The sequence below is a fragment of the Chiloscyllium punctatum genome, chromosome 31 (genome assembly GCF_047496795.1).
Source record: "Chiloscyllium punctatum isolate Juve2018m chromosome 31, sChiPun1.3, whole genome shotgun sequence".
NCBI classification, from domain to species: Eukaryota; Metazoa; Chordata; class Chondrichthyes; order Orectolobiformes; family Hemiscylliidae; genus Chiloscyllium; species Chiloscyllium punctatum.
This window is the reverse complement of record NC_092769.1, coordinates 31,160,925-31,305,103: the sequence shown is the minus strand read 5'-3', so window position 1 is coordinate 31,305,103 and position 144,179 is coordinate 31,160,925.

Genomic DNA, 144,179 nt, shown 5'->3' with positions numbered 1-144,179 from the left:
GGAATAAATCTGTTGATGTTTCCATTAGAGACTCCAATCACACGTTACATAATGGAGCATTCTCATCTCTCCAATAGTCCCTCTGAATGGCATAGCTCCTCATGTCTCAGCATAAAATAATTACATGCTTCTGTACCTCTTAATGCTCTAACCTCTTTACCTGCTACTCCTGGTCTATGCCAGTAAACCTTAACAAGACCTCGCACATTCTTCTCCATCTCTCACAGAAACCAAACTTTGATTTCTGAACTCAATCATCATCAGCAGCCATTTCAGCTTCTAATCTTGCCGTTTTAACTCTGCTCTTCCACACGAGTTTTCACGACTGTAGGAAGTGAATGGTTGAACTTCTCCAAAATAAGAATCCTTCTAAGAGTGTCATAGGTTTGCTCTGTTTTTAATACCCTTACCACCTTTCAAAATTACTTTGTTTGATCCTTTCAAACTCAATGTGCGTTTAACCAGGGACCCTCTTTGAGATTCCTGTAACGCTGTCTGTCAGTGTCTGGCCCAAGCTCATATACACTTCAGATGGCTTTCTTCACCACTCCATACCGGCCAGATACCTCCTCCGATAGGGATGCAAATACCTATCAGCTTTGGATCAAATCAATCCACATGGTCACTGGTGTCTGCATTTGTTTAGCCACTTTCTCAAATGAAATTCAAAAGGCTTCCCCATCCTTCTCATCAAATTTAGAGAATGCCTGGATGCATTTAAACAGAACCTCGTTAGGCCATTGGTTACAATAGGGTTGCTCAACCGTACTATCCTCCTCATCCCACCGACATTCTACCTTCATCTCCGCCTTCTATATCAACTTTCCTCTCTAATTGCTACCGTTTTAAGTTGAAACTCTCTGCTTTTCTTCTGTCCTTTTCTCTCTTTCCTCTTCGTTTCCCTTTCTTTTATTTCTACTTTTCATCATAATTCAAACTCTTTCAATTCCTTCTCAGGTTCAAAGACCATCATTTCAAATTCAATTCCGGCCATTTCCAAAGAGTTTGATGGTGGTTCCACGAAACGTAATTGCCGATCTATAGCTGTAATTATCTCTCATTTTCTCACAGACAATCGCAACCCTAACTCCAGGTTGTCTGTCAATTCCTAAAGCTTTACCATCATTACCATTTGTAAAACCGCCAACTTCACTTTTACACACCCAGAGAACTCTTAATGACTGAATCTTTTCACACAAAATACTGTTTAAACCAACCGAATTCAACATCCAGAAAAAAGACACTATCAACTACCATACACGACCTTTGAACCCAATAGCCTCCTGGTGCATACGCTCCAATGTCTGCATGAGCTTATTCTGGATGATTTGGTTTCCTCCCATAATCCAAAGATGTGCATGTCAGGTGTATTGGCCATGATAAATTGTTCATAGTTTTCAGGGATGTGTGAGTTAGTTGCCTTCGTTGGGGTAAATGTGTAATAATAGGGAAAGGGAATAGGTCTGGGTAGGTTACTCCTCGGAGGGTCAGTGTGGACTTGTTGGGGAGAATGGCCTGTTTGCAAATTCTAGACCCAATTTTGTATTATCGATTCAGAACCAGACAAGAGTCCATATTTTGCTATCGTCGAACCAGACCGCCTCAAACTAGTTTAAGAAGGTAGGTTGGATGCCAACCTTTCCTTATTTTAAAGGTAGACGTGAGTTGGGTGTTCCAGATGTCAAACTATTCAAACCACTCACCATTAAGCAAAATACAATATATTTAAACACTCTAATGAAAATCCAATTAGAAATGAAGATGAATTTAGAATAATTTTTCTATTGGCAATCTTAACCGAATAATGGATACAGTACTTTCTACTAATGAACTGTTCCAATATATCAACATCCCATAAACACACCCCTTGGCAAAAAGGAACATTCAGACATGCATTCTTGCATACAGTTCTCCAATCCAGGAGGAAACACCATCAAGTGAGGTTCCAGAGAGAATAGCAGCTGTGGATAATTTTCTGAAACTTACAACCCTTCTGGGACCCCAAGCACTTGGTGATTGTTATAGCTACAATATATAAAAAAACTAGAAATCCTGGTCTGTGCCAGCTGGCCATTGTTACTGCTATTTATTTAAAAAACCCTAAAAGCCCCATAAGTTATTTACTTGAGCCGTTTTCAGTAGGAAGTTTTGCCTTTAAGGTCTCTTACTAAAAAAAGGGAGAAAATAACCTCTTATTTAAAAAGTGACAGCACTGTCAGGAAATTTATATGCGTGGTCCTTTACTCAGTGGGCTTCCTTTTGTTACTAATCGCATGGTCACCTGAGAGCGACAGCCACAGGTACACACCAAGTTACAAGGATGTTTCTCATAACTTCTGAAACACGTCTGTCCATGGACCATCACATGGGACATACCAGGAAGTGAACAACAGCTTGACACACCCCATTTCATTATTTCTGAGCTACACAATGCCAGCACTCGATACACCAGGGAGGCCAAAACCCAAGACTAGGGAAAGAAAGAAAGGGACAAGAGATTCACATTAAAGACAGAAACAGACAGTTAATTAACTGAAAAGATGTTGTGGAAATATGTGGAAAACGTCAGGGCAGTGGGACTAACTGGCGAAGTGAGATCTTCGAGAGTAAAATTCCAGGAATGAGAACATTGAATAAAGACATTGTCAGATCAGCTGAAATGGTTTGTTACATCAAGTTCTCAATCTGCTTCACAGAACACCACAAACAACATAAACTGGGACAAGATGACAGCCCAGCATGGAGAGCTGTGCAAACCATGCTAGTGTGTTCCTCAGTAAACTGCACTATCTGCTCAGCATGAGAGTATTGCAAATTTTACTATCATATGCTAACTATACTATACTCGCAACAGATTTACTGCTTACAGTGGGAAGGTTTGCTCTCTCTGCGTTTGTGTGTGTGTGTTCATCAGAGACTGAGAGAGTGTGTGTGTGTGTGCGCGCGCAATTGGCGTGGTTGAATGCAAAACTCATTCTTTGAGAAAGAACGCACATGGAGGAAATTATTTTAAATACGAACAACAGGCAAGCTTTTTGTTAATCAGTAGAGAGAACGAGGGAAGTTTCATGGACAGATGAGCTAAAGTGTTTGAGAATGTTAAAATAAAGGCATTGCCAAACACAATAGCAATATACATCGGCGTGCACATGAATGACAGATGGATGGGAGTTTGGCGTGAGGTTGAATCAGATTTGCTTCAGCAGGTTTGAAGCCTGGAGTGTCAGCAGGAGATTATTGGCTTCATTAAGACTGTATTTCATAGCTCAAGGTTCAAACAACAGATCGAAAAAACCAGTGAGATATATACTGGAGTGGTGAGTATTTCAAGTTAAAAATGTTCAGGGTATGGTGTCAAGAATCAGCTCATAGTCAAAGGGATCTCTCACAGTTGTGACTTGTCTGCTTCAGCTGCAGATATTGGCCAGGAATGGGATGGAACCAGTGGAAGGAAGTGGAGTTTGTAACCAGAGCAGTAGAAAGTGACCTCCATGCTCTTAACAGTAAAGGCAATGAGACAATGCATTGTGGTTATCCCCTGAAACTGAATAGTTCAACATAGAGACCCGTGAGTAACACTGCCAGAGCAGAGAGGGAGACAGTAATTGAACACGTTCATTAATGTAGTTAGTAGTGGTCTGTAGAGTGAATATCTGGATTGAGAGATTCAACAGGAACAATAACAGTGGCAAGATGTGTAGACTGTATGAAAGAACAATAATACAGTCATAACTGGTTTATAGAAAACAAAATCTGGATAGTGACACTCACCAGGAACACCAACGATAGCCAGGAAGGGATAATAAAAGTATTGAATAATGAGAAGAGTGTAATAGATCTGCGATGATAATGACAACCAATCAAATGTAGAAAGATACCAAACATAATCGGATAAGCTCCTGTATATTGTTGGAATATTCCAGTCTAATGTTCTCAGATTCTGATCCATTGTTGGAATATTTCAGTCTAATGTTCTCTGATTCTGATCCAATGTTGGAATATTCCAGTCTAATGTTCTCAGATTCTGATCTCTCCTCCCCCTTTCTCTGGATCTGCTGATCCCTGTCAGTGCTGTCAGTGATGCTCCCGCTCATGTTATGGGTTGACACATTGAACGGAGCCCATTTATCATTAAAAGGTAGAAACCCTCCACTGGGATAATTAGAATCCATGGAGATTGTCATTAATCGCAGTCATTGAACAAATAGACTCAGTTAACTAATTCAATACATCACTTTTCATTTACTGGTTTTGGACGGAATGGATAAGGTTGCTGAGGGATGGACCATAAATCTTTCAATATTTTTAATCTTTTTTTCCCTTGTATATGAGAGTATTAACAGAACTATGCAGGGGTCTATGTAGGTTCCATTCTGTTTATGAAAATAGGCAGTTATAAAATAACAGATCTGCTGCGTAAAAAAAAAAACGTCGGGTGGGCAAGTTTCTAGATACCTGAAACAAAGTACGGTACTCATTGACCAGTGTGAGGCTACTCCTGGTTTTAATACCCTGTTTTCAAATCCTTTCATAACCTTGAGACACAGCATTGAGACTGCTGCTCAGTAACAGGCCAAAGCAATTCTGTCCCTATGGGCCCCTTACAGAGGGATAGGAGAAGGCCATTCAGCCCACATTAACCTGTTGCTACTTGAAAAGGTGGAAAGTTGGAATATTGGCACAGTTTGTCAACAGAATCATTCAAAACAAAGAGATTTGTCGCTGCAGCTGTATGAGGTGTCACTGAGAGGGCACCTGGAGTACATTGTATTGTTTGTATTTCTGTAACTGAGAAGGAATGGGTCTCTATTAGATACAGTTTACCGGCTGCTCGTAATCCACGGGTTGCTGTGTCTCGGATCTGTTACACAAGGACAGGAGGAGGCCATGCAGCTCTCGAGTGTGTTATAGAAGAACTGGAGGAGGCCATTAAGCCTCTTGAGTCTATTACAGAGGGATAGCATTTCCAGTGTATTACAGAGGGACAGGAGGAGCCTATTCAGTCTCTCGAGCCCGTTATAGAGGCACAGAAAGTGTTTATTTAACTTTCAAGTCTGTTACGCATAAATATTAGTTTTAAATTAGTTGTGGAATCGGAAATACCTGATGTAAACATTAAAGTTCTAACTTTGAACAAGGCCAATTTTGAAAGTGTTAGGCGAGCCCTGTGAAAGGCTGATTGGAATACCCTATTCACAGGTAAAGGGATGGTTGGGAAATGCAAGGCCATCAAAACGTGGTTTCAGAGAGTCCAGAGCCAACGTGTTCCCATTAGTGAGAGGGGCAAGGCTGATGAGTGCAGGGAGTGCTGGATGGCTAGATATATTGATGCTCTGGTCAAGGTAAGGAAGGAGGCATATGTCAGGTAAACAGAGCTGAGATCAAGTGAATCCTGAGAGGTGTATAAGAGCAGCAAGTGTATCGTCAATCGGGAAATCGGGCCAGAAAAATGTGGACAAGAGATGGCTTTAGAAATTGGGTTAAAGAGGCATTGAAGAAATTCTACAAATCCGTTAATGGCAAAAGATTAACTAGGCAGAGAATAGGGTCCCTTAAAGATCAGTAAGGCTACCTATTTATGGAACCACAACAGATTTGAGGGATACTAAACAAGTATTTCTCCTCAGTATTTAATGTGGAGGAGGTTACAAGAGCGAGAGAATGAAGAAATATGCAATGATACCTTGAAAAGTGTCTATAATACAAGGAGGTGTTGGACATTTTAAAACACCTAAAGGTGAACTAATCCCTGGGACCTGATCAGTTGTATCCCAGATGTTTGTGGGAAGCTGGGAAATAGATTGCTTATGCATTTTGCTGATATATCTGTAACATTGATTTTCACAGATGAGGTGTCAAAAGACTGGAGGGCTGCTAACATAGTGCAATTATTTAAGAAAGTAAAGAAAAAACAGGTAACTATAGATCGGTGAGCATGACGTCAATGGTGATTAATATGTTGGAGGGGATTTCGAGGAAAAAGATCGATATGTATTTGGAAAGACAAGGACTGAAGAGGGCTTTGTACAATTGAGATTACGTCTCACTGACTCGGTGGAATTTTTTGAGGATGTGATGATGATGATTGATGAAGGCAGGACAGTGGATGTTGTCTTCATGGAATTCACTAAGAAACCCAAAATGTTCTACATGGTAGAGTGGTTAGCAAGGTTAGACTGCCTGGAATCCAGGGAGAACTCGCCATTTAGGTCCAAACTTTTCTTGAATATTGGAGACAGGACGTGACAGTGACATTTGTTCATTAAACTTGGAGACCTGTGACCAGTGGCGTGCCGCAAAGATCAATAGTGGATCCACTGCCTTTTGTCACTGATACAAATCATTTACATTTGAGTATATGAAGTATGGTCAGTAAGGTTGTAGATAATAACAAATTTGTTGGTGTCGTCGACAGTGAAGAATGATCTCTCAGACCACAATGGGACTTTGTTTAGGTGAACCGAGGAGTGGCAGATGGAGTTTATTTTAGTTAAATGTGAGGTGTAGCATTTTGGCAAGACATATCAAGGCAAGACATATAGGTAGGGTCCTGTCGAAAGCTGCCAATCAAGGAGAATTCCATAGAAGTTATCGAATCCCTCAGTGAGGAAATAGGCTTTTCGGCCCATCGAGTCCACACCGACCCTCTAAACACTATCCCACCAGACAAACCCCTACCCTATCCCTCTGAGCCTGCATTTCCCATAGCTAATCCACCTCGCCTGCACATCCCTGGGTACTTTACTCAATTTAGCATGGCCGATCTACCCTTATCTGTATATCTTTATACTGTCGGAGGAAAACATAACATCCGGAGGAAACTCGTACAGACACGGGGAGAATGTGCAAACTCCACACAGGCATTCATTCAAGGATGTAGTTAAACCCAGATCGCTGCGCTCTGAAGCAGCAATGCTAGTCACTGAGCTACTGTGTCACCTTGTGGGGCAGGTTCTCCGTTCCTTGGAATTGCTGTCACAGGTAGAGAGCGCACTTGGCGCTGAAGGCACTTGGTGATCTTCCCTTTATTGGTGTGTGCTTTGTGTCTAAACATTTTCACGACACGTTGCATCTGTCCAGGACATTGGTTTGGCCACTTTTGTAATATTGCCTTTAACTCCAGTTTCCCTGCTGTCGGAAAGATGTTGTCAAACTTGAAAGGGTACAGAAGAGATTGAAAAGAATGTTGCAGATGTTGGAGGGTTAGAGCCACAGGGAGAGTTTGAATAGGCTGGGACTATTTTCAAGTGTTGAGGCTGAGGGGCGACCTTAAAGAGGTTTATAAAACCATGAGGGGAATAGATAAGGTAAACAGTCAATGTCTTTTCCCAGGATAGGCGAGTCCAAAATTAGAAGACAAAGGTTTAAGGTTAGAGGGGAAAGATTAAAAAGGGACATGAGGGACAACATTTTCACACAGAGACTGCTGTGTGTATGGATTGAACAGACAAAAGAGGTGGTGGAGGCAGGTACACTTACACCATTTAAAAGGCATTTGGATGGATACATGCATGGGAGGTATTTAGAAGGAGATGGGCCAAGTGCTGGCAAGGGGGACGAGATTTATTTAGGATATTTGGTTGGCATAGACGACCGGACTGAAGGATCGTTTTCTGTACTGTACATCTCTGAGACTCTATTGCCTTTTGAGTGTATAATACAGGAACAGGAGGAGGCTACTCAGCTTCTGAATTCTGTCAGTCAGATTGTTTGCTCAATTACTGAGTGCAAAATACAAAAATACATCATTCAGATTGTGATGGTGATTTCCAGAATCAGGAGAATTGCTTTTAGTCAACAGAAGCTGTAAGGAATGTGAAGAGGCTATTCAGTCCCTCAGTTCCATTCCACAGGAGCAGGAGGTGAGCACAGAGCTATTGGAGCCTGTTACACAGGAACAGGAGGAGGACATCCATTTTCACAGACTTGGGATCAGGAAGCAGTCATTCAACTGTTCGAAACTGGGCCACAGGGAAATCTGGAGGCTAGTGAGGCCCCAGGATCCTGTTACGCAGGAACAGGAGGAGGGGCCTCCCTTCCCACCAGTATGGAACATTGGGAGAGAAGAGGAGTTGGCTTGGAACAAACATAAATACATGAAAAAATTGCTTTCGTGATCCAATCAATCCTGCCCCACCATTCACTAAGACCACGGTTGATCTGATTGTGATTTCCTCATTCCAATTTACGGAGACTGTACTCTCTGCAGCCTCTGCTCCATTTGTTGGTCATGTTGCAGACTCAGATGCTGCAACAACAGTCACCATCACTCATCCAGAGGGTCGGGTCTAATCGGATGAGTCAGGATTTGAAGGGTCCAATAACAAGAATGAAAACATAAAATAAATGTATAGCCAGATGTTTAGTTCTCTCACATTCGCAATCCAACTCACCTAAACAGCCCATCCATAATGCATTCGGGATGGAGCACTGTGTAGATATGGCTAGTGTACTGCTGAATGCAACCCAACAATATCCAGAACGGAACTCTGTGCAGCCCACACCAATACTTGATCGATATTCCTGGGATAAATGTCCAGCGTGGGGAGATGTGCAGACCTCACTGGTTTATTCATATATAAACACAGGTTGTTCCAGTTTTCGGTAACACTGTGTTAGATCACTGCCCAGTGTGGGGAAACTTGCTGGAAGTGACAGGATGTGCAGCCCCCATCCAGTTACAGCGCTATATCTCCACTGTACCTTGACAATTTTTGCTGCAGATGTGAAAATCATTGCATGGGAGAGATGTAAACGGGAACAGTTGAAACACCAATAGTTCTGATTAAGGCGAGTATCCCACAAGTATTTAAAGATGAAATAACTGAGATATTATCCGATGAGGTTCTGTGACTGGTACAAGGAAGTAAGAGGGGGTTAGTTGCCTCCAAATCATCAATGGGAATTAGAGGAACAAATATGCAGGGAAACTGGTGAGAGTAGCAGGAGCATTAGGATTGTCATAATAGGTGATTTAAATTTTCCTAACATAGACTGGGACATCCAGATGGTTAAGAACTTCGATGGAACGTAATTTCTTAAGTTTGTTCAAGAAAGTTTCCCAAGCGGTATATAAAGGGTCCTACATGGGAAGGGACAAACTCGACCGACTTTTGTGAAATAGGTGACAGTGGTAAAGTGGGGGAGTATTTTGGGAAAAGTGACTGGCGTTGTATTAATTTTAAAATAGTTGTGGGAGGGACAAAATTGGTCCACATATTCAAGTTCTAAATTGGGGCAAGGCATATTTTGTTGGAATTAGACAGAGGATTGCAGGGGTTAATTGGAGTAGTTTGTTTTCAGGTAAAAGGATATTGGGCACGAGGGAGGGCTGTAAAAGTGAGATAGCGCGAGTTCAAGGTTTACATGTTCTTATGAGGGTGAAGAGAAAGTGAGGGTGGAAGAGAAAACCCTGGATGACAAGAGATATTGAGGCTCTTACCAGCAAAAATGAGGCGTGGCTCAGGTACAGGCAGCTGGAATTAAGGGAATCCCTGGAGGTACACTGAGGATACAGGAGTTTACTGAAGAAGGAAATCAGGAAGGCGAAAAAGGAGTATGAGATAGCCTTGGCTGAGACGATTAGAGTGAACCCAAATTCACTATAGTAAAGAAAAAGAACAACTAGAGAGAGAATAGGACGCCTTAAAAACCAAAATAGGCACGCATGTGTAAAACTACAAGAGATGGTTGAGGTCCTCAATTTCCCCTCTGTGTTTACCATGAAGAAAGACATGAAGTCCTGTGACCTTTGGGAGGTTAATTGTCATATCTTGGTACTGTCGAAATCACAGTAGAGGTGCTGCTGGACATATTAGAATGCACAAAGTCAGATAAATCTCTTGGTCCTGACCAGATATATCCAAGAGCACTGCAAGAGGTGAGAGAAGACAGGGGCCAAGGTCCTGGAAGACTGGGCGGTAACAAATATAGTGCCCTTCTTCAAGAAGGGCTGCAAATAATTGTCTGGGAAATACAGAACAGTAAGCTTCACATCTGTTTGCAGTAAACTACTTGAGAAGGTTCTGAGGTACAAGATATGCATGCATTTGGAAAGACAGAGTTTGACTTGGAGCAGTCAGCGTGGCAGATCATGCCTTACAAATTTTATTAGGGTTTTTTGAGGAAGTGACCAGAAAAATTGTCGAGGGCAGGGTGGTCAACGTAATCTATATGGATTTCAGCAAGGCCTTTAGTAAGATTCCACATGAAAGGCCGCTCTAGAAGGTTAGATCACACAGACTCTCAGGTAAGCTGGCAATTTGGCGACGCAATTGGTTTGACATTATAAGGCAAATGGCTATGGTGGAGGTAATGCTTGTCGGACTGGAGGCCTTTGACTCGTGGAGTGCCTCAGGGGTCGGTACTGTCCCCATTGCTGTGTGTTATCTAGATCAATGATTTAGACGAGAGTGCACAATGCAGGTTAGTAAGTTTGCAGATGGCACTAAAATAGGAGGTATCGCTTACAGTGAGGAACATTATCAGAAATTGCAGCACTACCTTGATCAGCTGGGGAAGTGGGCTGAGAAATAGCAAATGGAGTTTAATATAGATAAATACAACATCTTTCATTTTGGAAAGTCAAATTCAGGTGGGAGTTTAATGGTGAATGAGAGGGCCTTAAGGAGTGTAGTGGAACAAAAGGATGTTGGAAATCAGGTGCATGGTTATCTGAATTTGAGTCGCAGATACACAGGACAGTGAAGAAGGCTGTTGGCACACTGGCCTACATCAGGGCATTGGCGTCCTCCATCGCAGGACCGTAGCAACACGACGCCTGGAGGAAGAGCGCCTCATCTTCCACCTAGGAACTTTCCAACCACAAGGGATGAATGCAGATTCCTCCAGCTTCTTCATTTCCCCTCCCCCCAACTTTTCTCAGTCGCTCAGACTCAGCACCGCCTTCTTGAGCTGCAATCTTCTTCCCGACCTCTCCGCCCCACCCCCATCCGGCCTATCACCTTCACTTTAACCTCCTTCCACCTATGGTATTCCCAACGCCCCTCCCCTAAGTCCCTTCTCCCTACCTTTTATCTTAGCCTGCTTGGCACACCCTCCTCATTGCTGAAGAAGGGCATATGCCCGAAACGTCGATTCTCCTGCTCCTTTGATGCTGCCTGACCTGCTGCGCTTTTCCAGCAATACATTTTTAAGCTAATATTTAAATTTGTTGGGAGCAGTGGAAGAGTTGGATAAAAATGAAACAGTGACACCCTCCAACCTCAGTCAGAGCAGGAATTTGGAGAAATTCACCAAGTGGGAATTTATTCCAGTGGGAATTCTCTTTCCCGGAAGTTTGGGATGGCTGAATCTTTATATTATATCGAGGCTGGCTTCGATATAATATAAAATGATTTTCCACAAACAGATGAATCAGGGATAATAGTGCATCGGGAGCAAAGTGCAGCTGGGAACACAATGAAATGAACCACAACCTTATTTACTGGTGGAGTAGTGTCAATGGGCAGAATGGCTCACTCATGTCCCTCAGCGCCATGTTCTGATGTTACGTTCAACCCTTCAGACTTGCTCACAAAGGCACATCGAGGCCACTCCGATGGTGAGGTGTAGTTTCGGAAAACTACTTGGAAAATCCAGGCTGGGTCAGGAACCGACTCCAACCCCCAAGCTCTCTTTCCAGGCTTCCCCTCTCTGTAACATCTGCTCCCGATGTGGGTCATGTTACAGACCTAGATACGCTGGGTATACAGCCCCCATACCCCACCTACGGTTAACCTAAACAAATCATCTGCTGTCACTGAATGCAACATTGTGCAATACGACTTCCAGGAAAATAACCTGTTAGTTTCCAATAGCGTAACATGTGAAATTAATAAATAGGAACGGAAGTAGGTCATTCGCCCCCTCAAGCTAGCCCTGTCATAAAATAAGAACATGGCTGATCTACTCCAGGGCTCAACTCCAAATTCATGCTGACTCCTGTATCTCTCCACATTTCTCTGGGTTAGGGAATTCCAGATATTCACTACCTTCTGAGAGAAGACATCACTTTGTATCTCAGATTGAAATCGATGTTCCTTATTCGGTATCTTTATCCTCGAGTTCGGCACTCTGCCCAGGAATGGGAGCAACTTCTCAACATCTACCTTCTCAAGCCCGCTTTGTATCTTATATATTTCAGCAGTATCCCTCTTCATTCATTTAAACTCCAATGAATAATCACGTCACCATTATAGAGATTCTGAATAACTCAACCCTTTCATCTCTGGAAGCCGGTTAATGATCCAACCGCATTACTTGCTGCATCAGCATGCTGACGTTATGTTTCATACTCAGGAAGACTCCAATCACTTTGTACTCCTCCTTTTTTGGAAGTCCTCTCCATTAAATAACAGCCAGCCTTTTGGTTCTCAGTGTCTTCCACAAACTTGGATGTATATTGCACTCAGCACCCTCCTTCAGGCTGTCAGTATAGATTGTAAATAACTGATGCCATCGGACTGATATGTGTGGTGATCCAGCAAATACACCTTTATCATAAAGATCCATTAATCCTGACTCACTGATTTCTATGCGTTAACCAGTCATCATTGCATGTTAATACATTATCCGTCATCCTACGAGCTTCCGGCTTGAGTAAGATCTTTTATTTTGTAATACCCTGCGGAAAATCTCTGAAAAGCCTCTTGTCTACCAGATCCCCTTTATCAAGTCCGCTTGTTATATTTCCAGGCATCTGCATAAATCCTTGCATGATCTTACAGGGCAAAATATAATTTCCCTTTTACAAACCCTCACTGACACTGCGTGAGGCTTTTCTTAATGTCCATGCTGGCCAGGTTTTCCAAACGAAACTAGCTCCATCTGCTTTCATTTGGCCCATAGGCCTCCAAATGTTTCCCATTCGTATGTTTGTCCAAATGAGTTTTAAATGTTATAGCTATATTGGCATCTACCACTCTTCCTCTGAAAGCTCATTCTATACCCGTACCACTCTGTATAAAAACACTGCCACTGCGTCCCTTTTAAATCTTCCCCCTTTCACCTTAAACCTATGCCTCCTATGGTTGAACTCTCCCCTCCTGTGGAAAAGCCCTTGGCTATTCACCCGATCCATACTTCTCATGATTTCATAAACTTCTATAATGTCAGCCCACAACCTTCTACACTCCATCTGATACTAACTTCAAGAACAAACATTTAAAGACAAGTGCTGCAAATTTGAAACTATATTAAACATGACAGTAAAACAATACACAACCAAAACTTCATACTATTATTTGTTTTTCTCCATATTACAATACTGAGGCAGCATGAAACGCTTATTTAGTGCCAATAACAAGTCACGCACCTGAATTTATTTGTCTAATGGGGGTGATGATCTCGACAATGAAAACGTAACTATGGTCAGATCTATATAATACCATACAGTCAACATTCCCCCTCCTGGCCTCCCAAAGACCTTGTGTGCTTGTGTCTTCCTTATCTTGCACTCAATAGAGATAACCCCTTTCCCCATCGCATCTTAATTTAAACCCGTTTCACAGAATCTTCTTTTATCTTTTGCCACACCCTCTTTCCCCTGTCACCCATTCCCTAACTCTGGTTAGGGATTTAAAGCACATTTTCCAATCATTTCGAGTTCTGAAGAAGTGTCACACTAGACTTGAAACACTAATCCTGTTTCTCTGTCCCTGCAGATGGTGACAGACCTGCTGAGTTTCTCCAGAAATGAATAGCGGCACAGAACATATTTTCAATTAAAAAATAACGATCGATACTGGAAATAAAAATACCAAAAATTGCTGGAGAAACAGAGAGCTTTGTAGAAGGTTCAATGGACCTGTAAGTTTATATCTGCATTCACTCCAGAAGATGCTGCAACATCTTCAGCAATTTCTGTTTTTGAACAATTTCCAACGACGAACGTCAAAGATGCTCAAACATCCTGTCCAACATGGAGCGCCGTACACTGGGAACGGAACGATAACACATGGTGACAAGTTCCTTAACTCTGGAACTGCATAAGGCTGGCATCACTGACACTGCAGTGGTCTGAATCATGGTCAGGGAGAAAAACAGAAGGAAACACATTCACTTCAAATACAGAAGATGGCATTACTGAAAGGAAAAGATTTAGATTCGTACTTTAAATTGATTGAGTTAAAGTAACAAATTGGAGGCGTGACACCAAGCAAAGAATTTCAGCAGAATGAGAATATGAAAATGGAAGTGTTACCGCATCAGAAAACAGAGTAGCTCACTGAATACAGGGCTGTTGGGTGAATTGGTCTTGGTGTGAACTGGGGGACAGTCAGTAGAATTGAATTGTAGATATTGCATATTAAACTGGGTTATAATTTGATGCTGTAGGTCACAGCAGCAACAGCAGAAGCAGAATTGTATTCAATGACAATCTGTAACCTTTCCCTCAGGATAATCCCTCAGTCCACCATTACCCTCAAGCCGATGTATAGTTCAGTGACGAGTGTGGGTGAACATGCCAGGGTCAGTACCATGTGGACTTTTACCTGATGACAACCCATTAAAGCTACCGCAATTGGCTGGTTACTCTCGAAACAGCAGAACTAGCATCTTGTACAGATGCAGAAATTACACCACGAGTAACAAATCAGATCGAAGCACTGTCATCCTGCCAAATCCAAGCATAAATGTCGATGGACCATTAAACAACGTACTGGAGGAGAGGACTCCACAAATATGCCCATCCTAAATAATGGAACAGTCCTGTACATCAGTGTAAAAGTCAAGTATGTGGTGTCTGCACTATCCTCAGCCAGACGTGTTGAGTGGATGTTCCAACTTACCCTATCATGATGCCCACAGAATCACAGATGGCAGTCTTCAACCATTTCGATCCGCTGCACGTGACATGAAGAAACCGCTGAACACAGTAGATACAACAAAGGCAATGGGCCCTGACCCCATTCCTGCAATGGGACTGAAGACTTGTGCTGCACAATAAGCCGTGTCACTGGGGAAGCTGTTTCATTCCAGCTCCAACTCTGACATCTCCCTGGCAATGTGGAAAATTACTCAGCTATGTCCAGTTTCCTAAGAAGGGAATAAATACAATCTGACCAATTACCACCCCATCAGTCCCATCACGACAGTCAAATTGGTGGGAGTTCTATATGACAGAGCTGTCAAGTAGCACAGAAATAACCTGCTCAGTGTGGTTTCAGATAGGTCTCCATGTGGAGATGCTGCTGTTGTGGAATTGTCATTGGATTACTAATACAGACCAGGCTCATGCTCGGTCAGCTGGTGGAAGATAAAAACAATTATTAACATATCAAGATCTAAAATCTGGTGTCAGTAATAGTGATCTTGTGTCCAATGTTGATTGTAAACATCGATTTCCTTCCCCAATGTACTTTCAGGAAGTGAATCTTCCGTGTTTTCCTGGTCTGGCCTAAAAGTGACTCCAGACGCACAGACATGTGATAAACTCTTCAATAGTCCATGAAACGGCCAAGCAAGGCACTCAATTGTATCAACTGCTCCGAACTCTTAAAGGATATTCCCGGAGAGAACACCTGGCTCCAACTTTGGTGTCGGAAAAGGGAACGGGAAACATCGTCCTGTTGACCCTGCAGAGATCTCCTTCCTAACGTCTGACGGTTTGTGACAACATTTACTGAGCTTTCCCACAAACTGTACAGGAACTTCGGGAAATGAATACGTCACACAACACATCGAGCTTTCTCTGTGCAAGTTAATGGTCGAACATCTCCTTAATGCAGTTTTACCCATACAATATTCATATCCATTAATATGTTTAAATATTGTGAAATATAAAGTGAGAACTGCTGTAGTCCCTTCAGCCCATCAATCTTGCTCCTCCATTCTTATACAGGCAGTTCTCAGATAACGCGTGCTGATTAAATACAATTTGGCTGCAATGTGATTCATGAACCTTTTTCCATAAAGTGAATTCCCGCTCACTGTGACGCAATTCCTTGCTGGGAACCAGCTGAACAGCAAAACCCAGCCTCAGGATCCTCTGTCTGCAAAATGTACAACAATGTGTTCAGCTAAAACAGGAATGTAATCCGCTCGGGAAGCCTTGAAACTGAGCCTGAAACGGGGAATTGTATTATCCACTTAGAAAGAACTTTATTTCAAACTGTGGGAGAATCTTGAGGAGAACTGGAATCTCCCCATCGACATGACGTGGTCAGTCAGCCTCACGCGCTTTCTGGTGAAGAGTGTGGTGAAAGGTACACTGCTGTAGTCAGTGACCTGTATTTTGAAAGTGTTACATTTACAACACTGTTTTATTACCATATGGGACTTAAAGATTTATTTAGACTTTGCTAGTATGTGTGTTAGACTAAATTAAATTTTTGGCTTTACTAATATTTTTGGGGGTTCGCCCCTTACCCTCTTTTTCCCATAGACCCCATTATTAATATTGCACGATTTTACACAATACGGTGTTGCACAGGAACACAGCTACTGAGTTATTGGAGAACAACCTGGATTGATAGCTGATCTTCTAACTTCACACGATACTCCGCTCTCTCCCAATCCTTTTAATTTCCAGAAATCCTTATTTATATTCAGTGCCTAGGTTTCCACAGCCCAAGCTGGGAGAGAGTACTCCTGGTTCGGCAGTCACTGAGTGAAGACATTTATTCTCATCTCAATGCAAAGTGGCCTGTCTGTACTTAATGCTGTGGCCCCTTGTTTCAGGCGTCCAAGCCAACTTCCAATCTGTCTCGCCCTGTCAGAGTTTTATATATTTCACCCTGATCACCACTCATTTTCCTAAATCCCATGGAATACAGGTCCAGATGCCTAAAACTCTGCTCCCATAAGCCTGTCATCCCAGAGATCAGTCTGGTCTTCCTTCACTGCTCTCCCTCAATGTCAGGTTTGTCCTTTATTGGGTAAGGAGACCAAAACTGCACACAATACTGTACAATGTTCGAGATGGGGTCTCACTAAGGCCCTGTACAGCTGCAGTAGGGTACTCTTACTCCTGCACTCACTTCCCTGAAATGAAGGTGAATACATCATTTATCTGTCTAAATGTTTACTGCTCCTACAATATTGCTTTAGTGACTGGTGTACAAGGTGATCATGATTCTTTTCAATGTTACAGCTCCCCACTTGCTGGGTCTATATACACTGGTCAGCGTGTCAATGCCATTCCCAGTATTGACTTCTGGCTTCAGATTCACTGTCACATGTACTCAGAGGGCTGCACAGAAATAAACGAAAATGCAGCTTAAGTTCCTTTATAGAACAACATGTTTCAAACATTCCCTTTTCAAATTATAGGCTGCCAAATTAATTGTTCCCATCAAAGTACACAACATCTCATCTCTGCCATTACTCTCCATCTGCCACGTATTTACCCAGGAATTTCACTTGTCTCAGTCACTTTGGAGTTTTTTTATATCTTCCTCACAACTCACATGCTGACATCATTTAGTGCTGTCAGCAGACTTGGGAATATTGCATTTGAGCCCGTCAACCAAATATATGATATGTATTGGGAATAGCTGGGGCCCAAGACACGATCCTTGCTGTATCCTCCTAGACTTCCATTTTTAAAAAAAATGTTGTTATATTCCTGTGCACTGTTTCCTGCCAGCTCTCCCATTCTAAAACCATGACCATACTTAGACCGAGTCCCTCAGGATTCGAATTCGCACAATAGGCTTGGGGCTTTATCAAAAATCTTTCTGAGATTCCCCTCGTATTACATTGCTACCTTCTCCATAATGTTGCTAAAAGCCACTTTAACAAATATGATTCCCATTTCATAAATCTCTGTTGACTTTGTCTATGGCCATTAATTTCATTCCGATACTTTCTCTAAACTGTTTAGTTGCTAATTTCATTCTATTCCCTTTTTCTAACCAGACTAAAGATCCCTAGTATTGCTAGGAAGTTTTCTTTTTTATTTTGTTTTCCTCTGTGAAGGCATAACTGAAACTTTTGTTCCATAGTTCTACCATTACCTAGTCCTCAATTATCTGACATCAAACTGTAAGAAAGCTGCACATTTCTTTCTCTTAATTTTGCCATTAACATATTTTCCGAAAATATCACAAGTTCTGTCTTATAAACTTTGTTAAGACATTCTTCAGAAATCTATCAAATCCCATTTTAAGGTACTCACTGATTGGCCTTCTACAGCCATACAATCACAGAAGCAAAGACTCTGTACTATCAGAAATACAGCATGGTCTACATAAGGCCCACTTTCCTACACAATACGCCTAGCTGTGAATCTTAAGGCATTTCAAGTGCACAACCGCGTATCTTTTAATAGTTTTGACTTTGCCATGATATCTCCCCTCTCAAGAAGTGTACTTCAGACCCCAATACACACTGGCTGAAAAGCAATCCTCAAATCCTCACTAAACCGCAAACCCTTCACTTTAAAAGTGTGCCCCCTTGACTAAAAGGAACAACTGCTGCCCATCCACCCTGTCCTTGCTCCTCGTAATCCTATCCTTCAGAATCACGTCCCCCTCAGCCTCCTCTCCTCCAAACTAAACAACTCAAGCTTATCCAGCCTCTCTCCATAGCTGATATGCTCCATTCCAGGGAACATTCTGGTGAATCCCCTCTGCAAACCCTCCCATGCAGTCACATCCTTCCTGTAATATGTTCCCCGGAACTATACACAGTATTCCATCTTGGCCTCACCAAAGTTCCGCATAGCTCTTATAATCTGCGCCTCAATGTTTACAGTCCCTTATACTTTCCCAAATTGTGTATGGCCCTGTCCATTCACATTCAGGAATATGTGGAGAAGCACCCTCTGATCTTCCTAGTGTGCTGCCATTCATTGAGTCCTCCCCCGTCTGGTTCCTTCTCCCAAAGTGTATCACCTCCTATTTATCAGGGTTACATTCCATCTGCCGTTGATCTTTCCAGATGACCATTCCATCTGTATCTTCCCCTAACTGAAGGCCTTCCTCCTCAATGCCAGCCAACAGCCAATCTGCGTATCAAACACAAACTTACTTCTCACACTCCCCACCCCTCATCCATATTCACAGCGACATCATTTATGATTACCACAAATATTAAAGTTGAAAATCATACAACATCAGGTTTGAGTCCAACAGGTTTGTTCGGAGGCACTAGCTTTCGAAGCGCTACTTCTTCATCAGGTGATTGTGCGCTTTGATGAAGAAGCAGCACTTCGAAAGCTATTGCCGCTGAATAAACCTGTTGGACTTTAACCTGATGTTATGAGATTTACAGCATTGTCCACCTAGTCCAACATCAGCACCTCCGAATCACAAACGATAAGAGATACAGCACTGATCCCTGTGGTATACCATTGGACACTGGCCTCCAATCACACAAGCAGTCAGCCACCACCTTGTGTCTCCTACCACTAAACTTCATTTGGATGCAATTTGGCAAGTCACTAATGAGACCTACCTGTTCCCTGGTTATTGTGTTCCGCTGGACACACTTGGAGAATATCTGGGAATTCTCCCTAATCTTGCCCTGCCAGCAGGTTTCCATGCCCCTGTGTTAGTTTGTCCCCTATGCGTGCAGAACTTCCTCCTTATTGCAGTCTTAAATGGTCTGTCATTTATCCTGCCATTATTTCCCTTCAATGTGGATTAGGCAGCCGGAGAAACATCCTGCTAATTTCCAACTTGTCACATGTTTTGTGAATTTTATGCATTTCACAGTGACCCATCTCTAATTCTTTGAAACTCTAGAGAACACAGGCCCAGTTTCATTATCACGCAATCTCGCCAACTGAGGGATTAATCTGGGGAATGTCCATTGAACTTTCTCTGTGGTCGGCATATTCTTTCTCAGATTTGGTGACCAAAACTGTACTCAAAATTCCAGGTACAGTACTCACCAACACGCTGTTAAACTGCTTCAAAATGTCTTTACATCTATATTCTGACTCCCTTAAAGCAAGGTAATCCAAACTTTAACTTACCACTTGCATATATTCCTCCAAATGCCTTTCACATTCATTGCATTTATGAACTCTTTGTGTGAGTTCTTATAGAAAGCCTTCTGACAATCTAAAATATGCCAATTGCAATGGTTCCCCATTATCTATGCTGTTAGAATCAACTTCAAACAATTCCACAGTTTGTCAAGTATGATTGCCCTTTCAGAAATGCACACTGATTCTCTCCAATGTTGCTGTTAATTTCTAAATAACGAATATCACATCCTATATGATAGAGTCCAACAGTTCCCCACAAATGTCAAGTTAATTGGTCTGTAGTTCTCCATACTATCTCTTCTTCCCTTTGTAGATGCTTGGGTCACTACCGTACATCTATAGTGCTTGGATTACGTTTACTAATGTCCATTTATCTACAATGGCTTCCAGACGATGCAGAATGCATTGGGTAATAGAACACAGTCATCGACAGTGCAACTAATACTTCTATTAGTGGTTTATTTCTGAAGATTTTGGTCTGAACTACATCTGGTTTGTCATGGTTAACAATGCTCAATCCAGCTGCATGTTCAAGTAGAGCCTTGTTACTGATATAAATTGTCTTTATGTCTTTTAATCCATAAGTCCTATATAAAGACTTCGAATTTCTGGGTGATTTTCTGGATCTTCCTCACGAAGACAGATGCAAAGTAACTGGTTATTTGCTTGGCCATTTGCCTGTTATCCATAATAAGCTCGTCTCTCCTGATTGCAGATTTCCACATTTGACTATGCTTTTCTCTTTCCTTTGAAATATAGAACATAGATTTATGCAGTCTTTGTGTTCCTGGTTGTTTGTATGCATGTTCCCTTTTTGATTTCCTTACCCGTTTCATGGCCCTCCTTTACTGGATCGTAAATTTCTGAGAATTCTCAGGATTCCACAATGTCTGGAATTCTTCTGAAATCACTTCCAGTGATTCATGTAATCTTTAATTTATTATGCTAATCATTGTTAACTCACTTTCTCACGCTTCGGTGTTTTACCTGAAATAAATAAAGATATTTTTCAGACTTTGCAGTATTTCTATAAATCTCCTGGTACTGACCAGATATATTCAGGAACACTGCAGGAGGACAGGAAAGAAATAGCGGGGGCCCTGGTTGGTACTTTTGCATCAGCGGTAGCCAACGGGTGAAGTCCTGGAGGACTGGAAGGTAGTGAATGCTGTGCCATTATTCACGAAGGGCTACACATAAAAACCGGGGAACTATAGACCAGTAAACCTAAAATCTGTAGCAGGTAAGTTACTTGAGAAGATTCTGAGGGAGAAGATATACATGCATTTGGAAAGACAGGGCCTTGTGAATGGGGGATTATGACTCACACATTTGCTAGAGTGCTTTGATGAAGTGACCAGTAACTTTGGTAAGGGCATGGTTGTATATATAGTCTATATGGATTGCAGTAAGGCCTTCAATAAGGTTCCCCATGGTACGCTGCTGTGGAAGGTTAGATCATATGGAATTGAGGGGGAGCTGGCAAATTAGGTCGAAAATTGGATTGATGATAGGAGGAAGAGTGTAATCGTGGAAGGATGCTTGTCGGACTGGAGGCCTGTGATGAGTGGAATGCCTCAGGGGTCGGTGCTGCGACCATATATTCATATATTACACATATCTATGATTTAGATGAGAATGTACAGGCATGATTTGTAAGTTTCAAGGTGACACTAAAACAGGTGGTATCGTGGACAGTGAGGAAGGTTATCAGAAATCTCAGAAATTACAGCAGTACCTTGATCAGGTGGGGAAGTGGGCCGAGAAATGGCAAATGGAAATTAATTCCGATAAGTGCAAGTTCTTGCATTTTAGAAAATCAAATCAAGGCAGGAGTTTCATGGTGACTGGCAGGGCCTTAAGGATTGCAGTGGAACAGAGTGACCTTGGAATTCAGGTGCACGGTTTTCAGTAAGTGGAGTCCTAGGTAGACAAGGCACTGAAGAAGGCTTTTGACTCACTGGCCTTCATCAGTTAGAGCACTGAGTATCGAAATTAGGGAGTTATGTTGCAGTTATACAAGATGTTGGCGAGTCCATACTTGTAGCGTCATGTTCAGTTTTGTTCACTTTGCTCGAGGAAGGATGTTATTAAACTGGAAAGAGTGCAGAAGAAATTTACAAGGATGTTGCCAAGACTCAATGGTCTGAGTTATAGTGAGAGGTTGGGCAAGCTCGGAGTTTGTCCTTTAGACTGTATGAGACTGAGGGTGATCTGATAGTAGTGTATAAGGTCATGGGAGGCATGGATAGAGTCAATGCACTCAGTCGTTTATTCCCCAGGATTGGGCAATCACGGACTAGAGGGCATTAATTTAAGGTCAGAGGGGAAAGAGTAAAAGGGAACCTGAGGGGAAATTTCTTTTACACACAGGGTGGTATGCATATGGGATGAGCTGACAGCAGAAGTGGTTGAGGCGTGTACGTTAAAAAATTATAAAATACATTTGGACAAATACACAGGTCAGAAAGGATTAGAAGGATACAGGGAAATGGCAGGGAAATGGGGTTAGTGTGAATGGACATTTTGTTCAGAATGGACCAGTTTGGGCCGAATGGCCTGTCTCCATGCTGTAAGAGTATATGGGTCTAACAACCATTGTTCTCTTACTGAATGTTATATTGTACTTTCCCAATTCACTGGAGCGAACTTGACACTCTAACCTCTGGGCTTCCATGATGTTTGACAAGAATGTTCAAACATTCCACATTGAATGCAGACGCCATGTAAAATATAACATATTAATGTCACAATTCCTCCAAAGCTGCTTCAGAGCAAGGTTAGTAATTAGTCCTTCTGACCACACAATAGACAATAGACAATAGGTGCAGGAGTAGGCCATTCTGCCCTTCGAGCCTGCACCACCATTCAATATGATCATGGCTGATCATCCTTAATCAGTATCACACAACACCAAATCCGAAATAATCTGCTCCCTAGTTTGGTTCACAACTTACTTTTCAACCTACCTGATATGCATTATAGGAATTTATTTTTCACAACATTAGCAGTCACTTTGTTAACTCAGTTTCAATGCAACTTGACACCATCCATTATTACTGCAGAACCCACGAGTATTTGTTACTCGTTCACAAAATGAGGGCTTAGCTGGATAACCAGCATTTCCTGGCCATGCCAGACGGCAGTTAAGAGTCAACAGCGTTGCCTTGGATCTGGAGTGACATGCAGGCCAGACCAGATAAGAACAGCCGTTTCCTTCCCTAAAGGACATTTGTGAACCAGATGAGTTTTTCCAACAATCAGGAATGGATTCCCGATCATCATCAACCCTTGATTCCAGATATTTATTGAATTCAAATTCCACAATCTGCCATGGCAGGATTTGAGACCATGTCCCCAGAACATTACCTGGGTCTCAGAGTTAAGAGCCCAGCGATAATATCAGTATGTCATAGCTTCCCTTTGAGTATAGTTGCATATATAATTTCCAGAGCATATGATGCAAAATATTTGCGCGACAGTTTTGGTTCAGATATATTACACACGTTTGTTTCTCCTTGCTATTTGTAAGACCCACCCAAACTCATTCTGTGGAATCTGAGGGACAGAGCCTGTGTCGTTATTAGTGATAGACTTGGATAAGACATTCGGGGAGGCTCACCTCGATGCTGAGATGATCTGAAGACAGGTCAAGCAATATAGGACAAGCATCAATATCCACCCCACTCTGTCAGGATAAGTTTCACCGTTTATTCTCACTGCTCCCTCACACTCACTGTATGTCTCTTATAGCACCTCCCCTCGACCAAGACTCACACTCCAAATAAGGCTCAAGTACAACCACTCTCACTGTTGATTTCAGCACCTTCCCTCCCCCACATTTTCTGCCCCTGATGCAATAGCCCCGCACACTAATAGCACTATATGGATACAACACTATGGACAGACTCCCTCCGCCCACCTCACCATGTCACACCTCACCTAGTCCAGCACTAACAGCAGGACCATCCACTCCCACCCTCACTCATTCCTTCCCTTTCTCCCATTCCAGGAGAAACAGCCTGGAATAGGACAGAACGGTCCACGCCGGGTGATGGAGTGCCAGATATCCGTACCCTCATATCCCTACCCTGATATGTGGGGAGGATCCTGGAGAGAGCCGGAGAGGGCCAAGAGGCCTTGGGTGGAGATTCTGAAACATCCACGTCCCACCAACCTATAAAGGAGCGTGTTTAGTAAAGAGCAATTCTCAAATCAAACCGACTGTTAGTTCCAACCTCATCTCTCTCACTCGGAGAAGAACAGATATCCCTTTGCACAGAGATGCAGGCATTGAAATACACAGACTATTGGTAAATACCCCAATATACTAACATACACAATTCATGCAAGGAGATAAGCATGCACACACGGAGAAGCACACAAAGACATAAACAGTCACACACAAATGGACACAAACACAGATAGAAACACACAGGCTGATACAAAGACAGACAGACTTAGTCACACAAATAGAAAAATAGCAAGTACATGGGCACACACACTTAAATACACATTAAGACACCGACACGAGTGCCATTAAGATAAATAAATATTTTTTTTGATTTATAAGGAGATGAAGGATTCTGGGAGAAGGTAGAAGAATGATGTTGAGGAACATATTAGAAATGACTGAATGGTATATCAGACTCGATGGACCAAATGGTCTAATTCTGCTCCTTTTTGTAATGCTCGTCTGGTGTTATGCTATCACGTATTCTCTTCCTGAGACATCAACAGCAACATATTTGATTGGAAACAGTCAGTGGTATGTGGGAAAAGATTGGAGGGCAGAATGGTTAATGTCTATTCTTAGTTATTGTACCACTATATCCGAAAAGGGGCAGTGGTTTGATATGAGGTTAACACAGTTTTTAAAAAATGTGTCCTACAATGAAAGAAGGATGTCCCTTTCCCTTTACTGTTGTGCTATCTGTGGTGTCCTCATCCTCAGGGAGCAGTGAAGACTCGGTTAATTTAGGTATTTTAGTTTGAGCTTGACTGATCTTTGCTGGACAGGAGAGTCAATGTTTATTGGGTACAGACAGGAAACGGATGGTCAGACACACTCGGATCAGCCATGAGCGTTCTGAATAGTGCCACCAAATGGCCAACTGCTGCCCCTTTCCAATGTGTTGTGCCGTCTATCCACCCTCCCGGCCGTTACAGGAATATACTGCTGTCCCTATCCCATGTGTTGTTCCCTCAATCCACTCATCGTTGCTGTTACAGAGATATACTGCTGCCCCTACCTCATGAGTTGTTCCCTCAATCCACTCATCGTTGCTGTTACAGAGATATACTGCTGCCCCTACCTCATGAGTTGTTCCCTCAATCCACTCATCGTTGCTGTTACAGAGATATACTGCTGTCCCTACCTCATGAGTTGTTCCCTCAATCCACCCCTCAAAGCAGTTACAGAGATATACTGCTGACCCAACCCCAATCCACCCCTCAGTGCGATTACACGGTAGAGGACCATCCCATTCAGCCAGACTGGATCGTTACAATGAGATGGGAGAAGACCATTCTGCCCCTCTAAGGAATTACACAGGAATATAGGATGAAGTAATTCAGCTCGTTGAGTACATTATACAGCCCAGGATGAGGCCATTCAACCCGACTGAACTGCTGCACAGGAACAGGGATGTTGTCACTAACAGGAAATAGACAGTAGTGACATATGATTTTTAAAAATAAAACTGTAAGTAGTTTTGTCTCAGAGATCACTGTAGGGTCATCACTGATCAATAATCTATGTAAAATATCTGGATGAAGGGACTGAATGGATCAAAGCTGAACTACCTTGTACACCAAAATGATCATTCAATAGATCTTCAAATGGAGGGAGTGATCTGCATTATGATGTAGACAGGGAAGGTTAGTGAGCGTCCCCTCAGCAGAAATAATATAATGTGAGTTGTCTATTGCAGTCGGGAACAATTTAAATGGAGAGAGATTGCAGAACTCTGTGATGCAGATGTTTTTCATATTCTTGGTACATGAATCATATGAAGTCTGTCTGCAGATGCAGCAAGTGATTCAGAAGGTAAGTGGTATTGGGTTTAATTAGGAATATTTCACTGTATCTGTGCAAGGATTGTTGAGACCACATCAGATACACTGGGTGCAGTTCTGATCTTCTAAACTAAAAAAAAGGATTCAATTCCTTTCAAAGATGTTCAAAGATGCTTCCCTTTACTCATTCCTGAAATGAAGGCCTTTTGTTATCGGGGATTATCTGTTTAGATCTTAGATGAAAAATCTTACTGAACCACGATTTTCAGAGAAGTCTTTCAGCTGGATACATATTTTATCTTGTTAAGAAGACTAAAGCTAGATAATTTTTTTTGAATGAGATGCATTGGTATTAACACAAATATTATGAAGATATCAACCCATTTTTAAAAATTATGCAGATGCATATAAGCATCTAATCAAATCATAAAACGGGCACATTATTTTCATTTGCTAATGCAAGGCACTGTGCACAACAACAGCAATGATGCTGCATACAGCATACAGTCTATTATCATCCATTCCAGAGAATGTACATGGAGAGTGCATATGGTCCACTTTGGTGTTCAGTTGACATTCTTGTATTTTTCCAAACAGAGCTGGAGAAAAATATTACCGGCTTCAGAAGCAGCAGCCAATTGGTTTCTCTCTCTCTGACTTTGTTCTGCCCGAAAACAAGGTGTGAGAGCAGAAAAATCCTGAGTCATTTTTACCACTCGTGGAGGATTCCTGATGAGGAATCATAGGAATTTCTGGACAGCTCGAAGCAAAGGGAATTCAGACAAATCCAAATCCAACTGTTCCGGGAAGAAATCCGCATTCCCAGACATTAGGGTGAGCAGAATAAATTCAAAGCCAGAAACATATTTGAGACACTCTATCATTTTATCATTTGTTCACAGTTCAACTTCCTGTGTCTCAGATTTTTCTAGAAAATTACCCAGTCTGAGACCTATATCATTGGGCACAGCACTCAACTGGTTACATTTAAAATTTGCTTTCACCAATAGAGGAGTGGGAAAAGACATGAGTGACCCTCCAACATTGGTCAGAACATGAACAAGAGATTCTCAAAAGGTTTTTTAGGTGTGAATTCCCTTCCACAGAAAATTGTGATGCCTGAATATTTCCATTTGTTCAAAATTGTCTGTGTAAGACATTTAAAAGACAAATGAATGTAAGGAAATGGTACACTGACAGAAAAGTGCTGCTGAGACCTTAATCAGATCATAGTGCAAGGTAGAGCCGTGACAAAGTGTCTGATGACCCACTCTTGCTCCACAGTCCCGTGTTACTATGGTGCATTCAACCTCTCACAGCTCCTGCAAGGTGCAGATGGGGGCCAATGCTCCACAGGAACACAGGATTTCATTTAACCCTCACAAATGTCACACTCAGTTTGGTATGGATTGGAAAATATTATTTGGAAATCCAGGCCGGTTTTGAAAGACGCCTCTGGTCTGTTTACAGAGTGCCCCGTCTCTACAACTTGTGCTTCATTTGTTGGTCTGGTCTAGACCAGGATTCGTTATGCATAAAGCTTCATACCTCAATCAGAGATGACTCAAAAATGTTTTGCTCTCTCTAATTACAACATACAAATACAGTACATCCAGGAAAATTACAGCCGTTTACTTTGAAATTACTGGAAAAGAAAACATAAGGAATTCGGACGGTCAAGCCATTGTATACGATCATGGCTGATCTACTGTTCCTATTAACTCCTCCATAATGCCCAATTCTTCACACTCCTCAGCTCTCTGACAGGTCAAAGATTCATGTACCACCTCTTTAAATACTTTCAGTGATGTAGCTCCCCGAACTCTCTCGTCCAGATAATCCCTGACATTGATTACCCTCTGTGAGAGGAAAATACTCTCTACACATACACCGTTACCTAATGATTTGAACAAGAGGTGAACACAGGGGCTCAGGAAAGAATGAATGGCCTTGATATCAAGGCAGTAGTTGACTGAGGATGTCATCGGGACCACCTAATTTTTTGAGCTTAATGGGAATCAGGTCTAACCTCCTCACTGTTTGGGGTCTTTCAGAGCACAAAGGAAGGTGTTTGTGGTCGGTGGCCGACAATCCTCTCAGTCCCGGGACATCTCTTCAGGAGATCCTCAGATTAACTTCCTCAGGACAAACATCTTCAGCTCCTTCGTCAACGTCTATGTGCCTCCATTCCCGTCACCCCTTATCTATCACAAGATCAGAAGTGGAGTGATCACTGAAGATCACACAATATTCAGAACATTTTGTCCCCACTCAGCTCCTGAACGGGTCTGTGTCCATATTCAGCAAGACCCAAACAACATTCACGTTTGTGCTGTTAAAGTGTCGGTAACATTCATGTAACACAACGGCCAGGCACTGCACATTTCCACAGTTAAAAGAGGAGCTCATTCAGCATCTCAAGCTGGTTACACCCGGATAGTGGAAACTATTCAGCCCATCGAAATGACTGATCAAGAAGAGGGACAACCCATTCAATCCTTCTGCCTGTTTCACAGGAAGAGGAGGCGTTTGGTCAGTAAATTGAACTGTTAAACAGGAACAGGCAGAGTCCACTAAGACCCCTCAGCATGTTCTATGGAACCAGGAGGAGACCATTCACCCCTCGAGACGCTTTTACAGGAATAAGAGGGTGTCATTGATGCTCCAACCTGGAAAACGAATAGAGCAGAGACCGCACTCATAGACTGCTCACAATGTTCTTTGTGGCTCCATTGCCTGTGGAACAAATGATACTTTAACGTGTTTTGCCGGCAGTGAGGGAGGAAACCAAATGTTTTGTGCCAAGCCTCAAGGAGGCATCTTCCATCTCCAAGAAGACAGACCCATGTTCTCCGTTGGGGTCAGAAGCTGGTGGGGGTGGTTAACTGTTTTAGAATGAAGGTATTTTGGCTCCTGTTGCGTTGGTGAATAACGTGAAGTTCTATGTATGATCACCCAACAAATGCACTGTATTAATGTTGGAAGAGTTTAGTGAAAGACTGACTCTCTCTCTCTCAATCGAAATGGGGAGTGGCGTGGAGTGAGAGGAACGTTCTCAGAGTCTTTTAAGCCATCGAGAATCATGTAAACCAAGTTAAAAAAACATGGAATTTATCACCGTATTAGTTCTGTTTGGAAAATAATGAATGACTGTCCATCACCTTACGTTTCAATGCAATCACCTCTTATTCTTCAAAGCGCTACAGATTAATCCTCATGCACGCCCGATGGTACAATCATCCCAACAATTAGTCAGGCGAAACTCCTTTATACTCTTTTTGCCAAGAGGATTATTCCTTATAAAGGAGAGAAAATCTGTGCACAATACCCCAAATACTATCTCAACAACACTCTCCAGTTGATCACAATAATTATGTTCCCTCACTTAGCTGTCTCAGCTTCTTTCCGGTGGTATAAAAAGCCATTCCTTCTCTCTGCACTGCGAATGATGTGCAATTTTGAAGTTTCTTGCATCTGTGCATCGGTCATTACCAGAGGTGTCGATGGAGATGCATATCGCTTTCAGAGGGAGACTCAATCAGAAAGAATTCACTTGAAACAGGGAATGGTCACCTACCTGAAAGAAAATGCCTTACAGGAGAATGGAAATCAGGCAGAGAAAGGGAGCTATCTTTCCTTTTGTTCTTCCCTCATGGGATGTGTGCAGCCCTGGTCAGGCCAGCATGTTATGCTGATCTTGAACTGAGTGGCTGATTCAGCTGATGCACAGGATAATAAAGAGTAAACCCCATTGCTGTGGGTTTGCAGTCACACAGAGTCCTCAACATGGAAGGATAACCCATTGCCTTCTCGAAAGCAAATAGATATGCTTCTGTTGAAAACTAGTGGTGATGACTTCATTTGCATTCCATCAACTTCCTTCATGAGCTACCAACAGATTATGAATCTGTGCCGTTTGATTATGAGTCAATGACTTGACCACCATGCACTGTCTGTCCATCTGACAGAGTCTGTGGAAAGGACAAATTAACCAGCTCAAGTGCAAATATTTTGTGACGCAAGCATAGTTAGAAGGGACGTGAAACGGTTATATCTGGATCTACCAAAGGCACAAACGATGGATTATTCAGCAGTTGCATTGAGGCTGAGAAGGTGACTGAAATATCCTGATAGTGGCCTTGGGCAGGATTAGTGAGTGGGGAGAATATGTAGAAATGTAAATATGAATGAAGAAAAAAGATCATGGAGATTAGGAACAGTCTGGTTTCTCCTTGCGTATTGTTGAGTAAGTTGTGAATAGTAATTTGCTAGTTATAATCAGTAAGGAATAAAATATTTGACTGGATCTGAAAATTATGACTTCCAAATTTTAAAATTTGAATATGAACAGCAATTCAGTTCAATTCAGTTTAATGGTCAGATGGAATGACTTACCAGGAACACCAACTATAGCAAGGATGGGACAATAACCACCTTGAATAATCCAAAGGATATCTTCGACCCACGATGCTAATGACATCCAAGGCTGAGAAAGGTAGAAACGACCCCAGGATAAACTCATGTCTGTTATTGTAATATTCCACTCTAATGTTCTCAGATTCTGATCCATTAATGGAACATCCCAGTCTAATGTCCTCAGATTCTGATCTCTCCTCCCCCTGTCTCTCGAGCTGCTGATCCCTGTTAGTCCAGTCATTGATGCTCCCGCCCAGACTGGGATAACACATTGAACCGAGTCCTTAATTAATAGAAGAGGCAAACCCTCCAGTGACACATCTCGGATCCACGGAGACTGACATCAATCTCAGTCACTGAACAAATAGCTCCAGCCAACGACTTTCAATTCAATATTGTTTTATTCAAATTTAAAACAATGTCATTTTCTGGATGGGCTATGTGAGGGTGACTGATGGAACAAATCTTGAGGCCGGTAGATCAATTGAGTGTAACCATTCAATCTGCCTTGGATGCAGGAGTAATGCCATAAGTTTATCAGAACGTCTCTGATGACAAATGGAAACATACATCCTGGAACTATTGATCAAGCATCATAATTTCAATAAAACATTGATACAATTTTTATAGTTCATGATCTGAGGCGACTGTGCGTCTGAGAAGCGTGGGGTTGTCACAGACAAGTAGCATGGATATGTTAACAGAGAATTGAACGTGACAAATGCAATTCAGATTGTTATTCCAGGTTTAGGGAGAGGCAGATGAGGCCTGTGCTATTGATGTTATCGATGTTAGTGAACTGTGATGAAATGTCATTTACTGGACTTCAATTACAGTGTGATTATGGCATTGTGGAGGAGACAGGAAACAGAGAATTGTGAGACATGGCAGTTCAGACTGGAGGGAGGGGCAATAATATTCCTCAGTCATCAGTATTGGAATGTTATTCTTTATACCTCATATGAAGAACAGATTCAAGGATATATCTAAAGTGAGGAATGAGGAGTAAAATCTGTTTATTGAACACAAAATACGGGGACAAAATGATTTTCTGTTCGTACTAAACTATGGGAAGTACAAAGAAATAAGATACACTCATGATATTGAGCTACATAAATTGAAATGTGTATTATAAAACCATGGAAGTGATGTCCAATCTTTATCAATCATTATTTGGCTCACAGATGAGATGCTGATTTCCCCTCTGTCAGTGATCCACCTCAGTGAGATTCTCTGGCGCAGTATCTCAGTATCGAGCACGATTCACAGTTCCTCCTGCTGTTCATCCAGTCTATTTAAATTAAATCACCTTCTCACTGTAGAGAGAAAAAAAATCACTCGGCCTTTTGAACTCTGTTTAACTGTCAGCAACTCAGCTCTGTGATATTATTAGTGATAAATGCTCTGGGACGTCAGCCAGTATCCGCACAGTGCTCAAACGGTATGGCAATAGATAAAGGCCTTGCAGTCAGTGAGAATTTCTCAATAAAACTTCCATTTTCTGTCCGTTCCTTTCTATCTCCCCTCATGCTGTCTTCTGATCTATCCAACCCACACTCTTTTAACATCCCTCCAATCACTCCCTGTTTCCAAATTGTGCAGTTGTACAGCTTGATGTTTTGGCCGTTTTGGAGAAATGGATAGAGCAGGGACAGGACTGATCGTTGTAGGGTCTGGGGTTTAGATGCTTCAATAAGAACAAGGAAGGTACTAACAGTGGGGCAGGGGTGGGGCTTGGGGTGGGGGAGGGTGGGGTGGCATTGAAAATCAAAGACAGAATTACGTTGGTAGAAAGGATGCTTGATAAGGACTCGTCTAGTGAGGACGTATGGGAAGAGGTTAGATACAAACACGGAGAGGTCACTCTGCTGAAAGTTCTCTATTGCCCTCTGAAAAGTTCCAGAGATGTAGAGGAAAGGATTACAAAGATGATACTGGATAGGAGCGAAAATAACAGAGTAGTTGTTATGGAAGAATTTAACTTTCCAAATATTGACTGGAAGTGCTGCAGTTCACTTACTTTATATGGGTCAGCTTTTGTCCAATGTGTGCAGAATGGTTTCCTGACACAGTGTGTAGATAGGCCAACAAGGGCCGAGGCCAAATTGGCTTTGGTACTGAGTAATGAACCAGACCAGGTGTTAGATTAGGAGGTAGGTGAACACTTTGCTGATAGTGACCACAATTCAATTATGTTGACCTTAGCGATGGAAAAGGTCAGGTGTATACCGCAGGACAAGAGTTATAGCTGGGGGAAAGGCAATTATGATGCGATTAGGAAAGGTTTTAGGATGCATAGGATGGGGAAGGAAATTGCAGAGGATGGGTACAATTTAAGTGTGGAGGTTTTTCAAACAACAGCTACTGTGTGTCCTTGATAAGTTTATACATGTCAAGAAAGGAGCAAGTGGTCGAGTGAGGCTGCTGTGGTTTACTGAAGCAGTTGAATTGCTTTTCAAGAGGAAGAGGGAGGCTTATGTAAAGATGAAACGTGAAGGCTCAGTTCGGATACTTGACAGTTACAAGTCAGCCTGGAAGGACTTTAAAAAAGAGCTAAGAATAGCCAGGAGAGAGCATGAGAAGTCTTTGACAAGTAGGATCGTGGAAAACCCTCAAGCTTTCTATCAGTGCGTCATGAATAATAGAATGAACAAATGAGGATTAATGGCAATCAAGGACAGTAGTGTTAAGTTGCGTGTGGAGTCTGAGGAGAGAGGACAGGCTGTAAATTAATATTTGAATCAGTATTCACAATGGAAAAAGAAAATGCTGTCGAGGCCAATACTGAGATACAGGCTAATAGACTAGACAGGATTGAAGTTCGTAACGTGGAGATGTTAGCAGTTCTGGAGAGTGTGAAAATAGATACGTCCCCTGGGCCAGATGGGATTTATCCTAGGACTCTCTGAGAAGCTAGGGAGGAGTTTACACAACTATCTGTTTGGATTTTTACATCGCCATTGTCAACAGGAATAGTGCCAGAAGACTGGAGGACAGCAAATGTGGCCCTTTGTTCAAGAAATGGAGAAGATACAACCCTGGTAATTATATACCTGTCTTACTTTGGTTGTGGGTAAAGTGTTGGAAAGGATTATAAGAGATAGGATTTACCATCATCTAGAAAGGAATCATTTGATTAGGAATAGTCAACAAGGTTTTGTGAAAGGTATGTCATGCCTCACAAATCTTACCGAGTTCATTGAGAAGGTGACCAAACAGGTGGATGAGGGTAAATTGAGGTATGTGGATTTCAGTGAAGCGTTTGATTATGTCCCTCATGGTAGGCTATTGAAGAAAATATGGAGAGCGTGGTGTTGGAAAAGCCGAACAGATGAGGCAGCGTCCAAGATGCATGCAAGTTGATGTTTCTGTTTTTAGCCTTTCATCAGGAATCAGTTTTCTGGTCTGCAGCATCTGCAGTCTTCATTTTCTCCTCGATCCTCGGATGTTGCCTGACTTGCTGTGCTTTTCCAGCGCCACAATCTCGACTCTGATCTCAAACATCTGCAGTCCTTACTTTCTCCCAGAAAATATGGAGATCTGGATTTGTGGGCGATTTAACATTTGGATCACAAATTGGCTAGCTGAAAGTAGACAGAAGGTGGTAGTTGATGGGGAATGTTCATCCTGAATTTCAGTCGCTCGTGATATACTGCAAGGATCTGCTTTAGAGTGACTGTTGTTTGTCTTTTTGAATGACCTTAATGAGTGTATAGAAGGATGAGTTAGTAAATTTATGTTTGACAGTAAGGTCGGTGGATCTGTCGGCAGTGCTGAAGGATGTTGTGGGTACTGAGCTGTAATGTTCTATGTGCATAGACCTACAATGCGCTAAATAGCTTCCTTCTGTGATGTAACGATTCTGAAGTACTCTGACCCACAATAAAAGCTTTAGGTGCCTGGAGAGACAAGCTGGTCCAGTAAAGGACACACAATGCACAGTCATCCATCATCTCTTCCTGTTCTCCGATATACAGCGGCATCAAAATATCTGCCCAAACAAAATAGATTGATTCAAATTCACGCAGTCAGGAGGACGTTCACCCGAGGGGATTACCGTCAGAGGACTCAATGAATAATAAGATTTCAGAATTACACAAAAAATAAAGCAATATCACAGCAGCATAATAATTGGCAGCAGAGTAAAACTTACAGTTCCAGATATTTCCAAGTTCAGAATTGTGTTCAGTTTTGGTCACCTTGCTGTAGGAAGGATGGTATTAAACTGGAACTTTACAAGGATGTTGCCAGGCCTCTCGGGTCTGAGTCATAGGGAGAGGTTGGATAAGCTGGGACATTTCTCTTGAAAGCGCAGGAGACTGAAGGGAGTGAAGTGCTTTGAGAAGCTCGTCATGGTCCACATCAGTTTCAGTCTCCCAGCCTACCTCGATCCCCTACAATTTTCCTACCCGTGGAATGGGTCCATAGCGGGTGCCATATCCCTGGAGCATCTGGACAACAAGGGCACCCACGTCAGATTCCTGCTCATTGACTATAGGTTCACCTTCAACACCATTATTCCCTTCAGACTGATCACAAAACTCCCTGACCTTAGTCTTGGCTCCGCCCTCTGAAGTTGGATCCTCAGCTTTCTGACCTGCAGTACACAATCAGTGAAAATAACTAAGGGTGTCTCTTCCATAACATTCAACACTGAAATCCCAAAGGATGTGTCCTCAGCCCCATACTATACTCCTGTACACCCACAACTGTATTGCCAAATTTTAAACGAATGCCAGCTACATGTTCTCTGAAGACACCATCATAGTAGGACAGGTATGTAATGATGGCAAGTCAAAATACAGAACGGAAATAGAGGACTTTGTGATGTGCTGCACTGAGACCATCCTCTAATTCAATGTCGGCAGAACTAACCAATTGATCAATGACTTCAGAAAGAAATGAGGAGAACATGCCCCCATCTGCATCAATGGAACTGAAGTTGAAAGAGTGGAAAGCATTAAGTTGCTTGGAGTGACGATAACCGACCTCTCATGTAGATATGACAGCCGAGATGGCACAAGAACACCTCTTCTTTCTTTGGCAGCTCAGGACATTTGACATGTCCACAAGGACCCTCACCAAGTTCTACAAATGAACCACTGATAGCAAAGTATCTGGGTGCATAATGACCTGGTGTGGCCACAGACCTACCCAGGACAGTAAGAGAAATGACAGAAGGTTGTGTGCACAGCCCATGCCATCACGGAAACCAACGTCCTATCCATTGTCTCCATTTACACAGCTCACTGCCGCGGAAAGGCTGACAACATTATCAAAGACCCAGCACACCCTGGATCTCGTACAATCTCTTCCATCATGTAGACAATACAGAATCTTGAACACACAAACCAGCGGCTCATGAACAGCATCTTCCCAGCCCATCATTAAACTGAGGAATGGACTCTCTAACTTCAAATAATGCTGATCTTGCTCACATTGATGTTGCCTATTGCATGCCCTTTCTGGTGTTTGTTTTATGCCTCAGTATTGAATCCTTCAACCTGGGAAAAAGCTTGTCTCTATCCACCCTGGCTACACCCTTCATGATTTTGCAAACTTCAATCAGGTCCCCCCTCAATCTCCTTTTATCTAGTGAAAGTAAACCTAACCTACTCAGCCTCTCTTCATAGCTAGTATTTCATTCTGATTGGTAGACACAGATTAGTAAGTTTCAGTCACATAAGATACAGAAGAAGCTAGTCACAATTGGCTTGAAGGAAGAGGGATATTTTTCAGACTGGAGGCTTGTGAGCAGCAGTGTGCTGCAAGAATTAGCACTGAGTTCACTGCATTTCATCATTTATGTAAAGAATTTAGATGTGAATATAGGGGCAATAGTTAGTAAGTTTACAGATGACATATCTCAGAGTACAACAAGACCACAATTAGATGAGACAAAGAGGCAAGGAGTAACAGATAAAGTTTAATTTAGATAAATATGAAGCTTTGCATTTTGGGAAGGAAAATCAGGGCAGACATTATATACTTCATGGTTAGGTCCTGGGGCATGTTGTGAAACAAAGGGTCATAGGGCTGCAGGTGCATTGTTCCTTGAAAGTGGTGTCGCAGGTAGATAGTGTGGTGCAGAACACATTCGGCACATTTGCCTTAATCAGTCAGAGCATTGAGTATAGGAGTTGTGATGGCATGTTACATCTGTACAGGATGTTGGTGAGGCCACTTTAAGAATACTGCGTACAATTCGGTTTTCTGCAGAAATAACTTACACGGATGTTCCAGGACTGGAGGTTTGAGCTTTGGGGAGAGGCTGGTTAGATTGTGGTGTTTCCCCCTGGAGTGTCAGAGGCTGAAGGGTGACATTATAGAGGTTTACAAAACTATCAGGGGCATAGATATTCTGAACAGCCACGTTCTGCTCTCCAGGGTAGCGGGGTCCAGAACAAGAGAGCATAGGTTGAAGGCGAGGGGTATTGATTTAGAATGGACTTGAAGATATATGTTTCACACAGAGAGTGGCGCGTACAGAAAGTACTGCCAGAGGAAGTGGTGAAGGCGGTTACAATCGCACATTTAAAAAGATACTTAAAGAAGAGGGATATTGGTCAAATGCTGGCAAATGGGATGAGATCAGATTTGATGTCTGATCGGAGTGAAAAGATCGGACTAACGGGTCTGTTTCCGTTCTGCGTGACTCTCTGATTCTATAAGAGGGATGACGAATAAATCTGAAAGGCCCTTTCAAGTGGGAATTCGCTTCAGTGGAAGTTTATTGTGCCTCTATGTTCACATTGATTGAAAGCTGCATTAGTTACATATTTGACAGAGAAGTGAGTCATGGATAATGGGATATAGACAGGAAAGTGGGGCTGAGACCCCAACCTGATCAGCCACAATCTTACTGCCAGGTGGAGAAGGCTCAAAGTATCTAATGACCCACTCCTGCTCCTCAGTCCCATGTTCCTGTGTTCCATTCAGCCCCTCATACCTGCTAGACAGGAACAGTTGGATGCTACTGACTGCTATAAACTGGTGCACAGAAACAGAGACCATTCGGCCCTTCAAGAATGTCACACACGCTTTGAGGTGATTTGGGAAATTTAATTGGAAAACCCAGGCACGGTTATGAAAGAGGCCCCTCATCTCTCTTTACAGAGCTTCCCCTATCTGCAACTTGTGCTCCATTTGTTGGTCATGTTTAGACCCAAGTTCTCTGAGAATACAACCCCCATACCTCACCCAGCGATGGCTCACAGAATCCTCTGGTCTCCCTGACTGCAATATACAACAACAGAGCATTCATGAAAATAACATCCACTAACTTTCCAACAACAGAATGCGAGAAAATCAGAAACAGGGGCAGGTCGTTCACTCCCCAAGCCTGCCTTGCCCTTCACTAAGATCATGACTAATCTGCTCTTGGCCTCAAATCTTCTTTCATACCCAATTCCTCATCGCCCTCACCTCTCTGACAGGTCAATATCCATCTACCTCCTCTTCAAATACTTTCAGTCATCTCACTCCCCAACACTTTTGAGAAGAGAAATCCTGACATTCAATACCACCTGTTTGAAGAAAACACTTGCTGCTCCTATATCATGGTTTATTGATGTGAACAAAAGAGGTTGACACAAGAGTTCAGATAAAAATGACTGGCCCCAATATTAAGGCTGTGGTTGACTTCTGTTGACATCAAGGAGCTTAACAAAACTGAACTTATTGGGAATCAGATTAAACTCTCCAGTGTTTGGAGTCAAACGTGGCACAAAGGAAGATGTTCATCATCTCTGTCCTGGGTCACCTCTGTGAGAGATCCTCAGGGTAGCTTCCTCTTCACAAACAGCTTCAGCTGCTTCATCAATGTCTCCCCTCCCCCACCTTCCCCACCATAAGATCAGAAGTAGGGATGGTCACTGAAGATTCCACAATGTTCAGAACATTTTGCCCCCGTCAGCTCCTGAACTGGTCTGTTTTCCATGTGCAGCAAGACCCAGACACAACTCAGGCTTGTGCTGTTAAAGTGTCAGTAACATTCATGTAACAACACTGCCTGACACTGCACATTGCCACAGTAAAACAAGAGTTCATTCAGCACCTCACGCTGGTTTCACAGGAATGTGAGGAAGCCATTCAGCCCATTGATATTATTGGAGTAGAACAGGGACAGCCCACTCAGTACCTCCGGCCTATTACTAAGGAAGGGAAGGAGTCGAGTGTGATGGACCACACCAGAGCCCCTCGAAAATATTTGAAGGCAATAGCCTAGACTCTAATTTTTTCTTATTTTAAAGGGAATGTAAAATGTCTGTTCCAGATGCAATGTGACAGCAACAAGAGAAAATTCAGAGAGAGTAGCAGCCAGGAAACATTCCCTGAAGCTTACAATTCTGTTGAGACCCCAATAGTTTCTGATGTTACTGAGAAACCAAAACCGAGAGATCCTAATCTGCGAAAGCTGGCCACACCCATTCAGGCTGCATTAAAATTAACCTAAGGCCTCCCTCGCTGTTTACTCAAGAGTCTTAACTAGCCAGCTTGGTAACGATCGTTCAATCACTCTCTTAAAAGAAACCAGGACAAAATAACCTCGAAAAGCTACAGCATCATCACACTTGTCAGTACATCGAGCTGTCAAACAGGAACCAGGAGTAACCCAGTCAGGCCCTTGGCCCTGTCCAATTGGACGAGGAAGAAGCCAGTCAGTCCCTTGAGTCACTTACACAGGAACAGTAGGAGGTCATTCCCACCTCAATGCAGTTACACAGAGGTAGAATGAGATAATTGATGCTGATTCCTGATGAAGGTCCTATTCCCGAAACGTCGATTCTCCTGCTTCTCGGATGCTGCCTGACCCGCTGTGCTTTTCCAGCAATTGATGCTCTACTCTGATCTCCAGCATCGGCAGTCTTAAGTGTCTCCAGATTGATGCACTAACATGATGACCAAGTGGAGCAGAGCTGCACAGACAGACTGCTCCACGTTGTTCCTCCTGGCTCTGTTGCTCATCATACACATGCGGGACTTTAACATGGTTTTCTAGAGGTGGGCAGGGAAGCCATATGTCTTGTGTGAAGTCTCAAGAAGGCACCTTCCATCTCCGAAAAGACAGCTTGGTGTTCTCTATGTAGGGCGGAGTGCTGGTGGGAATGGCTACCTGTTTCAGAGGGAAGGTATTGTGGCTGCTGTTGGGGATTGTGAACAACCTGACGTTGATTTGAGTTCTGAAAATGTAAGACATCACGCATCGATATTAAATTCCATTTGCCATTCACAAATACAAGCTCCTCTTTTCTTAGCTACTTACTATCTGACTCCAACTCTGTAAAAATATTCTGTTCCAACAGCCCACATATTAAACATTACAATCTTAAGACCACACAGTCTCTAGCTTCCCCGCTGTGTTCACTCTTTCAGCTGCTGATCTCCCTGGGTCATGTTTTTATTGCAAGTAGGTTTACATGAACATGTATCTTTGATAGAGAGTGTTTGAGATGGCCAGTTAGCACTCCTGCTCTACAGCAGTTACTCTGCTGTTGGATGGCAGTGGCTCTCCCTCTAGTGTTCAAATCCTGGGTTTATCCAATCCCCATGACACAACAATTCTCATAACTTGATTGCTTTCCAGGTGTCCACACAATAATATTCAAGTTCCGTTGGCTTCTGGTATCCTGACCATTATTTAAACTCTTTGGTTGTATTTGAATTATTGTCAAAACAGCAACCAAAACTCAGGTATCAATTTCCCAGCTAATTGTGACATATGGAACAGCCTGACATTTAGCTGGCATCTGTGGGGTACTTTCTATTCAACAAAACCCGTTCTGTCTTAAAGTGACCTGACATGCTTTCGGCTTCTTAAGACCTCCCTCCTTCAGAAAAAAAAGAGCCATCAGAATGAAAAGATGGCTTCGTTTCTTTTCCTCTAATCCTTAATCCCATTATTATGAAATACAAAAGTATTAATCTCAGTTATGTCATTCATATTAATTTTGTACACCTATTTAAACTGGAATAAGTCAAATCTTATCTAAAGGTTTTCCTTTAAATCCGCGATAACACATCTGCTATCACATTTTAGGACCCACAGCATGTACATTTTGTAAATTTAAAGTTGGTGTGATACGACCCCAATGAAATCCTCTCATATTCTGGTCTTTAAATATTCCAAAAAACGTGAGAGGTTTGTCGTTGTCCACAGCCATCTCCGACAATTTATTTGTCACATAAACATTAAAATATTGTCAGGTCAGCGCAAAACTTAATCATTCTTTTTCAATAATGGAGAATGTTGTATTTTTATTTCTGGTGGATATTGCGCTTTTTTCAACAAGTAGCCAATTAGCCATTCAAATCCATCATAACCTTTCTGTATCAATACATCTCCAACCCCTAAATCCCGAGAAGCAAATATAATTTTCAAAGGTTTTCAAAATATTTGGTGTAGCTAAAACTGGTGCAGTGATTAATCCTGCTTTAAAATTCTCAAGTGCCTCCTGGCATTGTTCTGTCCACCATAACTCTGTGTTCTCCTTTAATACATCCATCAGTGGTGCCCATACGCTGCTGAAGTTTGGAACAAACTTCCAATAGAATCCACTCCGTTCCAAAAATCGAAGCATCTATTTCTTCGAGGATGGTTGTGGAAATTCCTCAAAGCCCTTTGTCTTTGTGTTCCATGGGGTTAATCTTCCATTTCCAATATAATGTCCCAAGAATGTCATCTCTGCCTTCGCGAATTCTGTTTTCTTTAAGTTTATTACCAAGATTGCTTCTTGTAATCGTTCAACATGCTCTTTCAAATGTAACGTGTGAGCTTTCAATCACTTGCTAAAGGTCACTACATCATACAGATAAGCTGCACAATTTGTTCATCTGACCATAACTCTGTTCCTGAGTCACTAAACCTGGCTGTGAAGGGAATTCCTATCACTGGTCGCAATACTAATACGTCATCCCCACAGGAAATCGTCAAAATTTCCGAGTTTTTATCTGCCACGTGCTTCATTCTATGCTGTGCCCTTCAGGTGCTGTTTAGCGAACTCACCTACTCCATCTAATCTCTCCCTCACCTCACATACATAATCCGAGTATGAGATCTCTGACTTCGGTCCTGTCAATTTATATTCAATTGATCCCAAAGGACCTTTCACTTCAAATATTAACTCAATGGAAGTAAACTGAGTAGATTTATTTGGGGTAAATAATTTTTGTCCAATGGCAAACAATTCAATGAGACACCTTCATTCCAATCATTCCGGTAATCCTGACAGTACGCTGTTAATATGGTCTTCAGCGTCTGATGCTAACTTTCCAAGGCTCCCTGGGATTCAGGATGGAACGCCCTTGATTTAAACTGTTGTATGCCTAAGCTATCCATGACTTCCTTAAACAGCTGAGCGGTAAAATGAGACCTTGGTCTGACTGAATCTCTCTGCGGAGCCCACAGTGAGTAAAGAAAGATACCAACTCCTCCACCTCCCTTTTTACCTTAACACTCCATAATAGAATTGCCTCTGGAAATCTGGTAGACACATCCATTATGGCTAGCATTTCCACTTTTATTTTAGATAGGGGAGCTACACAACTCATCATAACCTACACGAAATGTTCTTCGAATGCAGGAATTCGTAACAAAGGTGCTGGCTTTAGTACTGCCTGTGACTTACCTACCATTTAGAATGTTTGACATGTACATCAAAAAATAACCACGTTAGTGTGTATTCCAGGCCACTAGAAATGCCTCTGTACCTTAACCTGAGTCTTCTGTCCACCGAGGTGACCCCCTGCAGTTAGTTTATGTGTTACCCGTAACACTGTACGCTACCTCTAACACAATCTAGTGCACCTAGGCCCATTTCCCTTCTGCACTAACCTATCGGGGTCTCCATTTTAATTTTATGATTCTATCTTTAAGTTAATAACGTTTGACAATATATTCTGATTCCTTTTCTGTGTGTGTGCATGTGTATGTGTGTGTGAATGTGTGTGTATATATCTGTTGTAAGTCCATTAGCCTTTCTGGACTAAACCCCTCTGCCTGATCCTCTACCTGTTCAGGTTTTTCCTGCACCGTTACATCAAACAGGGAGTCAGTTAACTGCACATCAACTCCTTTGGCTTTTTAATTCGGTTTTCCTTCCTGCTCTAACTTATGACAGTGGAATCTTGTTACTATACAGTCTGGAAAAATCCTGGGTATTTTTCTTTTAACTCCCCAATTCCCTAGTTTTCCTTTTGCCTTCTCCAACACATGGCGTGCCACTCCCACCTTGGATCCTGTTAAATCGTTCACAAGAACAAACTGTATTCCTGGAACTGACACTCTGTTATTCACTGTCACTGTTACTTCCCCAACCTTGATTTGGCATTCCATCCTGATGTTACACTAGGGAATACTTAATTTCTAACCCCATTCCACAAATTGTTACGATCTTGATTAATATGTCAGAAAGAGTATAAATACTTTCATCTCTCACTATTAGAGGCCGAGAGAAAGTGAGGGCTGCAGATACTGGAGATGAGAGTTGAAAAGTGTGGGGCCGGAAAAGCATAGCCAACCAGGCAGCATCCGAGGGGCAGAAGAGTTGATGTTTCAGGCATAAATCCTTCAGCAGGAAAGTGGGGGGTGGGGTAAGGGAGGGGGAAGGGGGCCGAGAAATAAATAGGAAGGTGGGGGTGGAGGTGGGTGGAATATAGTTTGGAAGGCGATAGGTAGGCGCAGTTGGGGTGTGATGGTGATAGGTCGGAGAGGAGGGTGTTGTGGATAGGTGGTAGGACAACTAGAACCCTCAAACTAGAACCATCATCAACGTTGACTTCACCAAATTCCAAATCTCCTCTCCACCAACCTCTCCCAGATCCAACCGTTCAACCTAGCACTGCCCTCTTGAACCGCCCTAACTGGCCATCTTCCTTCCCACCTACCGACTCCACCCTCCCCTCTGACATATCACTATTACTCCAACCTACATCTTATTATCGCCTTCCCAGTGACCCTCCCACCAGCTCCGCTACTACCCTCAAATTTATCTTTCAGCCCCATTGTCCCCCCCACCACATCCCTGACGATGGGTTTCTGCCTGATATTCAATTGTCCTGCTGTTTGGATGCTGCCTGATCTGTTGTGCTTTTCTGGCGCCTCACTTATCAACTATTAGAGACTGAGCAGGTCCCGTATCTCACAAAATTATAACTTCTTGTTCTTCTCCCCCCGTTCTTTTTTGAGTAAACTTTATCTACAGAGGTGAATTCTTTCAGAGATCAGGTACTGACTCCATACCCAGCCCCTGCCTAGGCTGAGCACTCTCTTGCAGCTCCTCGGCTCCACTTGGGGTCCCCTTTACCAGTTTCACTAATGCCACTGGGCTTAGCCTCTTCTGCCACATCTTTCCCAAAGTTCCTTCCTTCAACGACCATCACAGTGTGTCCGAGCTTACTTCAATGAAAACACCTTTTCCTAGTGCTCTTCTTAAACCATCAGCACTGTCATTTTATGTGTTCCACGCACTTATACTGAGAACACCTGAGACCTTTCACCTCCTTTCAACCCCTTTGGGCTTCTTTTTTCACTTGTGGCAAGCTATTGTGCGCTACTGTTCGCTTTGTAATGTGTGAACTTCCCTTCTCCCAATTTCTATCCCTCATAACATGTAAATTCTCCCAAGCTAAATTTCATCTCATGCACCAATGCATATTTACCTGCCATTTCTGCCGCGCTTCTCGCTTCTTGAATTTTGTGTTCGTGCACATGAATTCTTACCATCTCTGGAAGTGAGTCTTTAAACATCTCCAGCATAATAATCTCCCTTCGAGCCTCACAGGTCTTATCTATTTTTAAGTCCAGCACCCATCTATCAAAATGACTGTAGTTAATTCTTTCAAACTTAACATAAGTCTGACCTGGTTCCGTCTCTATTTTTATGAACCTTTGTCTATATGCTTCTGATACCAATTCATAGCCAATCAAAATAGCCAATGTGACATCTGCATAATCTCTTGACCCCTCATCTGACAGCGCTGCACATGCCTCACCAGCTGTGCCCACCAGCTTAGTCTGATCGAGCATTATCCACAAGTTCACTGGACACGTCATCTGCCGAGTCATTTTTTTCAAATGAAATAAAAAAGGTTTTGACATTTTTCTCATCGAAATATGGCAAGGCACTAACATAGTTGTATACATCCCGACGTTCTCCCTTCATCTCCATCCTGTTAATTTAACTTTCTTGTCTAATTCCCAACTTCTGAATTTCAAATTCTCTCTCTCTTTCTTTTTCCTCTCCTTCTCTTTTTTGTCTCTCTGTTTCTGTCTCTTTCTTTATCTTTTAACTTCAGTTGCCATATCTGCAATTAAAGTTTTTCTAACTCGACTGCACTTATCTGTTTCTTTGATACATCAATGTGCTTGACCATCTCCATTACAATTTCAGCTTCCCTTTTCTCCCTGGTTAAACCAAATTCTAATCTATTTGCTAATTCTAAAAAATGTCCTGCTTCTGTCTTTCTAAACTTTCTTGGCAAATTTGGGAACCTCTTTAGTAATTTTAAAAGCCATTTCCCTCACTTTTAATTTAAACAACCACGAGTAAACAAAATTAAACAGACTTTCCGACCGGTTTTATTTGAAGATCTAGGTCACTAATTGCAACGTGTTGGAATTTGCTGGGACATTTTGTACCAGAAATCTGTTCAAATCTGTCCAAGTCCCTTACGGCGGGGCCCCAAACTGTGAAGACATCTATGTTGAGGACTTCTGTTAATTAAAACCACAAACCCCAAAAAGTTCACCTCACCTCGTAATCAATTAATACATGAGTGACAAAGAACTCCCAAATTCCACTAACAAAAGAAAAATAACACTTTGTATGTATGCAAGTTAGCTCGCTGTGCTTGAAGGTTTGTTTTCTGACAATTCGACACTATGACGAGTTAACATCATCAGTGAGAGTCTCTGCTGAAGTGCTGGTGGTATGTCGCGCCTCTCTATTTATAGGTCTTGGGTTCTTAAGATGGGTGATGTCATTTCCAGTTCTTTTGTTTTGCAAGAGAAGGTAGATGGATCTAAATTGCTGTGTTTATTGACGGACTTCTGGTCAGAATGCCATTCCTCTAAGAACGTCCTTGCGTGTCTTAATATGTGTGTGCGTTTTCCCAATCAAAGTGGTGTCCTTCTTTGTCTGTATGTATGGAACATAGTGATAGTGGGTCATGTCTTTTAGTGGCCAGTTGGTGTTCATGTATCTTGGTAACACGACAACAGGACCATTTCAATGGCGGAAAAATGATTTTATATACAGTGTTTAATTAATGTACGTGTGCAGATATGTAACATTTTTCATATGTGCACAACACATTCCAAATGAACAACGGAGACACAGTTAACTAAAAGTGATGCATATGATGTATAAAGTTTATCAAACGTTCAAACATCATTTGATTCTCATCTAAAATGATATGTTCCCCTTCTCTCAACGTTCCGTCCTTTTCTGGAATTCTCCACTCCAATCTCTCATTCTTACCAAGATGTGTATTATAAATTCTTGCTTCTGGTGTCCCAACTTATTTCAGTTAATCCCCTTTCTACCAGAATTCAATATAATGGCCTGTTGGGTACTTTCCAAAGTTAGTGTCTGTCATATTATTGGAGATAAAAATTCTGGCATCAGAGCCAGCATTTGAACACATTGTTCTGTTGTACATGCACTACACAAAGAACCACAGCACACAGGAATTGCCAAAACATTGAGGGATGTACATCTACTTCTTTTGATGATCTAGTTTTCTCATTTTTCACATTTCCTCATCTATGTTGTCTCGCTCTTTGTCTCTTTGTATCTAGTTAAGAAATTTACCAATTATTCTTTGCATCTCTTCTCTCAAAGCTTCTCCTTTCGGTTTATATCTATTGCTCTCTTTTTGATGTAATGTGATTATAATTGAGCAATGTAACTACAAAGACATTCGGGAGGAGCTGGCCAGAGTTAATTGGAAAGGGAGCCGAGCAGGGCAGACCATGGAACAGCAAAAGCAAGAATTTCTGGTGATATTTCGGAGGATATCAGAAATTCTCCCAAAGGAGATGAAACATACTCATGGGAGGACAAGGCAGCCATGAATAATAAGGCATCAAACCAAAAGAGGAAACATACAATGTGGTGAAGATGATTGGGAATCCAGAGAATTCATTGGCTCTGAAACTACATAAGGCTGGCATTACTGTCACTGCAGAGCTCTTAATCATGGTCAGGGAGAGAAACAGAGGAAACACATTCACTTTAAACACAGAAAATGGTATTTCTCAAGGAAAAATATTCAGATTAATTAAACAATTGAATTAAAATAAGTTAATTGGTTTTGCAGAATGTATCAGATTGAAAGCATGACCCGGGGGGAGACCCTCAGCAGAATGAGAGTGTGAAAATAGTAGTGTTACCACATCAGAAACCAGAGTAGGTCACTGAGTACATGACTGATGGGTGAATGGGTATCGATGTGAACTAAGGGACAGACAGCAGAATTGCATTGTAGATATTGCAGCTCAAAACTGCGTATTTATGTAGTGCTGTAGACTAGAGCAGCAGGAGAAGCAGAACAGCATTAAACCACAACCTGTAACTTTTAGCCTCGAATAATTTCCTCAGTCTGCCATTACCATCAATACAATCTATGTTTCAGGAATGACTGTGGGTGAACATGACTGGGTCAGAACCACGTGAACCTAAACCTGATGCTAACCCATTAAAGCTACCACACTTGACCAACAGATCTGATCGAAGCTCCGCAATCCTGTCACATTCTGTCATAAATGGTAATGGATGATTAAACAAATGACGGAGGAAAGGGCTCCACAAATATCCCCATCCTCAGTAATCGAACAGCTCTGCACATCAGTGTAAAAGACCAGGATGTGGTATCTGCACCAACCTCAGCCAGAAGTGTGGAGTTGATGATCCACCTCACCCTCGCCATGATACCCACAGAATCACAGATGCCAGTCTTCAACCAATTCATTTTGCTGTACATGACATGAAGAAATAGCTGAACACAGTACGTACGAAAAAGGCAATGGTCCCTGACACCATTCTTGTAATAGGACTGAAGACTTATGCTGCACAACAAGCTGTCTCCCTGGGGAAACTGTTTCATTCCAGCTCCAACTCTGACATCTCCCTGGTAATGTGGAAAATTACTCAACTATGTCCAGTTCCTAAGAGGATTATAATTACAATCTGACCAGTTACCTCCCCCTCAGACCCACCACGACAGTCAAATTGGTGGGAGTTCTTTTTGACAGAGTTATCAAGCAGCACAGAAATAATCTGCTCAGTATGATTTAAGATAGGTCCCCATGTAGAGATGGTGCTGCTGTGGAAAGGTCACTAGATTACTAAACCAGACCAGGCTAATGCTCTGGCAGCTGGTGGAAGTGAAACACAATTGACAAAATATTAAGATGCAAAATCTGGTGTCCGTAAATAGTGACCTTCAAGCCAATGTCGATTGTACACACCAATGTGCTTCACAAATGTCCCATCAGGAAGTGAATCCCCCGTGCTTTCCTGGTCTGGCCTAAACGTGACTGCAGACACACAGACATGTGATCAACTTTGCAATGGTCTCTGAATCCGCCAAACAAGACGTTCTATTGTATCAAAACCAGTCAGAACACCCGGCCCCAGCCTCAGTATCGGGAAAGGGAATGAGAAACACAGTCCTGTTGACCCTGCAGTGACCTCCTTCCTAACATCTGAGAGCTTGTGACAACATTTACAGTCTACATAGAAACATCAGGAATGGAGTAGGCCATACAACACATTAAGCCTTCCCCATTCCAGTTCATATTCAAACATCTCCGCAATGCACTTTTCCCACACACTGTACACATCCCTTAATGTGATTAACCGTGGAAGCTATAAAGTAGGAAGTGCAGTAGTCCATTTGGTCTGTCGAGTTTGCTATCCAATTCAATATAATGATACCTGACCCTTTATTTCCGTATCGTTCTCCTTCTCTCGGACCATTCCTTTACTGTCTCTACCTCCGTGTTTATATTCAGTGTCTTGGCTTCCAGGTTCGAGTGTATTCCCCAGGTTCACCAGTCGCTGAGTGCAGACATTTATTGTCATCTCATTGCAGAATGGTCTGTCTGTACCTAATACTGTGACCCCTTGTTTTAGACAACACAGCCAGGCGAATTATTATCCCTGCTTCCAATCTGTCTCACCCTGTCAGAGCTTAATATATCTCACTGAGATCTCCACCCATTTTCCTAAACCCCATGGAATACAGACCCAGTCGCCCCAAACTCTGCTCCCACAACAAGCCTGTCATCGCAAAGATCGGTCTGGGCATCCTTCACTGCTCTCCATCAATGTCAGGTTTGTCCTTTATTAGGCACGGAGACCAAACCTGCACACAATACTGGACAGTGTTTGAGATGGGGTCTCACCAACGCTCTGTATAGCTGCAGTAAGACACCCTTGCTCCTGGATTCAAATCCCCCTGAAATGAAGGTCAGCACATCATTGATCTTCCTAACTGCTTTCTGCTCCTGCAATATTGCTTTCAGTGACTGGTTTACAGGGAGATCCAGATCCTGTGCAATGTTACAGCTCCCCACTTGGTAAGTCTATGTACACTGGGCAGCGTGTGAATGTCATTCCCAGTACTGACTTCTGGGTTCAGACCTCGCTGTGCTGCAGGGACCTTGGAGGGCTACGCAGAAGGAAACAACAAAAAGGCCCATACGTCACTTTTTAGATCAACATGTTTCAAACAATCCCTTTTCAAATGAAAAGCTGCCAATCTCTTGTTCCCACCAAAGGGCACACTGTCACCTCAACCCACCTTGCTCTCCATCTGCCACGTATTTGCCCATTCACTCCACTTGCCTTAGTCACCTTGAAGCTTTTTTACAACCTCCTCACCCACTCACAATCCAACAGCCTTTAGTTCTGTCAGCAGGTTGGGATATATCGTATTTGATTCCCGCAACCAAATGTTTAATAGTTATTGTGAACAGCTGGGACCCGAACACCGATCCCCGTCATACCTCAGCAACCTTCCTCTGTTAAATAAAATCTGTTTTTACAATTTATTTATTTCGTGAATCTTGGTGTGACTGGCTGGGCCAACATTTATTTCCTGTCCCTGGTTGCCCCTTGAGAAGGTGGTGGTGAGCTGCCTTGTTGAACCGCTGCAGCCCACTGTGGATTCAGTGACAGTAACACCATTGAATACCAAGGGGCCGTTTTAGATTGCATTTTAGTGGTGATGGTCACGGTCTGGCAAGGGTGAGACGTGAATATTACTTGCCACTTGTCAGCCTGGATACTGTCCAGGTCTTGTCACATTTGGACATGGACTGCTGCAGTATCTGCGGAGTCACAAATGTTGCTGAATATTGTGCAATCATTGGCAAATATCCTCACTTATGTCCTTAGAATAGAGGTAAGGGCATTGATCTCGCAGCCCTGAAGATGTTTGGGCCTAGGCCACTGCCCAAGGGACTCCTACAGACTTGTCCTGGAGCTGAGTTGACTGACCTTTATCAACCATGACCATCTTCCTACGTGTCAGGTATGATTCTAACCAGTGGGGAGTTTGCCCCTGATACCCATTGATTTCAGTTTTGTTTACGCCCCTTGATGCCAAACTTGGGAGAAGACAGCCTTGTCTTAAAGGACTGTCACTCTCACAGCACCTCTGTAATTCAGCTCATTTGTCCATGTTTAGCCAAGGTAATGAGGTCAGGAGCTGAGTGGTCATGATGGAGCCCAAACTGGGTGCCATTGACCAGGACATTGCTGAGCAGGTGTTGCTTGAAAGCACTGAGACATTCCACCACTTTGCTGATGATCGAGAGTAGACTGATGGGTTGGTAATTGGCCGGATTGGATTTGTTCTGCTTTTTATATGCAGGAGATACTTGGGGTAATTTTCCACGTAATCGGGGAAATGTAATTGGTGTAAAGGTATTGGAACAGCTTAGTGAGGGCAGTGACAAGGTCTGGAGAGCAACTTTTCAGTACTATTAACAGAATGTTGTCAGAGTATGTACCCTCTGGGGTATGCAGTGTCTCCAACTGAATCTGGACATCGCGTGGAGTGAATCAAATTGGCTGATGACTGGTAACTGAATTGCTGAGGATGACTAAAGGAGGCTGAGATGGATCATCCACTCAGCACTTCTGACTGAAGATTATTGCGAATTCATCAGCCTTATCTTATACACTGAAGAGCTGGGCTTTTCCATCATTAAGAATGAGGATACTCATGGAATCTCCTCCTACAATGACTTGTTTAATTGTCCATAACTATTCTCAACTAGAAGTAGAAGGACTGCATAGCTTAGATCTGATCCGTTGTTTGTGGGATCACTTAGCTCTGTCTATCACTTACTGCTTATGCTGTCTGGCGCACAAGTAGTCCTGTTTGGTAACTTCATCAGGCTGACATCTCATTTTCAGGTTTGCCTGGTGCTGCTCCTGCCATCCTGCACACTCCATTCAACCAAGGTTGATCCTCTGGTTTGATGGTAATTGTTGTGAGGAGGATATGCCAGACCATGAGGTTGTGCTGGAGTACAATTCTGCTGCTATTGATGACCCGCAACACGTTATGGAAACCCAGATAGATCTGTTCAAAGTCTGTCCCAGTTAGCACGGCGATAGTGCCACCTAAAATGGTGGAGGTTATTCTCAATGTGCAAGTGTGACTTTATCTCCACAATAACTATGCAGTGGTCACTTACCGATACTGTCACGGACAGATACTTCTGCAACTGGCAGATTAGTAAGGCTGTGGTCAAATATGGCTTTTCCCTCTTGTGGGTTCCTTCACCCCCTACTGTAGACCCAGTCTATCAGTTATATCCTTTAGGACACGGCCAGCTCAATCAGTAATGCTGCTGCTGAACCACTCTTTTTGTGGATATTGACATCCCCAACCCAGAGTACATTTTGTGCCTTTGCCACCCTCAGTGCTTTCTCCAAGTGTTGGTCAGCTTGGAGGAGTACTGATTCATTAGTTGGGAGAGGCTGGTACATGGTAATCAGCAGGAGGTTTCCTTTCCCATGTGTAAACTAATGCCATGAGACTTCATGGGATATAGGTCACTGTTGAGGACTCCCAGAGCAATTCCCTTCCAACTGTATCCCACTGTACCACTACTTCTGCTTTGTCTGTCCTGCTGGTGAGAGAGGAGATATCCAGGGAAGGTGATGGGTTGTCTGGGATATAGTCATACCCACAGAACCATACCTTAAATACAAGGTCAGGCTGTTGCTTCACGTGTCTGTTTATTTCTATTCACTGTTTCGTGCCAGCTGTCCCATTCTAGAAACATGTCCATATATTCGACCCAATCCACTAAGATTTGATTTTGCAAACTAGGCTGCGAGCTTTATCAACATTTTTCTGAAAATCCACGTGTTTTACATCTATTGCTTCTCTTTCATTTGTGTCCCAGTCAGTTTCTCAAACATAATTCCCATTTCATAAATCTATGTTCGTGTTGTCTATGACCATCATTTTCAGTCCCAATAATTTCTCACAAACCATTTACTTACAATGTTCTATGTTCCATATACTATTTCGTTTTCCATACCGGACTTGGTTTTCCTGGTATTGTCAGAAAGTTCTGCGAAGACAGAACTGAAGTAGTGGATTCATAGTTTTGCCATTTCCCTGTTTCCCATTCTCCATTCTCTGGTTTCAAACTGGAAAAAACCTGCACTGTTTATTCATACTTCTCATAATGATATAATTTGACAAGCTATAACAGTTCACTCTTATAAACTTTGTGAACATTATCTTCAGAAACCCAACAATTCATGTCTTAAGCTGCTCAGCTCCACATCATACACTCACAGGAGCATACTTTCTGTACCAACAGAAATACAGCATGATCTATATTAGTCCCACTTTCCAACACCAGGCCCATAGCCTGGAATGTTAAGAAACGTCCAAGTGCTCATCCAAGTACTTTTAACGGTTGAGAGGTTAGCTGTGATAACTCCCCTCTCAGGAAGTACATTCAAGACCTCAACACCCTCTGGGTGAAAAAAAAGCAATCTTTAAATCCTCTCTGAATCGCAAACCCTTCACTTTAAAAGTGTGCTCCTTTGTTCTTGACCCTCTGTCTAAAAGGAACAGCTACTGTCTATCCACCCTGTCCATGCCCCTCGTTACCTTATCCTTCTGAATCACATCCCCCTCAGCCTTCTCTGCTCCAAAGTAAACAACCCGAGCTTATCCAGCCTCTCTCCATAGCTGATATGCTCCATCCCAGGGAACATCCTGGTGAATCTCCTCTGCAACCCCCTCCAGTGCAATCACATCCTTCCTGTAATGAGGCTCCCAGAACAACATACAGTACTCCATCATGGACTAAACCAAGCCCTGTATAGCACTTATAATCTACTCCCTGATTAATAAACGCTCCACCCACGGTTTAATTCTTAACTAGTCCAGTACCCTGTTCAGTCACATTCAGGGATGTGTGGAGAAACACCCTCTGAGCTCCCTAGTGTGCTGCCAATCATTGTGTGCACCCTATGTCTGGTTCCTCCTTCCAAAGTACATCACCTCATATTTATCAGGATCACATTCCATCTGCCATTGACCTGCCCATCTGATCATTCCACTTGTACTTTCCTGTAAAATCAGAACTTTCTCCTCACTGCCAACCACCCGGTCAATCTTTGTGTCAAACATAAACTTGCTTAGCACAACTCCCACCCCTCCACCCACCCCCCCTCCAGATTCACACCTATACCATTTATTAATGCTGCAAACAATAAGGGACACAGCACTGATCCCTGTGGTACACCAGGGGACACTGGTCTCCAGTCACACAAACAGCCTTCTCCAACCATCCTCTGCCTCCTGACACTAAGACAATTTTCGTTGTAACTTTTCAAGTTATCCTCGATACCGTGAGATTTTACTTTATGTTTTTCAGTTTCCCATGTGGAACTTTGTCAAAGGCCTTGCTGCAAAAAGAAATAAGCGACCTCCTCAAACTAATTCAATCAAATTCATTAGGTGTGACTTCACTCTGATAAAGCCATGATAATTATCCCTGATCAAACCTTGCGACTCTGATTGGAGTTCGATTTTCTCCTTCCCTATATTCTCCAGTAGTTTCCCGAACAGTGATCTAATACTCGCTCGTCCATAGTACCTTGGCAAATCTCTACCACCCTTACTGTGAAGTAGAATCATACTAGCTGTTCTCAAGTCCTCTGGCACCTCCCCTGTGGTCAGATTCCAATTAAAATTTCCTCCCTTGACTCCAACAGTATCCAGACCTGCGGAATGGTCCAATTTTATACCAGACAAAGCCTCAAACCCCTGCTCGTATTTTACATCAATCTCTTCAAGAGCTTTCCAGTCCATCTTCTGGAATTCTGTACCTGCATCCTCCTTCTCCCAAGTAAAACAGCTGTGATGGTCTCATGTAACAATCTATCAATGTTCTCCGGGTTGACACACTGGTTGCCCCTTTGGTTTCTAATGGACACGAACTGTTGCTGATTATTCTGTTCTATTTGTCCGTGTAGAATACCGTGGGATTCTCCCTAATCTCGCCTGCTTGCACTTCTCCATGTCCCTCTGTTATTCAGTCCCCTCCATGTTTCTAAGTTTCTGAGTTTCACTACAATCTCCTCTCATCTTTTGAAACTCGATTTCGCAGGCTGAGTTTCCCCATCAGACAATCTTGCCATTTTATGGATTAGTCGGAAAATACCTTTTGCAGTTCCTCTGTAGTCAGTATATTCTATCTTAGATTGGGACTCCAAACGGTACACAATACTCTAAGTTTAGTCTCAGCAACACTACATGCAGCTGGTGCACGACATCTTCTTTATTGCAATTGCATACACATGAATGTAAACCTAATTTTTCGTTTCCTATTTGCATGCGTCCTTCCCAATTCCTTTCACTTTAACTTTTCTTATGATGTTAGTGGGAGAGTTCTTAAAAAAGATCCTCCTGAATATCCAACGATACATTATCCATTAGCTCCTCGTTGTCTACGTCCACAAGAATCATCTTCAAACCATTCCAAAAAATGTTTGCCACTTATGGTTTTCATTTTATTGATGCATTATCATCCTCCCCAGTTTTCCCATTGCCTTCTATATATCCAGAAACACGTTCTTTGTAATTCAGCCCAAGAGACACCCGACCGCGGATTACACGTTAACTGATCTGTAGTTCACCACTCTCCATCGTCATCCTTTCTTAAACTATTGGATAATATTTATAACTTTTGCCATATCCAGACTGGCTAAATATATTTCGGGAATTACTGGAAAATAAGATTAAACTCAATATGTCTATTGCTGCTTCCTCTGAAATTCTTGTATGAAGTCCATCTGATCTGTCAGATTTACAAATACTCAATCCAGCTTCCTTTTCAAAGATGACCTCATCACTGATAAGAATGATCTTAGATTTTACTTACACAAGTCCCATGGTCACTTGGTATTTCTGGGAGAATATCTGGACATTCTTCCATGAAGATAGACCAAAAGAAACTGTTTCTTTCCCCTGTGATTTCTCTGTTCTCTTCAATAAATTACCCTGTCCGCATACCTACTGTTCCACCTTTATCTTGTTTTTAGTTTTGTTTCATACACTGATGCGCGTTTTTTTTAGCAGTCTTTATGCTTTTCTTTTGTTTGAATTCTGTTTCTCTGTTTGATTTCCTTCTCAGTTTCTTGGTCATCCATTGCTGGGTCCTACATTTCTCCGAATCCACTGGCTTACTACAACACTTGGCATTTTTCTAAGCTGCTTCCATTGACCTAATAGGTAGTTAAAGGTGAGGCTGAAAGGGTTAGGTCGGAGAGGAGGGTGGACCAGATTGATGGGAAGGAAGATGAACACAAACGAACGTTCAAAAGGGAGAAATGTGCTGAGTTGGAATATTGGACTGGGATAAGTTGGAGTTAGGGAAAATGGGGAAACTGGTGAAATCTACAGTAATCCCCTGTGGTTGGAGGGTCCCAAGGTAGAAGAGGAACCTTTCTTTATCCATGATTCTGGTGGTTAGGGTTTGGCGATGGAGGAGGCCCAGGGCTCTCATGTCCTTTCCAGAGTGGAAAGGAGAGTTAAAGTGTTTTGCCAAAAGGTGGTGGAGTTGGTCAATGTGGCTGTTCCTGCGATGTTCTCTGAAATGATCCACGTATGTCTCGCCAATGTAGAGAAGACCACACTGAGTTTAAAGGTTGCAGTAGATGAGGTGTTCTATCTCCCTTCATCACCTATCACTTTCAACACCACCTTCATCTACCTATCGCATTCCTAGCTACCTGCCTCCTGCCACACCGCCTTCTCATGTATCCCTCAGTCCCCTTGACCCAGAAGCCTCATTCCTGATAAAGGGTTGTGCCCGAAACAACAATGCTCCTGCTCCGAGTGCTGCCTGACTGTGCTTTTCCAGCGCCACTGATCTCCAGCAGCTGCAGTGCCCACTTTCTCCTCACACCTTCAGGGCTTGCATGATTCAGATTTATGACAGTTACTTCAAATAAACCAAAAGCTACCGTGTACTCAAACGGTATAAAAGAAAACCAATGCATTGTGGTCACTGATCCCAAAATGTCCTCTACAGCAAGGTTTTCAATTAGCTTTTCTGATCATCCAACACCAATTTCTGAATAACCTGATCTCTAGCTCAGTGCTCGACAAAATGTTAATGCCAGCTATCTAACACATGCCCATGAAATCCATTTTTCCCAGCATTAGCATCCAGTTTGGTTAACACAATTTAGATATAATGTAAACAGGACATTATTACTGCAGTAGCCACAAATGTGTATATCTCATTTTCCTGTTTTATAACATGCCCTACATTTGTATTACAGCTTTCACTTTGATATATAACTCCCATCAATGTTTCCTTCTCCTTGCTGTTTTTACGTTCCACATTACAAGATTCCGTAGAATCTGAGCGACGTGGGCTTTGGGGAGATTAATGGTAGAGATCATCTCGCCACATCATTTATGTTCTTCTTAAGCATCATTGTGACATTTTCTCCAGATCTCCCGTTATGCTAGTGGAGTAGAGAAGGACAATGATCGTTCAACAATGCTCTGTATTTCCCCCAGAGAGCTGAGACAGCTCTAACCTGGGTAGGAACCTTACAGCAGGGTGGTAAAGCATTGCTGCTGCTGTACAGGATCTTAGTGAGATCACACCTGGAGTAGTGTGTACAGATTTAGTCTCTTCAATGAAGAAAGGATGTTGTTATATTGGAAGCAGCTCAGAGGTGGTTCCCTCAGCTGATTCCTGCAATGAAGGTGCTTGCTTATAACGAAAGGATGATCAGGTTAATCCAATCGCCATTGGAGTTTACAAAAATAAAGGATGATCTTATTTCAACATAGATGACAGGAAGGAGTCAACAACTGAAGAGAATAACACAGATAGTGGGGGAATCCATTCCGTTCTCCAGCCTGTTACAAAGGAACAACAGGAGGATATTCAGGCCTTCGAGCCTGTTACACCAGAATAGGACGACACTGTTCAGCCCCTGAAGCCTGATGTATATTTACAGGAGGAGGCCAATCAGCCCCTCGAATCTATAACACTGGACCCAGGGTAGGCCATGCTGCACCAGTATCCTGTTACACAGCAACAGGATCAGTCCATTCAGCCTCCTCAAGTCCGTAACATAGGAACTGGAAGTGGTCACACAGTGACTGGAGATTGTTACACTGGGATAACAGGAGGCCATTCAGACCCACCGAGTCTGTTGCAAGGGAAATGTGTTAGGATAAAAACTATCTGAGACTTTTTTCATGAGAAAGGAGGAGGTAATTCAGACACGTGTCTGTTGTATGGGAACAAGAGAAGACCAATCACTCCCTTCGTCCCATCTCTGGGATACATGAGGAGACCGTTCAGTATCTCCACCGATTATGGAGAAATATGAGAAGACCCATCAGACTCTCAAAATGTTACACAGCAACGGGAAGATTCCATAATCCCCCACCCCTCTAACGCATCAACAGGAGGTGGTCATTCTGGCCTTGGAGATGACAACATGGGAATGCCAGAAAGACTTCATCCCATCGATTTTGTACACCAGCAGGATGATGAGTCCAGTCACCCACACAAACCGCTTATGCAGCAATTGGGGCACATCTCTTAAAACCTTTTGCCAATCAAACAGGAATTCAAAGAAAACGTAAAGGTTTACAAAAGGGAAGAACTGATAATAACTGAATACATTAGGGAGTAAAATGTAACAATAAAGTATTGTAATTTAAGGCAAATTATTAGAATCCATTGTTGAGGAAATTTGCAAACATAAACCACAAACCATCGGACTCAACATGGTTTTACAAAAGATAAACCATGATTGAAGTGTTTTCTTGAGTTATTTAAAGATGTGACAAACAAGGTGGATAGTGGGAAGCCTGGAGATGGAATCTATCTGGTCTTCGTGAAGGCATCGGATATGTCGCTTCTCCAAAGAGTGAGTGGTAAGATCAGACAGCATCAGTTTAGGAATAATTTATTAGCTTGGATGGAGGCTTGGTTAACTAACAAAATGCAGTCAGATGAATTAAATGTATCATTTTATATTAGAAAATGCAATTTGTTGGGTGTCATAGATTTCAGTTCTCATGCCTCAACCATTTGGGATCGATATTATTACTCGGTTGACGGGATTGAAAATACTATAGCTACATTTTCAGATGACACCAACGTTGGTGGGAAATTACTTCGGAATGATGATGCAAGAGAATTAAAAACTCTATGAATAGGTTGGGTGAATGGGCAAACATTTGGCAATGAAAATTAAAGTGGATAAATATGGGGTTATTCAAGTTGGCCAGCCTAATAAAAAGGCAGATGATTATCTAAATGGAGAGAAACTTCAAAGTGCTGAAGTGCAGAGGGATCTGGGTGCCTGCTTGCATGTCACAGAAAACTTGCTTGCGCGTACTTCAAATACTGAGAAATGCAAGCATAACTTCATCGTTTATTTGTAAAAGGATAGAGTAGAAAGGGAGGGAGTGTTGCTGTAGCTATGCAAGGCATTAGTGAGGCTGCAACTGGAGTACAGTTTGGGTGTCCTGCAGAATGAGGTATTTCCATTGAAGGCAATTCAGAAGAGCTTCATATGAACGATTCCATATTTGAAGTGTTTGTCTTATGAAGAGAAATTGAGCAGTTCAGGCCTATACTCTCGATTTTATAAGAATGAAAGGAGAGCTCATTGAGGTCTGTAAGATGCGAAATATAATTGAAAGTGTAGATGTGGAGTGGATATTTTTTTCATCAGCCGCAATCTCCAACAAGAGACGATTGAGAGATAGCAGGGATGTGGAACAGAGGCCGCGATGACATCAGCCATGATTGTATTCCATGGCGGAGCAGATTCGAGGGGTTGGATTCCTAACTGATTCTCCACATTCATATTCAGCTTTTCCACTGTGTTACACATTAATGGGAGAGGACTGTGTGTCAAACAGGAAGCAGGCGCTCCGGATAAATCAGGCTTAATCAGTTTGACAGAACGTCACCAGTGGAGTCACACAGTGACCAGTGCTGGGCCGTCAACTATTTACAATCTATATCAATGATCAGGAGGATGGAACAGATATAGAAATACTGAGTTTGGTCATGTTGCTGTGATAAGCAAGAGATTAAATTAACAAGAGAGGGTGGAGGATCTACAGGTAGATACAGAGAAATAAAGGCAATGGAGAATAATTTGGCAGGTGCAATATAACATGATATAATCTGTCATTTCATTTACAGGAATAATGGAAGGCATTATGTTACTGAAATGGAGAGGGATTACAGGGATCAATGATACTGTGTACTGGGGGGTTCTCTCAGACCCGTTCAAACATGGGAGGTTTTGCTCCATCCCTGATCGTCAGCTCCTTCACATTCCAAGTGACCCCATTGCTCTCCGTACACATGGAATGTTTTGAAGTGTTTGGTTGGTGATGGGGATGCTGTTTTCAAACATGTATTAAGGGGTCGGCCTTTATCCAAGATACATTCATTCATTTCTACATGGAGACCCGAAGACGATGGGAATGCTGTCTGCTTGTGAATGAAGGAACTGTGGCTGCTGTCAGGACAGACGTATTCACCAACATAGTGTACTGTGCATGGACACACGGTAACATTAACAGAGAGAGAGCTCCTTCAGTTCCTCTACCTCTCCCCATTGGCATGGGTCCTCTGCAGATGCCATGTACACCATCGGGAATCCCATTATACTGGATACACCCAGCAGCTCCCTGATGAGGGTGAAACAATGTATTTACCTCATCCACCATATATATCCTCCATCACCGAATGGTTACATTGATGGCAACATACTGGGAGATGATGGCTATGTCACCCAGTCCTGTTTGGAAAGTTCCAGAACATAGAAGCTGAAAGAAACTGTGACCCGAACAGCCACTGGCAGCACCTTCCTCTCCCCTGGGGTGAAGCTGCAGGACGCGTTAAAGGAGGTGACACCGCTCTGTGACCAGCTCCTTGTTCAATCAGTGTCCCCTCACACTCTGCTCCTGGATTAAGTGTAGCTTGCGAGGCTGTTAATGGAAAACTCGGGTGGGTCCAACAGATCCCTTTCTACACATACACTAACTCTGAGTTTTCAGAGTTTCCCCACTATGTAATCTTTGCTCCATTTGTTGCTCATGTTACTGCCCCAGATGCTGTAACTACAGTCCCCAGGCTCCACCCAAAGATGGGTCAGCAAATCCTCATGTCTCCCTGAATGTCTCAGGCAGCTCACAGCACAAACCTCCAGCAAACCATCCCCAACCCCTCCACTAAATTTTCAATAAGAGGAGTCAGTCAGAAACTCCTCATCTATAAGTGTTGTGGACAGACCAGATCCCTGCAAAATATTTTAAGAAGGTCGCTTAGACCCAAACCTTTCCTTATTTTACAAATAGATGTGAAGTTTGCGTTCCAGATATGTTGTGACTGGTCAAACCACTCGACATTAAGCAAAATACAATCTATTCAAATGCTTTAGTTAAAATACAATTAAAGAAAAGAACATTTTGAAATAGCTTATATGTTTGAACACTTACACAAACAATAGATACCGTACCTTCTTGGTATACACTGCTTGGCACAAAGATATATTCAAATACAGATCCTGACATGCAGTTTTCCGATCGAAGCGATATCAACATCAACAGAGATCTCAGAGAGAAAAGCAGCTGGGGATCATGTATTGAAACTTCGAACCCTTTCCGGGATCCCCAACAGCTTCTGAATGCTGCAGCTAAAAGCAAGCCGAGAAAACCTGGTCTGGGAGAGCTGGCCGCTGCCCTTCCATTGTTACCAATGTTTTAATAAAACCTAAAGGCTTTCTCAATTATTTACTTAAACTGTTTTCAGACAGCAGTTCTGCACCTCTGTCTTTATAACCTCTCTTCAAAAAAAATCCCAAGATAAAATAACCTTTTTATCGCGATAGTATACTCACAACTCTACCTTTAATAAAATGATCCATCAATATACAAAAAGGGATTCATTTTAGACCTCCTAATCTTCCTCTATGAGTAGACTGGCGGGAATGGCGGGATTACCTTTCACTGAAAGACTGAAGTAACTGGGCTTGTATACCCTTGAGTTTAGAAGACTAAGAGGGGATTTGATTGAGACATATCAGATTATGAAAGGATTGGACACTCTGGCAGCAGGAAACATGTTTCTGCTGATGGTTGAGTGCTGAACCAGAGGACACAGCTTACAAATACGGGGTAGACCATTTAGGACAGAGATGAGGAGATACGTCTTCACCCAGAGAGTGGTGGCTGTGTGGAATGCTCTGCCCCAGAGGGCAGTGGAGGCCCAGTCTCTGGATTCATTTAAGAAAGAGTTGGATAGAGCTCTCAAAGATAGTGGAATCAAAGGTTATGGAGATAAGGCAGGAAGAGGATACTGATTAGGAATGATCAGCTATGATCATATTGAATGGTGGTGCAGGCTCGAAGGGCAGAATGGCCTACTCCTGCACCTATTGTCTATAGTCTATTGACTGCAATGCATATATATATTACATTGACTCTGAGCACACAAATTTTCACAACGAGATTCGATTTCAGTCATTTTACTCCTGCCACAGAATGCCTTTGTCTTTCTTCACTCAAGTTTCCACAACGTGTCAAAACTTAGGTTTTCTAACCCTGTCACATGTATAATTTCATATTGAATGGCGGAAATAATAAGCTCAGTCGACACAGACTGGTATTTTTCTCCCAAAACTTCTCCAAAAACTTTAAGGGGTCACGATCAGTGAAAACGATTTGTCTCAGATACGTTATTTGCAATTGAAATGCTGAAATGTTGTAACGCCAACACCAAGCTCAAGGCCTCCTTCCCCATTGTGGAATAAATCTGTTGATGTTTCTATTAGACACTCCAACCACACGTTACATAATGGAGCACTTCTCATCTCTCCAATAGTCCTTCTGAATGACATAGCTCCTCATGTCTCAGCATAAAAGAATTACATCCTTCTTTACCTCTTAATGCTGTAACCTCTTTACCTGCTACTCCTGGCCTATGCTAGTAAACCTTACTCTCACAAGGATATGTTCTAAGAAAATCTCACACATTCTTCTCAATCTCTCACAGAAACCAAACTTTGATTTCTGAACTCAATCATCATCAGCAGCCATTTTAGCTTCTAACCTTCCCATTGTTACTCTCTGCTCTTCCACATGAGTTCTCATGAATGCAGGAAGTAAATTGTTGAACTTCTCGAAAATAAGAATCTCTCTAAGGGTCATAGGTTTGCTCTGTTTTAATACCATTCCCCACCTTTCAAAATTTTTTTGATCCTTTCAAACACAACGTGCGTTTAACCAGGCATGCTATTTTTGATTCCTGAAACACTGTCTGTCAGCATCTGGCACAAGCTCATATGCACTTCAAACGGCTTTCTTTACCTCCTAATTCTCAGCAGATACCTCCTCTGATAGGGATGCAAATGCCTATCAGCTTTGTTTGAATCAACTAAATCCACATGTTCTCTGGCAACTGCATTTCTTTAGCCACTTTCTGAAATGATATTAAAAAGGCTCCCTCCATCATTCTCATCAAATTTAGATAATACCTGGATGTATTTAAACAGATCCCCATCAGACCTTTGGCTATATAGGGTTGCTCATACTCACTATCCTCCTTATCCAGCCTACAGTCTGCCTTCATCTTCACCTTCTATGTCAACTTTCCTCTCTAATTACTAAATTTCGAAGTTGAAACTCTCTGCTTTTCTTCTCTCTTTTTTCTCTCTTTCATCTTCATTTCCTTTTCTTTTATTTCTACTTTTCATCATAATTCAAACTGTTTCAATTCCTTTTCATGTTCAAGGTGCCTCATTTGAAATTGAATTCTAGCCATTTCCAAAGACTTTGATGGCGGTTCCACCAAATGTAATTGCCGAGCTATAGCTGTAATTACCTCTCATTTTCTCACAGACAAACACAACCCCAACTCCAGCTTGTCTGTCAATTTCTACAGCTTCCCTTCATTACCCCTAACTTTACTTCTTCCACACCCAGAGAACTCTTACTTACTGAAACTGTCTTTATACTCAACACACTGTTTAAACCAACCGAATTCAACATCCAGAACCAAAGACACTAACAACTACCATACGGGACTTTGAACCCAATAGCCGCCCAGTGCATACTCTCCAGTGTTTGCATGACCTTATTCTGGATTCTCTAGTTTCTTCCCACAATCCAAAAGTGTGCATGTCAGGTGAATTGGCCATGCTAAATTGTTTGTAGTTTTCAGGGATGTGTGGGTTAGGTGCCTTAGTCGAGGGAAATGTGTAATAATAGGGTAAATGAATGGGTCTGGGTAGGTTACTCCTTGTACGGTCGGTGTGGACTTGTTGGGTCAAATGGCCTTTTTGCAGACTGTAGGGATTGTAATTCTAAACCCAATTTGGTATTATCGATTTTGAACCAGACAAGAGACCCCAGTTTGTTATAGACCAACCAGACTGACTCAAACTAGTTTAAGAGGGTAGCTTGGATGCCAACCTATTCTTATTTTGAAGTTAGATGTGAAGTGGGTGTTCCAGATGCGATGGTACTCGTCAAACCACTCACCATAAAGCAAAACACAATGTATTTAAACACGCTAATCAAAATCCATTCACAATGAAGAGGAATTCAGACTAACATAACGATTGGAAACCTTAACAGAATAATGGATACAGTACCTTCTACAAATGAACTGTTCCAATATACTACAATCACCTAAACACACCCCTTGGCAAAAAGGAACATTCAAACATGCATTCTTGCATGCAGTTTTCCAATCCAGGAGGAAAGAGCATCATCAAGTGAGCTTCCAGAGAGAATAGCAGCTAGGGATAATTTACTAAAACTTACACCCGTTCTGGGACCGCAAGCACCTGGTGATTGTTATTGCTACAATGAAAAGAAACCTAGAAAGCCTGGTCTATGCGAGCTGGTCATGGTTACTACTATTTATTAAAAACTTTAAAACCCCCGTAAGTTATTTACTTGAGCCGTTTTCAGTAGGAAGTTTGGCATTTAAGAGCTCTTACTAAAAATAAGGAGAAAATAACCTTTTATTATAAAAGTGACAGCATTGTCAGGCAATTTAGATGCCTGGTCCTTTACTCAGTGGTCTTCCTCGTGTTACTGATCGCAAGGTCACCTAAGAGGGACAGCCACAGGTACACACCACGTTACAAGGATGTGCCTCATAACATCTCTAACACCCCTGTCCATGAACCATCACATGGGACATACCTGGAAGTGAACAACAGCCTGACACACGCCATTTCATTATTTCGGAGCTACACAATGCCAGCACTCGATACATTAGGGAGACAAACCCAAGGCCAGGGAAAGATACAAAGGGGCAGAGAGATTCACATTAAAGACAGAAACAGACAGTTAATTAACTGAAAAGATGTTGTGGAAATATGGGGAAAAAGACAGGGCAGTGGGACTAACTGCAGAAGTGAGATCTTCGTGAGTAAAATTACAAGAATGAGAACATTGAATAAAGGCATTGTCAGATCAGCTGAAATGGTTTGTTACATCAAATTCTGAATCTGCTTCACCGAACACCACAAACATACATAAACTGGGACAAGATGACAGCCCAGCATGGAGAGCTGTGCACACCATGCTAGTGTGTTGCTCAGTGAACTGCACGATCTGGAGAGTATTGAAAACTATACTAACATATGCTAACTATGCTCGAATCAGATAACTGCCGATAATGGGAAGGTTTGCTCTCTCTCTGTGTTCATCAGAGACTGAGACAGTGTGCGCGATTGGCGTGGTTGAATGCGAAACTCATTGTTTGAGAAGGAACGCACATGGAGAAAACAATTTTAAATAAGAACAGCTGGCAGGCTTTTTGTTTATCAATAGAGAGAACGAGGGAAGTTTCATGGACAGATGAGGTAAAGTATTTGAGAATGTTAAAATAAAGGCATTGCCAGACAAAACAGCAATATACATCCACGTGCACATGAATGACAGATGGATGGGAGTTTGGTGTGAGTTCGAATCAGATTTGCTTCGGCAGGTTTGAAGCCGGGAGCATCAGCAGCAGATTATTGGCTTCATTAAGCCTGTACTTCATAGGTCAAGGTTCAAACTGCAGATGCAATAAACCAGTGAGATATATTCTGGAGTAGTGAGTATTTCAAGTTAGAAATGTCAGAGAATGGTGTCAAGAATCAGCTCATTGTCAAAGGGATCTCCCACAGTTGTGACTTGTCTGCTTCAGCTGCGGATATTGGCCAGGGATGGGATGGAAACAGTGGAAGGAAGTGGAGTTTGTAACCAGAGCAGTAGACGGTGACCTCCCTGCTCTTAACAGCAAAGGCAATGATACGATGCATTATGATTCTCCCCTGAAACTGAATAGTTCAACATAGAGACCCGTGAGTAACACTGCCAGAGCAGAGAGCGAGACAGTAATTGAACACCTTCTTTGATGCAGTTAGCAGTGGTCAGTAGAGTGAATATCTAGATTGAGAGATTGGATTGGATTGGAACAATAACAGTGGCAGGAAGTGTAGACGATATGAAATAACTATAATACAGTCATAACTGGTTTATAAGAAACAAAATCTGGATAGTGACACTCACCAGGAACACCAACGATAGCCAGGAAGGGATAATAAAAGTATTGAATAATGAGAAGAGCGTGAAAGATCCGCAATGATAATGACATCCAATCAAATGCAGAAAGATACCAAACATAATCGGCTAAGCTCCTGTCTATTGTTGGAATATTCCTGTCTAATGTTCTCAGATTCTGATCCATTGTTGGAATATTTCAGTCTAATGTTCTCAAATTCTGATCTATTGTTGGAACATTCCAGTCTCATGTTCTCAGGTTCTGATATCTCCTCCCCCTCTCTCTGGATCTGCTGATCCCTGTCAGTGCTGTCGGTGATGCTCTGCTCATGTTATGGAGTAACACATTGAACGGAGCCCATTTATCATTAAAAGATTGAAACCCTCCACTGGGATAATTAGAATCCATGGAGATTGGCATTAATCGCAGTCACTGAACAAATAGGCTCAGTTAACGTGTTCAATAAATCACTTTTCATATACTGGATGCAATGGATGAGGGTTGCTGAGGGATGGACCATAAATCTTTCAATATTTTATATCTTTTTTTCCTTGTATATGAGAGAATTAACAGAACACTGCAGGAGTCTATGTATGTTCCATTCTGTTCATGAAAGGAGGCAGTTATAAAATAACAGATCAGCTGCATAAAAAGGGGCGGGGGGGGTTGGTGGGCAAGTTTCTAGATACCTGAACACAAAGTACGGTGCTTATTGACCAGTGTGCGGCCAATCCTGGTTTTAATGTCCTGTTATCAAATCCTTTCATAACCTTGAGATAGATCATTGAGACTGCTGCTCAGGAACAGGCCGAAGAAATTCTCTCCCAATGGGCCTCTTACAGATGGAGAAGAGAAGACCAATCAGCCCATATTAGCCTGTTGCTACTTGAAAAGGTGGAAAGCTGGTATATTGGCACATTTTGTCAACAGAATCATTCAGAACAAAGAGATGTGTTGCTGCAGCTGCATAAAGTGTAACTGAGAGGGCACCTGCAGTACATTGTGTTGTCTGTGTTTCTGTATCTGAGAAAGGATGGACCTCCATCAGATACAGTCTAATGGCTGCTCGTAATCCACGGGTTGTTGTGTCTCGGATCTGTTACACAGGGACAGGAGGAGGCCGTGCAGACTCTCGAGTGTGTTTAGAAGAACTGGAGGAGGCCATTAAGCCTCTTGAGTCTATTACAGAGGGACAGAAGGAGCCAAGTCAGACTTTCGAAATCGTTATAGAGGGGCAGGAAGTGTTGATTTAACTTTCAAGTCTGTTACGCATAAATATTGGTTTTAAATTAGTTGTGGAATAGGAAATACCTGATGTCAACATTAAAGTTCTAACTTTGAATGAGGCCAATTTTGAAAGTGTTAGGCGAGCCCTGTGAAAGGCTGATTGGAATACCCTATTCACAGGTAAAGGGATGGTTGGGAAATGCAAGGCCATCAAAATGTGGTTTCAGAGAGGCCAGAGCCAACGTGTTCCTATTAGTGAGATGGGCAAGGGTGGTGAGTGCAGGGAGTGCAGGATGGTTAGATATATTGATGCTCTGGTCAAGGTAAGGAAGGAGGCATATGTCCGGTAAACAGAGCTGAGATTAAGTGAATCCCGAGAGGAGTATAAGGGCAATAAGTGTATAGTCAATGGGGAATTCGGGCCAGAAAAATGTGGACATGAGATGTCTTTAGAAATAGGGTTAACGAGGCATTGAAGAAATTCTACAAATCCTTTAATGGTAAAAGATTAACTAGGGAGAGAACAGGGCTCCTTAAAGATCAGTAAGACTACCTATGTGTGGAACCACCCGAGATTGGAGGGATATGAAACAAAAATTTCTCCTCAGTATTTAATGAGGAGGAGGTTACAAGATCGAGAGAATGAATAAATATACAGTGAAACATTGAAAGATGTCTATATTACAAGGAGGTGTTTGACATTTTAAACCACATAAAGGTGAACTAATCCCTGGGACCTGATCAGTTGTATCCCAAATGTTTGTGAGAAGCTAGGAAAGAAATTGGTCAGCATTTTGCTGACATATTTGTATCATTGATTTCCACAGGTGAGGTGTCAAAAGACTGGAGGGCAGCTAACATAGAGCCATTATTTAAAAAGTAAGGTGAAAAAAAGGTAACCATTGATCGCTGAGCCTGACGTCAATGGTGACTAAATTGTTGGAGGGGATTTTGTTGGAAAGGATGTAAATGCATTTGAAAAGACAAGGACTGAAGAGGGCTTTGTACCTTGGAGATCACGTCTCACTGACTCGGTGTAATCTTTTGACGAAGTGATGAAGATGATTGATGAAGACAGGACAGTGGATGGTGTCTTTATGGAATTCAGTAAGATTACCAAAATGTTCTCCATGGTAGACTGGTTAGCAAGGTTAGACTTCCTCGGATCCAGGGAGAACTCGCCATTTAGATCCGAAATTTTCTTGAATATTGGAGACAGGCCGTGACAGTGGACATTTGTTCATTAAACTTGGAGACCTGTGACCAGTGGCATGCCGCAAAGATCAATAGTGGGTCCACTGCCTTTTGTCACTGATACAAATCATTTACATTTGAGTATATGAAGTATGGTCAGTAAGTTTGTAGATAATTCCAAATTTGGTGGTGTTGTCGACAGTGAAGAATGATCTCTCAGACTATAATGGGACCTTTTTAGGTGAGCCGAGGAGTGGCAGAGAGAGTATATTTTAGTTACATATGAGGTGTTGCATTTTGGCAAGACAAATCAAGGTAAGAATTACAGGTAGTGCCCTGTCGAAAGCTGCCAGTGAAGGAGAACTCCATTGAAAGTATCGAATCCCTACAGTGAGGAAACAGGCGTTTCGGCCCATCGAGGCCACACTGAACCTCTAAACAGTATCCCACTGGACAAACACCTGCCCTATCCCTCTGAGCCTGCATTTCCCATGGCTAATCCACCTACCCTACACATCCCTGGGTACGGTGAGCAATTTAGCATGGACAATCCACCCTTATCTGTATATCTTTATACAGTTGGAGTAAAAAATAGCACCCGGAGGAAACTCACACAGACACGGGGAGAATGTACAAACTCCACACAGCGAGCCATTCAAGGATGGAATTAAACCCAGGTCGCTGCCCTGTGAGGCAGCAAAGCTAGACTAGTGGTGTAGGTTTTCCATTCCTTGAAAGTGCCGTCACAGGTAGACAGCGCAGTGATGAAGGCATTTGGTGATCTTCCCTTTATTGGTGCGTGCTTTGAGTCGAAGCATTTGCATGACATGTTAAATCTGTACAGGACATTCGTTTGGCCACTTTTGTAATATTGCCTTTAATTCTGGTCTCTCTACTGTTGGAAAGATGTTGTCAAACTTGAAAGGGTGCAGAAGAGATTTAAAAGAATGTTGGAGGTGTTGGAGGGTCAGAGTTACAGGGAGAGTCTGAATAGGCTGGGGCTATTTTCAAGTGTTGAGGCTGGGGGGAATCCTTAAAGGGGTTTATAAAATCATGAGGGGCATAGATAAGGTCAGTCAATGTCTTCCCAGGATAGACGTGTCCAAAATTAGAAGACAAAGGTTTAAGGTGAGAGGAGAATGATTTAAATAGGGACATGAGGGAGAACATTTTCACACAGAGACCGCTGTGTGTATGGATTGAACAGACAAAAGGGGTGGTGGGGGCAGGGACACCATTTAAAAGGCATTTGGATTGATACATGCATGGGAAGGGTTTAGAGGGAGATGGGCCAATCGCTGGCAAGGGGAACGAGATTAATTTAGGATATTTGGCGGTATGGATGACCAGACCGAACGATCTTTTTTCCGTGCTGTACATCTCCTAGAGGCTATTGACTCTTCAGTGTATAACACGGGAACAGGAGGAGGCTATTCAGCATCTGAATTTTGCCAATCGGCTTGTTTGCTCAATCACAGAGAGTCAAATACAAAAATACATCATTCAGATTTTGATGGTGCTTTACAGAAACGGGGAAAGGCCTTTAGTCACGGAAAAGCTGGAAAGAATGGGAAGAGGCCATTCAGTCTCTCACCTCCATTCCACAGGAGCAACAGGTGAGCACAGAGCTATTGGAGCCTGTTACTCAGGAGCAGGAGGAGGACATCTACTTTCACAAACTTGGGATCAGGAGGGAGTCATTCAACTGCTTGAAACTGGGGCACAGGGACAGGAGACAGTCACTCAACTGTTCGAGGCTGGGACACAGGAACAGGAGCCAGTCACTCAACTGCTCAAAACTGGGGCACAGGGAAATCTGGAGGATAGTGAGGCTCAAGGATCCTATTACGCAGGGACAGGAGGAGGTGACTCACTCCCCGCCAGTATGGGACACTGGGAGAGAAGGGGAGTATGCTTGGAACAAACAGAAATATATGATAAGTTGCATCAGTGGTCCATTCAATTCTGCCCCACCATTCACTAAGACCACGGCTGATCTGATGGTGATTCCCTCATTCCATTTTACAGAGCTTCCCCTCTCTGCAGCCTGTGCTCCATTGTTGGTCATGTTGCAGACCCAGATGCTGTAACAACAGTTACCATGACTCATCCAGAGGGTCGGGTCTAACTGGATGAGTCAGGATTTGAAGAGTCCAATCACAATAATTAAAACAAAAATAAAAGCATAGCCAGATATTTAGTTCTCTCACATTCGCAATCTAACTCACATATTCAGGATGGAGCACTGTGTAGATCCGGCTAGTGTCTGCTGAATGCAACCCAGCTATGTGCAGAGTGAAACTCTGTGCAGCCCACACCAATGCTGGATCTATAATCCTGGGCTAAATGTCCAGCGTGGGGGGCTGTGCAGTCCGCACTGGTTCATTCATATATAAGCCCAGGCTGTTGCATTGTTCGATAACACTGTGTTAGATCGCAGCTCAGTGTGGGGAAACTTGCAACCAATGTTGGAACTGACAGGATGTGCAGCTCCCATCCATTTACAGCTCCATATCTCCACTGTGCCTTGACAAAGGATGCTGAGAATGTGGAAGTCACTGCGAGGAAGAGATGTAAATGGAAACATTTTAAATACCAATAGTTCTGATTAAGGCGCTTATCACTCTAGTATTTAAAGATGAAATAACTGAGATAATATCCAATGAGATTTTGTAAATGATGCAAACAATAAGAGGGGTTGGTGACGTTATAGTGGTTGCACTATAAGCCTTCAAATAATCAATGGGAATTAGAGGAACAAATATGCAGGAAGATTGGCGAGACTTGCAGGAGCAATAGGGTTGTCATAATAGGTGATTTTAATGATCCTAACATAGACTGGGACTTCCAGAGGGTTAAGAACTTAGGTGGAACGTAATTTGTTAAGTGTGTTCAGGAAAGCTTCCACAAGCAGCATGTACAGGGTTCTACTCGGGAAGGGACAAACTCGACCTACTGTTGGGAAACAGAGCAGGATAGGTGACGGAGATAAAGTGGGGGAGCATTTTGGGAAAAGTGACCAGAGATGTATTAATGTTAAAATAGGTATGGTAGGGAAAAGAAAATGGCCCACAGATTCAAGTTCTAAATTGGGGCAAGGCGAATTTTGTTGACATTAGACAGGGGATTTCAGGGCTTGATTGGAGTAGTGTGTTTCCAGAAAAAAGGATCCCGGGAAAGTGGGAGGGCTTCAAAAGTGAGGTGGCTCGAGTTCAAGGTCTGCATGTTCCTGTGAGGGTGAAGGGAAAGTGAGGCTGGAAGAGAGAACCCTGGATAACAAGAGATATTGCGGCTCTGAGCAGACAAAAAGGAGGGGTCGCTCAGGTACAGGCAGCTGGTTCCAAGGGAATCTCTGGAGGTACACAGTGGTTACAGGAGTTTACTGAAGAAGGAAATCAGCAGGGCTAAAATGGGGTATGAGATAGCCTTGGATGAGCAGATTCAGATGAATCCAGATTCAGTATAGTAAATACAAAGAACAACTAGAGAGAGATAGGATGCCTTAAAATCCAAAATGGGCATGCATGTGTAAAACCTCAAGAGATGGGTGAGGTCCTCAATTTCCCCTCTGTGTTTATCATGAAGAAAGACATGAAGACCTGTGACCTTTGGGAGGTTAGTTGCGATATCTTGGTACAGTCAATATCACAGTAGAGGTGTTGTTGGACATATTAGAATGCATAAAGTCAGATAAATCTCTTGGTCCTGATCAGATATATCTAAGAGCACTGCACAAGGCGAGAGAAGGTAGTTCAGGTGCAAGGTCCCGGAAGACTGGGCAGTAGCAAATGTAGTGCCCTTATTCAGAAGGGCTGCAAAGAAAAGCCTGGGAAATATAGACCAGTAACCTTCACATCTGTATTCGGTAAACCGCTTGAGAAGGTTTGGAGATATAAGATATGGATGTATTTGGGAAGACAGAGTTTAACTTGGAGCAGTCAGCATAGCTTTGTGCATGGCAGATAATGCCTGACAAAGTTTGATAGAGATTTTTGAGGAAGTGACCTGGAAGGTTGATGAGGAAAGATGGTGGACATAGTCTATATGGATTTCAGTAAGGCCTTTGATAAGGTTCCACATGGTAGGCCGCTCTAGAAGGTTAGATCGCATGGACTCCAATGTAAACCGGCAAATTGGCGACACTATTGGCTTAATGTTCTGAAACAAATGGCTTTGGTGGAGGTATGCTTGTCAGACTGGAGGCCTGTAACTAGTGGAGTGCCTTAGTGGTCGGTCCTGGGCCCATTGCTGTTTGTTATCTACATCAATGATTTGGACCAGAGTGCACAACGCAACGTTAGTAGGTTTGCAGATGACACTAAATTAGGAGACATCATTTACAGTGAGGAACGTTATCAGAAATTGCAGCAGTACCTTGATCAGCTGGGGAAGTGTACTGAGAAATAGCAAATGGAGTTTAATTTAGATAAGTGTGACGTCTTGCATTTTGGAAAGTCAAATCCAGGTAGGAGTTTAATGACGAATGATAGTGCCTTAAGGAGTGTAGTGAAATAAAAGGTCGTTGGAGATCAGGTGCACGGTTGTCTGAAATTTGAGTCACAGATACACAGGACAGTGAAGAAGGCTATTGCCACATTGGCCTTCATCAACGCATTGAGTATAGAAGTTGGGACGTTATGCTGCAATTGTACAGGATGTTGGTAAGGCTGCAGTTGGAGTATTGTGTTCAGTTTTGTTCATCTTGCTCTAGAAAGGATATTATTGAACTAGAAAGTATGCAGAACAAATTTCCAGTGATGTTTCCTGGGCTATAAGCTCTAAGTTATTGGCAGAGGTTGGAGAGGTTAGAACTTATTGCTTTACAGCTTAGGAAACTGAGGGGGTTCTTATAGAAGTGTAGCCCTTATAAAATCATGAGAGGCATGCATGGGGTGAATACTTCAAACTTCTTTCTCAAGTTTGGTGAATCGATGACTAGAGGACATCCATTAATGTTTGGAAAGGATAAAAAATATAAAAAGGAACCTGAGGGGCAACATTTTTACACAGAGTGTAGTACACATATGGACTGAGCTGTCAGTGGGAGTGATTGAGGTGGGTACAATAACAACATTGAAAAGGCATTTGGACAAATACACAGATAGGAAAGGATTAGAGGGATACAGAACAAGGGCAGGGAAATAGGGTGGGTCTGGAAGGACATTTTGGTTGCCATGGACCAGCTGGGCCAAATGACCAGTCATACTGGCAGTCTCGTGCAACATGACTGTAAATGAGTGTGTTTTGGGGTGGAGATAGGATGGGGGGGGGTGGGGGGGAGACTGAGATAAAATATCATGGAAGGATATGTTCACAGGTTTCAGAATGAAGACATTTTGATAGCATCATGCAACACGGGTCTGTATTTCGAAGAATTATGGGTGAAAGGGATATTGCTGTGAGTTCAGGATGAGCAGTTGTTCTGCAGCTTTGTAACTGGGAGTGAGGACAGAGGAGTCTTCACCTCACTGGGCTGAATCTGACAAAAAACCGTCGCAGTGACATTTAAATTAGGTGTGACAGAGGGGTTGTCTGCACGAGGCCGAGCTAGTTTCCTGGTGCTATCTTACCAAACTCATCTCATTAACTAGACACCCCACTCCATAGTGTCCCTCTCATACAATGCCAGCCCGATTCTGCCACCCATCATGACTGGAGGTACTCACAATCGCCTGGATGCCCCTGGATATTCTGTGATCCCTGACACTGGTGCCATCTTGAAAAGGCCGATGGGCACACGGCTGCGCTTTCTCAGTTTGGAGCTGCCCTGCACATTTTCCCCAAACATGGCAGCGAAGGGGAAATTACACCACGGTTTGTCGACAGTAACATGGATGTCCTGGTGGATGGGCAAGTACAAAAGGGGACCATTCTCTTCCCAGAGGGGGCCACACTACCAGACCCACCGAGCATGGTCTGCTGTCACCACCCAGCTCAGTGCAGTATCTACGGTCTGAAGAAATGTCCAGCAATACAGGACAAGCATCAATAACCTTCCCCACTCTGGAGGGTTAAGGGTCACCGTGTTCTCTCTGCTCCCTCACACTCACTGTATGTCTGTTGTAGCACCGACCCCTGAACAAGGCTCATGCTCCACCACTCTCAATACTGCATACAGCACCTTCCCTCTCTTTCTCTCTTGCCTTTCTAATGCCACCCACATAGTTATAGAATATTCCTGGGAATGCCAATTATGGAATTTTCCAGGTATTGTTCCAACTTATTCCCAGTTTCAGGAAAACGGCTGTGCCCCAGTGTGTAACACGTAAGAGGATGGAGTAGAGATGTACGTTTTTCAAATCACACACAATTAAAATCCATCATGAGGCCATTCATGACTTCAAATATGCTCCAACATTCAATACGTTTGGGGGTGATGTGATGGTTTTCTCAGCTCCATGTTACAGGAACTTCCAGTCATTCAACCCCCAGGTTCCTGTTACCGAGCAGACGATTCTCAGACACTTCATACCCCGGGATTCTTCTAGCATGTGTTCAGAAGGCATTTCTCATGGGGATGGACTCTCCTTTCAATATATTTCATCTGATTTATAAATTCATCCAACAGTCAGCAAGCTTTCCACAGACCAATCAAAAACATGGACTTATTTTATGGTTATCGATATCCAATCACAATTAGTCATTCTGGTTATTTCACTTGTCTCACCTTATTGTATTCAGCCAAAGACATCTTCCAAACACTTGTCTCATTATAAAATACAATTTCTCGCAGAGAACATTTTTGTATCAAATACACCTTTTTCCTTGTCATTAAAATTTCTCTTGCCCTTTTTCTGCGGCTGATTCTGTGTGTAGCAGTTACACAGTCTCCCACTCAGTTGGTTGGATGATTGGTTTGTGATGCAGAGGGAGGCCACCAGCGCAGGGTCAATTCCTCAGAGGTTATCATGAAGGGGATCCTCTCTCAACCTTACCCTATCACCCGTGTGTTGACCTTCAACGTAAACCACCACGAGTGGTCTCTCTAATGAGAGTTATTTGGGACTCTAATCTATTCATATTAGCATTTGAATTTTTAGCAATTTTTTTATTGGAAAAGATATTTTATTATTATATTAAACCAATAACAAAACAACTCAAATAACTGAACAAAATTACACCCATGTGCATGTATATACAAAATAAGTTAAAGTCTCTAAACGGACAGAAGAAAAACAAAAATAAACAATAAATAATAAAGAAATAATAACAAAGTGATAGCTCTCGTTCTTTGAGAGCATCAACTGATACACATTCATACGTTCATAGTTCCTAAGATGTGATTCATTAGACAAAATCGTCATGGCTATATAATAGTCCTTTTTAGAGTGGCAAATAAGCCTCCATCGCGGTAATCCAGAAAGGGTTGCCATATCTTACATAAATCTCTGCTTTTCGGTGCATCATACTAATGAGAACGTCCAAAGGGATATTCTCCATGACGAGCTTACAACGACCCAATAGACCCAATAGGGTTTTAAGACATCCAAAACAACAGAATATTCTTCCTAGTACATGAAGTATGGGGGAAATACTAAACGAGTATTGTGCATCAGTATTTACTGTGGAAAATGATATGGAAGATATAAATTGTAGTGAAATAAATGGTGACACCTTGCAAAATGTCGATTTTGCAGACGAGGAAGTGCTGGATGTCTTGAAGCGGGTAAATGTGGATAAATCCCCAGGACCTGATCAGGTGACCCCAGAACTCTGTGGGAAGCTAGAGAAGTGATTGCTGGGCGTCTTGCTGAGGTATTTGTACTATGGATAATCACAGGTGAGGTGCCAGAAGACTGGAGGTTGGCTAACGCTGTGCTATTGTATAAGAAGGCTGTTAAGTACAAGCCAGGGAACTATAGAGCCGTGAGCCTGACGTTGGTGATGGGCAAGTTGTTGGAGGGAATCGTGAGGGCCAGGATGTGCTTGTATTTGGAAAGGCAAGGACTGATTAGGGATAGTCAACATGGCTTTGTGCGTGAGAAATCATGTCTCACAAACTTGATTTAGATTCTTGAGGAAGTAACAAAGAGGATTGAGGAGGGAAGAGGGGTAGATGTGATCTATATGGACTTCAGTAAGGGTTTTGATGAGGTTCCCCATGGGAGACTGAATGGCATGGTTAGATCTCATGGAATACAAGTAGAACTAGCCATTTGGATACAGGACTGGCTTAAAGGTAGAAAACATAGGGTGGTGGTGAAGGGTTGTTTTTCAGACTGGAGGCCTGTGACAAGTTCAGTGCCACAAGGATCGGTGCAGGATTCACTATATTTTGTCATTGACATAAATGATTTGGATGCAAGCATAAGAGGTACAATTAGTAAGTTTGTAGATGACACCAAAATTGGAGGTGTAGTGGAGAGTGGAGAGGGTCACCTCAGATTGACCAAATGGCTAATGGGCTGAGAAGTGGCAGATGAAGTTTGATTCAGATAAATGCGAGGTGCTGCATTTTGGGAAAGAAATCTTAGCAGGACTTTTACACTTAATGGTAAGGTTGCAGGGAGTGTTGCTGAACAAAGAGACCTTGGAGTGCAGGTTCAAAGCTCCTTGAAAGTGGAGTTGCAGGTAGATAGGATAGTGAAGAAGGCGTTTCCTTTATTGGTCAGAGTTTAGAGTACAGGAGTTGTAAGATCATGTTGCGTCTGTACAGGACAGTTCGGCTAGTGTTGGAATAGGGCGTGCAATTCTGGTCTCCTTCCTATCGGAACGATGTTGTGAAACTTGAAATGGTTCAGAAAAGATTTCAAGGATGTTGCCAGCGTTGGAGGATTTGAGCTATAGAGAGAGGCTGAACAGACTGGGGCTGTTTTTCCTGGAGCGTCGGAGGCTGAGGGGTGACATTATAGAGTTTTACAAAGTTATGAGGGGCATGGATAGGGTCAATAGGTAAAGTCTTTTCCCAGGGATCGGGGAGTCAGAACGAGAGGCTATAAGTTTAGGGTGCGAGGGGAAAGATATAATAGAGAACTTCAGGGCAACTATTTCATACAGAGAATGGTACATGTATGGAATGAACTGCCAGGTGATGTCGGGGAGGCTGATGCAAGTGTAACATTTTAGAGGCATTTGGATGGGTAAATGAATAAGGAGAGTTTGGAGGGATATGGGCCGGGTGCTGGCAGGTGGGTTTAGATTGGTTTGGGATATCTGGCCAGCATGGTCGCGTTGGATCAAAGGGTCTGTTTCCATGCTGTACATCTCTATGATTCTATGACTTATATTAATCTCTGTTTTTTTGTTGCACCATGCTGGTGTGAAAGTCCAAAGGGATATTTTCCATGATGAGTTTACAACGTCCCAACAGATCCGGGGAGTTTTCAGACATACAGCACAACATAATATTTTCCCTAGCCCAGAAAGCCATGATATTTTTTTTTCCCATGTGCATCTGTGTCAGAACTCTGGGCAGGCCCAGGAAAAGAGAAACCAGGTTCACCTCCAATTCGGTCCCCAAGACCCACTCTAGCACAACTAACGCAGTGCTCCATTATATATGAACCCTGCAGCAGGACCACATGCAATGAGTAAGAGTGTCTGTAGTCATTCTGCATTTAGGACACGCTGAAGATAATCCCACTTTGAATTTTGAGGGAAAATCTGGGGTCAGATAGACCATGTGAAAAATTTGCAACTGCATGGAATGGGTCCTATTTCAGATCAAAATACTTAGAGCATTTTCACAAATATCCTCCCATGTCTCCGAAGAGATCTAAACCCCCAACTCTCTCGAACAGACGTTACGAAGCTGCACAGTCTTGTCTGAGCGGACACTATCCAACTAATGTTAAAGGGTACGAACAGAGAGCGTATTCTTAGCAGTAAGAACCCACTTCTCTATATCGGATCTATAAGTGTCTGTTCAAAGTAATTTTTTTATCAAATCTCTAATTTGGAAAAAAAAACAGAAGGAGTCTCTACTAGGTAGACCATACTTACGAATTATTTGACCAAATGATATAATTGTTTCTCTCTCAAGTAAGACATGGTGGCTCAATGGTTTGCACTGCTGACTCACCTGCTGTGCGGAGTTAGTATATTCTCAACTGTGTCTGCGTAGGTTTCCTCCCACAGTCACGCAGATGTGCAGGTTAGATGAATTGGTCATTGCTAAATCGCTCATAGTGTTCCAGGATCTGTAAGTTGGGGCATTAACCAGGGTAAATATCGCATGGTAGGGGAATGGGTCTGAGTGGGTCACTCTTCAGAGGGTCGAAGTGGACTTGCTGGGCCCAAGGACCTGATTCCACACTGCAGGGCTTCTACTAATTCTAAATCACCCAAACAAGGTATCCCCCTCGCTGCCCACAGTTTACACCTGGAATCCATTATCCCTGTATGACAACCTGGTATACCAATTATAGGGATTAATTAACATGGATTTGGCTGTATTGCGCTCAATCTAAAGGATTGTCATTCATGCTTTAACAGTATCGATCATCATTAGTTTCTGACAATACTCCATAAACGTTGTCAATTTATCTCAGAACGACAGAGTAAAAGGGTTCACTTTGTCTGAGAGGGCTCAATGTCTAGCCATATTGACGCCAAGACCACAGCGGTCCACGCACTCAAATACGTTGAAAAAAACTTAATTGATTGCTATTAATCGGGGAGATCTACTCCCCACAATCTTTGGGGCAGTTGCAATTTTGTTAGCTTGATAAAGAATCGCTTATGGTGCCAAATAAAAGAGTTAAACCAGCCATTTTTTTTCAAAACAAAAACTTTGATTAGATTCCTTACAGTGTGGAAACAGGCCCTTCGGCCCAACAAGTCCACACCGACCCGCCGAAGCACTAACCACCCACACCCATTCCCCTACATTTACCCCTTCACCTAACACTATGGGCAATTTAGCGTGGCCAATTCACCTAACCTGCACATTTTTCCACTGGTAAGGAAACCGGAGCACCCACAGAAAGCCCACGCAGACACGGGGAGAATGTGCAAACTCCACGCAGCCAGTCGCCTGAGGTGGGAAGTGAACCGGGTCACTGGCAGTATGAGGCAGGAGTGCTAACCACTGTGCCACAGTGCAGCCCACATGCCTCATTTGTCTGGGAAACATAAAAAAAAGCATTCACACTGGGTGTAGGAAATGAGGAAGAACATTCATTTTAATAACAGCCATCCGACCTAGCCAGGATTTTGGAAATGCCTCCCATCTTTGAAGGTCTTGTTTAATTTTGTCCAACAAATGGACATAGTTCACGTTAAATAAATGATCAAAGAGAGATGTAATGAATATACTGAAATAGGGAAACCACCCCAGTGACCATTTAAAAGGAAACCAGGATTTAGCCTCAGTATCAGGTATTTCCCTAAGACCTCCCATAGGCATGGCCTCCAACTTTGTAAAATTAATTTATTGCCCGGAAAGGCAACAAGCGAGTTAATGCATTGCATCACATGACCTACCAAAATTGCGGGATTTGACAAAAAACATAAGACCCTCATCTGCATACAATGTAATCTTTCGTGACTTCTATCCCACCTCTGTGGCAGATATGTTGACATCCTACGGATGGCCTCTGCCAGTGGCTCAATCCAAAACGTGAAGAACAATGGTGAAAGGTGTCAATCTTGTCGGCTGCCTGGAGAAATATGAATATTACTGGTGGCCACACCATTAGTGAGAACTGTAGCCAGAGGATCACGGTAAAGGACCCTCACCCACTTGATAAAAAATTTTTGGAGACCAAACCGTTCTAATGTACAGAAAAGATCCGGCCACTGAACCCAATCAAATGCCTTCTCTCCTCTAAAGAGATCAATAATCCCTGGACAGATTGATGTTGACCCTCTTGGATCATATTGAGTAACCACTTAACATTGTAGGAAAATCTGCCGCCCTTTATAAAGCCTGTTTAGTCCTCTTTGGTAATGGAAGGCAGCAAAGTTTCCAGCCTTAATGCACGGGTTTCTGACTGGATTTTGAAACCAACATTTCAAAGTGAGATTGGTGTGTAAGAAGCACAATCCTCCGGGGTCTTCATTTCTTCAGCATCAGAGAGATATGACCCTATCTTAAGGATGTGGGAGGGGTTCGTGACTGTATGAGTGACAGAACATGTTAAACATCAGCCCTGAAAATAGGTTTATAAATTTATTTATAAAATTCACTCGGAAATCCGTCAGGAACGTGCACCTTTACATTCTGAAGTTGCTTCACACCCTCCTGCGCTGACAATGGTGCATTAAGCCACAACACCTATTCAGGAGTTGCTCCTGGAAGACCCAGGTTCTTGAAAAATGATTCCATCTTAATCCATCTATTCTCAAAATGTTCAGGCTGAAATAATTTGGTGAAAAATCTCGGACAGGAGGCATTAATCTTTTTGGAATTGAAGGTAAGGATCCCAGTACCTTCCCTAATTGAGGTAATGGCTTAAGAGGGGCGTTCGTTTTCCTGGCAAGATAGAATAAATACCTGCCTGGCTTATCACCATGTTCAAACAGCCTTTGTTTTGCAAAAGTAAGTACCTTCCTGGCTGTCTGTGTGAGCATGGAATTCACTGTAGACTGAAGCATTGTGAGGGTCTATCACAGTATGCCCTCTTGGCTGGCCTCAGCTCTGCCTCAAACCAGCGTTCCTGCTCCCCCTTCTGCGACATCCTCAGGATTAATTATTCCCTCGGCAGAAGCCTTAGCAATTTCCCATCGAATGGATGGTTTTACTGGTTAAATCTGAATTAATGACTAAGAAAGATCTGAGTTCATTGCAGTGGGTGGCACGGTGGCATAGTGGTTAGCACTGCTGCCTCATAGCACCAGAGACCCCAGTTCAATTCCTGCCTTAGGTGACACATTACCCCTGTGTCTGCGTGGGTTTTCTCCGGGTGCTCCGGTTTCCTCCCACAGTCCAAACATGTGCAGGTCAGGTGAATTGGCTATCCTAAATTGCCTGTAGTGTTAGGTGAAGGGGTAAATGTCAGCGAATGGGTCTGTGTGGGTTGCTCTTCGGCGGGTCGGTGTGGACTTGTTGGGCCGAAGGGCCTGTTTCTACACTGTAAGTAATCTAATCTAAATACTCAATTAACCAACTAGTCTTAATACGAAAGAGATTGATTCGCTAGTGTCTCGAAGCTGTTATATTGCCCTTAATCTTAATCAATAAGTGCACTGCTTCATGGTCAGAAATGGTAATATTCCTAATTGTGCAGGATGCCACCGAATCTAAGATTGTTGCAGGGATGGGGAAGATATCAACCCGCGTGTGGCATTTATGCCGGTTAAAGAAGAAAATAAAATCCTTACTTGTGATGTGGATCTGCCTCCAGATATCCACCAGCTCTCTTTCTGCACACAAATCCACTAATTGCTTACATTACAACGAGGGTATTGGGGCACCTTCGGACATTCTGTCCACCGTGGGGTCCATAAGACAGTTGAAATCTTCTACATTAATGTGCCATGATGCAAGATAACTGAATTTGGAAAATGCATCTACCAGGATTTTAAGAGGGTGCGTCGTGGGGCGGGGGGGGGGGAGTGGTGGTTGGCAGGGGGTGCAATAAACATTCAAAATACCGTATTATTTACCATAGTTCAAGGCTTTGGGGATTATGAGCCTCCCGTGAGTATCAAATACAATCTATTAGGTTAAATGGAAGATTCTTTTTATCCATTACGGCTTCTCCCCAACTCGTAATACTAAAAAAGGAGAAATAAACCCGATCAAACGCGACCTGCTGGGAAGTCAAATATTCTTTGTTATCAAGGTGCATCTCCTGCAATAAGACAACATCCTCCCTCTCTTTTTAAGACTAAAAAGTAAATTGTTCCTCTTTTCTGGCTAATGGCTCCCCTTAATGCTCCAGGTACACCATTTAAGCACATTATTACCCAGAACACACTGTAGCAACATTTGAACTCGAGAGACAAAGAACTCGAATTACTGATCATTAATAAACAATGTCTCATAGAGCTTAAAAACTACACAAACTAAAACTACTACAACTGCCAAATGTCAAAACTTTCCAAAACTAAGCATTTTAAGTAAATGGCTGGGATGGAGTGGGTGAGGGAACCACTTTGCCCGTGCTGTGATGCAGAGCCCAACAAAGCAGACCTTCCAGATCGCCACCAACTTGAATTTCCCCTGAACATTTTATCGATATTATCAATTCATTTTGCATTTTATTCCTGGATGTGCTGGAGCAGTGTGATTTTTTTTACCATTGTCAGCATTTCCCCAACACTGCACATTCCTACCATTCCTCGATAATCCTTGACTCCGTTATTCTTTATGAACCTTCTGTCTGTGCCTCAAACATATTCAATATCTCTGCCTCCAATGCTCTGCAGGGAAGAAATTTCCAAATACTCTCACCACTGAGAAAACAAAAAATAACTTCATCTGTGTATGAGATTATTTTTGTCTCCTTACCTGAGAAAGGATATAATCAAATTGGAAGCAGTTCATAGATATTTCACTTCATGTATTCCAGGAATGAGGGTCTTATATTATGAAGGATTTCACAGGTTACTCTTGGAATGAGAGGTGATCTTATTGAAACATACAAAACCTAGAGGAGAGCGTTTAAATAGACACCCACTGGGTGTTTGTATAGTAAAACTTCTTGTTGTTTTTATAGAATCTCGACATTGTGGAAGCAGGACATTCCGTCCATCAAGTTCACATTGACCCTCGTAACAGTATCCTCCCCCCACCCCGGACCTGCCCTCCTACTCTATCCATTTAACCCTGCATTTCCCATGACTAACCGATCTAACCAACACATCCCTGGGAACTATGGGCAATTTAGCATTGCCAATCCGCTCTAAGCTGGATACCTTTGGACACTGGGAGGAAACCCACATAGACATGGGGAGAATGTTCAAAACCCACATCGAGGGTTGCCCGAGGTTGGAATTGAACGCAGCTACTTGGTGATGGGAGGTAGCAGTGCTAACCACAGATCCACCATGCACATTCGTTAGTTATATTAGTTACTTGTGGCTGACTAAAGAAATCTTCCTGACTTGTTCCTGTCACTGAACCCGACTCAGTCTGAGAACTTTATCAAGGCCATATCACCAACCTGGTTACATTTAAAATTTGGTGTCAGCAGTGGAGGAATGGGACGAGAAAAGGAAACAGTGATACCCTCCAACCTCCGTCAGAGCAGGAATTAGGAGAAATACACAAAGTAGGATTTCAGTCAAGTGGGAATTCTCTTACCCAGAAGTTTGGGTTGGCTGGATCTTTAAATTACATCTAAGCTGGCTTTGTCTGATTATCCATAGACTGGTGAATCAGGGATAATTGTGCATGGAAAGAAAAGTACAGCTGGGATCACAATGAGATGAGCCATGACCTTATTTATGAGTGGACTAGTGTCAAAGGGCCGAATGGCCCTCTTGTGTCCCTCAGCCCTATGTTCTGATGTTCCAATCAGCCCTCGGACATGCTAAACAGGGGCCGATCGAAGCCACTCCGATGGTTAGGTGGAGTTTTGGAAATGTACTTGGAAAATCCAGACTGGATCAGGAAGTGACCACCACCCCAACCCCCAATCCCTGTTTCCAGGCTTCCCCTCTTTGTAACTTCTGCTCCAGATGTGGGTCATATTGCAGACCCAGATACGCTAGGAATACAGCTACATACCCCACCTAGGGTTAAAACAACAAATCCTCTGTTTTCCCTGAATGCAATATTGTACAACACAATTTCCAGCAAAATATCCGGTTACTTTCCAAAAGCATAACATGTGAAATTAATAAATAGGAACAGGAGTAGGTCAATCTGCCCCTCAAGCTAACCCTGTCATTTAATAAGAACATGGCTGATCTACTCCAGGGCTCAACTCCACTTTCTTGCCGACTCCTTGTATCCTTCCACACCTCTCTGGGCTAGGGAATTCCAGACATTCACTACCTTCGGTGAGAAGACCTTACTCTGCATCTCAGATTGAAATCGATGTTCCTTATTCGTTATCTATATCCTCGAGTTTGACACTTTGCCCAACAAAGGAAACAACTTCTCAACATCTACCTTCTCCAACCCCTTCTGTGTCTTCTTTGTTTGAGCAGTATCACTCCTCATTTATTTAAACCCCAATGAATTATCGCCTCACCATCTTAGAGATTCTCTATAACACAACCCTTTCTTCCCAGGAAACCACCCAATGTACCAACCGAGTTCCTTGCTGCATATCGAGCTGACTTTATGTTTCATACACAGGAAGACTCCAATGCCTTTGCTGTTCCTTTTTTGGAAGTCCTCTCCATTAATAACAGCCTGCCTTTTGATTCTCAGTGTCATCCTCAAAATCGGATGTATAATGTACTCAGCACCCTCCTTCAGGCTGTCAGCTTAGATTGCAAATAACTGATGCCATCAGACTGATATTTGTGGTACTCCAGCAGATACACCTTTATCATAAAGATCCATTAATCTTGACTCTCCGATTTCTGTGTTAAACAATCATCATCCCACGTTAATAGAGTATCCGACGTCCTAGAGCTTCTGTTTTGTGTAAGAACTTTTGTTTTGTAATACCATGTGGAAAATCTCTGGAAAGCCTCGTGTCCACCATATCCCCTTTATCAAGTCCGCTTGTTACATTTACAGGCATTTCCAGATATACTTTGTTTGATTTTACAGGGCAAAATATCATTTCCCTTTCACTAAACCACCCTGGCTCTGCGAGAAGCTTTTCTAAATGTCCATGCTGAGCAGATCTTCCAAACTATACTAGTCCCATCTACTTCCATTTGCTCCATATTCCTCTAAATGTTTCCCATTCATATGTTTGTCCAAATGCATTTTAAATGTTGTCGATGTCCTTGCATCTCCCACTCTTCCTCTGGAAGCTCATTCCATACCCACACCGCCCTCTGTGTAAAAACGCTGACCCTTCATCCCTTTTAAATCTACCCTCTTTCACCTTTAATCTATTCCCTCTATGTTTGGATTCCCTTATCCTGTGGAAAAGACCTTGGCTATTCACCCTATCCATACCTCTCATGATTTTATATGTTTCTATAATGTCACCCCTCAACATCCTCCACTCCATCTGATACTAACTTCAAGAACAAGTGTTTAAAGAGAAGCACTGCAAAATTAAACAATATTAAAAATGACAGGTAACCAACACTCAGCCCAAACGTCATACTGTGATTTGTTTTTCTCCATATTACAATACTAAGGCAGCATGAAACGCTTACTAGTGCCAATAAGAAGTCAAGCACCTGAATTCCTTTGTCTAAAGGGGGTAATGATCACGACAGAGAAAACGTATCTGTGGCCAGATGTATATATTACCACATGGTCAACATTCTCCCTCCTGGCCTCCGAATGACTTTGTCTGGTTGTGTCTTCTTTATCTTGCATTCAATAAAGAGAACCCCTTTCCCCCAGTAAACCTTAATTTCGACCCGTTATACAGAATCTTCTCATTCCCCACTGCTAAAAGTCCATTTATCTTTTGCCACACCCTCTTTTTCCTGCCACCCATCCTCCACTTCTGGCAAGGGATAAAAATACCATTTTGCAATTGTATTCAGTTTTGAAGAATTGTCACACTGGACTGGAAACGCTAACTCTGTTTCTCTTTCTCTGCAGATGTTGACAGACCTGCTGAGTTTCTCCAGAAATAAATAGGAACAGAACAAGTTTTCAATTAAACAAATGACTATGGATACTGGAAATAAAAATACAAAAAGCTTTATAGAAGGTTCACTGGAACTGGAAGTTTAGCACTGCATTCACTCCAGAAAATTCTGCAACATCTTTAGCCATTTCTTCAGCAATTTCTGTTTATGAACAATTTTCAACGACATATTGTAAAAGATGCCCAAACACCCTGTCCAACATGGAGCGCCGTACACTGGGAACTGAACAGTAACGCATGGTGACAAGTTCCTTGACTCTGAAACTGCATAAGGCTGGCATCACTGATACTGCAGAGCTCTGAATCATGGTCAGGGAGAAAAACAGAAGGAAACACATTCATTTTAAATACAGAAGATGGCATTACTGAAAGAAAAAGATTCAGATTAGTACCTTAAATGGATATAGTTTATGTAATAAATTGGAGGCATCACACAAGGAAAAACTTCCAGCAGAATGAGAATATGAAAATGGAAGTATTTCTGCATCAGAAACCAGAGTAGTTCACTGAGTGGGGGTGATGGGTGACTGGGTCTCAGTGTGAACTGGGGCCAGTCAGTAGTATTGAATTGTAGATATTACAGCTAAAACTGGGTTATCATCTGATGCTGTAGATTTCAATGACAATCTGTAACTTTTTTCCTCAGGATAGTCCATCCGTCTACCATTTCCATCAAGCCGATCCATGGGTCAGTCACGAGTGTGGGTGAACATGGTCGGGTCGGAATCACGTGCACCTAAACCTGATGACAATCTATTAAAGCTACCGCACTTGACTGGTTACACTATGAACAGCAGGACTAACATCTGATACAGACAGAGAATGAGCCCAAGACTAACAAATCAGATCTAAGCTCTGTCGTCCTGTCAAATCCATGGATAAAAGTCGATGAACCATTAAACAACTTACTGGAGGAGAGGACTCCACAAATATCCCCATCCTAAATGATAGAACAGCCCTGTGCATCCATGTAGACGATACAGTATCTGCACCATCCTCAGCCAGAAGTGTTGAGTCGATTACCCACCTCACCCTCACTATGATGCCCTCAGAATCACAGATTCCCGTCTTCAACCAATTCAATTCACTGCACGTGACATGAAGCAACAGCTGGACACTGTAGATACGACAAAGGCATTTGGCCCTGACACCATTCCTGCAATAGGACTGAGGACTTTTGCTACACAACAAGACGTGTACCTGAGGAAGCTGTTTCATTCCAGCTCCAACTCTAACATCTCCCTGGCAATGTGGGTAATTAGCAACTGCAGTCCTCACTTTCTCCTAATGTGGGTAATTACTCAACTATGTCCCATCCCCTAAGAAGGGAATAATTACAATCGGACCAATTACCACGCCCTCAGTCCCATCACGATAGTCAAATTGGTTGGGGGTTATTTTTGATAGAGCTGTCACACAGCACATAAATAATCGGTTCAGTGTGGTTTTACGATAGGCCCCCATGTGGAGATGGTGCTGTTGTGGAATTGTCATTGGATTGCTAATCCAGACCAGGATAATTCTCTGGCAACTGGTGCAAGTTTAAAACAATTAATAAAATATCGAGATCTAATACCTGGTGTAAGTAATAGTGATCATTTGTTCAATGTCGATTATAGACGATGATCTCCTTCCCCAGTATACGTTCAGGAAGTGAATCTCCCGTGCTTTCCTGGTCTGACCTAAAAGTGACTCCAGACACACAGACATGTTATAAATTCTTCAATGGTCTCTGAAACGGTCAAGCAAGGCACTCAATTGTATCAAACTGCTGCGAGGTTTTAAAGGATAAACCCGGAGAGAACACCCGGCACCAGCCTCGTTATCAGAAAAGGGAACGGGAAACACAATCCTGTCGACCCTGCAGAAACCTCCTTCCTAACAGCTGAGAGCTTGTGACAACATTTACAGAGCTTTCCCACACACTGCACAGAAGCATCGGGAAAGGAATATATCATACAACTCATTGAGCTTTCCCTATTCTAGTTAATGGCCGAACATCTCCTCAACGCAGTTTTCCCTATACAATATTCATAACCCTTAATATGTTTAAACGTTGTGAACCATAAAATGAGAACTGCTGTAGTCCATTCAGCCCATCAGTTTTGCCCCTCCATTCTAGGTACAGGCGGTTCACCGATAACACGTGTTGATTAAATACAACTTGGCTGCAATACAATTAATGAACCTTTTTCTATAAAGTGAACTCGTGTTCACTGTGATGCGATTCCTTGCCAGACACCAGCTGAACAGCAAACCTTGCCTCAAGATCCCTCTGTCTACAAAAGGTACAATCAATGTGTTCAGCTAAAACAGGAATGCAATCGGATCTGCAGGCCTTGAAACTGAGCCTGAAACTGGGAATTGTAGTTTATATTTAGAAACAACTTTATTTCAAACTGTGGCGAGAATCTTGGGGAGAACTGGAATTCCCCATCGGCATCACGTGGTCAGTCAGCCCCCGCGCACTTTCTGGTGAAGCTTGTGGTGAAAGGTACAGTGCTCTAGTGAGTGACTGTCGCGTGAAAGCGTTACATTTACAGCCCTGTTCCATTACAACATGTAATTTAAAGATTTATTTAAACTGTCCGAGTGTGGGTTAGACCAAATTTAATTTTTGGTTTTTACTGATATTTTTCAGGGTTTGGCACTTACCCTCTTTTATCCATAGACCCCATTATTAATATTGCACGATTTTCTACAACACAGTGTTGCAAAGGAACTGTTTCTGCGTTATTAGAGAACAACTTGGAATAATAGCCGATTCTTCTATCTTCACACCATACTCCTACTCTCTCCCTATCCTTTGATTTCCAGAAATCCTTATTTATATTCAGGCCCTTGATTTCCACAGCCTGATCTGGGAGAGAGTACCCCTGGTTCGCCACTCTCCGAGTGCAGGCATTTATTCTCATCTCAACGCAAAGTGGCCTGTCTCTACCTAATATTGTGGACCCTTGTTTTAGAGGGGAATTACCATCCCTGCTTTTATTCTGTCTCGCCCTGTCAGAGTGTTATATATTTCACTGAGATTTCCACTCATTTTCCTAAACCCCATGGAATACAGGTCAAGTCGCTCCAAACTCTGCTCCCACAACAAGTCTGTCATCCCAGCGATCACACTGGTCATCCTTTACTGCTCTCCCTCAATGTCAGGTTTGTCCTCTGTTAGGAAAACAGACCAAAACTGCACACAATACTGCACAATGTTCGAGATGGGGTTTCACCAAGGCCCTGTACAACTGCATAGGATACACTTACTCCTGTACTCAAATCCCCCTGAAATGAAAGTGACTACAGCATTTATCTTCCTTCCTGCTTTCTGCTCCTGCAATATTGCTTTCAGTGACTGGTCTACAGGGATCCAGATTCCTTTCAAAGTTACAGTTCTCCACTTGCTGGGCCTATATACAATTGTCAGCGTGCCAAAACCATTCCCAGTATTGACTTCTGGCTTCAGAACTCACTGCCCTACATGGACTCGGAGGGCTACGCAGAAATAAACAAAAATGCAGCTTAAGTTCATTTATAGTGCAACATTTTTCAAACACTCATTTTTCAAATGAGAGGCTGCCATTCTATTGTTCCCATCAAAGTACACAACATTTCATCTCCTTCATTACTCTCCATCTGCCACGTATTTGACCAGTTACTCCACTTGTCTCAATCACCTTGGAACTTTTTTACATCCTCCTCATCCACTCACAGGCTGACATCGTTTAGTGCTGTCAGCAGACTTGGGAATATTGCAGTTGCGCTCCACACCCAAGATATGATGTGAATTGGGAATAGCTGGAGCCCAAGCCACGATCCTTTCTATATCCTCCCAGCCTTCCATTAAAAAAAACATTGTTTAATTCCTACTCACTGTTTCCTGCCAGCTCTCCCATTCTAAATCTATGACCATATATTAGTCTGAGTTCCACAGGATTCGAATTTGCAGAATAGGCTTGGGCTTTATCAAAACTCTTTTTGAGATTCCATTCGCATGGCATTGATACCTTCTACATAATTTTACTAAAAGCCACTTTCTCACATATGGTTTCCATTTCATAAATCTCTTGTTGACTTTGTCTATGCCCATTAATTTCAGTCGAATACTTCTCTAAACTGTTTAGCTGCTAATTTCATTCTATTCCCTTTTTCTCACCAGAATAAAGTTCCCTCGTATTACTAGGAAGTTTTCTTTTTTGTTTTATTTTCTTCTGTGAAGACATAACTGAAGTATTTGCTCCATCGTTCTGCGATTTCCCTGTCCTCAATTATCTGGTAACAGACGGTAAGAAATCTGCACCTTTTTGCTCTTAATTTTGCCCTTGACATATTTTCTGAAAATATTTCAAGTTCTCTCTTATCAACTGTGTTAAGATATTCTTCAGAAACCCATCAATTACTAGCTTAAGCTACTCAATGATTGACCTTCCACAGCCATACAATCCCAAAGCAAAGTCTCTGTACTCCCAGAAATAAAGCACAGTCTACATTAGGCCCACTTTCCGACACAAGACCTTCGCCGTGAATATTAAAGTATTTGAAGTGCACAGCCGTGTCGTATCTAATGGGTTGAGGTTACCATGACAACTGCACTCTCAAGAAGTGCATTCCAGACCCCAACACCCTCTGGTTGAAAAACAATTCTCAAATCTTCACTAAACCGCAAACCCTTCACTTTAAAAGTGGGGCCCTTTGACTAAAAGCAACAGCTGCTGTCTATCCACCCTGTCCATGTACCTCGTAATCCTATTCTTCTGAATCACAGACCTCTCAGCCTTCTCTCCTCCAAACTAAACAACCTGAGCTAATCCAGTCTCTCTCCATAGCTGATATGCTTCATCCCAGGCAACATCCTGGTGAATATTCTCTGTACCCCCTCCAGTACAATCACATACTTCCTGTAATGTTGTTCCCAGAACTACCCACAGAATTCCATCTTGCCCTCATCAAAGTTCTGCATATTTCTTATAATCTATGCCGAGATGAATAAAGGCTATGTTTATATTCCCCTATCCTTCCCCAAATTGTGTATTAACCTGTTCAATCGCATTCAGCGATATGTGGAGAAGCACCCTCTGAGCTTCCTAGTGTGCTGCCATTCATTGAGTACTCCCCTGTCTGGTTCCTTCTCCCAAAATGTATCAACTCAAAGTTATCAGAGTTACATTCCATCTGCCATTGATCCACCCATCTGACCATTCCATCTGTATCACCCTGTAACATAAGGCCATCCTCCTCATTGCCAATCACCCGGCCAATCTTTGTATCAAACACAAATGTATTTATTACATACCCCACCCCTCATCCATTTTCACAGCTGCATCATTTATGATAACCACAAATAATAAGGTTAAAAATCTCTCAACATCAGTTATATCACGTGGTTGTGCACATTGATGAAGAAGCAGTGTTTCGAAAGCTTGTGCTGCCGGATAGATCTGTTAGACTACAGTCTGGTGTTATGCTTTTTTTACATTTGTCCACCCCAGCCCAACACTAGCACCTCCGAATAACAAATAATAAGGGACCCAGCGCTGATGCCTGTGGTACACTGGCCTCCAGTCACACAAACAGCCTTCTACACTCCCCTCTTTCTCCTACTACTAAAGTTGATTTAGATGCAACTTGGCAAGTCACTAATGAGGCCTACCTATTTACTGGTTATTCTGTTCCGCTTGACACACTTATAGATTGTCTGGGGATTCTCCGTAATCTTGCCCTGCCTTGCCCCTGTGTTAGTTAGTACCTTCCAAGTGCAGAATTTCCTCCTTATTTCAGTCTTCAATGGTCTCTCCTTATCCTGCCATTATTTGCCTTGAATGTGGATTAGACAGCCTGATAAACATCTCTTAATTTCCAACTTGTCGTATGTTTTGTGAGTTTTATAAAGTTGACAGTGACCCAACTCTCATTCTTTGAAACTCAAGAGAACACAGGCGGAGTTTCCTCATCACGCAATCTCGCTATCTGAGGGATTTATCTGGATAATGTCCATTACACTTCCTCTGTGGTCAGTATATTCTTTCTCAGATTCGGTCACCAAAACTGTTCTCAATACTCCAGGTACAGTCTCACCAATAGTCTCTGAAACTGCTTCAACATGTCTTTACATCTATATTCTGACTCCCTTAAAGCAAGGCAAACCAAACTTTAAGTTTCCATTTACATACATTCATCCAAATACCCTTCACATCATTGCATTTTCGAACTCACTGTGTGAGTTCTTATAGAAAGCCTTCTGATAATCTAAAATATGCCAATTGTACTGTTTCCCCATTATCTATGCTGTAAGAATCAACTTCAAACAATTCCAAAGGTTGTCAAGTATGATTTCCCTTTCAGAAATGCATACTGAGTGTCTCCAATATTGCTGTAAATGTCTAAGTATCCAATATCACATCCTATATAATATATTCCAACAGTTTCCCGACAAATGTAAAGTTGTCAGCAGTTCTCCACACCATCTCTTCTTCCCTTTGTCGATGCTTGGATCCCTACCATTCATCTATTTTCATCTATCGTGCTTGGATCATGTTTACTAATTTACATTTATCTACACAGGTTCCAGACTCTGCAGAATGTCCAGGAAAATAGAACACAATCATCGACAATGCAATCGATACTTCTATTTGTGGTTTATGTCTGAAGATTTTGGTATGAAGTACATCTGGTTTGTCAAGTTTAGCAATGCTCAATCCAGCTGCATGTTTAATATTGCCTTGTTACTGATATGAATTGACTTTATGTCTTTACTTCCACAAGACATCCGATCACTTCGTATTTCTGGGTGATTTTCTGGATCTTACTCCATTAAGACAGATGGAAAGTAACTGGGCATTTGCTTTGCCATTTCCCTGTTATCCACCAGAAACTCGTCTCTCCCGATTGAAATTTCCACATTTGACTATGTTTATCAATCCTTTGAACTATAGATCTTAGATTTTTGCAGTCTTTGTGTTCCTGTTTGTTTGCATGCATGTTCGTTTTTTGATTTCCTGATCAGTTTCATGACCCTCCTTTTCTGGATTGCAATTTCCTGAGAATTCTCAGGATTCCACGAAGTCTGGAATTCTTCTGAAGTCACTTCCTGTGATTAATATCTTGTTTAATTTGTTAATTTAATCATCATTAAGTCACTTTCTCACTCTTTGGTATTTCCACCTGAAATAAGTAGACATATCAGTATTTCTATAAACCTCCTGGTCCTGACCCGATATATTCAGGAACACTGCAGGAGGACAGAGAAGTAATAGCGGGGGCCTTGGTTGGTACTTTTGTATCATCGGTAGCCAACGGGTGAGGTCCCGGAGGACTGGAGTGTAGCGAATGTTGTGCCCTTATTCAAGAAGAGCTACAAAGAATATACAATAGTCCCAGTTCTGGGACTATTACTGTTTGTTTTATGCATGTATATTGTATATATATTGTACCTATAGACCAGTAAACCTGACATCTCTAGTAGGTAAGTTTCTTGATAAGGTTCTGAGAGAAGATATACATGGATTTGGAAAGGCAGGGTGTGATTATGAGCAGTCAGCATGGCTTTGTGCGTGGGGGATCATGGCTCAAAAATTTGTTAGAGTGCTTTGGTGAAATGACAAGTAACTTGGTGGTATACCTGGTGTATATGGATTTCAGTAAGGCCTTCGGTAAGGTTCCACATGGTACGCTGCTCTGGAAGTTTCGATCACATGGAATTGAGCGGGAGCTGGCAAATCAAATCCAAAATTTGCTTGATGGTAGGAAACATTGGGTAATCGTGGAAGTATGCTTGTCAGACTCGAGGCCTGTGATGAGTGGACTGCCTCAGGGGTCAGTTCTGGGACTATTACTGTTTGTTTTATGCATGTATAGTGTATATATATTTACATAATACACACATCTATGATTTAGATGAGAATGTACAGGCATGAATTATAAGTTTCAAGGTGACACTAAAATAGACGGTGTCATGGACAGTGAGGAAGACTATCAGGAATTTCAGAAATTACAGCAGTGCCTTGACCAGGTGAGGAAGTGGGCCGAGAAATGGCAAATGGAGTTTAATACAGATAAGTGTAACTTCTTGCATTTTAGAAAGTCAAAGCAAGGTAGGAGTTTCATGGTGAATAGCAGGGTCTTTAGGATGTATTGAAACAAAGAGACCTTGGAATTCAGGTTCAAAGTCCTCTGAAAGTGGAGTCACAGGTAGATAGGGCAGTGAAAAAGGCATTTGGCAGACTGGCCTTCATCAGTCAGAGCAATGAGTATCGAAATTAGGGAGTTATGTTGCAGTTATACAGGATGCTGGTGATGCAATACTGGTAGTGTTATGTTCAGTGTTGTTCACTTTGCTATAGGAAGGATGTTATTAAACTGGAAATAGTGCAGAAGAAACTTACAAGGATGTTTTGCCCAGACTCAATGGTCTGAGTTGTTTTGAGAGGTTGGGCAAGCTAGGAGTTTTTACTTTAGAGTAAGTTGCATGAGTAAGTTGAATAAGTTGCATGAGCGAGTCATTCAATCCTGCTCCAACATTCTTCAAAACCATGGCTGACTTGATTGTAATTCCCTCATTCCATTTTACAGATATTCCACTCTCTGCAGCCTGTGTTCTATTTGTTGGTCATGTTGCAGAGGGTGGAGTGGATAGGTGGAAAAGAAGATAGGCAGGTAGGACAAGTCAGGACAAGTCATGGTGACAGTGCTGAGCTGGAAGTTTGGAACTAGGGTGAGGTGGGGGAAGGGGAAATGAGGAAACTGTTGAAGTCCACATTGATGCCCAGAGGTTGAAGTGTTCCGAGGCGAAATATGAGGCTTTCTTCCTCCAGGCGTCTGGTGGTGAGGGAGCGGCGGTGAAGGAGGCACAGGACCTCCATGTCCTCGGCAGAGTGTGAGGGAGAGTTGAAACGTGACTCGTAACTGCCCGCTGGGCAATTAGTAATGGGTAATGAATGCAGGTCCAACCAGTGATACCCTCATCCCGTGAATGAGTACTGAAAAAAACCTTGACACCTGCTCTCCCTACCTGACATATGCTTCCCTCTTCTCCGTGACCAGACACTCAATTTCTCCCGTCCTCCAGCATTCCTTACACCTATAAGCCTTCCCCTTCACCCTAACAGGGACAGACTCTCTCTGTGATTTTGACATCTCCTTTTTGAAGGCTTCCCTCTTCCCAGCAGGCCCCGTAACTGCGAATATCTGTTCCAATCCAGTTTGGAAGTTTTTGCTAATATCATCAAAATTGGCCTTTCTCCAAGTTAGAGCGTTACCTTTTAGACCCAGATCATCCTTTTCCATCTCTATTTTGAAACTAATAGAATTATGATTCTGTGTCTCAAAGTGGTTCCCCACTGAGAGCTCAGTCTCCTGCCCTGCAATATTTTCCAAGGGGAAGATGACGTTGAGATCCTTCTCTGTGATGGAGAGCATTGATCAAGCAGCTGCAGCGTTGTAACTGGGATTGGGGTCAACATTGTCTTTATCTCATTGGGCTGGATCGAATCATAATTTATCTCAGCGCCATTTTCATTGAGTGTGACAGAGGGATTGTCTGCACAGGTTCGAGCTAATTTCCTGGTGCTACCATATCGAACTCACCTCATTAACTACCTACCCCACCCCATGGTGTCCCTCTCATTCAATGCCAGCCCTATTCTCCCACCCATCATGGCTGGAGGCACTCACCATCGCACTGATGCCCCTGGGTATTTCGTGATCCCTGGCACTGGTGCCATCTTTAAAAGGCCAGTTGAGCTTTTTTGATGTCGGAGCTGGTTTGTACAGTTTACCCCGAGCATGGCAGATAAGGGGCAATTACACCACAGTTTGTCGACAGGGGCACAGAGGTCCTGGTAGATAGGCTAGTACAGAGGGGTACCATTCTTTCCAAGAAAGGGTCACACTATCAGACCCACCGATCATGTTCTGAGCTCTCCACCCAGGTCAGTGCAGTATTTGAGGTCTGAAGAAATGTCTAGCAATACAGGACAAGCATCAATAACCTTCTCCGCTCTGTTCGGATCAGGGTCACCGTATTCCCTCTTCTCCCTCACACTCACTGTATATCTGTTATAGCACGTACCCCCAAACAAGGCTCATGCTCCACCACTCTCACTGCTGCTTGCAGTACCTTCCCTCTTTTTCTCTCTCCCCACTATTCCCCCGACCACACACACACTAATAACATTGCATGGATACAACACTGTGGACTGATTCCCTCCATACACCTCACCATATCTCCCCCTACCTACACCAGCATTAACAGCAGAGGTACCCACTCGCACCCTCCCTCCCTCCGTCCCTCCCTTTCTCTCATTCCAGGAGAAACAGCCTGGAAAGGACAGGAAGGGTCAAGCCGAGTGGTGGAGTGCCCGATATCCATTCCCTCACGTCCCCCCTCCCCCTGCCATATTCGGGGGACCCTGATACAAGCCGCAGAAAACTGGGACGCCTCGAGTGGAGATTCTGAAACGTCCCAAAAACCGAGTAAGGAGCAATGTTCAGTGAAGGGCAATTCTCACTTTAAACCCACTGGCACCTCCGTTGACCCCCCGGCACAACTTAGAAGCTGTGGCCCTGATGCCATCTCCCTTTTGTGTGGAGCTGGTAAAAATGGATTCCCCACGGTCTCGGTGGGCAGGAGGGTGGGCTCACAACACATCGTCACCACCACCTCCCAGGGAGGGAGCACGGAGAGTCCCTCCTACACCTCCCCCTGTAAACAGCTCAGATACTGAAACTAATCTGTGAGATTTACTGCTTTCCTCACTTGTCCTGACATCTGCAGTAACCTGTTCTCATATACACCCTGGCCCTTTGCTCCTGTACCTCCTTTATAACGGTACAACCTGTTTTATATTGTCTTTCAATGTCCTTCCTACTAAAGAGCATCACCTCACCCTGTGCTGCATTGATCTTCATCTGCCATACACCTGAACAGTACATCAACATATAACTTTCCCGTTGGAGTTCCACACCGTCCGCAACAAACTTTACAATTCTTTCAGGTTTGGTATCTGCAAATATTGAAATTGTTCCACTGTCACACTCCACTCAAAAATACTGACACACACCAAACAGAGCGAGTGAAATATTGACACACTCTCCAGGTCTATATTACTGTCAATGTATAGAGAGTACTTCTATGTGTCTGTATTCGTGTGTGTGTCTGTGTGGGGTGGGTCTGGCAGTTTCTGTTGTGTTTAAAGTGATGTAATATCCCCCGATATGTGTTCTGAGTAAGGATCACTCGATCCAAAACGTCAACTTTCATTTTTGTCCAAAGATGCTTCCAGAGCTGCTGAGATTTATCTTGTTTTCAATCTCTGTTGCACCCCCACCCCCCACACCACCGTAATCGTGGTGCTAAAATGTGTAAACGATCAGGGATTCAGTCTGAGAGGGAGATAGGGAGGGCAGCAGCTCGCAGCAAAATCCAACCTGAATTTTTATTGCACTAAACACACATACACACACACACACAGAGACACACACATACACGCGGACACACACTCACGCACATGCACACACTCGGTTGGTTTGGAGACGATTGTCATTGTACTTAGGCCCGCAGAGTGGAACATGTTCGTCTGGAGAAATGTCTGCGCTCCTTCTGCAATGTGGAAATGTTTTGTCACTGGGTAGTGTTTCCAACACACAGTTTACACATTAAAGCATATTTCCATTGCAGTTATATCCAAGCAGTTCCGAGTGAGCCACTTTCCAAGGCGATGAGATTAATTTTAATGCACTTCCTGTAACTTGGAATTATTAATGTTTTGCTCTTACAAGTAATCTTACATGTGAGAAAGGATTGAAAAGACCTAAACCAGACCAGCAGAGTGTGGGCTTGTATCACTTGTAGAAAAGAGGGAAATGGAGAGGAAGGGAGCGTGGTTTTGACCCAGTTTCAGTGATTCACACCAAAAACAAGAAGAGTTCCCATTGCACAGAGATGCAGAGACAGAGATCCACACACTAAGGCAGGAACACATGTAACAAGCACAGAGAGATAGACATGCAAACAGAGGTTAACAGAGACATATATAGTCACACAGGAATAGACAAACACGAACAGAAATATGCAGACACATACTTGGACATGCAAACACACATAGACTCATCGAGTTATACAGGGTATTTGCAAACAGGCCTTTCGGCCCATAGAGTCCATGCTGACCATAATCCCAAGTTAAACCAGTCCCACCTGCCTGCGCTTGGCCCAAATTTGTCCAAATGTTCTCTTATTCTTGTACATAACCAAATGCGTTTTAAATGTTATAACTTCACCCACAATCCATCACTTCCTCAGAAAGTACATTCCCTTCACGAACCACATGCATTGTAAAAATGAATCACCTCACAGGTCCTGATCAGGTGGACCCAATAAATTTGTAGGAAGCTAAGGAAGTGATTGCTGGGTCCCTTGCTGAGATGTTGTCATCATCAATAGCCACAGGTGCGATGCTGGAAGTCATGAGTTTGACTAAAGTTTTGCTATTAAACAAAATGGAAAGAAAAAGCCAAGAACTATAGATTGGAGAACCTGACATTAGTGATGGGCACGGTGTTGGAGGGAATAATGAGCTACATCATCTAAATGCATTTGGAAAGGCAAGGACTGATTAGGGATAGGCCAAAGTGAGGACTGCAGATGCTGGAGATCAGAGTCGAGATCAGAGTGGTACTGGAAAAGCACAGCAGGTCAGGCAGCATCCGACTAACAGGAAAAGCGACGATCTGGACAAAAGCCCTTTATATGCATCGTGAAATGGGGGAGTGCGTGGATAATCATGTCACACTAATTTGATTTTGTTTTTGTTGAGAAGTAACGGACAGGATTGGTTACAGCAGAACGCTGGATGTGATCTACATGGACTTCAGTTAGGCATTCGACATAGCTCCCCATGGAGACTGGTTAGCAAGATTAGATCACATGGAATACAGGGAGAATTACCCAGTTGGATACAGAACTGGCTCAAGGGTAGAGGACAGAGGGTTGTGGTGGAGGGTTGTTTTGCAGACTGGAGGCCTGTGACCAGTGGAGTGCCACAGGGATTGGTGCTGGGTCCGCTACTTTTCATCACTTCGGTATGAATATAGGACAGTTAGTACGTTTGCACATGACACCAAAATTGGAGGTGTAGTGGCCAGCAAAGAAGGTTACTTCAGATTACGACGGGATCTTAATCAGATGGGCCAATGGGCCGAGGAGTGGCAGACAGAGTTTAATTTAGATAAATGTGAGATGCTGCATATTGGAAAGGCACATCAGGGCAGGACTTATACACTTACTGGTAAAATCCTGGGGAGTGTTGCTGAACAAAATGATCTCAGAGTACAGATTTATACTTCCTTGAAAGTAGATTTGCAGGTAGATAGGGCAGTGAAGAAAGTATTTGATATGTAATTGGTCAAGTGCATTGTGTATATGCGTTAGGAGACTGGACTGCGACTGTACAGGACATTGGTTCGGCCCACTTTTGGATGACTGTATGCAATTCTGATCTCCCTGCTCTGTAGGAAGCATGTTGTCAAACTCGAAAGGGTTCAAGAAGGGTTTACACTGCCATTATTGGAGGGTTTGAGTTACAGGGAGAGGCTAAATAGGCTGAGCCTGTTTTCCCTGGAGAATCAGAGGAAGAGGGTTGATGTTCGAGGTTAGTAAAATCATGGGTACAACGGATAGATTGAATAGCCAAATTCTTTTCCCTAGGGTAGTGCAGTCAAAAACTAGATGGCAAAGGTTTAAGGTTGGATGGGAAAGACAAAAAAGGGCTCTAATGGGCAATATCTTCATGTAGAGGATGGTCCGTGTGTAATGAGCCTCCAAAGGAAGGTATTGAGGCTGGCACAATTACAACATTTAACAGGCATCTGGATGGACAGATAATGGGAAGGGTTTAGATGGAAATTGACCAAATGCCGGCAAATGGGAGGAGAATAATTTTGGCTGTCTGGTTGCCATGGACACGTTGGATCAAAGGGTCTGTTTCCATGCTATACAGCTCTATGACGCCATGTCTTTTAACACACTTTCTCCTCTTATCTTAAAACAATCACCCACTCCAGGGAAAAGACACCTACCATTCAACATTACCGATACCTCTTATGATATTCTAAACCTCGAAAAGTTTAATTCTCAGCCTCCTACGCTCCAGTAGAAAATGTCTGAGTCTGCTGAGCCTGTCCTTATATGCAAACACTCCATTCCGAGCAACATCCTGATAAATTTCTTCTGAACTCTCCCGAACTTGATAATATTCTCGATATAACAGGGCGACCAGAACTGCATAAAGTCCTATCGGACATGCCTCATGAATGTCCTGTGCAACCTGAAAATACCGTCCCAACACCTGTACTCAAAGGACAGTCCACTAATATTCGTCATTTATATAAATGATTCGGATGAGAACATAGGAGATATACCTAGTAAATTTGCAGATGGCATCAAAATTGGAGGTGTAATGAACAGTTAAGAACGTTACCACAGAGTAAAATGGATTCTTGTTCAGATAGGCCAATGGACCGAGGAGTGGCAGATGGAGGTATATTTAGATTAATGCGAGGTGCTAAATCTTGAAAAAGCAAATCAGAGCATGACTTATATATGATAAAGTCCTGGACAGCGTTGCTGAACAAAGAGACCTTTGAATACAGGGTCATATTTCCTTGAATGTAGAGTTGCAGTTAGATAGGATAGTGAAGTAGGTGTTTAATATGCATTCCTTTATTGTTCAAACCACTGAGTGAAAGAGTTGGGAGGTCATGTTGCGGTTGTGCAAGGCATTGGTTAGGCCACTTTTTCAATATTGCATACAATTCTAGTCTCTTTCCTATCGGAAAGATGTTGTGAAACTTGGAAAGTTTCAGAAAAAATTGACAAAGATGTTGCCAGGGCTGGAGGATTTGTGCTGTAGGGAGAGCTTGAATAGGCTGGGGCTGTTTTCTCTGAATCATTAGGGGCTGAAAGGTGAATTATAGAGGTTTATGAAATCATGAGAGGCATGCATAGGCTAAATAGACAATTTTTTTCCCCAGGGTAAGCGAGTCCACAATTAGAGGGCATAGGTTTAAGATGAGAGGGGAAAGATTTAAAAGGGACCACAGTAGCAATTTTTATGCTTAGAGGGTGGTATGCGTATGGAAATGGTTTCCAGAGGCTGGTTAAGGTAAAGTATTTAAAAAGAAACATCTGGATGAGTATATAAATAGGAAGGGTTCAGACGGATATGGGCAGGGGTTGGCAAAATTTACAAGATGAGGTTAGGGTATCTGGTCGACATGGACAAGTTGTACCAGAGGGTCTGTTTCCGTTCAGTACATCTCTATGACTATGTCTATACAATGAAGAATATCAAGTGAAACACCTTCATAACCATCCTGTCTACATATGAAGCAAACTTCAAAGAATTATGCCTGAAACCCCAGGTTGATCTGTTCGACAACACTACCAATGGCTCAACATTTAATTGTATATGTGTTTTTTTTTGTCTGTTTTACCAAAGTACAATACCTCGCATTTATCAACATTACACTCCATCTGCAATTTTTTTAGCCCAGTGAATGATAATATGGGGGAAGAAAGGCTGGAAAGTAACCAGTTACCTTGTACCATTTAATGATTTTAGGAAGAGGGGGGGCAGTCACACGTTAGAGCTGGGAAACAGTGATCGGTGTTTCAGGCCAGAAAGTAAGCTCTGTTTTTGTCTCTGGTGTTCCGTGTTGATATTTATTCGAGATCCTTCATAATGCAGTGGTGTCTGCAGGATTTCATTCCCTCATATTGCAGACTACAGATAATATCCATCTAATCTGGAAATAATAGACAAGTATTTAAAGATGTTCATAGTTTATCTCGAAGGCAGAGCTCATAAACTCGACACCCTACAGTTGAGGCAAGGACCTTGCATTTTTTAAGAACGTTATTATTTTAACTGGGTAATTCAGTAGAGTGAACCAGATTTCAAAGAATCCATACCGATCGGAAAGCTGGCATTTAAAGTTAAAAATTTGGGCATGGTTTAGATTTTGTGCAGTCGGTAGTATCCCTGCCTCTGAGGCAGAGCTCTGGATTCTATTCCAATTCCTGAACTTCCCTGGAAGTGTCCCTAGCTCGAGACCAGATTGTCTGGATTCAGGTGCAGCGTGTCAGAACAGGCTGATGAACGGACACCCAGGAGAATAATGCTGCAACTTTTGGGGCTATTGTGGAGTGGTGGTAGTGTCCCTACCTCTGGCCCCTATAGGGCCAACTGGAGGCCAACTCATCCAACTAGAGGTTTTTAATAATATGTCTGAACGCATTGAGTGAAATGATTTTAAAATTGTGGTTTGATCGAGATGGAAGAGGTGTCAGTATTGAATTTCAGAATTTAAGCCTGAAAGCACAGACCTTGGGTGGGAGATATATTTGCACCTTCTAGAGGTTTATAAATTCATGAAGTGCATGCATAGGGGGTGAATAGTCAAGATCTTTTCCCCATGCTTGGACGTCCACAATTAGAAGGCATAGATTTAATGTGAGAGGGGAAAAATTTTAAAGTGACGTCGGGGCAACGTTATCACTCAGAATGTGGAGCGTGTACACAATGAACTGCCAGAAGAAGCAATGGAGATAGGTATAATTAAAACATTTAAAAGGAACCCAGATGGATATATTGATAGGAAGGATTTAGAATGATATGTTCCAATTGCTGGCAAATAGAATAGATTCCCTACAGTGTAGCACAAGTCCACAACAACTCTCAGAAGAGTTACCCATCCAGAACCATCTCACCACATTTACCCCGACTAATTCACCTGACATTATGTGCAACTGAGCTTGGCCAATTGACATAAGCTGCACAACTTTGGACTGTGGGAAGAAACCCATGCAGACACAGCGAGAATGTGAAAAATCCACACAGTCAGTCAGCTGTGCCAGCAATCAAACTCAGGTCCCTGGTACTGTGAGGCAGTAGTGCTAACCGCTGAGCCACTGCATCACCCCAAGTAGGGCACGATTAATTTCAGAAATCAGGTTGGCATGGACGACTTCGTCAAAAGTGTTTGCTTCGGTGCTGTACAACTCTTCAGATTCATCAAGCCATTTGATCGATGTCCCTGTGTAATTTTCATTGTCCACGATATAGCCAAACTTGGTTTCATCCACAATCTTTCTAACCACGCCTTCTATAATTCTCATCTGAATCATTTGTCTAAATGTCAAAACAAAAATGGATTGAGCAGAAGTCCCTGTGGAACACCACAGTGCACAGTGTCACAAAGCTGGTCCCTTTTGTCTAAAAGCTTCCTTTTCTCAAAGGTACTGTGTCCCTGAATTTTTTTTCAGAGGCGTCGTAAATAGTTCCCGGCTCCAAGGTGATTGGTTTGGTACAGAGATTGAACGGTTTTGTGATTAAAGGTATAATGAAAGGGGAGTGGTCAGCTCTCGAGGTGAGCAGTTCAGTCCAGAACCAGTTTGCAGTTTAGCTCTGTGGACAGGCTCTCTCTCTCTCTCTCTCTCCCTCTCTCTCCCTCTCTCTCTCTCTCTCTCTCCTTCTGCCCTTCTAACTTTAACATGCAATCATTTGTTCCATTTCTACTGTTTTTAAGGGGGGTTTGCTTATTGGAATGGTCGTGTACTTTCAGAACAGCTAATTAAGTCTAGTTTGAATAGATTGAGTTCTGTAGGGGTTCTTTATTTTGTTCTTTGTGTTTCATTGTGTAGTTTTGTGAATATTTTTTGTATATGTTAAAATCTGATAATTTTCACTGTGCACTTACTGAAACAAATTACAAAGTTAGAGTCAGCGCTGCCTGTTCAAGAATATTTTGAGTGGTCTGGCCTAGTCCATAACAACAGGCCTTCAATCCGAAAAACAACCGTCCTCGATAATGCTGTCTACTGCTATTAGGACACACACACACATACACAGACACGTACACGACACACATACACACGCACCCAGACATACACACACAGACACACATTCCTGAAGAAGGGCTTATGCCCGAAACGTCAATTCTCCTGTTCCTTGGATGCTGCCTGACCTGCTGCATTTTTCCAGCAACACATTTTCAGCTCTGATCTCCAGCATCTGCAGTCCTCACTTTCTCCTCGAAGACACACACAGACACACACACACACACACACAGACGCACATACACAGATACACACACACAAAGACACGCACACAGAGACAGACAGACACATGCACACGCACAGACACACACACCCACAGACAACACATGCACAGCACACAGACACCCACGGATGCACAAAGAGACACACACACACACACACACACACACACACACACACACACACACACAAACACACACACAAACACACACACACACACACAGATACCCACGTGCATGCGCGTGTCGCACACACACACATCTTAGAGTCTTTAGGATAAAACTCGATAAGTTATGATTAAAGATGGGCTCAAAGCTTGTTGTGAGAGGGTAGTAGAACTAGCTTGAAAAGCATGTCATCCATGATCAATAGTTCAGTTGACTGGATGAGCCAAATGGCGTTTTTACTGCTCTAATTTTGTACGCACTATAGTACGTGCATTCGTCTGTGTTAGTGTGTGTATTTGCCGGTGCATGTGTGTCTGTGTATCCGTGTTTTTGTGTTTCTGTGTTTTTGTGAGGTTGAGTGTGTCTGCGTGTGCACGTCTGTGTGTGTCTTTGAGTTTGTCTATGTGTGCCTGTGTATGTATCTGTGTGTGTCTGCACATGTTTGTGCTCCTCATTACTTTTAGTAATGGAAATATCAATGTACATTTTTGTAATTTCTACACTGTTTGTCCTTCATCTTTACATCATAGCTTGAGGAACTTTGTTTTAGTGATGAATTTGTTATTTTCACAGAAAAGGAAATCTACATGACTTCTTCCTCGGATGATCATGACCCAATGTGAGACCTATATTTTAAGCCATTCATCAAACTGGTAAAACCGATAATTTGCTGTGACCAATAGAGGAGTAGCAGTAGAACAGAAAACAGTTACTCAACAACCCAGGAAACTCTGGACCGGTGAGCCTGACATCAGTGGTCGGTGAGTTGTAGGACGGGATTCTGAGGGATAGCCAATTGCATGCATGTTCAAAGGCAAGACTTGATTGGGGATAGTCTTGTGTGAGAAATCGTGTCACACTAATTTGACTGAGTATGTTAAAGAGGTGACAAAGCAGATTGATGAAGGCAGTGTTGTAGATGCTTTCCATATAGACTGGAGCAAGTTATTCGACAAGATTCTGCATATTAGGCAAGTTAGTAAGGTTAGGTCACATGGGAATCAGCGCACCCAAGACAATTGAATAAAAAAATAGATTGAAGGAAGGCGACAGAGGTTGGTAGAGGTTTGCTTTTCAGACTGGAGGCCTGTGAACAGTAGTGTGCCAGAAGGATCAATGCTGAGCCCACTGCTTTTCGTTAGTTATATAAATGACGTGCATGTGACCATAGGTGGTAAGGGTAGTAAGTTTGAAGATTACACCAACATTTTTGGTGTTGTGGGTAATGAAGAAAATTATCTCAGAGTGCAATGAGACCTCGATCAGACGGGCCCATGGGCTGACGAATGGCAGATGGTGTTTAATTCAGATAAATGTGAAGTGCTGCATTTTGGGAAGCAATTCGGGGTACTTAATGGAAATTTATTGGAGGATGTTGCTGAGCAACGAGACGGAGAGATGTAGTGCAACACTCCTTCAAAGTGAAGAGTATAGTGAACAAGGTGTTTGGTATGTTTGCCTTCATTTGTCAGAGCATTGAGTTTCGGAGTTGGGATGTCATGTTACAGCTGTACAGGATGACAGTGAGGCCACATTTTGGAATACTGTGTGCAGTTCCGGTCTCCCTGCTGTGCGAAGGTTGCTGTGAAACTTGAAAGGGTTCAGAAAAGATTTATAAGGATGTTGCCAGGTTTGGAGAGTTTGAGCTTTCAGCAGAGGCTGAATAGGCAAAAGTGGTTTTCCCTGCAGAATCACGGACTTAAAGCTGACCATAAAATCATAAGGGGCATAGATTTTGTAAATAGACAAGGTCTATTTCCCAGAATAGGAGATTCCAAAAATAGAGGGTATAGGTTTAAGGTGCAAGGGGAAATATTTTAGATGGAACTTCAAGGCAATGATTTCATACAGAGGGAGGTGTGCATATGGGATTATCTGCCAGAGGAAGTGGTGGAGTCTGGCATCTTGATGGGTATCTGAATAACGAGGTATAGAGGAATATGAGCCAAATGCTTGCAAATCAGACTCGATCAGATTGGGATGTCTGGTCAGCACGGACAAATGTGCATGCTGCATGACTCTTATAAGAGGGATGAGGAGACATTCTAAACAGGCATTTCATGTGGCAATTCTCTTCCCCACAAGTTTGAGATGCTTCTTTGTTTACATTGATTCAAAGCTGAGTTAGTTAAATATTTGGCAGAGAAGTGAGTCATTGATAACGGGATACAGTCAGGGAAGTGGGGTTGTGACCATAACCTGATCAGCCACAATCTTAGTGCCTGTTGGAGAAGGCTCAAAGTGTCTAATGGCCCACTCCTGCTCCTCAGTCCCATGTTTCTGTGTTCCATTCAGTTCCTCAAACCTGCTAGACAGCGACAGTTAGAAGCTACTTCCTGCGATAGCCTAGTGCACAGAAACACAGGAGACCATTCAGCCCCTCAAAACTGTCACACACAATTTGGGCTGGTTTGGAAAATGTAATTGGAAAGCCCAGGTTGGGTATCAAGGAGGTCGCTCATCTCTCTTTATAGAGCTTCCCCTCTCTGCAACATCTGCTTCATATGTTGGTCATGTTGTAGACCCAGTTTCACTGTGAATACAGCCCCAACACCTCAGCCAGAGATGGTCCAGACAATCTGGCAACATTCAATAACAGAGCTTCCAGGAAAATAACACCCTCTGCTTTCCAATAATAGAATGTGAGAACCCTACAACCAGGGGTATGTCATTCATCCACACGGCCCCCTCCCCCCACAAGCATGTTTTCACCCACAATAAGATCAGAAGGTATAATACCAACCTCTGTCGCCTTCCTTCAATCTATTTTTTTATTCAATTGTCTTGGGTGCGCTGGTTCCCATGTGACCTAACCTTACTAACTTGCCTAATATGCAGAATCTTGTCGAAGAACTTGCTCCAGTCTATATGGAAAGCATCTACAACACTGCCTTTCATGTCCAGTTCTTCACACCCCTCACCTCTGATTGGTCAAAAAGCACTCCTTACCCCCACACTGTGACCTATTGATATGAGCAAAAGACGTGAACACAAAGGCTCAGGGAAGAGTGACCGGCCCTGACATCAAGGCATCATTTAACTAAGGATGGTCTCAAGGAGCCTGACCCGGATTGCGCTTAATGGGAATGAGTTGGAAATTTCCCTGGTTAGAGTGATTTAAAGCATAAAGCACAATGATTGTGGTTTGTTTACAAAAATCCATGCAGTCCTGGACATATCTGCAAAAGATCCTCAAGGTAGTTTCCTCAGCGCAAACATCTTCAGCTGCTTCATAAAGATTAGAAGTGAGGGTATTCATTGAAGGTCACACAATATTCAGTAAAAATGTCCCCCTTTACCTCCTGAACTAGTCTGTGTCCATGTGCAGCAAGACCTGGACAACATTCAGGCTTGTTCTGTTGGAAGTATCAGTAACATTCATGCAACAATGCTGCTGGACACTGCACATTTCCACAGTTAAAAGGAAGAGATTATTCAGCTCCTCACGCTATCTTCACAGGAATATGAGGAAGTCATTCAGCTCAATGAAATTATTGGAGAAGTATGGAGATAGCCCATTTAGTGCATCCAACGAATTATACAAGGAGAGAAGGAGTCACGTGTTATAGAAGACCGCAGAGGTCCTCAAAAATATTTGAAGGTTTGGCCTAGACTCTATCAACAATGAAATGTTCTGATTCAGTAATATCCCATAAACATGTACTTGGCAAAAAGGAAAGATCAGACACAGATTGTCAGATGCAGTTCTCCAATCTAGGAAGGAAAACAAATCCACTGAAGCTTCCAACTCTGTGGTGACCCCAATAGCTTCTGATGTTACTGAGAATCTAAAACACTTCCTGTAATGTGGCTGCCAGAACTGCCCACAGTAATCTATCTATGGCCTAACTAATGGCATGTTTAACTCTTATTGTGTCACCTCGATGAATGAACACTATGCCTACAGTCCCGTGTGATTTCTTAACTGGCTATTATACTGTCCAGTCACATTCAGGGATGTGTGGCGAAACACCCTCTGACCTCCCTAGAGTTCTGCTATTTATTGAATTCTCCCCTGTCTAGTTCCTTCACCCAAGGTGCATCACATCCTATTTATCAATGTTCCATTCCATCTGCCATTGATCTGACCATCTGACCATTCCACCTGCATCTTCCCATAACATAAGGCTTTCCTCCTCACTGCCAACCACCTGGAAAATCTTTGTGTCAAACACAAAATTACTTATTACGCTCAGCCCCCACCCCCCACCGCCCCATCCACATTAATATTTACATCATTTATGAATACCACAAATAATTAGATACATTACACTTCTCGCTGTGGTACACCACCAGACACTGGTCTATCGCTACAACCTTCCCTGTGACTTGGGGCCACATAGCAGTTCTCCAGTCCTCTAGCACCTCCCTTGTGTGGTCAGATTCGACTAAAACATTTAGGTCAGGACATTTCCTCTCTTGTCTCCAACAGCATCCTGCGATACAACTAATCTGGACTTTACATCATCCAAAACCATTAATACCAACTTGCATCTTATCTAAATCTGCTCGAGAACTTCCCAGTCCATCTTCTTGAATTCTGTACCAGCATCTTCCTTTTTCAAATAAAACAGATGTGAAGCTCTCATGTCACAGTCTATCAATGTTCCCCGGTTTCACATTCTGATTACCCCATTGGTTTCGATATGGGTCCGAATATTTTCCTGGTTATTCTGTTCAGCTTGTTTTTGTAGAACATCTTGGGTTCCCCCTAACTTTGCCTGCTGCACTTTTCCATGCCCCTGTATTAGTCAGTCTGCTGTGGGTGAATTTTCTAAGTTTCCCTGAGATCACCTCTCATTCTTTGAAACAGTACAGAACACAGGTATAATCTCATCCGCACTGCATGCAGTCTGTGCAGAACGCCTTTACTTCGATATTCCAATTTCCGTTAACTGAAGGCCAACTTCACTTTTACCTTTCCGTTTCCCAAAGTCGCCCCTGAACCACGTTGGTTCAATTTTATTTACTATTCACTTTTTGAACTCTTAAACATCCACCTGAATATCTAACTGTATCACATCCAATAGTTCTCCATTGTCTCCCCCTACAAGAAACATCTTCAAACCATTTCAAAAAAAGTTTGTTAACAGTGATTATTCGGGTGAGATCCAAGATGGCGGTGATCCAGTAGGTCTGCCCTGCTGAGCTCTGCACCAGAAGCAAGACAAAGTTATGCATTCACCATCTCTTTCTTCCCTATTGTGGTAAAATCGGAGGTTTTTGATCCCCAGTATTGCTCTATGCCATTTTAAGTGATTAACGGAAAATAACTAAGGGAAAAGGATCATGAGGATCACAACCAGCAGGGGACTTCAGCAATGGATACGCCCGCGGCTGTGACGTCGGCCTCTGCGAACGCTCCAGGAGACTTATCTGTGGAGTAGAGCCTGGCCTCAGAGTTCAGAGCCTGCGAGAGAAGATTGATTCAGCGATGGAGGAGACCTGAACCCGGCTGGAACTGATCTCAGCCAAGCTGCAGAAGCAGGATCAGGAGACCCAGCGTCTCGGGCCGTGCATCGTCGAGGTGGAACAGCGGATCGCGGCTTTGGAAACCATGGCAAAATTCTCGGCGGGTCGTGTCGAAGCTCTGGAATGGTAGCTAAGGGCCTTAGTAGAGTAGGTCGACGACCTCGAAAATCAGGGCCATCAGAAGAACATCAGCCTGGTCGGGCTGCCAGAACGAGAAGAAAATGGCCAGCTCATCAACTTCTTTTCATTTCTCTCACTTCCCGCCGAATGAGAAAGTGGGTTTAGCGATGGTGGGGGTGGTTACATTTTGTTTCACCCGGACTGCCTGGTGTCAAAGTATGGATGGGATGGATTTAATTTTCTTGTTGTAAGACGCATGCAACTTTTGAAAACATTGTTTTGCCTGGATTTGATGAGCGGCTTCAGCTCGGAAGATCCATGGGGGATTAATGGGTAATATGTACACCCTCTGTAGGAAGGGGGGATCTCTCCACTTATTTGTGTTATATGTTGGCTCATTTTAGAAATATTTGTGAGAAGTTTTGATTTGGTTGTTATTGTAGTTATAGTTTCAAGTTGGTATGAACTGTTTACTGCTTTCACTTGACGTGCTATAAATGGGTTCTTCTCCATCAAGCCTGCCCCCATCAAGGCAGCTGGTGGACCTGAACAGGGAGCTGCCTTGGTGGACGTTTGAGATGTCTTCACCCTGAAGGTAGGGGCTTCACCTTTTTTTCTAACCCACGTAAGTGCTATACCAGGATTGACATATTATTTGCCCCATTGGACTTTTTTTAATAGGTCATGGGCTGCTTCGGATAGTTATGGCTAACCACTTGTTTAATGGTGCACGTGGAACCATAAGGAGAGTCACTCACTCATTAAGAGAAGAAGATACTTTCAAGCCTCAGAAAGGAAGGGGTCAATGTAGCCTTGCTGCAAGAAACACATCTAACTGATAAGGAGCGCTTAAAGTTACAGCAGGGAAGTTTCGGACCGGTATTTATTTCATCCTTTAATTCGAAAAGAAGAGGAGTAGCTTCACTCATTCATACAAACCTTCGGCTTCAGTTGTTTGACCAAATTAATGACGAACATGAGTGGTATCTGATCCTTAAAGCTTTAATACATGGAGAGGAATATGGGACATTGTATAATATTGCCCCACCAAAACCCCTTAAATGCGCACTCCAGGTTGATGACCGTTGGGGAACATTGTACAATTAAAGGGGAGACTTTAACCGACTTATGGACCCTGACGTAGATAGGTGTCAAGGGGTCTCGCGGATATTTCCCAGCCACTAAGGAAGCTGGTGGACCAGAACAGGGAGCTGTGTTGGTGAACGTTTGAGATGTCTTCACCCTGTAGGTAGGGGCTTCACCTTTTATTCTAACCCACGTAAGTGCTATACCAGGATTGACATATTTTTTGCCCCATTGGACTTTTTAAATTCGATGCTGCCCTGCAAAATTCTGATCATGCAGCAGTGTACGTGGATGTTAAGGCCGATGGCGATGGGACAGGCTCGCAGCACTGGCGCATGGGTCCTTGCCTCCTGAAAGATAGCAAATTCATTGAGTACTTTTCGCAGGAATTGAAGTTTTTATTGGGACATTAACTTGGGTACGGTCAGTAATCCATCTGTGTTCTGGAAGACTGCCAAGGCCTATGCAAGGGGTTTGATTATTTCTTACTCGGTGACTTGGAAGCAGCAGAAGGGACAGCAGTAGCGTATGCTCAAGGCTTGGCTGAAGGAAGCTGAGACAGCATTCTTTGACAGACTGTCTGTAACTAAGTTGCAGGAGATTACAGCCCTCCGGTTGCTCTGAACACTGCGCTCACCCAGACCACAAACAGGGAGATTTCCTTTGCGAAACAGAGGTTATTCGAGTATGGTGCTAAACTGTGAAGGTATTTGGCGCACTTGACCAGAAAGAAGAGTGCCCCCAATCTATTACATCCATTAGAGGGGGTGCTGGTACTATCACCTGCCGTCCCAAAAAGGTTAATGCAGCATTCAGAAAGTTCTACTCTGGGTTGCTCCAATCAGAGGATTGTGCAGACAGATTGGTGAAAACGGAGTCATTTTAAGACCCTGGACCTCCCAGGTATAACTTCAGAGCAGGAGTCTCTTTTGAATGCCCCGTGATATCCAAGAGATACAGGATGCGGTAAGGGAGCTCCAGAGTGGCAGACCGATCGGCCAGATGGCTTATGGAGTGAGATTTATTAGGAGTTCATAGACATGATGGCTGGGCCAATGTTGCATATATTCAATTATTCCTCTGGACAGAACTGCCTCCCATCCTCTCAGAGAGAAGCAAACATTTCTCTTATTCTCAAGAAAGGGAAAACCCCAGAGGATTGCCTATTCGTATAGGCCTATACAATTATTAAACGTAGAATTTAAAATTTTTGTCGAAAATACTAGCGTTGAGGCTGGAGAAGATCTTGTCCTTCATTGTGAAAGAGGACCAGACAGGTTTTATTAAGAGTCACAGGTCCCCTGTTAATATTAGGAGAGTGCAAAATATGGTTCAGGTGTACCAGCAAGGTCGATTCCAGGTTTGGTAGTCTCGCTGGATGCAGAGAAAGCATTTGCTTGGGTGTAGTGGCCGTACCTCTTTTATGTCTTGGAACTCTTGTGCCTTGGAGGTGTCTTTGCCTGTTGGATGGCAGAATTATATAGTGACGCAACAGCGACAGGAGTTCTCACTAATGGTATAAGGTCTAATGGTATAATTTTAGCATTGGCAGAGGTGCCCCTTAGTCCATTATTATTTGTATTGGTGATTGAGCCGTTGGCAGAGGCCACCCAGAGGGGCCCCACTATAACTGAACGGGTGGTAGGGTCAGGAAGGCATGACATCATCCTTACATAGATGACGTTCTTCACTCTCTACCTAACCTGATGATATCTTTGCCCCGTTTTAAAGAATTGATTGATTTATTTGAATCTATCTCGGGGTATAACATCAATTTTATGAAATCGGACGCCATGCCTGTTGGGTGTTATTCGAGTACCTGATCATGGGGGGTGCATTCTGATTCCCTTTCAGATGGTCACAAGAAGGTCTCCACTATTTAGGCATTTTTACCACACGAGCCTTCTGTCAATTATATAAAGCAAACTTCGTGCAAGTGCTCGAGAAGATAAGACAGGACCTTCGGCTCTGGGAAGATATTCCAATATCCTGGTTAGGTAGAATACCTCCGGTTAAAATGAATGCACTTCCTCGTTTCTTCTATCCCATGCAAATGGTCCTTTTGATGCTCTCCAGGTCGGTTCTATGGAGGCTTTACAGTTGGTTAAGCTTGTTTACCTGGCACCACAGGTGGCCTCTTATGAAGCTCGCCAAATTGCAATTTCTGCGGGAGATGAAGGGTGTGAATTTTCTGGACTTTAAGAAATACCAACGAGGTTCCCTGCAATCGTATGTGGCTGATTGAGCTTGCAAAGACCTGCGGTTAATTTGGCTGGACATTGAGGCATCCCAGGCAAAATGTCCCCTCATCAATCTGTTGTTCATGGACAAGATTGCAGAAATCCAATTGTCCATAAAATAGTTAAAGCCTGTAAAAGGATGCGACAAAGTGAGGAAAATTTCAAAAATGATCTTCCCCTTTGACTCCCATTGTAGTATTGGTAGGATTCCAGCTGGGATTGATGGAATCTGCCTTTTGGCTCTGAGAGTCCAGAGGAGTTTCCTGTTTGGGAGAATTATTTGACGTGGTGGTCATGGTGGTTTTAGAGCAGCTGAGCCAGAAATATGAGTTATCTTGGAGGGGCCACTTTCATTAATTTTAGATGAGGAACTTTAGACAGAAAAAAAGACTGCATTAATGGTTAGTCCCCATAGGTCGGAAATGGAGGGAAGAATGCTTCGTCCACAGGTGCTCTCTCGGTCAGCAGCCTCAAATGATATAGAGCGGCTGCATGGAATCTGGGCTCAGGAATTGTGGGTGGAGATCTCACCAGAGGAGTGGGAAGATATTTGGGAAACCGTAAGGAAGATTTCAATTTGCAATAGGATGTAGGCTATGCAGTTGAAGGTACTCCGCAGGGTTTAATTGACACCCGAGCAGCCTGTCAAATTTAAGACAGGAGAGTCCCCAATATGCCCCAAATGTACAATAGATGTTGGTATACTTACGTATTGCTTGTGATCATGCCACAAGCTTCGGAGGTATTGGTGCACTGTAGCAAGTGTTTTGGAAGGGGTTTTGGAAACCGAGGTCAAGGCAAATCCGGTGCCCCTCCTCTTGTGTTCGCTGAATCCTCCCTCTTTGGACTTGCATGGGAATAAATTGTTGAGTATTCTTTCATTTTGTGCGAGGAAGAATATTCTGATAAACTGGGTTCCAGGAAACCTCCCAGGACTCTGATCGTGGTGTAGACTAAGTATGGAGCCCATTCCCCTTGACTTCCTTATGAGTATGGGCACCCAAGAAATGAACATTGTCATAGGACATGGCGTCCCTATTTCAACCATATACACATGGTTTTATTGGCTAAATTGGTCAGGACATTTGTGTAACAGTGAGGGCTCTGAGAGGAAGAATTCTGAACAAATACGGGTATGGCAACTCATGCTACCGGTGATGGGGAGCTTTGGTCGGATTGTGCTGTGTGTTGTAACTTTATGTAATTTAATTTAATTTGCCTTGGTTCAGCTCGGTTTAATCTATGTTTTGTTTTGATTTTGTTTTGACATCAGCCCATTGATTTTGTGCACAGGGAAGAGAATGAGTCCATTCAGCCACTCATGCTTCTTACACAGCAACTTGAGTAGGTCATTTCACACCATGTGTGAATTATACAGGATTGGAGGGAATGAAGAGAATATATAGAGGTGAGAATACAAGCTTACCACATTCACGATGGAATATAAAGTAGTGAGAAAAATGCTGGAATTTAAGAAAATTATTAAAATCGAGTATTCAGGAATTAATGAAAGGACATTTACAGAGTGAAGCCACAATCCATCAGAATCAACATAATTTTACGAAGGATGAATCATATTTTCATTATTTATTTGAGTCTTTAAGAATGTGACAAGCAAGCTGCATAATGAGGATCCTGGAGATGTAAAATAAGGACTTGCAGAAGACATTGACTAAGGTGTGCACAAAAGATTAATCTGCAGAATAAGATTGTATATGGTTAAAAGTAATTTATTCGCTTGGATGTAGGCTTGGCGAAACAAAGAATTGCATTGAGTTGGAATAACTGGTTCATTTTCTGTTTCCAAAAATACCAGAGGGCTCAGTCCCCAGGCCCCAACTATTAGCAATAAATACTATCACCTATTTGAGGGGATGGACATGTTATAATCAGTTTTTCAGAAGACACTGACTCAGTTGAGAAATTGTAATGAATGTTTAAGGATAGGTTGCAGATGAAATGAAACAATGAAAAGTATGCGGCCGTTTTGGTCAGTGTAACAGAAAGGCAACTTACTATCCAAACAGAGGGAAACTACAGAGTGCTTAGGTACAGAGGGATCTGGAATCCTCATCCATATCGCAAAAGACACAGATGCAGGTGGAGCAGATAATGAGAAAGGAAACTGAAAATTTGGTGTTTATTTCTGAAAGAAAAGATTATAAAGCGAGGGAGGTACTGCTGCAATAATGCCAGGCATTTGTGAGATCGCAATTGAGTACTGTGTATAGTTTTGGTGTCCTGACTGCAGGAGGGATGTAATTACCATAGAGGCAGTTCAGAAGAGGTTTACTAGACTGATTCCAGAGATAAGGAGTTTGTCCTCTGAAGAGAGATTGAGCAATTCAGGCCTATGCACTCTGGAGTTTAGAAAAATGGGAGGAGATGTCACTGAGGACTGGACAATGCTAAAGGTGATTGATAATGTCGACATGCATTGGGTATTTCCTCATGTGGGGCAACCTACAACAAGAGATCAGAGTTTTAGGATAAGTGGAGAGGAATTAGAACAGTGATGAGAGAACTTCTCTCAAAGCGTTTTAAATCAGTGTAATTCACTGTTCCAGAGTGCAGTGGATGCTGGGATATTGAGTAACTGAGGAGATATGGAGAATGGGCCAGAAAGTGGGACTGAGACCGAGATGACATCAGCCATGATTGTATTAATTGTTGGAGCAGGCTGACATCAGCCATGATTGTATTCAGTGATGGAGCAGGCTGATGTCAGACGTGATTGTATTCAATTGTGGAGCAGATTGACATCAGATATGATTGTATTCAATGGTGGAGCAGGCTGACATCAGCCATGATTGTATTCAATGGTGGAGCACGCTGACATCAGCCATGATTGTATTCAATGGTGGAGCTGGCTGACATCAGCCATGATTGTATTGAATGTTGGAGCAGGCTGACATCAGCCATGATTGTATTCAATGGTGGAGCAGGGATGACATCAGCCATGATTGTTTTCAATGGTGGAACAGGCTGACATCAGCCGTGATTGTATTCAATGGTGGAACAGGCTGACATCAGCCGTGATTGTACTCAATGGTGGAGCAGGCTGACATCAGCCGTGATTGTATTCAATGGTGGAACAGGCTGACATCAGCCGTGATTGTATTCAATGGTGGAGCAGATTGACATCAGATATGATTGTATTCAATGATGGAGCAGGCTGACATCAGCCATGATTGTATTCAATGGTGGAGCAGTCTGACATCAGATATGATTGTATTCAATGATGGAGCAGGGATGACATCAGCCATGATTGTATTCAATGATGGAGCAGGCTGACATCAGATATGATTGTATTCAATGATGGAGCAGGGATGACATCAGATATGATTGTATTCAATGATGGAGCAGGGATGACATCAGCCGTGATTGTATTCAGTGATGGAGCAGGCTGACATCTGAAATGATTGTATTCAATGGTGGAGCAGGCTGACATCTGAAATGATTGTATTCAACGTTGAAGCAGGCTGACATCTGAAATGATTGTATTCAATGGTGGAGCAGGCTGACATCAGCCGTGATTGTATTCAGTGATGGAGCAGGCTGACATCAGCCATGATTGTATTCAATGATGGAGCAGGCTGACATCAGCCATGATTGTTTTCAATGATGGAGCAGGCTGACATCACATATGATTGTATTCAATGGTGGAGCAGGATGACATCAGCCATGATTGTATTCAATGGTAGAGCAGGCTGACATCAGCCATGATTGTATTCAATGATGGAGCAGGCTGACATCAGCCATGATTGTATTTAATGGTGGAGCAGGCTGACATCACATATGATTGTATTCAATGGTGGAGCAGGCTGACATCACATATGATTGCATTCAATGGTGGAGCAGGCTTTCATCAGCCGTGATTGTATTCAATAGTAGAGCAGGCTGACATCAGCCATGATTGTATTCAATGATGGGGCAGGCTGACATCACATATGATTGTATTCAATGGTAGAGCAGGCTGACATCAGCCATGATTGTTTTCAATGGTGGAGCAGGCTGACATCAGCCATGATTGTATTCAATGATGGAGCAGGCTGACATCAGCCATGATTGTATTCAATGATGGAGCATGGATGACATCAGCCATGATTGCATTCAATGTTGGAGCAAGGATGACATCAGCCATGATTGTATTCAATGTTGGAGCAGGCTGACATCAGCCATGATTGTATTCAATGGTGGAGCAGATTGACATCAGATATGATGGTATTCAATGGTGGAGCAGGCTGACATCACATATGATTGCATTCAATGGTGGAGCAGGCTTTCATCAGCCGTGCTGTATTCAATGGTAGAGCAGGCTGACATCAGCCATGATTGTATTCAATGATGGGGCAGGCTGACATCACATATGATTGTATTCAATGGTAGAGCAGGCTGACATCAGCCATGATTGTTTTCAATGGTGGAGCAGGCTGACATCAGCCATGATTGTATTCAATGATGGAGCATAGATGACATCAGCCATGATTGTATTCAATGGTGGAGCAAGGATGACATCAGCCATGATTGTATTCAATGTTGGAGCAGGCTGACATCAGCCATGATTGTATTCAATGGTGGAGCAGGCTGACATCAGCCATGATTGTATTCAATGATGGAGCAGGCTGACATCAGATATGATTGTATTCAATGGTGGAGCAGGCTGACATCAGCCATGATTGTATTCAATGATGGAGGAGATTGACATCAGATATGATTGTATTCAATGGTGGAGCAGGCTGATATCAGCCATGATTGTATTCAATGATGGAGCAGGCTGACATCAGCCATGATTGTATTCAATGATGGAGCAGGCTGACATCAGATATGATTGTATTCAATGATGGAGCAGGCTGACATCAGCCATGATTGTATTCAATGATGGAGCAGGCTGACATCAGATATGATTGTATTCAATGCTGGAGCAGGGATGACATCAGCCGTGATTATATTCAGTGATGGAGCAGGCTGACATCTGAAATGATTGTATTCAATGGTGGAGCAGGCTGACATCTGAAATGATTGTATTCAATGGTGGAGCAGGCTGACATCAGCCGTGATTGTATTCAATGATGGAGCAGGCTGACATCAGCCATGATTGTTTTCAATGATGGAGCAGGCTGACATCACATATGATTGTATTCATTGGTGGAGCACGCTGACATCACATATGATTGTATTCAATGGTGGAGCAGGCTGACATCAGCCAGGATTGTCTTCAATGGTGGAGCAGGCTGACATCAGCCATGATTGTATTCAATGGTGGAGCAGGCTGGAGGAGCTGGATTGCTGACTGAGGTTCCTCGTCTTTCTTCAGTCCTTCGAACGTGTTACACAGAAACAGGGGAGGTCTGGTTAATCGACAGAAAGCAGGCATCAGATTTAATCAGTTTAAAAGAATGTAACCAGTAAGGTCACACAGTGACCAGTGCAGGGTCCTCAGCTATTTACCATCGATATCAATGATCTAGAGAAGTGGAACAAATGTACTGTAACTAAGTTTGCCAATGGAAATAATATAAGCAGGAAAATAAATAATCAATGGAAGTTGTAGAGTCTGTAAATGGATATGGACAAGTTAATCAATGGATAAAAGTTTGGCAGGTGGGATTTAACGTCATATATAACCTGTCATTTTCTTCCAGGAAGAACGGCAAGCAGTATGTTACTGAAATATAGAGGGATTACAGGACTTAGTGATACCGTGTGTACTGAAGGGTTTACTCTGAGCCGTGCAGACATGGCATGTGTTGCTCCATCACCCTGATCGTCTGCTGCCTGATGTTTCCAGCGGGCCTATTGCTCTCATCCACCATATATATCCTCCGTCACTGAATGATGACACTGATGTTGAGATCGGAGAGTTGATGGAGCTGTCACCCAGTCCTGCCTGGAAAGTTCTGGAACATAGTAGCTGAATGAAACTCTGACTCAAAAACCACTGGTAGCACGGTCCTCCCCCTGACATGAAGCTGCAGGTCGTGTTGAAGGAGGTGACACCGATCTGTGACCAGCTCCTTGTTCAGTCAGGGTCCTCTCACGCTCTGCTCCTTGGTTAGGTGGAGCTTGGGAAGCTGTTCCTGGAAAACCCCGGGTTGGATCCAGCAGATCCCTTTCCCCAGACACACGCATTGCGTGGTTTCAGAGCTTCCCCTCTCTGCAGCCTCTGCTCCATTTGTTGTTCATGTTACAGACCCAGATTCTTTTACTATCGTCCCCATGCTCCATTCAGAGTTGTGTCACCAAATCCTCAGGTCTTCCTGAATGTCTGAGGTAGCTTACAGCATAACCTCCAATAAAACATTCCCAGCAGCTCCACTAACTTTGCAATAACAGGAGTCAGTCTGGAGTCCTCAGTTCCAAGTTTGATGCCTGATAATTAACAATAGTACTCGAGGGGCTTCCTCGTGTAATTGACCGCATGATCAGCTGAGAGGAACAAACACAGATGTTCAGTGAACAGGCACAGACCAAGTTTCAAAGACGTGTCTCAAAGCTGCTGGGACCCTCTGCCCACCAAGGAGCAGTACATAGGACACATGGGGAAGTGAGCAACAGCCCAACACACACTCCACTGTTCATGGAGCTCGACATAGGACACATGGGGAAGTGAGCAACAGCCCAACACACACTAGACGGTTCATGGAGCACCACATGGGACACACCAGGCAGTGAAAAGCCCGAGACACACCATTTCATTGTTTCTGAGCTTCACAGTGCCAGCTCTTGATACATTAAGGATCCATATGGAATCCACAGCCGTGATGTATAGAAGAGCATGAGCCGTGCACTTTGCATGTTGTTTCTGAACTTCATAATTACGTCCCCGGGGATTCAGGAATATTAGCACCAACGGTCAGGTTAAGGTACAGAAAGACAGATACTCGTGTTATATTTGGAGGATTACTTGATCAACAAGTTGAATAAACACGGCTCTTCTCAGAGAAATGGAATTAGCCAGAGGAGTCAGATGCTGACGGGTGCAATAACAAGAGTAAGAACATAAAATAAATATGCTGACAGATCAGCTCAAATGGTCAGTTATGCCCGATACCAACTCCACCTCACAGAATCAGACATCATAATCCAGATGAGATATATATTCAGCGTGAAGCACTGTGCAGATGAGGCTAGTGTAGTGCTCAATACAAACCAGCAATCTTTACAGACTTTGCAGACCACATCAGTCCACGGGGGGCTGTGCAGTGAATAACTCTGTAAACCTGGAGAAGTTACCCTTCCAGCATGTAGAGCTGTGTCCACCATCCGAGTGCATTGCTCAGTAATACTGCATTTGATCACTGCACACTTTCGGGAAACTTGCAGCCCATGCTGCAAGTGACAGGATGTGCAACTCCCATCCATTTACAGCTCCATATCTTTATTGTTCCAGGCGCTTTAGAACATCTAATCAAGAAGAAGGATGAAGCTGACATAAGGTTGAGGAGCCAAGGGTTAAGCAGTGCCCTAGAAGGTTGCGAGGTAACCAGGGTGGAAATGAAGAATAAACTCAGGAGAGATAAAAGTGTGCATGATAAAGGCTTGGTGGGTAGAATTAAGGTAAAACCTAAGACGTTCTACACTTACATGAGAAACAAGAGGATGGCCAGAGTGAGGGTAGGGCGATCAGGGATAGTGGAGGGAACTTACGCCAGGAGTCGGAGGAGGTAGGGGAGGTTCTTAATGAATATTTGCTTCAGTATTCACAAATGAGAGAGACCTTGACGTTTCTGAGGACAGCATGAAACAGGCGAATATGCTAGAACAGGAGGATGTGTTGAAAAATATGAGAAACACACGGATAGATAAATTTATTTGGCCAAACAGGATATGCCCGATGATACTATAGGAAGTGAGAAGAGATTGCTGCGCATTTTGCGATGATCCGTTGCATCCTCACTGTTCACTGGAGTCGTGCCAGATGTCAGGAGGCTGGCAAAGGTTCATGCCTGGTTCAAGAAAGGGAATAGGGATAATCCTGGGAAGTATTGGCCAACCAGTCTTACACCAGTGACGGGCAAAGTATTGGAGAGGATTTGAGAGACAGGATTTATGAATACTTGGAAAATTATAAATGATTAGAGACAGTCAACATGGCTTTGCGAGGAGCACGTCATGCCTCATAAATCTTATTGAATTCCTTAAGGATGTGACAAAACACGTTGATGAATTAGAGCAGTGGATGTGGTATATATGCATTTTAACAAGGCGTTTGATAAAGTTATTCACGGTAAGCTCATTCACAAGATAAGGAGGCGTGGCTTACAGGGAGGTCTGGATGTCTGGATGCAGAATTGGCTGGCCCACAGAAGACAGAAGGTGGTGGTAGATGGAACAGATCCCGCCTGGAGCTTGGTGACTAACTTGGTGATCTGTTCTGGGACCTCTGCTCTTTGTGATTTTTTTTGTAAGAGAGTAGATGACGAATTGGAAGGGTGGGTTCATAGGTTCGCCGATGTCACGAACTTTGGTGGAGTTGGTGGTTAGTATGGAGGGCTGTTCTAGGTTACAACAGGACATTGAAATAATTGAGCTGATGAGTGACAGATCGAGATAAATCTGGAACAGTGGGCTTTTGGGTCCATGTCTATAGATCCTCAAAGTTGCCATCCAGGTTGGTGCTGTTGTTTAGAAAGCATATGATGTGTTGGCTTTCACAGCTGGGGAGATCAGTTTCAGAACTGTGAGGTTATGCTGCAGCTCTATAATTCCACTGTTTAACCCACTGTGATGAAGTTGAATGTTGTTCTGCATTGAGAGCTTGCAAGTTCTTGTCAAATGACTAGCTAATATTTTCAGAGTTTACTGGACTGAAACTATGTAACATCTGGCTGTGAAACAGATATGTTGAGCTTTGGTTGCTCTTTTAACAACTATTCGAATTTAAACAACCAAGTTTAAATAATGTCCCACTATACTAAACCCATTCGATTTTAAATTTATTGTTTTTTCAACATCAAACCAAGGAGATGAGCTGATGTTGAGGGAATGAAGAGGCACGCATTTTGGAAGTTAGACAGAGAGTAAACTACCATCGTGAGAATCTGCCAAGGACAACATTCTCTGTGTAAGATTCATTTTTTGAACGAAATATCCTTGCATTAAAAGACAGAACATGACCCAGGGAGATATTCAGTGGAAAGAAGGAGGGCATTGGAGACTAAAGCCACTGTCTGGTTTAAGTAATTGTAATACAGTTTTTCTTGAATTGGAAGATTATATTGTTAAAGGTGGAGAAAGATAACAAACAGTTCAGAGAAGGGGAAGCTTTGAGTTGAGAATAACTGTTGTTATTCAATGTTCACTTTTAGAATTAAGGAATACATTGCTATTATTTCCTGTTAAGTAGTGGAATTTGCGAGCTCTCTGTCACTCGACTTTAACGGATTATGAGCGAGGTGAGCTTTTCTGAGTGTTTGGTTTCATTAGCAGAAGGGTTCATCGCCGTGTCATAACACCACACTTGTAATACCGTGTTCTAGTCACCTCATTAAAGGAAAGAGGTGGAAGCTATAGAGAGAATGCAGAGAATTATTTATGGAACAGCAGAAAGGTTGACAGGAGCCACACAGAGTGAGTGAAATATTGAGAAAGTCACCACGTGAAAAGTAAACACTGGCAGATTCCCGATGTCTATTTAAACGTCAGTGTGGCACTGGGTGTAGTGCGTCTGTATTGATGACTGGGTATCTGTGTGTGCATGTGCATCTGTGTATCGGCATTTGTCTATGTGTGCTGAAAATGTGTTGCTGGAAAAGCGCAGCAGGTCAGGCAGCATCCAAGGAGCAGGAGAATCGATGTTTAGGGCATGAGCCCTTCTTCAGGAATTTGTCTACGTGTGCCTGTATATGTGCTATTGCATCAGTCTCCGTGTGTGTCTGTGCATCTATATTCATCTCTGTGTGTCTCTGCATGTCTGATTTTTTCACTGTGTGTATCTGCGTTTCTGCATTCATCGCTGCGTGCATCTGCATGTCTGTATTTGTCTCTGTGTGTATCTGCATGTCTGTATTTGTTGCTGTGCGTATCTGCATACCTATATTTATGTCTGTGTGCAGCTGCATGTCTGTATTCATCTCTGTGTGTACCAGACTGTCTGTATTCAACTCTGTGTGTATCTGCGTGTCTGTATCCATCTCTGCGTGTATCTGTGTGTCTCTATTCGTCTCTGTGTGCATCTGCGTATCTCTGTGTGTATCAGCACGCCTGTTTTTGTCTCGGTGTATATCAGTTTATCTGTATTCAACTCTGTTTGTATACGTGTATTTGTATTCCTCTCTGTTGGTGTCAGTGTGACTTTATTCATCTCTGTGTGTAACTGCGTGTCTATATTTGCCCTTCTGGGTATCTGCGTGTCTATATTTGTCTTTCTGTGTATCTGTGTGTATGTATTCGTCTCTGTGTACATTTATGTGTCTGCATTCATCTCTGAATCTGTGTGTCTGTATTCATCTCTATGTGCATCTGCCTTCCTGTATCTATCTGTGTGTGTCATTAAATTCGTCTCTGTGTGTATCTGCGAGTCTGTATGTGTGTCTGCGTAACTATGTTTGTCTCTGTGTGTATCTGTGTGTCTGTTTTCATCTCTGTGTGTATCCGTGTGTCTTTATTTGTCTCTGTGGGCATCTGTGTGACTCTATTCGTCTCTGTGTGTATCTGCGTGTTTGCGTTTGTCTCTGTTTGTATCTGCGTGTCTGTATTCATCTTACGTGTATCTGTGTGTCTCTATCCGTTTCTCTGTCTATCTGCGTCTCTCTGTGTGAATCTGCGTGTCTGCATCTGTCTCTGTGTGCATCTGCGTGTTTGCATTCGTCTATATATCTATCTGCATGCTTGTGTTCATGTGTGAGTATCTGTGTGTCTGTTTTCGTCTCTGTGTGTATCTGCAGGTCTGTGTTTGTCTCTGTGTGTATCTGCGTGTCTGTGTTCATCTCTGTGCGTCTCCTTTTCGTCTGTATTCATCCCTGTGGGCACCTGTGTGAGTCTATTCGTCTTTGTGTGTATCCGCATGTCGATATTTGTCTCTGTGTTTATCTGCGTGTCTGTATTCATCTCTGTATCTGCGTGTCTGTATTCATCTCTGTTGTGTATCTTCCTGTCTGTATTTGTCTCTGTGTCTATCTGTGTGCCTGTATTTGTTTCTGTGTGTCGCTGCACGTCTCTGTGTGCGCCTGTGCATCTGTATTCATCTCTATGTGTCTGTATTTGTCTCTTTGTGTATTTGCGTGTCTGTTTTCATCTCTGCATTTTGTCTGCGTGCCTGTATTCGTCTCTGTGTGTATCTGTGTGTCCATGTGCACAGCGGATCTGTCAGTCTCTCTGGTGTTTAAAGTGATGCAATGTCCCTCTCTGCTGGCCTTCACACTCCTCTGAGTTGACAGCGCCACAGGGTGACAACCATCAGGGGATTCAGTCTGGGAGGGAGGTGGAGGGAGACAGCTCAGAGCGCCATCCAAACTGACAGAACCATCTGCACACGCACACACCCACAGTTTGGTATATGGAGGATTGTATTCGTACTGAGGACCCTTAGAGTGGAGAATGTTCATGTAAAGTTATGTCTATGGTCACTCTGCAATGTGGAAGTGATTTGTCTTTGAAGATTATTCATGACACAAAGTGCGCAAATTAAAGTGTATTTCCATCGCAAATGCATCCAAGCAAGATTGACGGAACAATTTGTAAGTCAATGCAATGAATGTATTTCACGTTCATTATCTTGAAATGTTTTACAATATACTCCTACAAATTATAAATGAGAAAAGATTGAAAATCCTGAAATGGACACAGTGGTGGTGGTAATATCTCAGGAACGATATCGTTAGGTATCAGACGAAACTGCTCTGTGCTTCCAAAGACGTTATTTGAAAAACCAAACAGCCATGAAATGTGAAAGATTGACAGTATTTGATGTCCTCTGAAAGAAACAAAAAAAACCTGACACTAGTGCAAAGGCATGGGGAGGCTAGCAGAAGGTGGCATTTTATAACTATAAACTAAACAGGGACAGACGTAGGGCTGTGGGGAGGGGGTGGTGAGAGGTTGATTTCAATTTCAATGGATTTACCCCAAAAAACGGCAGGACATCATCTCAGGAGATACACACATACATACACAGACACGTTAAACACACAACACATATTCATACAGATATGGACACACACACAAACACACACACTCCTGCACAGTTTCTTTAAGATAGAGTTGAATAAGCTTTTCATTAATTTGGGAATCAGTGATCATTTGGCGAAGGCAGGAGAATGTAGGTGAGAAACAGTTCTGCTGTAATCCAATGGCACAGCAGATCCAATGGGCTAAGTGGCCTGATTCTGCTCTATTTTCCCATATTCAGGAGAGAGCTTTCAAAGGTTGAATTTGAATGCAGATTACAGGGTTAAAGGTAGGCTTATTGGCAGTGTGGAGGAACAAAGGGATGTTGGGGTCCACGTCTGTAGATTCCTCAAAGTTGCCAAAGCCCTCAAGGTAAGAATGTGTATGATGTGTTGGCTTTCATAAGTTGGGGGATTTGAGTTTCGAGCTGCGAGGTTATGCTGCAGCTGCATAGAGGCCTGGTTAGACCACACTTGGAATATCGTGTTGAGATCTGTTCGCCCCATTAAAGGAAAGATGTGGACGTTTTAGAGAGGGTGCAGACGGGAGTTCCCAGCACGTTGCCTGTCCTATAGGGCATGTCTTATGAAGAAGGTTTGAGAGAGCTTTAGCTTTTCTCATTAGAGTAAAGAAGGATGAACGGTGACTTGATAGAGGTGTGCAAGATGATGAGAGGCAGAGATAGAATGGATTAGTAGATTCTTTTTCATAGGGTAGAAATGGCTAACACGAGGAAAACATAATTTTAATGTGATTGGAGGAGGGTTTTGGGGAGATGTCAAGAGGCAGGTTGTTTACACAGGTAGTGATAGGTGCGTGGAATGCACTGCCAGCAGTGGTCGTAGAATTAGCTACATTAGGGACATTCAAGTAACTCTTGGATAAGCACATAGATGACAATAGGATGAAGGCTCTGCAGTTTAGTTTAATCTTAGAGTCGGATAAAAGGTCGCCACACCATTGAGGGCTGAAGGGCTCTTACTGTGCTGTACTGTTCAATGTTCGCTGTTCTAATTTCTTGAAATCTTGTGAAAATATTGTACCTGGAATTCCTTTAACTTCAGTGGAGGTTAATCTCATCAGTATTTGATTGTTGAGGGTTAATGCAAATTTGGGGAGCTTAGAGGGGCTGAATGGTCTATATCTGTTCCTAACCGTTGTGTCAAAAGAATAATGATTGGTTTGAGGGGAACTTATTTAGAGAATAAGGGCATTCCTATTTCAGACTGGGAAAGGGATGTTCCTTTTTCTTTAGGATTGTATGGTCTGTGGTCTTCTCATGCCCAAGGATCAGTGAAGACTGGGTTAATGAAAACACTCAAGGAGGAGTTAGATAGATCTTTGATGAACAAGAGAATCAATGATTGTTGGGAACAGACAGGAAAGGGATGCTTAGTTACATCAACACATCAACAATGAGCATTCAGAATTGTACAGCAGGCTCGAGGGGCTGAATGGCCACCTGCTGCTCTTGCTTCATGTATTGTTCACTCACTCAACCCCGCGATGCTGTTACAGAAGGTGAGGAAGATCGCATTCAGCCATTCAGGATCGATCTGCACCTCTAAGTAATTATAAAGAAATAGGATGAAGCTCTTCAGCCATTTCAGTACATTACGCAGCGCAAGAAGAGGTCACACCTACTTTCTAGATTGCAACACAGGAACAGGGGAGTCCTGGGTAACTTTGAGGAAATAGATAGTCGGGAGAAATGTGTATTTTCGGGTTGGAAACTTTAACTTGGTGAAGTGCCTCAGTGATCAGTGCAACATCAAAAGCTATTTAGAATCTGTCAATAATTTGCGTGTGGGAACTGATTGGATGGAAATCAATTGGCTCAACCACTAAGATTCGATAAGATGTCAAGTGGAGGTAGAGAGTCTGTAATGTGATATAGACAGGGAAGGTTAGTGTGCAAACCTTCAGCAGAAACAGGATAACATGGGGTACCGAAGTTTGTGCTGTGGCAGAAGGGGAAAACAACAGTAATCTAATTCAAAGAAGAGAGATCACAAAACTCAGTTGTACAAAGGCATTTGTTCACCAGGGTACATACATCACACGGGGTTAGTATGCAAATGCAGCAAGTAATTAGGAAGGTAGATTGAAATATTACTTCATGAAAAGGCTATCAGGATGTTTTAGCGCATCTGTACAGAGGATTTCTGAGTCAACATCTGATGTACTGTAGGCAGTGATGATTCCATTAATTGAAAAGTAAATATACTCAATAGCTTTAGAAGATTTTGCGAATATGTTTCACTGCACTTGCTCCTGGAAGGAAGGCCTTATCCTGTCATACAGCACGGAAACAGACTCTTCACTGCACCATGTCCATGCCGACCAGATGTCCTAAATTAATCACGTTCCATTTGCCAGCACTTGGCCCATATCCCATAAAACCTTCGTGTTCACTCAAATGGCTTCATTCAAATGGCTAAAAATGCTGTAGCTGTCCCAGCCTCCAACATTTCCTCTGGCAGTTCATTCTATACACTCTGTGAAAAGTTACCACTTTTGTCCCTTTTATATGTTTCTCCCCTCACATTCAATCTATGTGCTCTAATTGTGGTCTGCCCTAAGCTAGGAAAATGTTCTTGGATCTTCACCATTTCTTTTCTCCTCATAATGTTTTAAACCTCTATAAGGCGAGAGCACTTCAGGGTTGAGAATGAGAGGCGTTCGTATTGAACTGTATAAGATATTGAGGAGATTGTACCTGATGCATAGCCTATGGACATTGTCTCTGGTATATGAGTCTCGAACTGAGGATTCAAATTTAAGAAAACAACATGTATATGTTATATACTCTTTTCATAGTATAAGAAAACAAATACTATGAAGGCATGATTTTATTGGACAAAAATATGAGGACACATACAAACATAACTTCATTAAAACTCCTACATGGAGCAGAGAACAGGGACATAGTCCTACAGTTCCGAGAATGTTCAAGGAGGCCTCACGTGGTCCAGTTTGCTGTTGAGATAACATTATTGTATATTTCTGCTCCGAGATGGAGAAAATGCAACATTCTGGAGAAGCCACTGCTTATTGCTACCTATCTTTCCTTGTTCCTTCTCGCAGCAATGTATGAGAGGTGAAAACCGTTCAGTCATCTTTATCATTCATGTAGGATTACTGTTGAGGAATCATTGGCATCTCCCCACTGCCTAAAATCAAAGGTAATTCAGCCAAATCCAACCGTTACAGGAATAAATCCTGCTTGTGTGAGCAGAACAACTTCAGAGGCAGAATAACATTTAATTATTTTACTTTTCTCTTGAGTTTAACTAATGCTTGGCCAAAGCTCTTTCAAGCTGATATTTTGCAGCTTTTTTCCTGCTTGTATTTAGGTATGTGTATGTGTGTGTCTGTGTGCACTTGCGTGTGTGAGACACTGTCTATGTCTTAGTGTGTGTGTCTGTGTGTATGCACAGACTGCATCTCAGTATACGTTCAAAGATAAATATTAATGTACGTATTTGTCCAAACTGTTTGCTATTTATTTTTCCATATTAGCTTTGATTAACTTTGCTTTGATGAATTATTTTTGCAAATGTAAGATATCGAGCTGACTTGTCCCCAGCAAAGAACCTGACCTAGTCTGAGACCTATATCATTGGTCATATCACCAACCGAGTTACATTTAAAATTTATCATGATCAATGGAGGAACGGGACTAGAAAATGAAACAGTGGTCCATCCAGCCCCAGTCTGAACACGGAAGAGGAGAATTTCACAAAGGGTTGTTTGAGTGGGAATGCTCTTCCCCAGAAGTTTGTGGTGCCTGTGTGTTTGCATTTCGTCAAAGCATTTAGATATTGGACAGTAAAGGACAATGAACTACAGATATGGGAGTGGGGTTGAGAACACATCCAGATCAGCCACGACCTTACTGCCTAGTTGAGAGGGCTTAAAGTGTCCTCAGTCCTATGTTCCTATGTTCCATTCAGTTCCTCAAAACTGCAAGGCAGGAGCATTTGGAGTTCATTTATTCCGATAACCTGGTGCACGGAAACAGAGGAGACCATTCACTGACTGAAGAATCGAGAGTGTAGCGCTGTAAAAGCACAGCAGGTCAGGCAACATCCGAGGAGCAGGAGAATCGCCGTTTCTGAGCATAAGCTTCTGCCTGAAACGTGGTTTCAACAGAATACAAGAACGCTATTGAATCCATTGAAACTATTGGATAAGAATAGGGATAGCCCATTCAGACCCTCCTGCCTATTACACAAGGAGTGAAGGAGTGTAGTCAGCACATCAAAATGTTAAACAGGAACCGGAGTCGCCAAGTCAGGTCCTTGAGCTGCTTTCAGATGACCAGGACGTGGCCATTCAGCCTATCAAACCATGTGTACAGAAATAGGAAGATGTCTTTGATGCCCACCATGACAAAGAGTGAAGCAGAGTCTACACAAATAGACTGCTCTATGTTGTTCCTCCTGGTTACTTTGCTCATGGTACATATGTGTCACTTTAACTTGGTTTGCTGAACGTGAGAGGGAAAAGTGAATGGTTTGTGTCAAGTCACAAGGAAATGCCTTCTATCTCCGAGAAGACATTATTGTACTCCTATAGAGGTCAGAAGCTGGTGGGAATGGCAAACTATTTCAGGAGTAAGGCATTAAGGCTGCTGATAGATTTATGAACAGTGCAGAGACACACACCAGCTGCACATTGAGACAGTGAGAATTCATTCAGAGCCTGGAGCTCCCTCCCAACCAACATGGTGTCTCCACACTGAAATGTGAACTATTGGGAAATACATAAAATGGGGAAAATGCAATTTCTCATTAAATTACCATCTTTTTTCTGGACATAATAAATGTTAGTCCAGAACCCTCAAGTTGAAATGTAATTGCTTGTTATTCTCTCGCTGTGCTACGTATTTCGCTGGATTATACTCTCATAATTTTTATCAGTTAATTATCGTTTACACAATGTAATTCAATAATTTCCTTGCAAAGGTGGAAACATCTTATTGCACAGTTTGTTTGCCTTTTTTTTTACATTTGATGTAGCCTTAGCACAAAAGTACATGTCTTGTTTACTGAACAGCATTGACCAACTGTCTGTGTGGCGTTTGCACATTGTCGCCGTGTCTGCATGGGTTTTCTCCGGGTGCTACGGTTTCCTCCCACATTCCAAACATATGCAGGTTAGGTGAATTGGCCATGCTAAATTGCCCATAGTGTCAGGGGTGAATACAGGGTAGGGGAATGGGTCTGGGTGGGTTACTCTTCGGACGGTCAATGTGGACTTGTTGGGCCAAAGGGCCTGTTTCCATACTGTATGTAATCTAAAAAAGTGACCTGTTTATCGGGATTCAAGGGTCAGACACAGTATGTATTTTCCATGGGCTAAGAAACAGAAGACAGTGACTGTGGAGACTGATGAGGAATAAAGTTACATCCCCCAAGTCCCCAATGTCTTCTTGACAGACAGAATAAAATCAAATGTAGAGAAAGAAACCGAATATATTCGGATGAAGCAATTACAAGTGACAATGTAATTAAAACAGGATAATTTGAAATGGAATGGCTGAACAATGATTGATCAGTGTGTGGGTGTGCCTGTGTGTGTGTGTGTCTATCTGTGTGTGTGTGAGTGCGTGTGTGTCTGTGTGTGTCTGTGCGTGAGTGAGTGTGTGTGTCTGTGTGTATGAGTGCGTGTGTGTGTGTCTCTGTGTGTGAGAGTGTGTGTGGGTGTTTGCATGTGTGTCTCTATGTGTGAGTGCGCGTCTGTGTGTGTGGGTGTCTGTGCGTGTGTCTGTGTGTGTGAGGGTGTCTGTGTGTGTGAGTGAGTGTGTCTGTGTTGTGGGTGTGTGTGGAAGTGTGTGTGTGTGTGCATGTGTGCGTGCAGATACATAAGACTGTTCGTATGTGTGTACCATATTCAGAATGAACAAGAGAGACATATTTAATAAAAATGATGCATGTGATGTACAAAATTTATAAAACGTTAACATGTTATTTAGTCTTCAGCTGAGATGCTCTGTTCCCCTTCTTTCAACGTACACTCTGCCTCCTCCCTCTTCCCTGCATTCCCAGACTTAATCTCTAATTCTTATCAGGATGTATGTTATAAATTCCTGCTTCTTATGTTCCAATTTATTTCCTTTAATCAATTTTCTACCGGGAAACATATACATTGGCCTGCTGGGTTCTGTCAACAGCTGTTGCCTGTCATATTGATGGAGATAAAGTTCTGGCATCAGACCCACATTTCAACATATTAATCTGTTGCACAGACACTGTACAAAGGACCACAACACACAGGAATTGTCAAACCAAGTACAGAAGTACATCTATATCTATCAGGCATGTAGACTTCTCTATTTTTATATCTCCATGTCTATATTCTCTCTCTCTCTCTCTCTCTCTCTCGGTTTCTGTTTTAATCTAATTGATACATCGTCCAATCGTTCTTTCTATCTCATGCCTCAGACTTCCTTCCTTCTGTTTACATCTATTGACCACATTTGGATCTGATGTCTTATAATTGAGTAATGTAACTACAAGACATGAGGGAGCAGTTGGCCAGAGTTAGTTGGAAGGGAAGCTGAGCACGGGAAGATGGTGAAGCAGCAATGACAGGAGTTTCTGGGGATAATTCAGCAGCACATCAGAAATTCATCCCAAATAAGAAGAACAATATTCAGCAGAAGACAAGTCAGCCGCGAGTGATAACGAATTCAGGGAAAGCATAAAAACAAAAGAAAATACACACAATGTGGTGAAGATTATTGGGAATCCAAAGGATTACGAAGTCTACAAATTCGAGCACGGATAACTAATAACAGCAAATGGGAGGAGGGGATGAAATATGATATTATGCTTCTTAATCGTGTAAAAGAATATGGAAAGCAATTGTTGGATATATAACAAGGAAGACAGGGAGTAAAAAACAAACAAAGGACTGTTGGAAAATGAGGCTTCAGTAGTTATGGGAAACAATGGAATGGCAGCGGAATTGAATAGATACTTTACATCAGTCTTCACGGTGGAAAACACCAGGAAAATGCCAGAACTTCAAGACAGTCAGGGTATAGAGGTGAGTATACGGACCTCAGTAAGGAGAAGGTGCTAGGGAAGGTGAAATTGAATGAATCAGCGAGACCAGTTGGGAAACAGCTCGTAGTTTTAAAGAGATATCGAAGGTGATTGTAGAGGCATTGCTGGTGATCTTTCAGGAAACTTTGGAGTGAGGAAGGACTGGTAAATATAACCTCCCTGTTTAAGGAGAGAGGGTCGCAGAAGACAGGAAATTATAGAAAGACTTATTGGATCTTTCGGTTTATGAATAAATGTGTGGAGTATAAGTACAAGGAAGTTGTGAAGTACATTGGAAATTGTGTGATTAAGCTACAGCATAACAAGAGTTACGTTTACAATGCCATTGCGAACAGCAGTGATGAAGGTACAGTTAAAACAAAGGAAATCAGTTCGAAGCAGACAGGAGCATTAGTGACAAAAAGACTGTTTCCTAGATCCTGCAGTGAGAATGTTGAGATCAGCTTGTCAGTAAACAGACAACAAGGAATGCATAAAAAGCACAATAAAATCTGTTGCTGATAAGGTCTCAATGTACAACTATATCGCCAATACATATGAAGCTGAAAAAGCAAACCAAGTGAGACAGCATCCTAGGAACAGGAAAGCCAACGTTTCAGGCTGAAAGACTTCATCAGGATTGGGGTGGGAAAGGGGAGCCGGGAAGTAAATAGAGGGAGGACCGTGGGGCTGGGGAAGGGTCGGTGGAATGGCGATAGGGGGATGCAGGCAGGGAATTATTGTGATTGGTCAGTGGGAAGGGTACGACAGATAGACGAATGGAAAGATGGACAGCTTTGGTCAGGTCAGGGAAGTGGACATGGGGTAAGGCTGTGGGTAGAGAAATTTTGAAGCCAGTCAAATCAATATTGACACCATTGAGCTGTAAAGTCTCCAGCTGAAATATCAAGTTGTGTTCCCGAGTTTCTGTTTGGCTTCACTCTAAAAGTGGAGGAGGCCAAAGATGGACCTGTTGCTGGATGAGCAAGGGGAGGGGAGTGATTGAAATGGATGGTAATTGGAATGCTGAGTTTGTTAAAGCGTGCAGAGAGCCGATGCTCCATGAATATGAGTCTTCCTTTCGTATCCACAGCATAGAGGAGACAACGGTGGGAGTTGGAGACGAGCTCGGTTGGTCAGGATCAGGCTCTGTGTGGAATATTAGTGCTCTGCATGAAGCAAACAACCCGACTTTCCAGTTACCATTCATTTTGATTTCCACTCCCACTCCCACATGCTCATCCTTAGCCTGTCCACTGTCAGAGGAACACCACCTGAGAGTTTACCTTTGAAGATGATAGCCCAATGGCCTCAATATTGACTGAAGCTGCTTCAAAAGCCCTCCACCCACAGCGTTATCCCATGTCACTTTTCCCTGAACAGACCCACCTGTATCTGGTCCATCCTTCTCATTGACCAATCACAGTAGCCTCATACCTGCATGTACCTACCACCACCATACCTACCCGCCACCCTTCCATATCCCATCACTCCATTTCTGGGCTCCCCTCCTCCTCATCAGTCTTGACGAAAGGTCCAAGATCAAAATAGTGCCTTTGCTGCTCCTCTGATTCTCTCTGGTCTGCTGTGTTTATCCAGCTCCAAGTTTATTAACTCTGGCCTCCCGCACCTATAGGACTTCCTCTCTCCAAGCTGTGGAACTAGGTGGTCCACATATAAGAAGTAATAAATTTGGACATTTGAAAAGATCGCGGACACATTCGTTATTTCACCTTCCAGATGAAGCAGCATTTCACTTGTACTCTTTCAATTCAGTCTCCTGTCATTGCTACTCACAATGCAGTCTCCTTTACATTGGGGAGACCAGACATAAACTGGTTTGAGGAACACTGCCACTCTGTCTGTGGGAATAACCCTGACCTTCTCATTGCTTTCCATTTCAATAAAGTACCTTGCTGTCATGCTAACATTTCAGTCCTGGACTGCTGTAATGCTCCAATGAAGCACAACTCAAACTCGAGTAACACCTCACTTTAGACCTTGGTACGTTCTATCCTGAAGGAGTTTTTATTCAATTCCATACTTCCACAGCCTGACCGCATTATGGCTGTTCTCCATTCTTCACACACTCTTTCTCCTGGTCTCCCAATGAACTTGCCCTGTTTGTGAATCGTTGGTCTTGCACTTAATTAAAAAACCAATTTCCCCCATTCACAATCTAATTAATACTCATTTTACAATTGATTCTCTTTTACCAGAAATAAAACTCAATTTGTCAGGGGCATTGCTCCTCCACACCATCTTGTTTCCGGCCACCGCTCCTCTACCTCGGTCAAGGGAGTTAAAAGCCCATTTTCCAATCCTTTAATATTCTGAAGAGGAGTCACACTGGACTTGAAATGCTAACTGTGTTTCTCTCTCTCTGCAGATGCTGCCAGATCTGCTGTGTTTCTCCAGAAATGGAAAAAACACATTTTCAATTAAACAAATAACTATGGATACTTGAAATCTGAAACGAGAACAAAAAAAACCTGTGAGCCTTGAAGAATGGTCAGTGCACCCAAATGATTAAGTCTGCTTTCACTCCACTGATGCTGTCAGACCTGCTTAATTTCTCTCGCAATTTCTGCTTTTCACCACGTTTCAAAGACGTGTGTTAACGTGGCTCAAACGCCCTGTTCAACCTTGAGCGCATATACCAGGAAGTGAAAGATAACACAAGATGCACAATTTCCGTGTCTCTGAAATAACATAAAGCTGGCATCACTGAAACTAAAGAGTTCTTACTGTTAGTCAGGGAGAGAAACAGAGGGACACGCATTCACTCTAAACACAGAAGGTAGCACATACTGGAAAGGAAGGGATTCAGATGATTATGTTAAAGGGTGTTGGGCAATGAGACAAATTGTAAGTGTAAAACCATGGAGAGACCCTCAGTAGAATGAGAATATAACATTGGAAGTGTGCCACATCAGAAACCAGAGTGGGTCACGGAGTACATGGCTGATGGGTGAGTGAGACTTGGTGTGGACTGGGGGACAGGCAGCAGGACTGTATTGGAGATATTGCAGCTCAAACTGCGTGTTCCATGTGATGCTGTAGACCTCAACAGCAACAGAAGAAAAATTATATTCAACCATAATCTGTAACTTTTTGCCTGGGATTATCCCTCAGTCTACCATTACCAATAAGCGAATCTATGCTTCAGCGATGAGTGTGGTGAACATGCCAGGGCAGAACTATGTGTACCTAAAACTGATGGCAAACCATAGAGCTACCACACTTGACTGTTTACATTCCAAACAGCAGAACTACCATCTGATAGGGAGGGCGGAATGATTGCAAGACCAACAGATCAGTTCGAAGCTCTACAGTCCTGCCAGATCCAGTCGTTAATGTATTAAACAACTCACTGCAGGAGACGACCCAACACATGTCCCCCTCGTTAATAATGGAACAGCCCTGCACATCAGTGCAAAAGACAAGCATGTAATTAACTGCGACGTACTCAGGCAGAAGTATTGAGTCAATGATCTACCTCACCTCGTCAGGATGCCCACAGAATTAAAGATAGCAGTTTTCAAACAATCTGATTCGCTCTATGTGACATGAAGAAACATCTGAATACGGTAGATATGACAAAGGAAATGTACAACAAGCTGTGTCCCTGGGGAAGCTGTTTCATTCCAGTTCCAACTCTGACATTTATATAGCAATGTGGAAAATTACACAGCTATGATAAGTCTCTTAAGAGGAGAATAATTACAGTATGACCAACATCACCCCCTCAATTCCATAATGACAGTCAAATTGCTGGGATTCTTTTTGACAGAGTTGTCAAGCAGCACAGAAATAAACTGCTCAGTGTGGTTTGCGACAGGTTACCATGTCGAGATGGAAATGTCACTAGATTTCTAATCCAGACCAGGCTCATGCTCTGGCAGTTGGTGGAAGTTAATAACAATTAATAAAATATCGAGATCTAAAATCTTGAGTCAGTAATAATGACCTTGAAGCCAGTGTCAATTATAAACATCAATTTGCTTCCACAATGTACTTTCAGGAAGTGAATCTCCCGTGTTTTCCTGGTCTGGCCTAAAAGTAACTCCAGACACACAGGTATGTGATATACTCTTCAATGGTCTTTGAAATGGCCGAACAAGACACACAATTGTATCAAACTGCTCCGAAGTCTTAAAGGATAAAACCAGTCAGAACACTGGGCATCAGCTTCTGCATCAGAAAAGGGAAACACTGGCCTGTCAACACTGCAGAGACCTCCTTCCTAACATCTGAGAGCTTGTGACAACATTGACAGTGCTTATCCACAGACTACATAGAAACGTTTGGAATGGAGTAGGTCATTCAACACAGTGAGCCTCCCACATTCTCACCATGGCCGAGAATCTCCTCAATGCATTTCTCCAACAGCAGACTGAGATATATTGCAATTGATTCCGTCAACCAAATGTTTGAGGTGTTTGCGAATAGCTGAGACCCAAGGACATAATCCTGAGATACGCCACGAGCCTTCATCTCCAATAAAAGGATCCTTTAATTCCTGTTTTTCTGGTCCAAGTGCTTCTTTGCTGACCTGCTTTCTTTTTCATATTTTCTCCTCCACTTTTCTTTTTGTAATTTACTGACCTAAAGCTGGACCCAGCGTTTGGAACTCAAGCTAAGCCCAATGCGGAGGAGAGTGAGTCCTTACTTACTTTTCCGGAGCAAGCACATGACCTGGAATTGGCAGCTGCAACATCAGCAGAGTCAACGTGAGTGAGATCGGGCCCAGTAGCAAAAGGTGATACCTGAAGATTGGAGACATGTTGTTGGTTGGGTCCTGCACTGGTTGTGGTGAAGTGCATAGTGGAAGGCCATGATGGTAACATCGATGAGGTGGGACCAGCAGTAAGAGACATGTTTCTGACATTTGAATGGCCTGGCAGAAGAGACAATGAGCTGGTGGTGGAGAAGTACCTGCCAACTGGCAAAGATGGTGCCTTAGGATCAGAAACTTCGATGTTGCTGGGGTCTGGTGTAGATGGGAATGAAGCTGTCATGAAGGGGTTGGGTTGCAGGAGTGGTCGATGATGAGGAGCTGTCTCACAACCCATAAACTCTCTTCAGGCTGCATCCTCTGTTTATTCCACTGTCTTCAATTATTCAAAATGGCACCACTTTGTGGCAACAAGTGAAAGCATTTCACTGTATTTTATTGTATTTATCCTGGAAAGTACACCTGCTCATAAAATCAAAAACAAAAACTTTTACTCACTCTGTACTGCCAGCTTTCCCATTCTGTAACCATGTCCAAATATTTACCACAATCCCATAAGATTTGATTTTGCACACTGGGTTTGGGGCTTCAGCAAAAATCTTTCTGGAAATCCCCCTCGTAATCTTATCCTTGTGAATCACCTCTCCCTCAACTTTCTCTGCTCCAAAGTAAACAACCCGAGCTTATCCAGTCTCTCTCCGTAGCTGATATGCTCCATCCCAGGGAGCATCCTGGTGAATCTACTCTGCACCCCTCCACTACAATCACATCCTTCCTGCAATATGGCTCCCAGAACTACGTACAGTGTTCTAACATGGCCTAACCATAGACTTGTATAGCTCTGACAATCGATACATCGGTGAATGAAGGCTCTGCCTACCGTTCCCTCTGCCTTATTAACTAACGTATTAACCTCAGTCAAAAAGTATATTGCTGGAAAAGCACAGCAGATCAGCCAGCATCCGAGCAGCAGGAAAGTCGACTTTTTGAGAGTATGCTTTTCATCAGGAATGTGTCCACCAATCCTGATAAAAAACCTATGATCAAAACATCGACTCTCCTGCTCCTTGCATGCTGCTTGACCGACTGTGCTTTACAAGAACTACACTTCTTTATTCTGATCTCAAACATCTGCAGTCCTTATTTTTTCCCCTAAACTATAACCCTGTGCCGTCGCATTCAGGGATTTGTGGAGGAACACTCTCTCAGCTTCTTAGTGTGCTGGCATTCATTGTATACCCCGATTTTTAGTTCCTACTTCCAAAGTGCATCACCACATGTTTATTAGGGTTACATTGCATCTGATTATCTGATCATTCCATCTGTATCTTCCTGTAACATAAGGTCTTCCTCCTCACTGCCAACCACCCGGCCAATATTTGTGCCAAATACAAACTTAATTAGCACACTCCCTCACCATCACCGCCCCCCCCCCCACCACCCGCTAACACATTCAAATTTATGAATACCACAAATAATAAGATACACTGCTCTGATCCCTGTGGTACATCAGGGGACACTGGTCTCCAGTCACACAAATAGCCTTCCTCCACCACCCTCTGTCTCCTGCGAATAAGACAATGTTTGATGTAACTCACTAAGTTACCCTTGATATCATGGCTTTTTGTTATCAGTTTCACGTATGGGGCTCTGTCAAAGCTCTTGCTGAAAACCCATAAGAACAACATGCTCGAAAACAGACAATAACATTCACTTGGTATGACTTCCCTGCTATGATGTCATGCTGACTCCCCCTGATCAAACCTTGCCTCTGCAAATAGAGTTAAATTTTCTCCTTTCTTATTTGCTTCAGTGCTTGCCCTAATACGGATCTAAAACTGACTGGTTAACAGTCAGTCTATTTTCACCGTCCTTCCTGTAAAGTGGGACTATATTCGTTGTTCTCCTGTCATCTGGCAACTCCAACTTCCCTGTGGCCAGATTTGGCTTAAGAATTTGAGTCTGCGCCTTTTCTCCTTTGTCTCTAACAGCAGCCTATAATACAACTTATCCAGACATGGCAATCATTCCAATTTTATACCAGCCAAAGCCTCCAATCCCTGCTCCCATCTTATATCAGTCTGTTCAAGAGCTTCCCAACCCATCTTTTTGAATTCTGTCCCTGCATTCTCCTTCTCTGAGTAAAACAGAAATGGAGCCTTTATGTAACAATCGATCAATGTTCTCCAGCTTCATACACAGAGTGCTCCCTTGGTCTCTAATGGGCCCTAGTTGTGTCCTGGTTATTTTGTTCTGATTGATATACGTGGACAACATCTTGGGATTCCACCTAACCTTGCCTGGCAACTCTTCTCCATGCCCCTGTGTCAGTCCATCTCTCTGTGTGAACTTTCTAAGCTTCACTGCGATCTCATTTCATTTTGGCAATCACTGGACAACAGAAACTGAGTTTCACCATCAGTTAATCTTGCCTCTAATAAGGTTGGCATGAAAGTAACTGTTTAGATTCTCTGTAATTTCCAAGTTCGCAGCAAGAAACTATCAGGTGTGGATATTCCCCATTCCACACGCGTCCTTGCCTTCACTTTTCCATCAAGTACCGAGAGAAGCGTTTGGTCATCCTAATGTTTCTTTTTAGTTTGCATTTTTTAAATTATTTCATTATCAGTTCATTTGTCCTCAAATGCCTCTGAATCCATGGCTTACAACAATATCTGACAATTTCCTGGGCTGCTTCCTTTGATCTAATGCAATCTTTAATTAATTTGTTCACTATTGTTAAGTCACCTTACCCCTTTGCTATTTGAGCTGTGGACAAGAGCATATTGTACTTTTTAAGGTGTTTATTTAAACAACAACCATTCCCTGTCTTCCAGTAAATCCTTTTCATGTACTTTTCCAATTCAGTGAAGCTAATTTTAGCCGCATACTCAGGTTTATAACCACAGTTTCAAAAATAACTGGTTTGCTTTCAGACGTCATATAAAATTCCCTGTATTATAAATACTATTCCCGAAACCTCCTTTTCAGCAGGGTTTTCAATTGGTTCTTCTGATCACATAATATCATTTTCAAAACAGCCTCACCTCGACCTCAGTACTCAACATACTGTTAAAGGAGACCATCTCAAATACCCTAATGAAATCCATTTTTCCAGCATTATTATTCACGTGGGTTACTGTTATGTCACGTGGGAAACATTAGGATGACCAAACGCTTCTCTCGGTACTTGATGGAAAAGTGAAGGCAAGGACGCGTGTGGAATGGGGAATATCCACACCTGATAGTTTCTTGCTGCGAACTTGGAAATTACAGAGAATCTAAGATGTAGCTTGAAACTGTTCAATATTACTGTAGTACCCACAAACCTGGATGTCTAATTTCCTGTTTTATATCATACCTAACTTTTGTATTGCAACTTTCACTTTGACATATGACTTCCATCAATCTTTTCTTCTCCTTGTTGTTTCTAAGCTTCACCTTATTAGATTCTGTGGAATCTGAGTTATGTGGCCTCTTGGAAGATTAATGGTAGATTCAGGTGAGATATTTGGTGAGGCCTATTTGGACGTTGAGATAATCTCGTCACGTCATTTATTCTTCTCAAGTGTTATTATGACATTTTCACCAGATCTCCCGTTATGCTGGTGGGGTAGAGAAGGACAATGATCTTTCAACGATGTTATGCATTCCCCCAGACAGCTGAGCGTGCTCTAACCTGGCTGGGAACCTTACAGCAGACTGGTAAAGTGTTGCTGATGCTGTACAGGATCATAATCAGATCACATCTAGAGTGGTGTCCACAGATTTAGTCTCCTCACTGAAGAAAGGATATTGCGATATTGGAAGCAGATCAGAAATGGTTCCTTCAACTAATTCCTGCAATGATGCGGTTAACTTACAAGGAAAGGATTATTAGGTTGAGCCAATACTCATGAGAGTTTACAAGTATGAAAAGTGACCTTATTTTTACATAGAACACCGGAAAGAGTAAGCAACAGAAGCCAATTACACAGCCAATTCCATTTCTCCAGCCTGTAACATAGGAACAGCAGAAAGGTATTCAGAACTTCGACCCTGTTAACCAGAACAGGACAAGGTTATTCAGCCCCTGAATCCTGATATACAGTTACAGGAGGAGGCCAATCAGCCCCTCGAGTCTATCTGTTAGTATCCTGTTATGCAGCAACAGGATCAGTCCATTCAGCCTCCTCAATTCGCTAACACAGGAACTGGAAGAGATGGGTACACTAGAATAACAGGAGGCCATTCAGCACGAGAATTAAAGAAGGAGATAACATTATTTGAGACTTGTTACGGAAAGGTGGAGGTAATTCACCCATGTGTCTGTTGTATGGGAACAGGAGAAGATTAATCACTCCTTCAATCCCCTTTCAGGGATGCAGGAGGTGATTGTTCAGTATCTCGAGCCTGTTGTGAAGGAATATGAAGAGACCTTTCAGCCCCTCAAAATGTTGCACAGCAACAGGAAAATAACACAATCCCTCAGGCTTCTGAAGTATTATCAGGAAGAGGAGAAGCAGATTTTGAATCTGTAAATCAGGACATTCCGTCCACTGAGACTATAATGTAGGAACACCATGGGGACATTCAGCCCGTTGAGCATATAAACCAGGAACTGAGTGAATCCATTCAGACACTCATGTCTATTACATAGCAATTGGAGCAGATCTTTTAAAGATTTGTACCTGTTTCAGAGGAACACGGGAAAGGGAACGTAGAGGGTACCGAAAAGTTAGGAATTAGGATAATCATCTTCACTTGTAAATAAAAGGTTGTGAGCAAACTGTTGGGAATTAAGGGAAATTGTGAGACTCCATTATTAATTAATTAACAACAGCGGATTTGCAAAGTAAAACCAGAATACATCAGAATCAGCATTTTTTTAAGCATTTGTTTGCTCGAATTCTTTAAACATGCAAAGTTAGACAATAGGTATCCTGGAGGAGTAAAGGACCTGGACTTTGAAAAGGCATTGATTAAACGCTGCACAAAATATTAAGCTGTGAAATAAGAGGACATGGGTTTTGGAGGAATAGAGGGCTGGTGAGCCAACAAAATGCAGAGAGATAGAATGGTTGTTTCGTGAATGGTTGGCAGCTTTTGGGGTTGCATAGAGTTCACACCGCATGACCTGCCAATTTACCATCCACAACCACATTTTCAGCTGACATTAAAACAAGTTGAAAAGTAGGTTGATGTAATGAAGATGTAGAACATTTACAAATGGGCATGAACAGTTTAGATGAATGTGCCAACATCTGGAAGCAAAAACTTAACGAGGATATTCCCCAGAGGAATCCAACATGTTATGGAAATGGACAGGAACTTCAGAGTGCTAATTTGCAGAGGCATCTGGGTGTCCTTGAGCAGACCACAGAAAACTCAATGCAGGTACAGCAGGGAATTGGAAAAGCAAGTGCATTTTCAGCATTAACTTATAAAAGTATAGAGTATAAATAGAGGGAAGAATTACTGCAAATCTTCAAGGTATTAGCGAGACTGTAACTGACATACTGTGTTCAGGTTTGTTGTTCTGACTGCAGGAGTGACGTTGTTTCAACAAAGGCAGTTCAGAACAAGTTCATTAGGTTGATTCCAGAGATGAATTTGCCTTTTGAAGCAAGTTCGAGCAGTTCAGGCCGACGCACTCTAGGTTTGGAAGAATGAGAGGAGACCTCATTGAGGCCTGAAGGATGTTAAAGGTGATTGACAATGTCGGTGTGGAGTGGACATTTCCTCATCTGGGGAAAACTAGAACAAGAGATCATAGTTTTAGGATTAGGCTGAGCAGATTTAAAACAGGGGTGACGAGAACTTACTTCTCTCAATGGGTTGTGAATCTGTGGAGCTCACTGTCGTAGTGTGCAAGGGATGATGGGACATTGAATAAATGAAGCGATATGGAGAGCAGGCAGGGGAATGGACCTAAGCTGGCGATGACATCAGTCATGATTGTATTCAATGGCGGAACAGGCTTGAGGGGCTGGATAGTTGCTCTTTCTTATTCAGCCCTTCGACTGTGCTCCACAGGAACGGGGAGGACTGGTTATCAAACAGGAAGCAGGCCCTCTGGATAAATCAGTCTTAATCAGTTTGACAGAACGTAACCAGTGGAATCACACAGTGACCAGTGCTTGGTCCTCAACTGTTTACAATCGATATCAGTGATCAGGACGGTAGAACAGATGTACTGCTACTAAGTTTAGTGATGACACTCAGGTAAGCAAGACATTAAATTATCAAGAGGATGAGGAGAATCTGCAAATTGATATGGACAGGTAAAGTCAATGAATAATACTTACCCAAGTGGAATATAACGGAATGTATAAGCTGCCAGCTTTTTCAGGAAGAATGGAAGGCAGTATGTTACTGAAATGGAGAAGGATTACTCAACATAGAGATACAGTGTGTTCTGGAGGGATTACTCTAACCCATTCAGACATGGGAAGTGTTGCTCCATCTCCCTGATGGTCTGCTCCCTGATATTGCTAATGGTCCTATTGCTCTCAGTACACACGGGATATTTTGATGTGGTTAGTTGGCGGTGCGGAGTGGTGAGGGTGAGGATGTTTTGAGCCGTGCATGAAGGACCGAGAGACTATCCTTTCTTTCCGAATGGAGATCCAAAGACGATGGGAATGGCCGACTGCTTCTGAATGAAGATGCAGTGGCATCTGCCAGGACAGTGAGTAGACACCAACAGGACGCCCTGTGCATGGGCACACTGTAACGTTAACAGAGTGAGAGTTTCTTCATTTCCTCTCGATCCCTCATTATCATGGGGAGCCCACAGAGCCATGTACATCATCGGGAATCCTGCTATACTGAGAAAACGTGGATACACCTGGCAGCTCTCTGCTCAGAGAGAAAACATTCACCTCATCCACAATATATATCCTCCGTCAACAAATGGTGGCATTGATGTTGAGATTAGATTACTTACAGTGTGGAAACAGGCCCTTTCGCCCAACAAGTCCACACCAACCCGCCAAAGAGCAACACACCAAGACCCAGTCCCCTACATTTACCCCTTCATCTAACACTATGGGCAATTTAGAACCTAGATAGAACATAGAAATAGAACAGTACAGCACAGAACAGGCCGTTAAGCCCACGATGTTGTGCCGACCATTGATCCTTATGTATGCACCCTCAAATTTCTGTGACCATATGCATGTCCAGCAGTCTCTTAAATGTCCCCAATGACCTTCCCTCCACAACCGCTGCTGGCAACGCATTCCATGCTCTCACAACTCTCTGTGTAAAGAACCCACCTGACATCCCCTCTATATTTTCCTCCAACCAGCTTAAAACTATGACCCCTCACGTTAGTCATTTCTGCCCTGAGAAATAGTCTCTGGCTATCGACTCTATCTATGCCTCTTATTATCTTGTAAACCTCAATTAGGCCCCCTCTTCTCCACCTCTTCTCCAATGAAAAAATTCCGAGCTCAGTCAACCTCTCCTTATAAGATAAGCCCTCCGGTCCAGGCAGCATCCTGGTAAACCTCCTCTGAACCCTCTCCAAAACATCCACATCTTTCTTATACTAGGGCGACCAGAACTAG